Source organism: Gavia stellata, chromosome 15 (genome assembly GCF_030936135.1).
Source record: "Gavia stellata isolate bGavSte3 chromosome 15, bGavSte3.hap2, whole genome shotgun sequence".
In the NCBI taxonomy this organism is placed as follows: Eukaryota; Metazoa; Chordata; class Aves; order Gaviiformes; family Gaviidae; genus Gavia; species Gavia stellata.
Window position 1 is genome coordinate 253,206 of NC_082608.1, and position 115,276 is coordinate 368,481.

Here is a 115,276-nt window from a genome sequence, read left to right on the forward strand (position 1 = left end):
TCTCCTTAAACGCAGCAGCTACCCCACAGATGACAATTCCAGTGCCTACTCAGTGTAAAGAAAGGAAAGGGAAGACACTGGGATCAGGGGTGCTGCCTGTCTCATTTTATGGCCTGCTAGATGACCCTTTGCATCTCTGGGTCTAAGTTTTCTCTTCTCTGTGAAAAGCTGTTACTTTTTAAGGTACTTTAGGATCTGCAGAAGAAAAGCTTTGTAGCTGCGCTAATACAAAGAATTCTTTCCCCTGCTTCCCGTGGTGGTCTTCCAGCAGCCGTCACCTGGCTTGTCCAGGATCCCCTGGAGAATTTCTCCAGAAGCCTGGGCAGCTGAGAACAGTAAAAGAATATGTGTTCAAAGATTTTGGGGGGCATAAAGTATATTTTTCATGCCCCCATTATGATTCAGTTCTCATAAAGCCCTCACTGTAATAAGGCACTTAAAGTAGCTATCCCTGCAAGCTGTTCACCTCAGCTGGCAGCCTTTTCCACACAAGAGGATGTGCTGTGGATGCTCTTCTCTGTTAATACATCCCAGCAGAACTTTTTTGTGCCTCTCTGTCCTGGGTAGAGAAGGCTGGAGGACTTTGTCCTGCTGCTCTTGGCCTGTGCCACTTACACAAGGGGGTTTCAATGGTGAAGGCTTTACAGCCATCCTCGGTGCTAAGGGGAAGAGCCACCCATGGGTTATCTGCTGGTCGTTTGCTGGCACCAGCATCTCATCAGTCTGTATGGGCTCATATGTGACAGAGGCTGCAGCTGTGTTTTCTCATCATAGCAGACACAATGAGTCAATTTACAGGGCCTTCCAATAAAAACTGTGTGTACCTTAATTGCTCTCTGTTTTTTCCTTCAGTGGATTTTACCAAATATAGATGAATCAGTGAAGCTTATAAATGTAAGCAAATAATGCCAGTTTATTTTCCTTAAGCACATTCTACTTTATATCATTGCTAGAGGTAATGTTCTAGCCTGTTTTATTTATTTCTGCAGGAAATAGAGTCTACCTTGCTTACAGAATACATTGTGAAATTAGCAGTAAAGTCAATCTACATCCTTTTTGTTGAACAGATAGTCTGATGTATGTTTGTTAGAGAGCTCACCTTACAACATAAAACAAAGGAGGTCAGGGAATGCAAGCGTGTTAGTTCTGTTCCCTTCTAAATACCGTCAAATACTATTCATTGCCCTTCATGGTAGCATTACTGAAATGCCTTCATACAAAATACCATTATCAAAACCGGTGGATTTTGTGGAGTCTCTGCTTAGTGTCCCTTGTGAGAATCATCACTTTGGGTAGAGTGGTTCATCAGTTTTGACAGGAGGCATGAATAAAAAGGGCTTGAAGAGGTATCAGTACTTTGCACTAGAAGGGCTTTTTCGGAGAAGAGTATTTGGCAGTATTTCTTAAAATCTGCCCTGGAACTTAATTCCCTAGCTGGAGAGTATTTAATTTCCAGCTCTTCCAGGAGACAACAGCCCAAAAAGAAGCCAAGGAAGTGTAACACTCTGGTGGTTTGGGGATCAAAAGGCGATATCCGATATAGCATTATTGTATGCATTGTGACGATCCTAAGGAATGAGACTTTAAAGTGCCCTGTGTGAGCTGGGCAGTGGTGGGCTGTACTGGCTGGAGCACATGCCCCACTTTCACAGCCAACTTCATGCAGTGGCTTGTGGTGACACAACTAGGAAGAGAGGAACAGACAGAGTCTGGGCTGGGAAGAAGAAACAGGATTTCTTAGAGCTGGAGAGAAAACTCCAGCACTATTTAGCAGCCATGTCCCTTCTCCAAACACCTGAGGGAACCGTGTATGTTATTTTCTTCTTCCCTGTTTTTAGTCTACCCACTTCAGTCATGTCATTTTCCCTGTGCAAAGCCTCTCAGCAGTTCCCCAGCTGCTGGCACCGTTCTCTGTGGGTCTGCAGCCATTACACAGTAATTTATGCACAAAGCTGCTGCTCAGGAGGAGTAAGGGATCTTCTGCTGCTGCACCTCTAAGCCCTAGTGACCTTTATGGCGGTTGATTGCCCTCCCAATCATTTGTATTATTTTAAGTGGACTTGGGCCCAGACTCAACAATCAATTTAATCTCCGGACTTCCTGCTGAAATTAATGGGCTGCAACATTCATATTGACTTTAGAGGGATTTATCTCTTGTGGTTCATTGGTTGCTCTTTTCTAGATCTGAACCTTTTCCATTCTATCCAACGTGTATAGGGACTGAGCAGAGCTCTGCCGTCTCTGCTTGTTGCACAGTGCTCTTTGCACACCCTTCAGATTGTTAAATTCCATGATATTTGTGAAAGAGTGTTAATAGTTGGGATTCTGCTCATGGCCTAGCTTTGAAGGCATACAGGACGGCATTCAGACTGCATCCTCTGTGGGGCTGCCAGACACTGACTTCTTCTGTGGCAGCTTCCCCGGATAAGCCTCCATCACCTGCTATCCCCATCGCAACATGAAACACCAGTCACTGGGAGGACTAATTTATAGGTGGCCTGGATAGAGCCCTTACACCTTTGTCCTGACTCTTAAGGTATTTCCAGCTTTTACACCCAGATGTGAAGATAGAAACAATTGGCACTGAAGGTTGGCAGTTTGCCTTGGAGGGCTGTAGATCTTCAATGAACAAGTCTTGGTCTTGTTAGTCTTGGGGAAGCAGCTGCCACCGTTGGCTTGTATGTTTTTACACCGCTACCTTATACACCACTGTCAAGACATGAGAATTGATTTGCGTTTGTGTGCCCTAATGTGCAGATGGGATTCAAAGGAGCTGAGATTCTCGTTACACGTATATTGTCACAGCTAGGTTTCATCTCATTTCCTTTGCTGCTGCCTGCTTTTCAAGCTGTGCATGTACAGTGAATCAGAAGGCCAACAAAATCCAGACCTTTCGTTGTATGAAAGTTGAGCCAGGTGCTGCTGGCTGCTGCATCCATCGATGGGTTTTCTGAGAGCGTAGTCAATGACGGTATCAGGCAAAAGAAGCGAGAGGACCTTGTTTGGCATCAGTATTTATCTTAGAGCATCCACTCAAGTGCGTGTTTACTTTAACAGTGCACAGTGCATCTTGACATTGCACTCTGGTGTGTTTAGTTATTTTCCTTGCCCCAACACAATGCTTCAGCATACTCCAGAATAGATTGTGATAAGAAAGATATCTAATGCTCTCTTTTCTGAGGGCTGTGAGGAGTGGCTTTTACCATTTGCTGCTTTCTTGAACTGTTAGTCTTACAGTGAGGGTCTGGCAGATACTTTCTGTCTGCAATTTACCTAGCTTTTTCCTTAGCTCTAGCTCAGTTTCTTCCTTTACTCTGCCTCAGACATGCAGCAGAGGACCCTGCCCAGCCCCCCAAAGGGCAGCACACTTCCCAATGTTGCAGTTTGACTTTATGGGCATTTTCCCCTTGTCTGAACAATTTTCCTACTCCCATGTTTCTACTGAAAAACTAGGAGGTGTTTATCACTCTTCTAATCATGGCAATTTTTCGGTATCTCTCCTTGCTTGCTTCCTTGCAGTTTCGCAGCATTTAACCTTTTAATTATATCTTTCACTTTTTTTTGTTCGTGCCAGGATATCGCAGGATCTAACGATGGCCGTTAAAGTCATTTTCCAAATTGGTAGTTTGTCATGGCATTAGCCTCTCATGCCTTAGAACATGCGCCTTGTGTTAAAAGTGCCCTTTCTGTCCCCCTGCCTTTTTTTTTTTGCCAATGCCAAGCTCTTTCCCTGTTTAGCCTAGGAGCAGAAAATTGCAAAACCCTTCAGGGTATTCTTAGGAGATAGCAGGCATATCAACGCAGTGAGGTGCAGACAACGACGTGCCCGCCCCAACCATGCCCAAAGCCTGCCAGACATGCACCAGTTCCAGTTAATCCTGCATTACACAGCGCTGAGCTCAAGCTAATGTCACCTCTTGGCTCAGACTGGCTCTAACTTCAAAGTTTGCCCTGCTTTGGATAGGACGCCGAGCCCAGTGACCTCCAAATTATTCCACGATTCATTGCCACGCTTACATGGCTGTATGACTCCCAGACAGAAGGTGGCTTGTGTACATGCTCAGCTTATTATCTGAGCATGGGCAGTCTCTCAGAAGAAGGTTCAAAAAATCACCCAGACAATTCCTGTCCGATCCAAAGATGTGTCAGGGGAATGACTGTGAATTCCCTGGAAGCCTGAGTTCAAAGCTCGAAGGCCCAATACCTCCATTTGCTTTTCCTGTGAAACCATTTATAAAATGGGTTTTACACTATTTCTTATATTCCCTGGCTTTTATCACCTATACTGGTATACAAGTAGTATCTTTAGTCTTATATAACAGTGGTCATGCTAGAAGAGTAACATTGGTATAGTTCATGATAATTAAAGTGCTGCAACTTCTGTATGCAGGCAAGGTTCGGGTTGATAATACTCCCTGAAGGTAGTGCTGTGTTTAATGCACTAGCGTTTCTGTACTAGAGGTCCTGGGTAGATGTGTTTGCTGTTACCCGGTTCACTTAACGAGGACTTCTCTACTTAAGATAACAAATTGCAGACACATTTGCCATCACCTCAGGGCATCCCCCCTTGTTCATGCCTGGAGAAGGGGGCTGAGGAACATGGGCAGAGAGCAAAGCTATCTTAGCCTCATTCCCTTAAGGGGTCCCGGTTTCTCATGCTCTCAATTCCAAAATTACCTCATTACACACCATAGACCCATATAGCTTTGCAATTTACTCTTCATACCTTGCCCCCTGTTGGTCTGTGTACTTATTTATATCTGAACCATTTTTATTTGTCATTTTTTATATTAATGTCATATTTAAAAGCTTCTCGTGGTGCTTGGCCTGCAAATGGATACTTTAAATCAAGCGGAGGTAAATCTCTCTCTAAGAACAGTTGCTCTGGAAAGGGCACATTTATATTAGATTATATTCAAACTGTGCTGAAGGAGTGGAATTGAACCAAGAGGGAAAGTTTGTTTTTATTGCCTGTTTCTCCTGTAAGTGGCAAATCATTTCATCTGGCTCATTTTTTTTTTTATTGGTACTTTCACTCCTGCCTCAATTGCCTTGCAGAATTGCTGTGATTTGGAGACCAGCAATTTTACCTAGACTGGTGGTAAGGTGTCTTTCACCTCTTGCAAAAAAAGTGTACTGCTGCTTCGTTTGGAATGAGAAAGACTACTAGGTGACGTGGTTTAGGTTTGTTAGGAACTGTAAATCAGTTTTCAAACAAGAACACTGATTAGCTGATGCAGGTCTAATTTAACAGATCTCTAGCATGACTGAGTGCTGTCTTAGAATTTAACAAGTCAGGTTCAGCGGGTAATACATGTCTGGCAAAAGCAAGATAAGGCTTTCAGAAAACAAAAAGTCATGCACCCTGTGTATCTCACATTTAGTATTGTCATTTCCACTGTTGTGGAGAAGACAGTAACCATTACTGACAGGGTAACACTGACTTCATACCTAGCGTGGTGTAAATGACTGCAGCGAATATACATAGTTCACGTTAGGAGTAAGCATTAACTTTGCTTTCACTACTGTTTCTTCAGAAACAGACACTTGATTTATGCAAGTAAGGTAGGGACAAGATCCACAAATACCAAATCCTTCCCTTTTTTAGCTGAGTGTGTAATCCTGCACCTAATAATACCATTTTAGCCTCTGTTTCTTGTTTCCATTAGCATGCCCATACAAGGAGATGGATCTGTGAAAAAAGGTACTAGAAGACTCTAAATGAAGTTTACATTTTTAGCCTTTGCTGGGTTTTCTATAATGTGAGCTCCTTTTCCAGTGCAATTGGCTAAGAAAAGCTAGACATCTTGGTATCACTAACAGATGACAAGCAGTCAGCAGCTAAACAAAAAAGAGTGTATGTCCAACTATTGATTCCTTGACGAGAGCTGAAGTCATTCAGAAGCGTGCTGTACTTCACATCAGGGAAAAAACACTTCTGATTGATAGAAAGTTTAAAAAAACAAGTGAGACAACACTTTCTCCGAAATTCATTTTGCTTACCCGTGTTGTCTGTCTGATTTTGAAACGTTTATTTAATTTTCAGATGAACGGTTGCATCTTCTTTAGGGGTAGCTGCATTCTTTATACTTCTATACTTTAACCAGTAAAACCCCATTAATATATGTTAATACTATTTGCACATATATGTATAGTCATATACTATGTATTTATACATTCTTTAGATAGATACATATTTACCATATATATCACTAATTATTCTGTTGGAAAAAATACATTAAAAAGTTAAATGTCGATGGCACAGAAGTTATAGCATGAGTTTCCACAGAGAACAGGAACATGTAGTGACCTAAAAGGGAAACAGGATCTGCAATGCATGAAAGGAATATCCATATATATATATGGATATTTATGTAAGGCGTGATGTTAAGAAAGTTGATTTTGATCTCTCAAGTAGTGTCACATTAGTCAAAAATAGAGCCCTTTGCTTTCAAACATCGTTGGAAAATTGTAAAACCATTCAAACTTGTTAATGTTGATATTGTAGTATTACTTTATATGAAAAATAAATATCAGCTAGACATGTAGCAGGTGATATGTCAGGGCACGGTGCCGGTCAGACCTGCCCCGCTCCCCAAGCGTGGTGACAGTGGTACAGGGCAGACACAGGACAGGAAACCCTGTGCCAAGGCAGCACTGGTCAGTGGGATGCCGCATAGCACGTTTTAGGCTGTGTCATTGTTGTTCTCTCATTTTCCAAGGTGCAGTGAGGAGCTTTGCGTCCTTGCCATATCCTCCAAGCCAAAAAGATATCAAGTGTTAGAGTGTCTGCTCTCCGGGGATGTTCACTAATAAAGCGCTCTCCAGCTGGCTGCCAATGACTGATTTTTAAAAATAACCGAAACATAGGAGGTTACAGAATCCATTAACCCCAGGATATGTTATTATCCCTAGAACAACAAACATTTTTATGAGCTAAATTACAGCTTTGACAACAATACATTTTAGAAAATAGTGAATTGGGCCCTAAAAGTCAGGAAGCTGGCTTAGAAGTCATAGATTTTTTTTTCAACAGGTCTTAGATTTTTTTTAATATTCTTCTGATGTCTAATTCTTAACAATTTTTAAGTTTTAAGTACTAAGTTTTTCCCCCCCACACTGAAACATGGCTCCAGAGTGGGGCTTTAAGGAAGCCAGTAAATATAGCAAGATGAAAACATGCCACGGTCTTCTGAATCCTGACTGTTAATTATTGAGACAGTATAAATTAAATGTAAGTTTCTGATTTAGACACCGCATCTAAGAGAACTGCAAGATTACAGTCCCTGGAGTATCATCAGGAGGTGCTTTGTTTGGATGCTTCATCCTCTTTCACCGCTGAAAGCATTGTCAGAAAGATGAAAGTTGTATATTCTGGCAGAGTCACTGACAAGGCAATATGTGTGCTGGTACCTCTCATCTAGCAGACGTTTGTTACCTTGACTGGCCAACCATTCCGGTTCTCTCAGTCTGCCACAGCTTTAAAAGGGAAACCGGGACTGGTGCCATTTAAATTACAGACTCTGAAACCTTCAGCCCGGTGTTGCACTCTACAGCTAGCAGCTAATGTCCATAACACTTCCCAGCACCTGATTTTGCTGAAATCTAAAGCTGCCACTTTTTAGGGGATTTCTCTTGGTACCCAGGACTTCAGTCATGCTTTCATAACTAAGCGTGATACACCTTCATGGCTGACAAAGGCCAAAAATTATTTATCAATCAGCTTTAAGTGAGGTGATTTACCACATTAACACTGTAGCTGTTATCTTGTGTTTGAGGTCATGGTCTCTATAAATGCTAAATCTGAAAAAATATGGGATACTGCTATAGGAACACTGACATTCAAATTGCTGTGGTTCGCAACAGACAGCAAGTCTTGTCTTCATTTCTGGCTTCAAGGGTGGCCGGGAATCCACAGAATCACGGAATCACTAAGGTTGGAAAAGACCGGTAAGATCATCAAGTCCAACCACCAACCCAACCCCACCATGCCCACTAAACCATGTCCCACATTGCCACGTCCACACGTTCCTTGAACACCTCCAGTGATGGTGACTCCACCACCTCCCTGGGCAGCCTCTTCCAGTGCTTCACCACTCTCTCAGGAAAGAAATTTTTCCTAATATCCAGCCTAAACCTCCCCAACTTGGCGCAACTTGAGGCCATTTCCTCTTGTCCTGTCGCTTGTCACTTGGGAGAAGAGACCAACACCCACCTCCCCACAACCCCCTTTCAGGCAGTTGTAGGGAGCGATGAGGTCTCCCCTCAGCCTCCTCTTCTCCAGACTGAACAACCCCAGCTCCCTCAGCCGCTCCTCATCAGACTTGTGCTCCAGACCCCTCTCCAGCTTCGTCGCCCTTCTCTGGACACATTCCAGCACGCTTACGGGAGGATTTTCAGCTGTGCTGTGATAACCAGCCCACATGCAATCTGATTTTTAATGCACCTTTACCTCACCCATGGGGAAGGATGTCCATCCGGTAGGATGGGTGCGTGTTTTCTCTGGAGCTCTGTAAGGAAACCTGGTTTTACTCCTCCTCTTGCAGGAACTCAGACTGACTCCTGCAGCTGTGGTCCAGGTGGAATACCCCAGCCCACAGATGGCTAGACAGGTACGACGCTAGCTCCTGCACACTCCCGTTAACACGCTCTGTGTTTGAAAGATGAAATACTGCTGCTGGGAAATCAGTAACCATCATCGTCATCATCATCGTCTTTTTTGAAGGATTAACTTGCTATGGGTATGTCTGTCTGTCTCCTGTGTGGCTCTGAAAGTTTGGCTGGCTTGAAATTTAACTGGGAGGCATTGTGATTAAACCTTGACATTTGAAGTAATTAATGAGCAAGCTTTACATTTTAGCATAGTCTCAAAGGAACAGCAGGGTGCTGACAGAAAGGAAATAACATTGTTAATTTAAAAGCGTCAAAGTTTCTGTAAGCATGTGGTTTGTACTGCCGGGAACAAGCTCTTCGGAAATGGCACCGTAGCCCCAGTAATCTAAATCTTGGCCCTTCTCTAAGGAGGGATCGAAGAGGGGAGTCCCACTGCAGGACACTGAGGGCAGGCGTTAGTATTCCCCGTCAGGGAATACATCTTACATCACCAGCTCTGCTCCTTCACCCCAAAATCTTGGGAAGGTCCTGGAAGCCCAGGCTATGAGCATCTCCAGGGGCTGGCTGGGAAGGAGGCAGATTCCAAACCACTGCTTAATATTTCGGCTGGAAACTGAATCTTATTTACATCTATAAATAGCCAGAAGATGTTTCTTTCCATCAGTGCCTCTCAGAGGGGCTGTTCTTCGTCACATGCACATTCAGAAAGGTAAAGAATGATCATGTGCTTTAGCCCAAAAGCCTCCAGGAAAGAGACACGGTCACCTGTCACCTGGTGACAGCCGGCGAGTGGGTACACAAGTCAGGATTGCTGCCGTTCTACTGCTTGAGCAGAGTTGAAAAGGCAGCAGTGTAAATACCGAGCCTTTTAAGTGAAGAGGTCAGGACTGGCAGCATCTGTGATACTCTGACGACAACTCACCCCCTACAAAGTCACAAGCATTTTGTGGAGGACCCTTGTGCCAATCTCTTGGTGATAAGAGCTTTTGCTGAGCTTAAAAAAGTAGTTCATAAAATCAGGCTCCTGAGGCCAAGAAATCGGAAGCCAAATAAATGGCCTCAGATATTTTCACGGCATCCGATAAGTACTCAGCACTCATGAAAACCAGAAGCACGTTGCTTGTATTCAGTGCCCTCAGGATGGACACAGAGCCTAACCTAAGAAGTGCATTTTTTAAGTTCTCCTCCTCCTGTATTAATAGATTTCTGATGTGTGCAGAGTAAAAGATGGAAAGGAGAGGTTAATACAGATCCCGTATCGAAGTGCACGAGTCTGGGCAGCATGTGAAGGTTTAGACTTCATTTCAGGCAGCAGTTCAGAGCAGCCTTCTCCCTAGCTCAGTGCCGAGGTTTTAGAAATGAACCATGTTTCCACAAGTCCCCTAAGCTGTTGTGCAAGATGGTCCCCTCGCTCATTTGTGTGTGCATTTGGAGCAACTCCTTCGGCTTTGGTGGGCTGATTGATACAAACCGCATTATCTTGCTCCGTGCAATTAATCCTGATGTTAATGACTAGCAATGCACTGGGAACAATTTATCAAGCTTCCTCCTGGATTTCTGTGCTCTGTAAACAGACACGTCTACAAGCCCTGACTGCATCACGGTTATGACAAGCGGCAGGCCCAGCTGGCTCCCTTCCTTCTCTCGGCGTGTTTCTGCGAGGTAGGTCACAGTAGCAGCCATCCTGGTGATAGCCATGACCTCTCATTCACGTAAACTCATAGCTTTATGTGAAGCAGCTAAGATTTTGAGATTTGCTCTCGTTGCCTACAGATCCCAGCCTAAGCTGGGTGCCGCGTGTCGAGATTGGCATCTAGAGCAAAGGCATAAGGTTTGGGGTTGCGAGTTAGTTAGCAAATGGTTTTCAATACTGATGTGAGTTCTAGTGAGAGGGCTCACATTGCAAAATAACACTCGAGCATCACAAACTGATTAGATTAGCACTCCAGCATGCTTGTATTAGCGGTGCTGAGTGGCCGGGTCCCCACTGCATTAGTAGCTTGAGTGCTTGCAGTTCTTGACCTTCTGCCCATGCTGACAATCTGCTAGCTTGGGTTCAAAGTAAACTTTGGATTAAGCTAGAAATGTCAATGGTTAGAGGAGAGACCTTTAGCTGACCTTTGAAGAAAATTTTTAGTTTCCCAGGACCTAGGAAACAGTAGCTGGGAAACAGCGTGGGGTCAGTTAAAAGGTAAGTATGCCTGGAGGAAAGTGGCACTGTGACGATTCAGCAAATGTGAATAGGCTGTGCCAGGCTCTGCCTCCCACTGCAAAGGATCCGGTACCCAACGGGCAGAGTTGTTCGTGAAAGTATTTGTGCCCTGCCTCTTGGCCCTGGCTAGCTTTCTGTCACAGGCCATTCAGTATGACCCTGTTCTGCAGTGCAAACCATTGCATTAGTCATTGGATGCTCTATCAGTCAGTCGTGTCTTCAGGCATCCTGCAACTTTGCAGTTCCCACAGGGATTAGGGATATGTCACACAAGAAAATTTAGGGAGCTCTCACGTCCTCACATCGATGAGGCAGGATAGCTGGGATGTAGGCAGGGATGAAGGCAGAAACTGGAAGAGCCATCGGTCTGCATGGCATCTCCTTCTCCTAGGACAGAAGAATTTGTAGTACAGATTATACCATCACAAGAACATTGCTTCGTGACTTCCAGGTATTGCTCCGGGGAAGCCCTGGGAAGCCAGTGATGCCCCAAGCTACAGCAGGGATTGGAGCATTAAGGAGACTTCTCTTTGTATACTCCTGATCCTTGCTGTTGAGACCAAAGTGATGGGACCATCAGAAAAAAAGATGAACAAAGCTGGAAAAACCATACTTAGGACAGACATCCTGGCTGGCCAGCTCAGTTTTGCTCCACTCGGTGGGAACAGTGCCATAGACCGGTGGCCTGGCTGTGACTCTCAAGGCTTTGTTTCCCCTTTTGAATTCCTTTTAACTTAAGTTTCACTCCAATATGAAGAAAACCTGCCAGTGACATCCCACTAATATTGGGTCCTTCATTCTCACTCAGCTACGCCTCACCTGCTGTTGCACAGAGCCAATGCAAGGCAGGATCACACAGGACAGTGCGTGTCAGACTCCTGATCTGGTCTTTTCCAGTATCTAATCGCCATCTCACTGAAGATGTTCTGGTTTGGGATGTTTACTGCTATGCTATCTCAGGTGTGGGAAGATTGACGTTAAAATGAGGAATCTGCCAGCAAACATGAATCTACCAAGGCACTGATCACAGAGCTCTTTCTACTGTTATTTTAATGATATTTAACAATTTAAGCACAAAGATTGTAGTTTTAGGCTGGTAGTTAAAATTGTCAATTTTGATTTTCTGACATGAATAAAACAGGCGAGACTGCGAAGGATCGGTTTCAGGATGGAGTGCTCCGTGGCAATGTAATTCCTGCTGTGTTGCAAAGAGCATCTTTCATTTCTGTCACAAAAAACAGCCAAGCATCCAGCATCCCTTGTTCGTAAGTCCATCAGGAAGGCACCTCCTCATTCTCTGGAGGCTTTGCCTAATGTCTAGAACCACCAGAGGGGTGAGAAAACATAAATCAGGTCTTTGAGCCGTTTGTACCTGAACTTCCAGTCTTGGCGAGTGAGACCAGAGCCAGAAGGGTTTTGTAACTAGCCCAGTGAGGGTGGACTAGGTGACCCCATCCGCAATGAGCCTGCCACTAATTTGAAAGCTTTTGAGCATTGTCTGGGGGCAGATTTCCTCAGTGTAATGATCTGTCAAACAGCAATGATTTCTGAGTGCAAAACCTGTGGCCATCTGTAATTCTTCCCATCTAATCTCTTCCAGCCTTTAAAAATAATTTCAAACTCTTTCCATTCCCACGATGCCTGTAAATTTGGCAGCTCTTGGCTCTGTGGGAAGGGAAAGACCCTTTCTTTCTCCTTTCTGTGCTAGCCTGGCAAGATTTTAGCATTAATGGGTTTTTTAATTGTTTTATTATGAAGCAGACAGACACAGAGCCCTTTGGCAAGGGCACCCTTTAGAAATAAATTGAGTCATCGTAATAGAAAAGCTAATTCAGTATGGATCTGTCCTCCAGTTAAGGGCATGCACATCCCCTAGAGAATGGTATTACCAACTGACCAGACTTCTGCTACTAACTGCTCATTGCTTTCCCTGACAGATCCCGCTGTCCCGCTTGTGGAAATGGCTTTTTATGGCTGCTGCAGTTACACGCTCGTGTGGGAGCAGCCCGGTCCTGGACCTTCCTCTAACGGTGCTGCTGTACTTCCAGGACTACTACATCATCCACTGCTAGAAGGACTCAGCTTGGAGACTGTTTGTCCTCTGACCTGCTCAGAACCTAGTTGCCCTCTACTTTCTGCCTTCCTTTCTGCACAAAACGTAGCTGGCAATACAACCCCGGGTTTAAAATATCCTTATCCTTAATATGGAAGAATCTACCAAAGCTGTAAAACTCCCATCTGGCTACAGAGAGAAAAATAAAGAATTGCAGGATGGTGTCTGTCCGCAGCGTGGGTGAGGGAGTCAAGCAGAGCCGTGAGAGCTGCAAGGATCCGTGTCTTGGTCACTTCTCATGTGTAAGTGGCTGACGGATGGCTGATAACCTGATCTGGTGTAAAGCCTCCCAGTGAAACATTAGCCCACTGACGTGTGTAAGCAAATCTGGGCCAGCAAGGTGGGTTTATTCTGGATCAGCTTCTTGCACCATTATTACAGAATTGAACAAAACCCTCCTCAGACACTTCCTCTTCTGCCTTGGCTTTCTTAATACCTTCCCTCTCTTTTTATTTGCTGTCCTCTGTTCTTATTGGGAGGGAGGGATTTAATGTGGGACAGGACCGGAAGGGATTTTAAGGGTCCACTGATTCCAGTGTCCTTCAAAAGGTATTGAGCCAGTTCACAAAATGTCTCTTGGTGCCCTCTCCATCACCAGGCTGCTCCATGCAAACTCTGGCCAACTGGCTCCGCTGGGCTGCTACAGCCCATGCACCGTGGGTCACACCAGGGAACAGCACCCAGGAACAGCACCCTGCCACAGCTGCTGCAGGCAGCACCCTCAATGGGCTCCAGGTGTGCTTTGATAGAAAAGCAAGGTTCCCATCCAGAGATGTATTCAAGCCATGGAGCTGGCTGAGTAAGCTGTGCAGCGGATCTCCTGTGCAGTAGCTCTGCTTGCCTGGAGTCATTCACTACGGGCCACACAGTCCCAGGCCACCTCTCTGAGAATGGCAAACACCGTCGTCTCTGGGTGTTAATTGGGTTTGCTCATGTGTGCTTGTTATCTGCTGAAATGAATTCAACCAAGAGGAACATGCTGATGGCCTCATTCTGCCGTGTGTGCTGGTACCTGACCCATCCAGGCCGTGCATGGCTTCGCCATGGAAGCCTCCGCTGCAGCTGCTGCCTCCAGCACAGAACCAAAACCATCCTTCGCAGCACTGGAAGTCTTACAGGATTACTCACAGGTGGTTCAAACCTTGCCTTGGAGACAAATCTTCAAGGCAAGATTTGTCTCCAAGGTAAGATTTGAACCACCTGTGAGTAATCCTGTAAGACTTGAAGGCACCAGTGGCCAAAAAGTTGTTTTCTCGCAGGGTTCCTCAGCAAAGACAAGGTGTTCCTGCTGGGCAACCCAGCCAGAAGGGCTGTCACTAGAAGCCAGGGGTCAGGACCTTGGTGCTAAGGCCAGCAGCAAGAGGAGCAGTGTGATCTGGAAACACAAGAAGAGACGCACAAAATGCCAAGGAGATGACTTAAGAGACATTTCATTGCACAACAGGGAACCGGGCTTGGGGAAGGAAGCGGCGCTCGGCTCTCAAACATCTCACTGTACTTTGGCAACACAAGCTTTAATCAAAGCCTTCGCGCTGGCGGTGTTGCAAGTACCATGCAGCATTTGTTTTTCTAGGTGGTAAACTGAATGAACGTGTCTCAAAGGCTGTGAAGGTCGTGCCGTACAGACTGGTTTGGCTGGGTCGGTGTTTTACTGCGCTCAATAGATTTTTATCAGGTGCTTTTACTTGTTAGATTTTCCTTGGTAGTGGGAACAATCCAGGAAATAATATAAATGATGGAGCACCAAGAGACACGCAGCCAAGGAGATCACTTGTTTGGCTGGATCCCCTCCTGCACAAGGGAGTCTTTGTGCAAGCTCACAGAAGCGCCGTGTTCAGCTTGCTGTGGGCAGAGCTGGCGGCAGGCTTCGGGCTTTGTCTCCGTGCAGAGTCAGGCTGGCTTCGTTAACCACGGGGCTTAAAACTCATTAGTTCTGAGGTTGCGGCCAGGCTGCTGGGAGGCTGCGGTTCCTCACGAGAGCTGCCCCTCTCCTAGCAGCAGTGGCAAGGAGGCAGCTGGTCCTGTGGGCAAAGGAAGACGCTCGGTTGGCCTCGGGGAGGGTCCCGTGCTGCCGACCCCTGCGCAGGGGTTGTGTTTCTTTGGCAGTGCTGACCTCCTCTGAGACCTGCAAAACGGGAGGGGACCGGTGTCACCAAGCTGGCCGACCCACAGCCATGGGGTCAAGGACATGGGCTGGTCACGGTTCCACCAGCACCTGGTCTCATGCAGGTTGGCTTTGACCCCTGGGGATCCAGATAACGTGAAATAAGTCAAGTCGCGCTCACAGTGAGTCAGGTGCCAGGCACCTCCAGCGCAGACAGTGTCACTGTCAGCCGCCAGCATCACCTTTGGAAACGTTCTGTTTGCGGTGACACCGGCATCAAGTTGGAGCAGCCCAGCCAGTGATGGGGGGCCATCCTCGGAGTGGCACCCCCATGGGGAGGGCAGGGTGAAACCCACCTCCCAGAGATGTTTTCCTGGCTCTTGCAGGGTTAAGTGACCCCTTTTGGCACAAATCAATTACAAACACAAACGGGCCTTGGGATCACCAGCTGCCTCCCAGCTGGTTCCCACGGCATTTCAAACACAACGTCACAAGAACCAGGGATAATACACAGGAAAGGCCCGTCTCAGTGGGGCAGAGAAGCACTAACAGGGTTATTGCAGGAACACAGAGAGAGTACTGAATTTCCTATGTGCAGGACTGGCTGTATCTAGGGAGAAGACCACAACCATGAAAAAAACATCCAGGGTTTCCTTGGGATGTCCCTGTCCTAAACATGCCACAGTGTGGACCCTACCCTTGCTAATTCTGCATATAATAAGCATCTGTTCAAATGCTGGGAAGAAATCAGTTCAGCTGACGCTGCCCTAGTCTGTACGCAGGTTTAAACAAGCGCTCGAACCTGGATTTCCCCCCAGCTTTCTCCCAGCACCGTTTCCTTTCCCCTTGGCTGTCCTTATCCCCAGGATTGCAGAGGGCACCCAAGGGCTTGGTCTGGGCACATGCATCCGCAGCCACCGCACACCTTGCCAGGGAGAAAAGCAATCCAGGGATAACCTGCTGGGAGCATGTCAGCCCTCCAGGAGCCCCCGTGCCTTCGCTTTCTGCCTCTCACCAGCTCCTTTCACCCATGGCTATTAATTAGTGCATACAAGGGGTACTGTAATTTCTCTTCCTCAACAGTTTTCTCATCCTTGATGGAAAGAAGGAGTTTTCACATCTCTCAAACCATCCCACCTTCTCTGTCCTGCTCTCCAAAGGCACACTTGGCCTTTCATGAGCCAGGAAGCGACTTCTTGTCCCCATCGGCACCTCCCAGGGGGAAAGCCCAGCCACAGGCAGCTGTAGCCTGCTAGTGCCCCTGTAACAGCTGCTGCTACCCTCCAGGTTCCCTAACCACCCCCCCCCATGCACTTTGGAATCCTTCAGTTTTTTGTAAATCCCCTTAAGCAGCACCAGAGCTCCTCCTGCCTCCTGCTCCTCTTGCTTCTGCCTGCAAGTGGGACCAGGGTGGGCAGAGACCCCAGTGGGTGCACAGGAAGGAAGCTCCTGGGCAGGACAGGACAGGCTGTCCCAGGGAGAAACCGTCCGGCAGCACCCAGGGCAGGAGGAGCTGTGCCTCAGAGATCCTTTCTGTGCAGGTAGATGCACTGCAAGAGCCTCCAACAGCCCCCTCCACCATGCAGGAACGCCAGCAGGGTCCTGCAAGCTGCCACAGCGACGGTGAGCTCATAGAGCGGCTTGTGCCTGCATCCTGCTGCCTGGGTACCGCGGCAGCATCGGGGTGCCGAGCAGCGGGGGCAGCATGGGGCCGGCGGGGTATCAGCAGGGGCGTGATGGCACAGGCAGAATGCAGCAGGATGAGGCCCATGGAGAGGCGGTGGGAGCTGGGGAGTTGGGAATGGGCCCGTTGGGTCTCTCTGTGTCCCTGCACACTGCCAGGGTGCTTGGGACATGCAGCACCCACATACCAGGGCGAGGAACCGGCCCGGTGCGCTCAGCACGGGCATACCAAGTCCCTCTGGGCTGGCTGCCAGCTGGCACCCAGCACGAAGTCTCCCCCTCTCCCCATGGGTGGGCAGAGAAGGGGGGCCCTGGCTCCCCGGCCCCAGCTCTGTGCCTGGCTGGAGCAGTGCGAAGCTTCATGCTGCTGTGTCTCTGTGCCACCCCAGTGTCAGGTGAGAGAGGTGGCATGAGCTGACCCTCACACACTGCACGCCATGCCACCGGCTTGGCCCCGTGGGTGAGCGAGCCTGGGTGCTGCTGGCATCAGTCCCAGGCAAGGTCAAAGCTCGGGACAGCCACAGCAAGGGGCAAGGGGGCATCAGAGGGAAGAGGGGGGCGGCAGGAGAGCATACGGCCAGGCACACCCAGCGACATGCTCCGTCTTTCCCTGCAGCCTGTGGGATCCAGGCCAGACCGTCCCCATGGAGATCAGTGCAGGAGTTTGCAGCCACGGCTCAGTTCCCATGGGTGGTGGCACTGCAGGACACGCAGCACAACCTCCTGGCCTTCGGCTCCATCCTGAACGAGTACTGGATCCTCAGCGCCGCATCCAGCCTGCAGAGCAGGTCTGTGCCCTGCGAGGGGGCCTGCATCACCCCGGGGCAATCTTGGGAATCAGCAGGGAATAACACCACCTCCCCATGCTCAGGAGGGTCTTGCCGCTGCCCAGCAGCTGGGCAAGCATCCTGCAGTGAGAGCTAGGACAAGCAGAGTTTGCCCCAGGCTTTTCCTTGCACCCAGTCCTCTCCATCCACCCCGCGCAGGCAGCAGGTGCTGGCCTTGGTTGGGCTGAGCAGCATGAAGAGGCGATGGGAGGACCAGCCCCAGTATTCGATCAGCTCCGTCATCCCTCACGAGGACTTTGACAAGGCGACGCTCTACAACAACGTCGCTCTGCTCAGGACAGCCGCCCCGATGGAGTTCAGCAGCGTTGTTCAGCCCATCTGCTTTCCCCACGAGAGCCTCTCTGACTCAGACCTCGTGAACTGCTGGGTCTCAGGCTGGATCCATCCCGCCGCAGGTAAACCCCGGCTCCTGTGGCAAAGAGCTCCCTCCGGCAGGGCAGAGAGGCGCCTTCCCGCTCCCTCCTGCCAAGAGCCCCAATGGGAGGAAGGAGAACAGGGCTTGTCCTGGGAGGATAAAGCACCCACTGGTCACCCGTCCCTGTTTTTTGGAGGCTAGGGGCTGTCCAGAGCCACCGGCTCATGGTGGTCCCTTGGCCATCCCTCTGCCAGGCAGGGGAAAGTGCTGCAGCGACTTCCTGAGGATGCTCTCCGTGGTGGACGTGGATCCCTGCCCGCTGAAAAGGATCGCTGCAACCGCATGCTGCAGCCACAGGGACGCCGACAAAGTGGCAGGCTGTTTGGTAAGGGACACAGAGCGCCAACCCAGACTGGGCAGACATTTAGCCAAACTGCCTCCTCCCCTTTCTGCTCATCTCTGACTCCAGGCTGGGAGAGCAGCCAAAACACTTGTTGGGCTTCCCCTGCTCAGTCCTTACGGGAAAAGATCCCTTCTATGCAGCTTGCAAAGAGCAGGCGTGGGAGACATCTGAACGTGTGACACCCGTCTCTTCATGAGCTGCGGGGTGACCCTCTCCCTGCAGGCCTGCGGGTGCTGCTCCTGGTCCCTGGACCTCTCCTGCTGCCGGGGCCTCCAAGGGCCTTTAATGTGGCCAGGGTCAAAGATGCTCAGGAAGCAAAACTGAGAAGGGTTCCTTGGGGTACGTACCAAGGATCGGGTGTGGGGTTGGGCTGATGGGAACATGGGCAGCCACTGGGAGCGATGCTGGTAACTTCATCTGGGGCACACAGGGATGTCTTCAGCCCACCGGCAGCCAGCCCCTGGACTCAGTGGTGCTTTGGTGCCAGTGATGATAAAGGACTGAACTGCTGTGATCTGCCCTCCTCTCACCCCACTGAAGTCCACAGCCACTGAGAGTGATGGCAGGAGGGACAGTGCTGAGACAGAACCCTGTCTTTTTTGTCTCTCAAAAGGGTGATGCCGGCAACCCCGTCATGTGCCAGATTAGAGGGACTAAGAAATGGGTCGTGAAGGGCATTCTCAGTGAGGGCGGCATGAGATGCTACGGACCGTTCCTGTACACCCCAGTGTCCTACTACAGCGACTGGATCTTGGCCACCACCGAAAGGACAGGACCTCCCGCATTCCCCACGCTAGTCAGGGCACGAGCTGATCTGCAGGCTCCACCCAAAGACTGGGAAGAGGCTTTCAGACCAGCAGTGAGGATATTTCAAGAAGCTGGTGTCAAACCCAAGAAGGGAAAGACAGACCTGAACTCGCCTGAGGCTGGGCCATCTGAGATGGTTTATAACTCCTGGAGTGGGAAAACGCTTCCCATCTCCAAGGGACACTTACACTTGCACCAAGTGCTTGGGAAAGGGGTAGCTGCTCCCTTCTTGCTCTTTTGTTTCTTTAGGTAAATGAAGTACCCTTTTGCAGAAAGGATACTTGGTCCATGCATGCCATGTTGAAATGATTTGCCCTCTATGCTCACACTGCTCCACTGTCTTCTATAGTCGGTGCACGCTCAGAGACGTCAAACTCCCACATCTCCCAGGGAATCCCCTCTGGTTCCTCCCGCATTAAGTGATCACCAGGGCTCTCCCAGAGAAAAAGGACAGTTCCTGTGAACGTGTCAGATTTGATCACCAGAGAATAACTCGTCATGGTGATGGAGGGTGGGGGGAGCACCCAGAGCAGAGCTGGCTGACCTAGCAGGGCCTACGGAGGGGCCAGGCAGCAGAGCCTGGTGGAAACCAGCACGTGCTGGGACAGACCAAAGAGATGGCCTCACAACAGAGCCACGGGTTTCTTTATCATTTCATGCAGAAGTGGTTTCATCTCACTGCAGCTTGCAGGGTGCTACATTTACCCGCTTGACAGCAAACTTCCCCACAGGGTTGGCCCCTTCTGCAGCTTCCACTGCCTGCTTTGCAGCATCAGACAAGCCTACTGCTGGTTACCAGACATCTTGACCTGGTTCCATGCTCTGCGGTATCTTTGCAAGGACATCTGCAAGAGGAGAAAGGAAAAGGCCTTAATATGTTCAGACAGCAGTGATATCTTGCAGAGAAAGCTGCAAGGCTGGAATCTAGCCTGGCCTGAGCCGCTGTATTGCTTGCTCCTTCATCCCCCCTGCTCCCACCTGAGATGGGTGCTTGCTGTGGCGTGCCGAGGAGAGCTCCTGCAGGTCTACACCAGCTTTGGTTTCTCCCCTGAATGCCACAGGGAGCCTGGAGACCCTCCCCCAACAGCACTATATAGAAACCTACAGCCCCTCGCATGGCAGCAGGGGTGTTGCACATGCCCTGCCACAGAGGGGCGGGCAAAGAAAACAGGTTTATAACCTCACTCTTATCCCAAGGACAACTACAGGTTCCTTCTTTAGCTCCTTGAGCCCTCGCTGCTCTCTGGCTCCCAGAAGCTGGCAGGACTCTGGGCACTGCTGCATAGACAGCATGCAAGCCAGAGCCTGGGTCTCCCGGTCAAGGGGAGCAGATGGGTGAGAAGGGATCTGCTTGCGCAAAGACAGGCCTGCAGGCAGGCTGACCACCAGCTCTGGGATAGCCACAGCCAGACCCCTGTTTCTAAATTCTCAGCATTGGCACTGAGGGGTAAAGCCCAAACCCACACAGATCTGACCTCTGAGAAAGGCTGGACCACAGAAGCCCTGTCCATTGCGGACTGTGCAAGGGCTGGACAGGCACAAGCCTAGAGCCTTCCCCGTCCCAACCACAGATAAGCCCGTCTCCGCTCAAGGACAAGCAGAGTGTCAAGGTACAGGACCACACTATCCGTCCCATCCTCAAAGAGGACTACAAACACTGGGAAGCCATCAAGGGTGCTGGAAAAGGCCCATGCAGGTTACATATGCAGAGCTGGAAACAGCCGGCTGCCATACGTCCCCTTCTCCTTACGCACACAACCGGTTTCAGTATAGCAACAGCCCGATGGTGCTTGCTGTCAAATTACAAGCTGCGTCCTTGCCTTGGCTTCCCCTCTGAGCTCAGTCATTAAAATTCTGTCCTCCGGGTAGGGAGCGATCACTTCTCCAGAAACAGGAAGAGCCTCCGGCTCTGCCAGGCACGGTGAAACCGCCGTGCGAGAACTCTCGCACAGCTTCCTGGTGGCTCAGGAGCAAACGCTTGTGTCCCCAGGGTGAATGCAGGTGGGCAGGCACAGATGCGGCTCCACCGGGACCCAGCGCCCGGCTGGCACATGTCCGGGCTCCTGCATACCCAGCCTGGTCTCGCTCACCTTAGCAAATGCCACCTTCCTCTCCCAAGCCTTGAGGCTGGTTTTGAGGTCAGCAATAGCCATCTTCTTCTGCACGTAGCTCAGCACAGGGGGGACGCGGTAGTCTGAGAGCTGCTTCCGCAGCTGCCGATTCACAGTTTCAGCTTCAGCTCGTTGCTGCCGGAGGAATAGGGACAGAGGACAAGGAGATCCCAGGGAAATGTCCCTCTGCCAGCTGGTGGCCAGTCCTCCAGGGAAGCAGGCAGGCAGGATAAATTAAATCCCTGGCACTGCGGGGGAGCAGTGGAATGCATCCACCGGTGCCTCCATCCCTGCCCGGCAGCATTGCTAGGCAGCCCCCCGAACCCACTTCCCAAAGCTGTGGTGTCCCTGCCAGGATATGTGTCCCAGACTGGTATGACAGCAGAGCCACTTCTCCCTGGGGAGGACACTGCTGATGAAAAGTTCAAGGAAAGAGAATTTTAAGAAGGCAGTGGCAGGTCCCTGTGGAGCCAGGGCCAAAATCCACAACACGTCCTGTTCTACAAACCTGCCCATGCTCACTGGCACCGGCAGGAGCCCCGGGACTTGCTCAGACCCAGAAGGGCACACAGGTATCCAGCTCGCTGCCAGGTCTCGAATGGGCATCGGTATCCAACATACCGCAAAAAGTACCTGAAAAGAGTCATCCCAAGTGAAGTCTCAGGGCCTCCCAAATCCCTCTCTTACCTCCTCCACCAGAGCAGCTTCTCTTTCAATTTTCTCCAGCAGCTCCTTCCTCTGGGAAATGTCTTTCATCAGAGACGCGGACGTTTCCATGGCGTCCTGCAGCTTCCTCTGGAACATGAGAGCAGGACAGCATCAGCGGGCGCAGTGGCAGGTCCCAGCCACCTGCAAAGCCACACCTCTACCACTCCAGCTTGGTCTCAGCTGGTGATGCTGGAGCTCTGCTCCCAAGGGAGCTCTGCGGCACCGCTCGTCCCCTGCAGAAGGCAGCATCATGCCCTGGTCATGCAGCTACTGCTTGGTTATGTCCTGTGTCACGCTGCAGCACAGCCCACAGCACAGCAGCCGGGGTTTAGGACTGACCGAGACGGAATGGCTGAAGCAAATGCACCCAGCTGAGAAGCACTTTTCACTGATAAAAGCAGGGACTCAGGGTGGCAGCTGCAGCTCAAGACATCTTTTCAAATGTCACAGGTTATGTAAAAAATGTATTTTGCTGTGCAAGTCAGCACCAAAGCTCTTTCCCACTGCAATTTTCCCCTGGGGTGTAAAATAATCACGCTGCAAAGCACGAACCCCGTCATCAGGCTGCAACCAAACATGAATGAGGGCATCGCTGCTTTTGGTGTGTTGGGTAAACCTCCCAGCGGAACTCCTAAGTCAGTGGGAAGGCAGAGAGGTGTTCGGCATCCTCTGAGTGAGAAAGGCAAGGACGCAAGAGCTCATGTGTGACCCTCGGAAACAGAAGAAAGGCAAAACGGAGGTGCTGGGAGGTTCACTCACTTTATAGAAGTTGAGGACTTGGACAGTCTTCCCCGAGGTCACTTTTAGCTGCAGCAGCTCCTGGTTCTTCTCATCAATCTTCTCCTGGTACTGGGCATTTATAACCTGCAGCTGCTGCAAAAGGACCTCATGGACTGTCTCTCCCGTCTGCTCCTTCTGCAAACCCCAAGGAAGCAGAGCTGTAGGTTGCTGACCAAAGCTACATCCCAAGTAAGAGGGCTTTGCTCTGTGGGGAAAGCAGACCTAAAGAACAGGGTCTTCAACCTGGCTGCAAACCTGGGGCTCGGGGAGAAATGCGAGACACAGCGTGCCACTGAGCCTGTGTTCTGTGTCCTAGCTTAGAGGGTCCGAGCAGCGCAGACAGGTCGCCTCTAGCGAGACTCCTGCCATGCCAGCAGCAGCCAGTCCCCAGGGAACTGCTCTGATCCACCACCCATCTTTTCCAGGGCACAAACAGCACAAAGAAATCTGCCACCTTCCACTCTGTGAGACTTCTGGTCTCATCCCATGTACGCAGACATGTGCCAGGTCTGAACCTGGGAAAACGACAGTGCCCTTTGACAAAGGCAGCAAGGCCAGGAGCAAAGGAGGAAGGGGAGGAGGAGGAGGGCCACGCATCTCTACACAGAGCAGGCCCTGTGTCCGCACTGGGCCGTACTCCTTTCGTTCTTCAAGGGGCCATCTAGTCCCTGCTTCTCCTCAACTGCCATACGCACCTGCCTGAGCTGCTGCTGCAGCTTCTTCTTGTAACCCTTGAGCAAATAATTTTTTAAGCGCAACTTCTCTCTCAGCAGGTCCTAAAGAAAGACAGCAGATTATAGTGGAACAGCAGAGCCTGGGAGGAGAAAGAGCCCCCAGACCCCACTCCTTATGGTGCGGTTCCCGTTCACCTCATCCGCACTGCAGCCTTCGCTGCTGAATTAGAAAGGAGCCCAGCAAGAAACGCTGCTCAGCATCACCCTGCCCCAAACGCGGGGGCACGGCCATGCGCTTTCCCGCTAAGGGCCCTGCATCATCTGTGCTCACAGTTGTGCTGCAGCTCAGCAGCCTGACGAGCACCTGGGCTAGTCACCAACCGACGAGTGTGACAAGGGCTGTCCAAAGACAGCCTGCTAAGACAGTCTGAAAACGTGATGTAGGCCACACAGGAGTATGGGAACTAGGATTTTCCCTAACCAACATACTGGTCAGATGACAGACCAGCCTCAAAATTTGCCATGATGCACTGACCTTCTGGCGGTTCTTCTCCTCCATGTATCTCAGCAGCTTCTCCGAATCCATGATACTCCCTTTCTCGCTGGAGACGGTGCTGATGATGTTTTTCTCAAAGTCACTGATGGCTTTCTTAACATCAGTCCGCCAAACATCTGCTTCTTCTATGACTGCCTGTAGAAATAAAAGTCACGTAACAGCCAAGAGGTGCTAACTTCCCGTATTCAAACAGCTTTGGGAACAGACAACACCGTAAAGGATGAGGCATGCTCTCTGCTGGCATTACTAGCATTTCTCCTGGGGGAGCACTGAGTTTCACCCTGTGCAGCTCAGGGTACGTGGTGCAGGCTCACACAGCGCTGCTACTTCACCGACTCAAAAAGAACAAGAAAAAAAATATATCATGTGCCTGAGCTTCAACATCCGTCACTCCATCCTGACCTACAACATCGCCAGTCTGACTAAGCCAACACAAGACAAAAAATTACCACCCTTTGTTTACTGCATATGGCCTGTGGCCACACGGGAGGGATGGGCTGCCTGCTTCACCTCTCTGGCCACTGCAGGCAGCACCAGTGGTCTGAACCGAATGCAGAGGTCTCTCCTTCCCCAAAAGCTCCTGAGCATCTTGGCTAGGAGGAGGTCTTGGCAGCCAGCACAGGGCAGGTAGAGATGGTGATACAGCCACAAGGAGCCTGAAGCAGGAATGCAGTCTCGGCGACTTGGGGCATGCTCTGAAGAAGTCCCAGAGACAGTGGAAAGGCAGACCCCGGAGAGGACTGCATGGAGCCCAGCCAACTCAGGAAGCTTCTGGGAGCTGCTAGAATGAAAAATATTTCTGGCACAGAGAACACACCTTCAAGAAGCTGACAAAAAGGAGATTCTTCTTTCGAGCATTGACTTCATCTCACACAGCAGATCTGAGCTTCTCTACCTAAAAATCTTCCCCTCACCTGTATTATTACTAGTTCCCGCCATAATAAGAACCATCTTTAGAGACTGGGCACCTCTGATCTCTGTTGGTGTACTTGCCTTCAAGAAAGCAGTGAGGTGAGAGGACAGTTCTGGCTCCCACTCTCAACTCAGGACCACTCACAACAATGCTCTGCTATGAACAGCCCTCACCAAGTAAGTCTGTCTCGCTGCCTGAGGGATGGCACGTTGAAAGAGGTGTGAAAAGTAACAAGAGTGTTTGACACCTTGGTGATCGTAAGGGTCCTGGAGAGCCATACCTCGAGGTTCTGCAAGGTCTGCTCTGAGTCCTCCTTCATCCTCTGAATCTCATCGTTCATCTCAGTCAGCTCCCGCTCAGCCAGCTCACATTTCTGCTCCACTGTCAGGCCTACAAAATAGTCCGTCGGTCCATGCAACTTGGATTTGTACCTGCCACGTGTCTGCAACAACCAAGGAACGACACAGACGCCATTAGAAAGCCAGCACTGGCCAACTGTTGCTGCATTTTCCTGTGTTCAAAAAGAAAATCATCTCAATGGTCATGTTAGAGAGATTCCAGCTTACAGCAAGGACAAGGAGGCCTCTCCAGAGCAGAGGTAACTCAGGGCCACACCTGGGCTGACCCCATCTGTCCTCTCATCCACCCACAAAACCCTCCTACGCAAGCACTTTCAGTTCAATTCAATGGGCAAAACCAGGGCTAGAGGTCAAAGCCAATGTGACAGCGTCATGCGGGCAGGTAAAGCACCTCTTCGTAGCGAGGATGCTAATTGTCGTGTGGGACAGATGGGGTCTCCTACCACTGCCTGGGTCAGAGGCCCTGAGGAGCTGAGCTTACCGCAGCACGGGCAGGCTGGAGTATGCTCTCGGAAGAACTGCCACCACTCGGGAGCAATTCCCAGAGCTGTGGGGAGACAGTGAGGCAGGCACTGCTTTGCAGAGAGCAAGTGCCCACCTGGCTGAAGGCAAGGTTTCTAAGGGCTCAGTCTGGGACTAACCAGAAAGCGGCTACTTTGGACTCGGGCAGGAGCTAAAACCCAGTACAAGATGCCGGCTGAAAGGAGCTCCAGCACAAAGGGTCTAGAGCCTCTGTTCATTGTGTCTCTGGTGAAAAGGTGACGTATGGGCCAGGAGGTAAAAATCTTCTCCAAAAGCCTGTTCACGGCTCCAACGAGAAGGAAGAGAGCAACACGCACTCAGCAGAGGTACCAGGGTGTGGATGCACACAGGTCTGAGCCCACGTGAACTTCCCCAGGAGGGAGAAGAGGAGCAGAGCATCCTGTCACAGACCTGGCACGGCCTTGGGCAAGTCTCCTGCTTTCTTGGCACCAGCCTCCCTATTTGTTTAACTTCTACTTCAAATTATGCTGTGTGGGGGTTAACTCATTCCCGATCTCCCTGGCATTCCCTGTTCAGGAGGACACAGTGCTGTCAGGAGGGGAAGGGACAGTATCAGCTGGAGGAGGAGAAATGAGAGGGCAGCCCGGCCTTTACGCTGAGTGCAGGAACAGCAAGGCAGCCCGAACTCTTACACCTAGAAGACAAGCAGCATCTTTTTGCAAGTGGGTGTCCATGTTAAGAGCTTATCACTGTGCAGCCCAAGTGCAGAGCGTTGTCGGGCGACTTTCTTCACCACATTTCAAACCGGGGAGCTTGCCTGCTGACCTCCCGTCAGGTGAGCGCTGAGATCGGGAGGTCAGAGGGGCTGCGGAGGGAGGAAGGGTCATGGCTCTGTGCAGTAAGGCGGCAGCCAGACCTGAAAACCCAATACCTGCAGCCATTGCCCTGGCTCCGGAGCAGTACCTGCGTCAGCTCCGGTGGGGCATCGTGCGTCTCGGACAGCAGCGGGAGCGAGGGGCTGCACGGTTCCATCTTACGGTACCATTTCTCAAACATTTCCACCTCAGTTCGGAGCAGGGCGTTGGCGTGGCTGCGAGGAGGAGGTTGGACTGAGCCCTCGGCCGAGCTAAGCACCGCGTCGGGGAGCGGTTGAACCAAAACAGGCGACCGTGGGGCACAGCAGCCACCCCGAAAGGAGCGGGAGGGCCCGCGGTCACCCCGGCCGGGACACCGGGGCTCGGCCAGGCCCGCTCCTCCCCGGACCCCAGGCAGCCGGTAGAGCCTGGGGCAGCGGGGCCTCCCGGGGGTCCGGGGCGGGGGAGCGCGGCCTGGCTCCAGACCCCCACCACGGCGAGGCGGCACCCGTGGCCCAGCCGGACCACCGGGGCCTCCCGGGATGGCGCCCCGCGCGGGGGCCGCCGGGGACACCCGGCCCGGCCCGGCCCGGCCCTGCCCACCCTGGCCCGGCCCTGCCGCGGGTTAAGGCCCAGCGCGGCCCCTGCGGCCCCCAGCAGGGCCCCGCAGCCCGAGGACCCCCGTCCCCGCCCGGCCGCCGGTACCGCGCCTCCCGCAGCTGCGCCCGGAGCTGCGGCAGCGGCAGCGCCTCCAGGCCCCGCGCCGCCATGGCCGTCTCCTGGCAACGGCGGGGGCGGCGCGCGCTGCCGGCGGGGCGGGGGGGGGGGGGGGGGGCGGGACACGGAGGGGTACGGGGCACGGCGGGGCGGCGCGGGACACGGGGCGACACGGGCGGACACGGGACGTGGGGATAGGAGGCACACATGGGGACGTGGGTGGACATGGGACATGGGGACAGGAGGCACGGGACATGGGGGGACATGGGACAGGCCCAGGGACACATGGGACACAGGGGGACATGGGCACACATGGGGGACAGGGGGACAGGGGGCATAGGGGACACGGGCATAGGGACAGGGCATGGGGACACGGCGGGGCATGGGATGTGGAGGGGACATGGGTACATGGGCAGACATGGGACATGGGGACAAGAGGCACGGGACATGGGGGGACATGGGACAGGCCCAGGGAGACATGGGACACAGGGGGACACGGGCACACGTGCGGGATAGGGGGCATAGGGGACACGGGCACAGGGACAGGGCATGGGGCCACGGCGGGGCATGGGATGTGGAGGGGACATGGGTACATAGGCGGACATGGGACATGGGGACAGGAGGCATGGGACATGGGGGGACATGGGACAGGCCCAGGGAGACATGGGACACAGGGGGACACGGGCACACGTGCGGGATAGGGGGCATAGGGGACACGGGCACAGGGACAGGGCATGGGGACACGGCGGGGCATGGGATGTGGAGGGGACATGGGTACATAGGCGGACATGGGACATGGGGACAAGAGGCACAGGACATGGGGGGACACAGGACAGGCCCAGGGACACATGGGACACAGGGGGACATGGGCACACATGGGGGACAGGGGGCATAGGGGACACAGGCACGGGAGCAGGGTATGGGGACACGGCGGGGCATGGGACATGGGGGGGACACGGGCACACATGGGGACATGGGTGGATATGGGACATGGGGACAGGAGGCACGGGACATGGGGGGACATGGGACAGGCCCAGGGAGACATGGGACACAGGGGGACATGGGCACACATGGGGGACAGGGGGCATGGGGGACACGGGCATAGGGACAGGGCATGGGGACACAGCGGGGCATGGGATGTGGGGGGGACATGGGTACATGGGCAGACATGGGACATGGGGACAAGAGGCACAGGACATGGGGGGACACGGGACAGGCCCAGGGACACACGGGACACAGGGGGGACATGGGCACACATGGGGGACAGGGGGACAGGGGGCATAGGGGACACGGGCACAGGGACAGGGCATGGGGACACGGCGGGGCATGGGACCTGGGGGGGACATGGGTACATGGGCGGACATGGGACATGGGGACAGGAGGCACAGGGACATGGGGCGACACGGGACAGGCCCAGGGAGACATGGGACACAGGGGGACATGGGCACACGTGGGGGACAGGGGGCATAGGGGACACGGGCACAGGGACAGGGCATGGAGACACAGCAGGACATGGGACATGGGGGGGACATGGGACACGGGGACATGGGTGGACACGGGACATGGGACACAGGATATGGGGACCCACAGGGACAGGGGCATGGGGAGACATGGGGATGGGAACAGGGGTCACGGGGACACAGGGGGACATAGGGACACAGGGACAGGGGGTGTTGGGGGGATACAGGGACACAGGGCAGAGGACAGGTGGCATGGGGACACGGGTGGATGTGGGACACAGGGCACAGGACAGGGGGCACAGGACACGTGGGCACACAGGGATACAGGGACAGGAGCATGAGAGGACACAGAGGCACAGGGGCACACGGACACACGCGTAGGGACACACATGGGGTCACATGTACACACACATACACACGCGCATCTATGCACACACACCTGGGCACATGTGGACACACAGATGCCGCTCGGACCCTGCTTCCCCCCCACACACGGGGGTCCCGGGGGGGCCCTGCAGGACTCCGGGGTGGGGGAAAGGTGCTGCTGGAAGTGCGCAGGGGGAGGCAGCCCCCCAGTGACACAGGTGACCCCTGCCCGAGGGGCTGCAGCGCAGGGGGGTCCCTGAGCCCCCAGTGAGGCGTCTGCGGTGCAAACACACCCGTGAGGGGTCGGCCCGAGTGACACAGGGGGGTGCGATGCTGAAGAGGTCTCCCGGGGTGCGCATCGCTCCTGCTCCCGCGGTGCCCATTCCCAGAAGCTCCTGGTTAGGCGCTGCCTCCTGGCTCCTCCTTGCTAGACATGCCGGACAGGATCCGGCCCGTCAGCTGGGCAGCAAAGCCTCCGGAGGGGTGCAGGCAAATGCTGGCCCCCAGCTCACATTTGGGGTGCATCTGCACCACGGCGGGGGCTTCTCCGCCTGGGACGCTGCAATCTTCCTCTTGCAGACTCCGCTGTCTCACCGCCTGGATGTAAAACCAGGGGGAACGGTAGCACAAGTCCTGAAGGCAGCTGCCCCCATAGGCACGCCTAATTTTAGGAGCTTTGCGAGGGTGTGGAGCATCGTTTCTAAGAGTCCCTGTTGCCGGATCCAGACCATGGCACAGAGATGTGCTCCGACTTCCCCGTGCTGGATGCTCAGGACTGATGGCAGCGGGTGGCAGGTCTGTTCAAATGTGCGTCTCTTCCCTGAAAGTTGATGATGTGGCCAGTGATACATCTCCATGGCTTTTCTGGGATGAGGGATACAAGTCAACCTAATTATATAAACAGGAGAAAAATCAATGCCCTGGCAATGCCGGTCCTATTTCTGGCCAGAACATGTCAAAACTCATCTTCAAAACGCATCTTGAGTCATAACCGCATCCAACCCATGGGAGGAACCACTCTTCCCGGCCTCGTCGGGTGCAGGGATGAATACCCCTCATTGCAGGATCTTCATTGCATACAGAACTCGATGCCAGAAATTGAGCATTTTGAGACGAAGAGGAGGGGACAGGACGTATATGACACAGCCTGGAGGTCTTCTTTGTGAGCAGCGTGGGACGGGATCCCATGAAAAAGCTTAACGGGGGATCACGAATTAAAACCTCCATTAAAAGCAGTGCTTGTGTGAGCTGGCTGATTAAGACCACAGAGATAATTATAACACCAGACTGTCGGTCTCTGCACCAGCCCAAATTTTGTGATGCTCCAACCTGAGACAGCCAGTATTTCATTGTTGGGTGGGATGGGGAGAGGCAGCTGAGTGACCCAGGGGAGCCAGGATGGGATGGCGGGCAGGGATGACATCTCCGGAGGGTCCAGCAATGTTGTGCCGGAGGTTTTGCAGCTGCAGGAATGTGGGGTGCAGATTTTAAGAAGTTTCTAGCTCTGTCCAGCTGCATAAAGTTTTTCAGAGGTCAGCAGGAGACTTAGCGCTTCTCTGCCTGAAAATTTGTCCCTTGCCAAACACCAGGCTCCAGAGCTCTGAAGTACCTTCAGGACAAGATTTCCAGGTGTTTTTTGTGGCCAAAAACACATTTTCCCTGACTTTGCTTGGGGAAACAGCGGGACCTTTCCGTCCAGACTTGAAAACAGTAATAATAATAATAACAAAACCAGCTCACTAGCATTTCCGAGAAAGAAGGTAAAGCTTGGCAAACTTTCCCTGCAATTGCAAACAGGGCATTTTGCTGTGGAAAGCGCCGGGCAGTATCAGAAACCAGCAGGCAGCCCTGGTTCCCGCAGCCGGGCAGCCGAGGCGTCAGCTGGAGGAGCTGGCAGCACACCGGCCGGCTTTCCTGCCAGAAATCAGCCTGGCAAGCCGGTTAGGTAGCCTGCCCGTGTCCCACTGGAAAGCGCCGAGGAAGATGTTACCGGCGATGAAGCCGCTGACAACCCAGCGTACTCCACCGGGAAAATGATCCTTCAGAAAAATTTTAGCCAACGCGACTTTTGAGCACCTATGCCCAAACAGCAGCACCCTGTGGAATGCAAATCTCCCTTTTAAGGCAGGATTTTACTCTGGTCCCATGCAGAATTTCCTGGGAGAGATGAACGTCTCAGCTGTGTAGCGGCGCAGCTCTAGCCGTCTGGCTCTGCGAAAAAGCCATACGCACACGCCGGTGTCACGGTGCCACTTTAAACCTGTGACTCAATGCCTTTGCATATGCTGTCATAAATTCTAGTTTATGCAAGGGCTGACTGCTTTGCTAATGCATTTCTGCATCTCCTTCGGGTCCTAGGAGATGATGTTCATCTTTGCTCCGCAGTCCTGGTAGGAAGAGGCCGGTAAGCTGGACTCTGGATGTGGCAGACTTCCCCAAGGACAGCTGATTTTCCTCTCGCTTTGCGAAGACAGGTTTAGCAGGAGTGGACGTCAAGCTTGCCTTCTCTCTCCAGTGCTGAGTGCCCTGGGAGAGAGAGCATTTTGAACACATCCTCCTTGTTTTCCAAAGATCCTGCAAAAGTCTCGCCTGGACTGCATTCAGTCAGGACCCAAAGTATAAAACGATAAAGTCTTGTTGGGTTTTCTCATCATTCAGTCTCGGGCACCTGGAAAGGTCACTGGGTTTTGCAGCGCACGGCTGACTCCACATGCTTATCTTTCCAGGGATACTTTCCTTAGGTTGCCTCAAAGCCCAGCACTCACATCAGCTTCAGCCCTGTGAATTGAGGACCCTGTGGCTCCTTTTCCTTTCTTAGCACCCAAAGGAAAAGAAAATAATCTAGGTACTTCCATCAGGGAGAACAGCCTAAGGCTTCTCTCCTCTGTTTACCAAGTGCTGCTTGTCCCATTAATAGCAAAACCTACACACAGTTTGAAGGCTCCAACCTCACCTTGGTTTTGACTTGAAAACGCACGCCTACAGAAAAGGAAAGCCAGTGGTGGCCCTGGGACGTGATGGCTGGAAAGACCGTGCTGGCCTCGGCAGCCAGCATGAAACAGCCTGGAGCCAGTCTAATTTCCAGCCGAGCCTGAGCTGATGTTTGGAGGCCAGTCAGGAGCAGCACCAGAGTAAGACCAAGCAACCCGTGTCCCGAGCTCTGCTCTGTCACCTCACGGGCTGGTGGCTGGTGCTGAGACCTGGCTGCACCCGGCCGGCGTGGGCTTGGGGAAGGGCTGGAGTTGGCAGCTCCCCCGGGAGTCAGCGGGCACCGGGAGGTGAGGGCGTGGGGTGGGTTGTAAACTGGCCCAGAGGGTGGTGGTTAGTGGCACGAGGTCTAGCTGGAGGCCAGTCACCAGCGGTGTGCCCCCGGGGTCAGTGCTGGGTCCAGTCCTGTTGGGAAGCAGCTTTTCTGAAGAGGACCTGGGGGTCCTGGTGGATGCCAAGCTGAGCACGAGCCAGCAGCGTGCCCTCGCTGCGAAGAACCGCGTCCTGGGCTCTGCGTTAGGTGAAGCATTGCCAGTCCTATCACCTTCATTGATGGTCTGGAGCGTGGGGCAGGGCGCACCCGCAGCGGGTTTGCAGATGACGCCGAAGTGGGAGGAGCGGCTGACACTCCAGAGGGTCCTGCTGCCGTCCCGAGGGACCTGGACGGGCTGGAGAAATGGGCTGACAGGAACCTCCTGAAGCTCTCCTGAACAAGGAGAGGTGCCAAGTCCCGGCCCAGGGGCAGAACAGCGCCAGGCACCAATAGGACCTTGGTGGACACCGAGCTGAACACGAGCCGCAAAGAAGACTAGCCGTGTCCTGGGCTGCGTTAGCCAAAATATCGCCAGGAGGTGGAGGGAGGGAGTGCTTCCCCTCTGCTCAGCAATGGTGGGGCCACCCCTGGGGTGCTGTGGCCGGTGCTGGGCTCCTCGGTACGAGAGAGACAGGGAGATGCTGGGGAGAGCGCGGCGAAGGGCCATGAAGATGACTGAGGGAGGGCGGAAAGAAGAGGGAACCAGGCTCTTCTCGGTGGTGCCGGTGCCAGGACCAGAGGCCATGGGCATGAACCGGAGCCCAGGAGGTTCCCCCTGAACATCAGGAGACACTTTTTCACCGTGAGGGTGACCAAGCACTGGCACAGCCCGGGGAGGCTGTGGAGCCTCCGTCCATGGAGGTATCCGGAAGCCATCTGGACACGGTCCTGGGCGACCGGCTCCGGGTGGCCCTGCTTGGGCAGGATGGTCTCCGGAGGTGCCTCCCCTCAGCCAGCCCGTGGCCATGTCCCTCAGAGGAACACGGACCTTTCCTCCCTCTGAGGTCCCGCCATGGGGGTGACGAGAGGTGATGGGGTGACGGGGGGGAATGAGGGACTGTGACGGGGGCTGCGGCAGGTGGCGATGGGGGTAACGGTGTGACGGGGGGGCTGACCAGGGCTGTGACAGGGCTGGGGGGGGGTGGCAGGGGTGGCAGGGTGTGAGGGGGTGACAAGGGTGGCAGGGTGCGAGGGGGTGGCGGGGGTGGCAGGGTGCGAGGGGGTGACAAGGGTGGCAGGGTGCGAGGGGGTGGTGGGGGTGGCAGGGTGCGAGGGGGTGACAAGGGTGGCAGGGTGTGAGGGGGTGACAAGGGTGGCAGGGTGTGAGGGGGTGGCGGGGGTGGCAGGGTGCGAGGGGGTGACAAGGGTGGCAGGGTGCGAGGGGGTGACAAGGGTGGCAGGGTGTGAGGGGGTGACAAGGGTGGCAGGGTGCGAGGGGGTGGCGGGGGTGGCAGGGTGCGAGGGGGTGACAAGGGTGGCAGGGTGCGAGGGGGTGGTGGGGGTGGCAGGGTGCGAGGGGGTGACAAGGGTGGCAGGGTGCGAGGGGGTGACAAGGGTGGCAGGGTGTGAGGGGGTGGTGGGGGTGGCAGGGTGTGAGGGGGTGACAAGGGTGGCAGGGTGCGAGGGGGTGACAAGGGTGGCAGGGTGTGAGGGGGTGGCGGGGGTGGCAGGGTGTGAGGGGGTGACAAGGGTGGCAGGGTGCGAGGGGGTGACAAGGGTGGCAGGGTGCGAGGGGGTGACAAGGGTGGCAGGGTGTGAGGGGGTGACAAGGGTGGCAGGGTGCGAGGGGGTGACAAGGGTGGCAGGGTGCGAGGGGGTGGCGGGGGTGGCAGGGTGTGAGGGGGTGACAAGGGTGGCAGGGTGCGAGGGGGTGACGGGGGTGGCAGGGTGCGAGGGGGTGACAAGGGTGGCAGGGTGCGAGGGGGTGACAAGGGTGGCAGGGTGCGAGGGGGTGGTGGGGGTGGCAGGGTGCGAGGGGGTGACAAGGGTGGCAGGGTGCGAGGGGGTGACAAGGGTGGCAGGGTGCGAGGGGGTGACGGGGGTGGCAGGGTGTGAGGGGGTGACAAGGGTGGCAGGGTGTGGCAGGCTGCGACGAAGCCGCGATGGGGACTCGAGGGGCTGGGGTGGGTGACCGGGGACGGGGAGGGCTCGGGCGGCGGGGCCGTGGCGGGGGGCAGGCGGCGGGCCGGGCCGGGCCGGGCCGGGGGGACGGAGCCCCGACGGGGCCCGGGGGACGGCCGCGATGGGCGGGGCGGGGCGGGGCGTGACGGCAGCGGCGCGGCGAGCGGGCGGGCTCCCAGGGGCCGGGCCTCCGCGCCGCCGGGGGGCGCTGCGCGGCGGGCGGCTGGGCGCTGGCGGGCCGGCGCCTCTCGCGGCGGCGGCGGCGCCTTTTCCGGGTTGGCTGCGCGGCGCTCGGGGCCGGCCCAGGCTGCAGCCGCCGCCGCCGGCACCGGGCCCGGGCCTCGGCACGCTCCGCGCGGGCCCCGCGCCCGCCGCCCCCGGGCCGGCCCCGCCCCGCCCCGCCTCGGCCTGGCCCTGCCGCCGCCCGCCGCCGCCGCCGCCCTCCTGCGCGCCGCGCCCCGCCTCGCCGGCCTCCCGCGCCGGCCCCGCGCCCTCCTCCTCCTCCTGCAGCCGCCGCCCGGCGCCGCCATGCCCGGCCCGGCCGCCGGCAGCCGGGCGCGGGTGTACGCCGAGGTGAACAGCCTGAGGAGCCGCGAGTACTGGGACTACGAGGCGCACGTCCCGAGCTGGGGGTAAAGCGCCCCGCGGGGACCCCCCCCCCCCCCCTTCCCCGGGCCGCCGGCGGTCCCGCACCCTCCTGCGGGCCTCAGCCCACCGGGAGGATTCCCTGCCCCCCTCCCCGTTTTGGGGTGTCCCCGGGGGGCTGCGGGCGGCTGAGGGGGGGCTGGGAGAAGCCCCCCCTCCCCCCCCCCCGCCCCGCTGCCCTGTCAGTTATCCTCTCCCCTCCCTCCTCCTCCTCCTCTCTCCTCTTGGTGCCCGCAGCAATCAGGACGACTACCAGCTGGTTCGCAAGCTCGGGCGAGGGAAGTACAGCGAGGTCTTCGAGGCCATCAACATCACCAACAACGAGAGGGTCGTCGTGAAGATCCTCAAGGTGAGTGTCCCGTTGATGGCGTAGGGGCTCGCGGTGGCGGGAAGCGAGGGGGAAAGGAGCTGGGCTGGCAGGACCAAAGGACTGTCGGATCTCCTCCTTCACCCCAAAACCCTCATTTGCTCGTTAAGGGCATTGGGACGGTGGGTTTGGAAATGGATTTGGTGTCCCGCGTGCTGTAGCGATGTTTTGATGTCTCCACCTCTCCTGTCCAGCGTTGCTCTGGGCTGAGAGCTCCTCTGGAGGAGGAGAGCTGCGAGTCCTGACATTTGAACAGCGTTGCATGTGCTGCCTGCGTTTGGTAAATCGTATCTGGCAATGCCTGTCTAAAACAGCCCAGGGACTGCCTTGTCGACAGGAATGCGAAGCCTGGAGGGGGGGATCCTTCTGTTAACCTCTAGACAGCTGGCACGCGGCCACAGTGCCAGGCTGTGGGATGCTCAGCAGTCAAAAAAGCAGACAAAATTTTACGTTCAGTCCTTTAGAGGATCTTACGTGGAAAAGAACTTCACCACAGGCAGGCCAAAAACACCGTGGAAACTTGAGGAGACTGACAGAGTCCATCTGAAGGTTGGCAGCGTCTGTGACCTGTATTCTGGTGTGTTGGCCCTAGCCGGGTCAGGCTGTGGGGACCTTTGCGCAGCAGTAACAGGTTGTAGTTTGGGATGGACGAAGGGACGGGTTAGCTGCTGCAGGGCACACCTCACCGCGTTTGGCGCTGAAGCCGCTGGCTCACAGTGAGCTGTGGTAACTGTCCTAGCAGCAATCTGCGTTGGTGATCTGGGGGTATACAGGGGTGTTAGGAAAACAGAAATGAAAGGTTAGAGCTAAGGTGCTTTTGGTTTTGGCTTGGCTGACACTTGTGGCTGTCACTTGTTGGACGAGCAGCACTTGTCACTTGTTCCCCAAGAGCACGTGGGAGCCGGTGTCTGACCATGGGTGTTCAAAGAATTTGGGCACATGGTGATCTGCAGTGTGGAGGGGTGTCTGAGCTTAACCTGCCCTTGTAGCTACTAAGACTAGCAGCTACCTAGGACACGTGTCTCTGCAGGGCTGTAGCCTTAAGGCATTTGCTAGATCCACTCCGATAGCGCGGCTAGCTGTCCCTGCTGATATCCCCACTCGCTCGCTGTACCTGCTTCCTTGGCATTTTCCTTGGCTTCCCGGAGAACTTGTCACGGTTTGTCCGGCCACCGCTCCTAGGCAAGGTATGCTCTCCCGTCTGCCTCTGGGAGGAGGTACGCGCACCCCTGCTTTGGCTGGTCAAGGTGGTGGCCAGGTGAGCTGTTTGGGAGAGCCCATGTGGCTGAGCCTGATGTCCGGGCAGAGTGGTGAGGCTCACGTGTCCTCGCTGAGCAGAGTTCTTCGGGCATTCTGTTTGGGCCTCCCCCTCCTTTGGATGCTTTATGTGGTTTTGGGTTTTGTTTTTTTTAAGGAGGGGCAGGTGGGAGTTTCTGCTGTAAGAGAGTAGTCAAAGGTAGCCAGTGCAGAGCTGGGTTTTACGGCAAGATGGCTTGTGGCTAGGCTGGGGAAACTGTGCGCTTCTGCATGCTGCTCTGGAGCCCCTGATGGTCCTTTCAGGACTGCTGTGGTTTGTTGAGATCCTGGGTCTTGTCCCACATAGAATGGCACCACGAGGCTGAGAAGAGACTGCAGGGAAAGTCAGAAATCTTCCTCCTTGCCTCTTCCCAGCCTAAAGAGCCTCCCCTGGAGCGATGCTCCTCTCCCTGTGACAGCCGAACTCTGTCATGTCTAGGGAGCCTGTCAGCATTGGACTGTGAGTCAGCTGGCAAGAGTCATCTGAGGGCGGCTGGGTGCTCCTTCTCCTTGGGGCCTGAACGCGTTGCCTTAATGCCCTGCGAGCAGGGGACTGGATTGTCCCAGATTTGAAGCGGATGGTGTTGCCACCAGTTCCCCTGGTTCCCCCCGCTTGCATTAACATGCAGATGGCATTCCTGCGAGTGAGCAAGGAAAAGCAGAAAGTCCAGATAAATAAAGATGAACTTTCTTCTCGGTGGAAAGTGGGTCAGTGAAAAGTGAGTTTCAGAGCGCCGTGTTGCGTACGTTACGAAAACCTGTGAAGTGTGGCAATAACATCACTCTGATCTGTGGAAAGTGCCTCTGGTTTCCTGTAGCTAGACTCAAACTTAATTGCGGATGTAATTACATGTATCTACAGCGGAGCCTTAGCAAAGAGGCTGGGTGTCTCTGTTCCTCCTAGTTCAGGCTGGATCCTGTGAGGTGGGAAATGCAACCAAAAGTCCTCAGGTTTTTGTGTGGCTGTAGGGGTGGGACAAAGGGGAAGGCTGTTGCTGGGCAATGGATGTGGCTGTTTAGCACAGTTGCTCCTTTCTCTTTAAGGTTTTTTGAGAGGACAATTTATGTTATGTGTTAGAGTGATTTTTTAGCAAGAGTCACTGTTTTAATATCTGCGCCTTATGGGAGGCGACCCGTGTCTTCCCAGCCTTGCTCTTTGAAGCAACTTATCCTTACTGAGCTCAAGTTAGCATGTAGCGAGTACTTCCCCTGCCTTTTTTTCTCCCCTTCTTTGCTGTCGTGCTACCTGAACATCTTGTACCCTCCTCCAGAGAGGTCAGGAAATTTTATCACCCTTTCTCTGATGCAGAACTGAGCCACAGAGATTTCCTGTGTGACTTTGGGCAAGTCCCTTAGCCTCAACAAAGCTGAGACTAGAGCATAGGTCCCAGTCTAGTGCTGCATGAACGAGGTAACTGCTCTTCCTCTTCTGGCAGCCACTTGCCTTGTTTGTTTAAATGCCCTGTGAAGACTGTAGCATTGAACAAGGCCAGGGAGCTAATGGCTCTGATCGGTATCACAGTGCCCCAGGCCTTTTGGGCTTGCATAAAGCAAGATGCCCCATTTCCCTGGCCAGTACCCAGCATTGCTTCTGTTCTGCTACCCCAAGTGCAGGACCAGGCATATTCTGCAGGAAAATGGGGTGTGCTCATGCCGCTAGTTGTGGTCATAACATGTGTCAGGCAAAGGAGCAGAATTAAGATCATGCAGATGACTATAACATCACCATTTCCTGGGTCAAGTGCCTTTCTTTGCAAATACAATGCTCTTAATGTCACTTTTTTCCAGGAAAATTCTGCAGCTCTTTTTTTAAAAGGGAAACAAAGCAAGCAGGTTGCTTCTCACTCCACTGCAGCAAGGCATCAGGATGCGCCGTGTAGGACAGTATGTGCAAAGCAGCGAGGCAGGAGCCCCGGTTTGCCGCACAGGCACCCCTTGCCAAGCATCCTCCAAAAGCTTTGTCTTGAGAAGCGAGGCAGAGGGCAAGTCCCCACCTTTTCAATCTGTTCAGGGAGCAAAGATTCAGCAAAAAAAGCCGTGGGGCTGAAGTCATCTTGGTGTAGGTAGTGGAGGACCCTGCACTGTACTGGCCTTCCTACCCCTCAGAGGTAGTAAGGCATGGAGTTAGCCAGCAGCTGTGCTCCTGCAGTCCCTAGCTGGTGGAGGAGGCTCTTGTGGGCTTTTTGATCTGGCTGTCCTCCGTACAGCTGTGGGCATGCTTCGGGGAGGGCCAAGCCAGGAAGAGGGAATCTGTGAACATGTCCTGTACATGCTTTTGTGTCTTGCTTAAATTTGATGCTAAGGTTTGACTCCCGGGATGACGTCTGACATTCCTCGGCACGTACAAAGGAAGTTTAAGACCTGTTTGTTTCCGGTCTCCTTGTGTGCCTTAAAAGTGAATCCTCTGTTCTGGGGTAACAGTGTTCCTGGGGGATATGAACAGCATTGCAAGTTGCCACTCTAAAAGCCAAAGATAAACTTCCCACATTGCTTGTAACTTGTACAGGTGATTCTTTGTGGTGAGAATGCTGCTGTTAAAGTTACCTACAGCTGTGGCTGTTGGTGAGCTTCAGCTGTACCGCAAGGTCTTTCACAGCCTGTTCTCTTGGACTGATTACCGCCATCTGAGTGTCCACCCAAGGCGGAGATTACAGCATCCATATTGTCAGCTCTATGCAGGAGTCCTCCTGCTTTCCTGACACACGTATGCGTCTACATACACTCTGCTTGCCTGTGAAGCATTCAACCCATCGCACAGAGGCTGTTTTGCCTCCTTGTATGTTACTGTCTGCATAGGCACAACACGCAGGTGGAAGTTAGGGGAAGAATGCAGTTACAAGGAGAGGGATCAGTAAAATGGAGGTTCTGCAGCAGTGGTGAAATAGCCCCTTTCTCCTTTGGTGGCTTTTGTCCCTCTGTGCTGAGCCCATGAACTGGAACTTTCAACCATGTACATGGTTTCACAAGTGCATTCTTGTTTGTTTGGCTTTGTTTTTTCCCTGTTCCCCCTTTTGCGCTCTGTGAACCCTCCAGAGCTGCTGCTCATATCCGGCACTGCTGCAAGGTCCTTCCAGTGCTCAACTCAAATATCGCTGTAGTAGCTAGAGAACCATTTGGTGGAGGTAGCCCTGTGGCTCTAGTAAATTTTTTTCTGTTTCTGGAAGCTTTAGAGCCCACATACATCAGCGTGTTCTAGATGGGGGCTGAAAGGACTCCCGTGCTGGTGTGCAGAAGGGATTGCACAGGGAAATAGGATTGGATGATGTTGGTCCCTCAGGCTGGAGCTTTTGACTGCGTCGGTGACCTTCCACCAAAGCCGTTCAATGCCTGCTCCTGGTAGCTATCTCTGTCTCTTGCTCCTCCTGCGTTTGCGTGCACTGAGTCAGCTCTCCCTGGCCCACTTCCTCTTCTGGCAGTCTTGAAATGAGCCCTTTTGCAAGAGAGCCGGGTACACAGCTCTTCTCTTTTAAACACCAGTTGCCCACACTGAGCTTGGCACAGTTGGCTGCTGGAGTCCAGCCTTGTTTGGAACTGAGACCAACTGAGACAGTACCGGGTGTCTCGCAGAGGCCTGGAGATGCAGCTGATCACTCTCGCGGTGGTGTTCTAGCACCAAGGAACTGGTGAGCTGCGAAGCTGCGGCTCCTGCGAGGAGGAGGGTGAGCTACCGCGGAGGAGGGTGAGCTACCGCAGTCTGTTCACAATGGCCTGGGGCAGAGCTCGAATTAATGATTCTCATCCCTTGTAATGGTGGTGGTGGGGACTGGGGCTTGGTCCTAATGTGTCACCCTTTTAGTTGACTGCAGAAGTCTTGATGCGTCATGGGCAGCCCTGAAGCCCCAGGAGGGCTGTTTTGGCACGTGCTATGGGAGGAGGAAAGGCATTCTGAAGGCACTGCCCTCAAAACACGTGCTGGTATATTCTACCGAACTTAAATAAAAAAGCAAAAGTGCTTTAGTAGTTTCAGGGTAGGTTTTTTTTCTCCTCTTTTCTAAAATTCAAGAGCAGCTCGGGAAAGTTTCAATTCCCATAATGGAAGTTGTAAGATGCAAACAACGGACAGAATATTAACACAAGTGCGCTCCTTGATTTTGTAGCTCTTTTGAATACGATTATTTGGTTTCCCAGCTGATGTCTGGCAAAATAAGCACTGCTGCTCTGAAGCCAATTTTCCTATTCAGCAATTGGTGTCAGGCTTTATAGGCCGATTATTGTGATCCTTTCGATAATACTTGCTAGAGACGAATGAGCTTCTAGTGCCAGCTTTTGAATGTTTAAAGCCTGTCATAAGGATGCTGCTCGAGCCTTTTGCTGGTCCTGGTCATTGCGTGTTGAGGTTTCCCTGCTCGTTCACTGGAAGCATCATGGTGTTTCCAGGCTATTCAGGTTTGGTGAGCAAAGAACAGATCTTTTTCTTTATGGGATGGTGGAATAAATGACTTTAGTCTCTCACAGATTTGTATCTTTTGGCTGCTAAACCTTCTCCCCTGCTGCGCTAACCCCAGTTCTTTTTCAGAGCACCCGCTGGGCAAAACCCAGCACCTTCTGGGACTCCTTCAGAGCAGCACGTGTGCTCCTCAGCTGGCAGTGTGTGCGCGCTGCCTGCTTTTGGCTAATGCAAAATGATTTTTATGCTTTGGATTTAACTCGTATTTCACCTGCCTTCCTGGTCGCTACTTTTCTTTCTCAGTGCGGAAATGCGCAGAGAACTTTGGATAACAAATTTATTTTCTCTCTTTGCTTGAATTCAAGCAATGGGTTCCCAGGTTGTTGGGGAAGGCTGGAACTGAAGCATCTGACAGAAGAGTGTACTCCCTTTGCTTTAGAAACCAAGCAAAAAAGATGATTAACCAGGCAGCCATTTATTCGTTCAAGACAGGAAGTGATGGTTGCAGCCTTGTATTTAAAGGTTTATTTTAGCAAACAATGTTAATTCTCCCAGCTGGTGTTTGCTGCAGCTGGACTCCTTCCCTGCTTAGAAGTTTACGTGATCTCATGGAAAATGACCTAGGATCTGATCTCTCAGTCACAGAGAGGTGTTTTCTTCTGCATCTACCTGACTGCAAAGCAACTACTTACCCCACGCCGTTTCTCACCTCTGCAGAGGGATGGCGTTGCCCGATGCTCCCCGATCTTTGGGCAAAGGCAGTTGGGATAACGCCGGCCACTGTCGCTGCCCCTTCCGCCTGACTTTCAAGTGGATTGAAGCACCCTCATGGGATCCTTTTGGCTGGTAGGGTGGGAAACCTGCAGCAAAGCGTGGCCGGCTGAGGACAGTCGAGGGAGAGCTGCTGGGTCCAGCAGAGACCACTCTCCTGTGGCTGGAGGTCACCTTGTCCCTCTGCTCTGGGCGCTCAGCGTAGTGGACAGCCGTGAGCTGTGTGTTTTGTCTCCACCGTCTACAGCCACCTCACTTCCAGTTTGCCTGAGGAAGGAAGCAATTTCCTGGGAAAACTGAAAGACTGGTTTGTGCTAGACGGTCGTGTTGTTCTAAGGGTACTGCTGCAGTTGAAGTAAACCCCTCCCAGTGTAGACACGGATAAACTGAGACATGTCTTTTAGCCTGGTTTCCTATGGAAACGAGCCTTATGCAATCCTGCTGTCTATCAGCCTTTCTCCCCCTCCTCCCCCCCAGTAGTTTTTGCACTGGTTGGCCAATTCCAACCAAATGTGACAGAAGTCTCCAAGCTGTCAAGTTTCTACAGATTTCATGGAAATAGGTGTTTGCATAGAGCAGAGGGACTCTGTCAGAGCCTGTCTCGGAGGGAAAGGCTGCAATGAGGGTTTGACTCATACTGGTCACTGGAGAATCCCAGCATGGAGGAAAGCTTCGAAATGCCTCTGCCGTGGGAACAGATGGAGTTGGAGTCTGCACCTGTATAAAATCTTGCCTTGCGAACACAGGCAGATCAGCAGATCAAACTCGGGAGCCGTTAATTTTGTCTAGGTGCCTGCTCCATTCCTCTGCTGGAAATCCCCCTCCCAGGGCAGGGGGACCGAGCTATGTAGGAAACGCAACAAGCAGTGCCGCTGTTCATAGCCTGGTTTAATAAAATAGCCTTAAATGAGTACTGTTAAAATACTCTGGCTGCAAGGGCTGGTGTTCTAGAAGCTCTCCCTGCTGGGAGAGGCAGATGGTTGGAGGCCATAATAGCTTCAGTTAGTTCACATTTAATCCATGTGTGTTTGGAGTCAACATCCTTGGAGAGACAGATCGGGTGACTCTGAGAGACAGTTGTAGCAACCCAGACTTAATCCTGGTGCTTGAAGGATATGCTGCTGATTGCCTGTGGTTTCAGCAGTGCTGGGGTCTGGGGACAGGAGGGAAGTCAGCAGAGTTTCTGGGGTTGTGAACAGTTAGCTCCCGTGCAGTACTGGCTGTGTGCTGGAGTGGTTTGCACCAAGGTGTTTGACATGCCAGATGCAAGAGCTTGGGCTTGGAATCAGTTACTGGGCAAAAACTGAGTCCGGTAATGGGTCATAGATGGCGTTCGTGGTTGTGGCGTGGGACAACGTGTGGGTAGGAGGTGGTGTGTGGCTGGGCAGGCTGGTAAGGTAAAAGCTGGGGTGGAGGCCAGCAGTCGTCTCCTGCAAATCTGAAATGGGGAAATCCTCCGTTCCCCTGCGTTGCTCTCTGAGGAAACTTCCAGGCAATGGCTTTTCCTCTAAGATCACATTGCTTCAGCCCGTGGCATTTCTCCCTGCCTCATCCCTATTTACCTAGTGGTGGAAACCCCTGTCCTGACCACGGGCTGCACGTGGGGAGAGCACTCGTGACGATGCACTGCTTACAACCCTGCAATGAGCAGGGCTTCCCGTACCCCTGCCCTGCCTGGAGGCTTGCGGGGCCCTTGCCCCTGCTCACAGCTGATGTGGAGGTAGTGTAGCCATGTGCGGACAGCCTGGCCTGAGCTTAGCAGGAAAACATGCAAACAGTGAGCAATTTTTAACTCTCCCTCTTCCCGAGAAAGTGTTTGCTGGAGTGTCTTCCCTCAGTGATGTCGGAGATGCTGCTGTTGGCAATTATCTGCAGGCATTTCATTAAAGAAAGACCGATTTTTCTTCTCTCCTTTTTTCCAAAAGTCCCTGATTCTGTCTGCTTGTGTCTTTTAATAAGTGTGTTGTGGGTAGCGGTAGATTTCTGGTGGAGATCACGCAGGGCATCATTTTCCCGTCCTGAAAAAGGCGGAAACATGTGGAAGTGACTGGAAGACAACATCTTCTGTCCCAGTGGGAGTGGCGGTCGCTATGGAAGGAGGAGTGGAAATCTCGGAGGGATATGCTCTCTTAACCTAGCTGATGCAAAAGGCCCTTGAAATAACGACAGTACGAAGGAAAAGGTATTTTCCTGTGGGATTTGAGTCGTCTTGGCTGTGTTCGGGCACTGTATCAGCTCCCGATCAGGTGTAAGTGTTGCAGTAGAGAGGCTGTGATTCATGTCTGTCAGTAGCCAGGCCATTCAGCGAGTGCCTTCAGGATGGCAGTGGCTCAGCTTCCTCTTTGAAGTTCCTTGGAAAACAGCTTGTGTGTGCATCTATCTGCCTCGCTGGACGAGCAGAGTAACCGAATTACATCCTCTAATTCCATCTTGGCCTTCTGGTAAGATCACTGCATGTGGCCGACGCAGCGGTGGTGTCTGTCCCTATGCTGACATAAATGAAATTAGTCCCTAATGAAACATTTTCCTCTTAGGTTCAAAAACATGGCCCTCACTTCTGCTGTTTTCCGTCCCCCTGCTCTGGCCGCTTCTCCCTGTCTGTTCCCTCCCACCGGCTCCAGTCGGGTCTGGGTATTGCCCCGGAGCTGTTGGTCGCCCCTCCCCAGGGAACCCTGCCCTGTGTTGCTCCAGCTCTGGCTGACAGCTGCGGTGGCCTTGCTGCCGTTTTCCACAGTGGCTTTATGAGGTGCTGACGCTCCCTGTGCCGGCATCGGTGTTATTTTTGGCACTTTGCTTCGGGCTGAGATTCTCATCTTTTGGCTTGAAAGTCTAGCTCCTGCCTTTTAACTTGGAAAAGGAGAAGGGCAGGATTTGAATCTGAAGGTTTCAGCCACCTGAAGAGCCTAGAAAGACAGCATATTTTATCACTTACATAAACGCCATATTTTCCCACTATATAAAAAGCTTCTGTTGCTTCACCCGTCTGCTCGTACATTCCTGTGAGGGGTCTGAAACCGGGGATTGCCTTGGATTTGCCTGTAACAGGAGTGTGAATTGCCCCATTGGCACTCTGCAGCCATCATCGAAGTGGGAGGCTGCGGCAGAGGCGAGGCGGCGAGCGCGAGCTGTTGAGCTCTTGTGGCTCCTTGTCCTTCACATCTGATAATGTGTGTCACTTCGGTAAGGTGCCTCGTACCTCTTTATCCCCATTATTCCCCTCCTCACACACCAGACTCTGCGCCGGATGGTGAATGTTTTAGAAAGCAAAATGTCTGGAGAGGAGTGTTTTCATCAGCAAACCTCACAGATAGGGCATGGGCTTTATCAGTCCCTGCAAGATGTCTCTGCAGCTCTCTGCAATGGTACCAGTGGTGCAGGAGGGGATGTTCCAGCTCTGCAATGAAGAGCTGATAGACTCAGCGACTCACAACTGGTGATGCCCACACCGGTCACTAGCCAAGGCTCATTAAAAAAAGTGTCACCTCTTAGCTGCTCTAAGCTGCCTTTCCTTTCAAGCAGGCACAGAGCTAGAGTTATCCTGGGAGCGGATGAGTTAGAAATGATCGTTCCTCTGCGTTGAAGTGAACCCCTGGATCAGCAGAGTGTAAAAGCTAACCCAACCTCCAAGCCCCTGCCTTGGGAGCAGCTATTCTTTGTCACTCTCTGCAGGGGATGTCCAGAGAAAAGCTTACTTTGCAAAGGGAGTTCCTGGGGTTGTGCAGATTTGAGGAGGAGTCAAAAACTGTTTAAAATGTTCCTGGGCTTTAAAAATAATCATGGTATATGGATGCGATGGCATGCTGTGCAGTTGGGTCTATGCTCTTGGGGTGGTTGCGAAAGACGCGTGCGCATAGTTAGGCATAGCAGTGTCTGGGCTTACTAGAAATCTTGGTGTTGCAGACTCAGGTTGTCATTTCACTGGATTAAAGTACTCGTTGGGAAATGGGTTTGGATTAAGGAGTAAAAAAACTGGTTTGTGCTGGTAAACGAAAGCTGAGATATGAGGTCCACCATGCTTGTGCTGTGGCTCTCAATGCATAACATAGAATGAATGTGCTGAGATTTCCACACAGCAGTCCAAGGCACTTTTAACCACAGTTACTGGACTCACAATTATGTTTGTCTGGAGTGGTTTGATTTTCCCCTGATGAGTGGAAAGCTTCCACTGATGAGAGGGAAATCCTAGTTCATGCAAGGTGTCTGTCTCCTCTTTGAAGCTCTAGCTTCCCTTGTGAGGGTGGGAGCAGAGAGAGGAGGGGAGGTGATGTGATCCAGTCAAAATTGATGGCAGAAATCAGTGTTAATTTCTGAAAGGACTCTCACTTCTAATTTCTTTTGTCTATTTAAGCCAGTGAAGAAAAAGAAGATAAAACGCGAGGTTAAGATTCTGGAGAATCTACGTGGTGGCACCAACATCATTAATCTGATTGACACTGTCAAGGATCCGGTGGTAGGTGCTTGTGTGTCGCGGTGTGTGTGGTGGGCTTGCCTCCCTGCCGGCTGCAGGCACGGGGCAGGCACTGCCCCGTGACTTCTGCTCTCAGCTCGGGTTAGGTGCTGCCTGTGCCTGTGCCTTTGTGCTCGCCAGGGGCGAGCGGTGTCCAGCTCACAAGGGTCTCCTGAGGTGGGTTGGTTTGGATGAGCTCATGTTCCTCTCCACGTTCCCCAGACTCTTCTACACCCCTTCTGCGTCTTCTCTGAGTTTCCCATGGCTGATGGGGGAGAAGTTTTGTAGCCCTACAAATTTTCTGTAAGAAAGCAGAGCCTGTAGCCTTCCAGCTTCTGTCTGGCATCTGGAACAGAAGTATCTGCCAGGGCAATTGGATATTAAGCAGTTTTCATCCTTCTGTTTGCTGTCCTGCCCAGTGATCAGAGGTCATATCCTTTGTCTGTATTGCCACAATTACCCCATTCCCGGGAAGTTTTCTCTGACTAGCAGCTGGCTGAGGTCTGTGACTCCAGCCTGCTGACAGCCACGGAGAGGAAACGATGCTGCTGTAGCATTGGCAGTCCTGTCTGACCTTCCTGCTGCAGTGGGATGTGAGGCCTTGGGCCCCGGTGACACCTTTTGCCTAGCCCAGAGCTGTCTCTGCTCCGTGGCACAGGGAGGAGCAGCACTGGCCAAAATGCCCTGTTGGTGCTTGCTGTGTGGGCTGTAAGCGGAGCTTGCCTCTGCCTGCCGTGGGAGCAGAGCTGTGTTTCTCTCGCTGTCCTGCTCCCGCCCCGCTCTCAGCAGTGAGGTTGGGCAGGAAGCGAAACCCTTCTCAGGTCTCTTGGAGCAAAGAAAGGTCAAAAGGGTGCTTTAAACCGTGACTCTCTCTCTCTTGCAGTCAAAGACCCCTGCTCTGGTGTTTGAGTACATCAATAACACAGATTTTAAGGTGAGTCTGCCTGAGTGTGGAGGGGGGAGGCTTCCCATTTCTGTTAAGAGTGTTGTGGTCTTGGGTTGTCAGATACTCCTTGAGAGCTATGGGGGGAGTTTGGAGTTTTCACCTATGTCAGCTTCACCTTCCTCTCCCCATGTGAATCAGAAACCTGTAAATAGGCTCTAGATGAGAAGGAATAAAAAGCTTGTGTGCTGAATCTCCTCCCAACTTTGAGGAGTAAGTTCAATAGGTTAGATATTCTTACTCCCCTCTCAATTTAGTAATTACTGCTGGGCTATATATTCAGCCCAAGTTAATCCCTGTGCTGCGATGCCCTATTTACAGCAGTGCAGTTGATGGAGCAGGTGACGCTAGTTTGTGCTGGAATCCTTCAGACCTGGGGACTATGGGGTGGCAGAGGCTGCAGACCACATCTCCCACTGCCGGTGGGCCTGGCAGCGGGGCATTGAGCAGTCTTGAATACATCTTAAGAGCTTTTCTGCTTGCCTGAGGCTGCAGTGTATTCCCTGGTTCTTCTGATTTCTGGGGAGCTCCAAGTGGTATTACTCCCTCCCGAAACGGGGGTCCTGCTGCCTGAGTGCAGCTACGACTGCCTGTGCTACTGAGATACTTGTCTGGCAGCAGCAAGCTGATACACAAGAGGGATGTACAATTAGCAACCCCACCTATTTTAATGGTATCTTTGCTTCCCCCATGTGAATCTTTACCCTGAGTCATTAAGTCAGTGGTGGAGAATTAATTGAGCAGTTGCCATTAGAAAGCCAGCAGTCATCCCCTCCTGCACTGCTCAGAAATCTCTTTCATTCCGTGTTATGGGATGGTGCTTTTTACTTCCTGTCTATGCCGGAGCATTATGTAGGTACCCACTTTGTAGGGTGCAGCTTCAGTAGATACACCAAACACCCAGAGAAGGACCCTGGGTTGGTGTTGGTGGAAAGGAGGCAGCTTGTCAGCTGGCCCATGGACTGTCTCACCTGCAGCCCTGCACGCCGCGAGGCAGCCCACGTTGTTTCTATCCCTCTGGGGTTGGTCTGGCCGGCTGAATCGTGCTGGGTGGGACCCTGCGCATAGCCAGAGCGGCCGCCACGCTGGCACTGGTAGTCTTAGTGCTATTTAATCTCATGTAGAGAATTACTGCAGAGGCTAGAATAATAGTAACTTGCAGCAGCGTCTGCCCTGAGAGCTCTGGGCGGGTAGATGAGTGTTGCCTCCATCAAGTAAACAGCCATGAGAGGAGTGCTATGTGGTGACCTTTCAGGGCTAATTAAAGCAGGCTTGGTTTGTCTGGGCTTCATTGGCATCAGCCGGGCTATTCCAGTGCCACATGTATGTTGGGAACGTGTCCCCATGCTTCTCCTGGTGACCCAGGGACTCTTCGTAAGGCTGATCCTGGAAGTTTTTAACTTTCTATTTAGAAAATTTTTTCCTTTTTTTTTTTTTTTTAATTTTTCCTTTTAATATATGGCTTGAGATAAAACAGGTTGCTAGGGCAGTGGCACACCTTGCTGAGGATTGCTTTGTGTGTGTCCTAGTCAAAATGTGATTACACCACTCTGTCATGTCCTTAGAGGAAAAAATTATCAAAGATACCACCCAGTAACTGAAATATGTTCACGAAGTGGAGCGTTAAGTAGTAACTTGAGGCTGGTGACCAACAGGGACTCTTAACTGAAAAATGCAGGGCTTGGAGTATGTGGTAGGTCAACCATCCCAGCCATGCTGAGAGCCGTCGCAGGCACTGTTGCAGCCGGTAAGACAACACTGGTCTGGCTGCAGCAGAAGTAACAGTGCTCAGCTCTGGCTGTTGCATTAGAAACAATTATATGAGTCTTCAGCAGATCATTTCTAGTCTCCTAGGAGAAAGCCTGGCTCCTTGAGGAAGTCCAGATTCACAGCCGTACAAGTCCAAGACAGAAAGTATTGATGCTTTTGATGCTGATTGGTACAAGGCAGGAATAACTTGTCTTGGGAATGCAAGTGTGTCCCCCAGGGCATGCAGTGTGGCTGTTTGTGTTCAGAGCTTATTTGTAACCTGAATTTCACTAGCTACCTATGGGGCGTGTGGGTTATTCGAGCTACACTCCCACAAGCTCTGCTGCCTGTTTGGGTAGGTTCTTGGGGCCGCAGCTAACTGGCAGATTACAGAGCTGCTGCTACTCACAGGTACCTGTGGATATCTTCCTCTATACAGAGGCTCCCAAGCTGTCTCTTCACTTGCTCTGAAGTGCCCTTGCCAAGCGGAAAGTGCACAGAGTAGATGAGACCACTTGTGTTAGAGGTCTTGGCTCGCCCTATACCTCTATACATGAAGCAGCTGGAGAGCACCCAGTCATTGTCCCCTGTGCTCCACAGTCCTGATCTCCCCAGGCAGCCAAATTCTGCTGGAGTTAAGTGCCACATGAGCTAATCCCAGTGACAGAGACCTCTTCTCTGTGTTCTGAGGTGGCTGCTGCTGATCTGCCCATCTCTGCATTGACTTCTGGATTCAGCGGTACTGATGAGTACCATGCACCTCGCTGGCAAATCACCTCCAGGGTGTGCGAGGGGCTTCCCAGGGCAGCTTGCGTAGAGCAGCTGATTGCTGACCGCTTTCCAGGATTGTGTTTTTCTCTGTCCTGTTGGCAGTAGTAGCTCACAAGCTTGCATGTCTCCTCAGTTGTCTCCTTTCTGGCAGTTTCTTTCCTTCAACATTATTATTTTTTGCTTAATATTAATACTTTCAGCCCTTTGCCCATTCAAATGGCAGGACACTATTCATGTCCGTGCATCCATGAAAATGGCTGCTGGGTTTCCTCAGCTCTCTGTGCACGGACAGAAGCTGCAGCTCTGTGGGGCCTAAGCCATGGCTGTGGATGATTCTGGATCAGAAGTGCAAGCTTGTATACCACAGGGTTTGGCTATTTTTAAATGATGGGATAAACAGGAGACTTAGGTGATACCTCCCTAGAGCTGATTACATTTTCTTAAATTACCTGGCTGGGTCCCTTCTGAAAGTGATGGCTCTGTAGTCGCAGGGGTGATGAGTTGGAATTAGACTAAAAGCGTATTCTGCTGTGTGAGGACGGCAGCTTGTGTACAGGGCTGGGGTTTCTCTTCAGACCTGCTGATTTACTTGTCACCTGTGAGTACTCAAACTACCCACCGTCATCTGCCGTACACGATTGCGCTGCAGGGCCATGCAGTCAATTGAGTAACTGTCAGTGAAATTAAATGTCTTTTGCTAATTGGTTTCAAACTAGAAATGAGATGCCTGTCCTTCAACCACCATCAGCTGTCATATATTTTTGTGGGGTCCCTGAGTGTACCTGGTACTGTGCCCTTCTTTGCCCCGAAGAGGCAAATCCTTTGGGAAACAGGGGGCAGAGCCAGGTCTCCAGGAGCAGTGCTGGGTTGGGTTTGTTATTTTGTTCTTAAAGCACACTAGCAGGTTTGCAGCTGAAGAAGAGGAGGTGGGCAAGAAAGGTGAGCGAAGAAAGGTTGCTTCAGGATGTTCAGCCTGTTCGGAGCTGTGAGGACAGAGGGCTTTTGAGTCAAATCTTCCACTTTGTGTGCACCTCGGTGAACTTTCAGGCGAAGTTGTTCTGAGGCAAATGTGTGCCTGTGTTTTAGCCTTGTACATCCAAGATTAGTTTAAAAAACAGTTGTTGCCCTGCGTAGGCGATATAGAAGTATGAAAGATTCTCCTCCCTTGTGTGGCTGGTGAGGCTGGGATGCTTTGGGAACTATTTCCTTTTCTTTTGCTGCTGCCTGCCCTGCACCCCAAAGCAGTGTCTGTCTCCTCCGAAAGCTGCTCGCAGCCACCCTGTTGCTTTGCAGATGCTGCTTCCTGCACGTAGCCAGCTGTGTTGCTTGCTCAAGGGAGAAGAATAAGCGTTTAACTCCTGTCAGCCCCGTGGAGAGGGGAAGCATGTCTGTGCCTCCTCGGGCACTAACAGGATTAGTTTATGATTGGTTACGTGATGTGGGCCAAAATATCACCGAAAGCTGGAGAGGGGTGGAGGCTGCCGGTGGGTGCGCTTGGCCTTTCCTTGTGCTCTGTATGGAGAAAGGAGACCAGCCCAGGACTTGGAGGCCTTGTGCGATCCTGAGTGCTGGCAACTAGCTGAGAGATGTTTGAGCTTGGTCTGAGTGATCCCCACCGTGATGTTTCTGATAGTTCTACTCTGAAGAGCTAGCTGTAAGAGCAGAGCATGGGGCATGTCTGCTCTCCCCTGCTAGGCTGGGCAAAGGGGATTTGGAGCCCACTGTCAAAGCCTTCTTGGGGCAGCTGCTGTGTGGGACCCACTTGCAGAGGAAACCTTGGTTCTGTCCTTCAAAGCCTTCTACGTTTACCGGCTGCCTGCTGTGGGACTGAGCACGATCCTGCAGGGATTGTTCCCTGCAGCAAGCGGAGCCTGGGCGCTGCTAGCCACACTGTTGGCCTTGGCACAGCAAGAGGGTCAGAGGTGCTGGTTTTCACAGGTATCTCTTCTAGGGAAGTCTGTTGAAAGCTGGTTGCCCAATGGCTGCTTCTGCTGAAGGCTAGGAGTTGGAGAAGCAACAGCATCATGGACCTGAGAAGAAAGGCATCAGTGATCTCCCTTCCATCCCCTCCCTACTTACAGGCAGTGACAGGCAGAGGAGCCAGGGAATGGGGAAAATGGGGTCTAGCCTTGTTCTGCCACTGCCTCTCCTGCCCTCCTCCTTCCCCAGGTGCATTGATGTTGCCAGGTGAAGTTGAACAGGGTGGTGATTTGCAGAAAGACATGTTTTCAGCATCTCTGTCCCCCCATAGTGTTTGTTACCTAAGGAAGCCATTTAAAGAAACTCCTGGAAGGGCTCAGCTGTCCTCTGCTGGCCCTGGGTCGTGCATCAGAGCCATGCGCAACCGAGTCAGGAAATCTATCCCTGCCGTAGCTTGTGGCTATGTCTTTTTTGCTCCCTGCTCACTTGTCTGCTTCAGTGGGTTGCTCCGAAGCGTTAGGATTATCCCAGCTTCATGAGAATACAATGCAGCTTGTGTCCTGGAGGCTGTTAAAGTTGTGTGTGTGTAAGTGGCACTTGTATGTTGTCAAATGATTTCCCAGAACAGTATGGGCGGTGGTGGGGCTGTTTGGAGCTGGCTCGAAGTAGGGCAGGATCCTGAGGATCTCAGCATGGGCCTGGAGGGGATCCAGGGCCAGAGCTGCTTTCTTGAAATGTGAATTTCAATCCCTTGCTCTGGGATTTTTCCTGAAGCTGCCAAGTGGTGCCCATGACAGGCAGCTGGCTCCAGTGCTGATGCAATTGGCGATTTGACTGAGCTGTGAGATGATCCTTGTTTGTTAGAAAGGGCAGAGGGGTCTGGTCCTACTGCTGCCCTGTGAATGTCCTTCCTTGCCCTGCCCTGGTGTCTCACCTTGCTTTCCCTGGACGAGAGCACAGCCCAACGGGGTTGGGCTGGCACCGCTGCCAATGACAGATGTAGAGCAGAAGGCAAATTCGGGGCCAGTTGTGACCTGGTGTGGGAGCAGCAGGATGATGAGTTCTCCAGTGACAGTGCTGGTGGCACGGTGCAGGTTAAAGTGCACCCTGGATCTTTGTCATTTCCGCACGAGTAACCGCAGAAGGACACAGAGGGGAGGAGGATGGCAACCGCGCGCTGGCAACACAGACTTCCGTGAGACTCCGAGCTGTGCTATCCTTGGCCCCACAAGCATTTCTGTGCTGTTGAGTTGCATTAGCTTTTATCCTAGGATAGAGGGGAGCCTGTGCGGCTCTGAGGCTGTCTCTGCCCTTTGTGCTTCCCCACGCCATGCTCCTTCAGGTCAATGTTTTCCTCTCTCTGCCCCACCTTGAGCACTTAGAATCCATGCCCATGTGTTCCCAGCCTGCCTGCTCTGAATGCTGTTATCCGTGTTACCAAGTCACCGTGATGACTTTGCATGTGAACAGAGAGTCAAGATCATCTGTGCCAACTCCAGCATGCTCTGAAGGGCTTGCTGTCTTCTCCTTGGGCAGACAGCCTGCCTGTCTCCTGCTGGAAAGAAGTTGTGACAGGTCTGAATGATCCCATAGCATTTCTCGGGAGCGCTTGCATCCTTTCTGGATTTCCTAGCATGTAGCCCTGGCAGGTCTCAGACCAGGACAGCCCTTGGGAGTGGCAGCATTCACAGGGGATCGGGAATGGGGTCAGTGATTGGAGGCAGGTGGGGTGCAAGAAAGGAAACTAATCCATATCTGGAGTATTTATTTTTGTTTCTCTTTTTTTTTCCCCCTCCCTCCCCAAATCTGTTTCAGCAACTGTACCAGATCCTGACAGACTTTGATATTCGGTTTTATATGTATGAGCTGCTGAAGGTGAGTGGCATTGCATATAGCAGTCTGGATGGGGAGACCAGGAATGAGAGAGGCAGTAGCGGGGCTCACGGGGCAGTGCTACTAAACAGTTACTTCTCCATGTTCAATGCAGAATCCATGTCTCAACCTGGGAAGGTTTGGGAAGAGATCTGGTTACCTGGCTTGTTGCTGTGAGGTATTACAGCCAAACTGGGGACCTTTGGTCACCTCCAAAGAGTCTCTGATTCTCTAGGGTCTGTTCTTTCACCGTGAAACACTTGTGATTGTTACTGGCCAGGTAGGACTGTGCTTGGTCTCCCTGTGTCTCTAGCACCGTTGGGCTGCTATGAGGAAATAACTCCTTCCCAGGCAGACCCAGTACAAGCACGGAGGGGTGTTTGCAGGCACGCTAGGGAGAGCAGAAGAGAAGGATTGCCAGCTCCAGGCTTTCTTCCGCTGCAGTATTCAAAAGCAGGCCCAGAAGATGACTTCTGCCCACTTGGTCTTAGACCCCTCTGTCTCTGGGTGGGGAATCAAGAGCAAACTGGCCAGCTTGGTGCCCTGTGGTCACAGAACCCCATGGATGTGGTCTTGGGAAACGAAGCTTCTGGTTACACTGGTTGTTACATGTTGTTATAACACTGGCTATTTTCCTTTGAGACCTCCCAGCCAAAGCTTTCCCTGCCCCTCTGACAAAGGGTGAGGAGTGCCCTAAATACCTCCTCTTAACTAGCCTAGCTTGCACCTCCCCATGGAAACGCTCACAGAACCATATGGCAGAGCTGTGAGATCCGTTGCGCTGCCTCTCTGGGGTCTCCGGCTGCAGGACATGGGAGGCAGCAGGGCGTTAGGGAGAGCTTACAGCTTCCGGCTGATCCTAGGGCTGTTCTGAGCTGACCTGCTGGAGCAGCAGCTTGGCTGTGTCAGGTCCTAGCAGGGCCTCAGGGCTTCTGGGCTGGCACTTTGCAGGTCCCCTGCCTCTGGAAATGAGTGGGACAGGCTAGGGAAAGCCCTTTGTGCTCCAGGACTTGGTGACTGCAGGAGACTTCCTGAAATAGATCTAGTGAGCTTGAGGGAGGCTTTCTTCTCTGCACCCCCAAGCTTGCCTCACCTGTCTGCGAGGGAGACACCTTCTTACTGAAGGTTGGAGGGAGCCTGAGGCACCCCAGGATTAGGGGTGGGAGGGGTGATGAGGTTTAGATGATCCAGCCTTGGGACAAGCAAGACACTAGAACAGCTTCATCCCTGGAAGCAGTTTGTCCAACCTGTTGTAGATCTCCTGTACTGGAGATCCCAGGACCACCGTTTGCTGTGACTCCTGTTGGTTGTGAGGCCATGTGTCATTGCAGGGATATTCCCCGAGGCCTTGCTCTGATGGAAGCTGTTGCCTCCTGTGCTTCCCGCTGCAGCAGGGGCCCAAGAACAGTGTTACTTCCCTGGCACTGATGTCTTGGATATTGAATGACTGCAGGCTGTATCCTTCTTCCATGCTACTGGAGATCTCAGAGCATCTGATAGATGTTGATGGATGGATCTCCCTCCCTCTCGGAGATGAGAAAACAACATTCTCACCCCCTTGCTCAAGGGAACAGCTGGGGAGGGGCGAGTGGTGCAAGGTCATGGAGCTGGAGAGCTTATGTGTGCTCCTGCTTTCAAGCTTTAAGCAGCATTGCCCTCATGTGCTATCACCTGCCTTTTGTAAGTGCAGGTTTGGCTTAAATGAGCAGGGCAGAGGTGAGTTTCTAGCTTAAGTGTGTTTTGGGACGCAGGTGGAAAGCTGCACTGGAAGGCCATAAAACTGTATGCATGTAAGAATCATCCCCTTCTGGGAAAGAGAACATGACCTAGGAAGCACAGGGCTACCCAGGTCGGAGCACTGGGCTTGTCACCAGGTGGGACGCCTCTCTGCATCGTGTCTTTCAAAGACTGTGCAGGGAACACGGTTCCAGGACCTGTGACTGCAATAGGACATGAGATCAATACAGTGTTGTTGCCAGCTTGTCACTTCATCGTGTGCAGCGTAAGAGCTGAAAATGCCAGTTTCTTGTGCCAGGGTTGCAGCTTTTCCTTGTGGACGGGGCACTCTTGCTCCTGGCCAAGAACGGTCTGTTGTATTGTTAATGCTGTGCCTGTGGTTATAGAAGTGTCTAATGTATGTGTGTGTGTGTCTGCCAGGCCCTGGATTACTGTCACAGCATGGGGATCATGCACAGGGATGTCAAACCCCACAACGTCATGATAGACCACCAACAGAAAAAGGTACTGTGGCACCAGGGCTTACAAGCAGGTTTTTTTTCAAGGAAACTTGAAACTTTGCCACCTCTGTACCGTAGCCTGGGCAGCTGTACTTACCCCTTTAACCTTCCTTTACCAGCTCCCCTCCACTTGTGCCTGTGTCAGGAGATGGCCAAAGTCCCACTGGGGAGCACCACAGTGGGATTCCATGGCTTGGAGGTTGCTCTTCCCCACCCAGTCAACCACGCTGGGTTTCTTTGCTGAGAGGAGCAGGTCTGGGCATTAATCTCCACCTGGGGAGGTGTGGCAGAAGAAGGGTGGCCTTGCCTGAAATACATGTGGATATTTTTACCTAGGGAACATAAGCTCTTCCTGTGGTACAGCCTGCTTGTCCCGCAGTGGCTTCCTCACTTCTGGGGCATGCTAGTTAGATCACAGGAAATGTTTGTACCCAGCTCACTACCACGGAAATGGGCAGTACAGGGAGCTTCCCCACCCCATCACGGTACTTGTACCTCATCGGGTGCTGGGTGTACCTGTGTCCCCAGGAACCTGGGATTTGCAGCAGTGAATTAGTTGCTGGTCCACAGGTCCCTCCCTGTCAATGAGCAGTGGCTGTACAGGCAAGGCAAGGTTTATAAGGAAGGAGAAGTCTCTTACTAGACCCGCTGTCCTTCAGTAGCACAGCAGGTCATCCATCCCTGTGGCTGCGGAGGAGATGGTAGATGGTCTGCCTTGCAGGATGTGGTGGGCCCCCCTCCTACCTCATTTTCTGCTCTCAGCCCCCAGTTAAAATCAACACTGCCTTCAGCCCAGCCCCTCTAAACAGCAGGATAAGACAGTTGGCTTTTGCCTGTTCCCTGGTATGCAACGACCTGTCCGCTGTGGCTGGTGGTGCTGGTAAGGAGCCAGTTGTCCAGCAGTAACAGTGTGCTTGGACTCAGGAGGCAGAGGAGCTCTCTAAGCTGTGCCTTGCCCCACCAGCTGGTGATAGGGGGAAGGGAAGAGCCTGACCAGAACACTGCTGAGAGCATCTCCTGTCCTCAAGAGTTACCTCCCTGCATCCTGGGCTCCACGCTTGCATCATGGGATTGAGAGGTTTGGGCAATGTGGCTTCACCTAACTGGCTCATACTGAGGCTTCTGACTCTCTGTCTCTTTATCGCACGTTCAGCTGCGGCTCATAGACTGGGGTCTGGCCGAATTCTACCATCCAGCTCAGGAATACAATGTCCGTGTGGCCTCTAGGTACTTCAAAGGACCGGAGCTCCTTGTGGACTACCAAGTAAGAGTCTGCCTCCTTGCTAGCCAGTGATACCACTTGTGGTTGCACTTTGGCCACCTTTGGGTTGTCTGGTTTTGCCTGCCAGCGCATTGCCTGGATTGGAAGGAGGCTGGCTGTGAAGTGAAAAGGCTGAGGTTGCCTGTGTGGTTGGGGAACCAGGCCGTGGTGAGCATGCCTTTTCTGACAGCTTCTCCTTTTTGCCCTCAGATGTATGACTACAGCTTAGACATGTGGAGTTTAGGCTGTATGCTGGCAAGCATGATCTTCCGAAAGGAGCCCTTCTTCCACGGCCAGGACAATTATGACCAAGTAAAGACTTTGCTACCTGGCTTATTTCATGAGATGTTTCTCACCGCTTCATCTCTGTGTGTATAGTGGGGAGGTTCTGGGGATCGGACCATCAGGCTGGGAGGATGTTGGTATGTGCTTAGTTAAGCCATCTGGGATTATGCTTCACTGCCTTGTGTAGGAGACTTGTTTTCTGCACATGTTGCAAAAACAAGTTTCAAAGGAGATATTCTTTCCATCTGGGATGTTTCCAGGAGAGCTCTTAGATTTGGGCAGCTCTGCCTCTGCGAAAGAGTGGTGGCCTGCGCTTCTGCTCTCTCTCAACATGCCTTTTGTTCCAGCTGGTTCGCATCGCAAAAGTCCTGGGCACAGATGAGCTGTATGGCTATCTCAAGAAGTACCACATAGAACTGGACCCACACTTCAATGATATCCTGGGCCAGTAAGTGGAGAAGTGAAATGCCGCCTTTCTTCCTTGTAACACAGAGAGGGAGATAAACTGATGTCCATGCCCTTGAAGGACTCTGAGCAAAGGCCTGCTTTGATCTTCTGGGTCACAACACTGCTTGCAGGCCTCCCATCTGGCTGCTCATGTCACCTCAGGAGGTCACTGAAATGCAGGCCCTTTCCTTTTGCCTCTCCCGTGATACACAAGCCATCCCCTGTTGCTTCCTTCTCCTGCTGGTTGACATCCTAGAAGTGGAGATGTAAACACTGGAGTTGAGTGTGGGCTGAGGGGCTCAAAATCTCCCAGCTGAGATTTCTAAAAAGGATGAGAGGTGGATGGGATGGTGAGGACAGCTTCTGGGAGGCTGGCTGGTGAGCCAGAGCACTTCTGGTCCCAAGCGTGTTACCCTGCCTGCTGCATGCTGTTGTCTAGTCCCTGTAGACAAAAGGGAACGTGCAATATTGCGCCTTTCCCAGGCATAGGACATCCACACAATTGTGTACCTAAAGAAGAGGGTTTTCCCCCTTCGGCAAGTGCTTGCTGAGCAGTAGCTTGTGCAAGGAAGAGCTGTAGGCAGTGTCCGTCGGAGCCATCTCTTCTCAGAAGTGGGTAGTGGTAGGTGATTCCCCTGGGACGTCTGGGTACTGCTGTGCTGGTCAGAGCTGGGCAGTGACAGCTGGTCCCTTTGCAGGCATTCCCGGAAGCGCTGGGAGAACTTCATCCACAGTGAGAACAGACACCTGGTCAGTCCTGAAGTCCTAGACCTCCTGGACAAGCTCCTGCGATATGACCATCAACAGAGGCTGACTGCCAAGGAGGCGATGGAGCACCCCTATTTCTGTGAGTCTGTGCAAGAACCTGGGGGCAGCTGGGATGGAGAGGGGTCTTGGGTTGTGGGAGCAAATTGCGGCTCCCCGCTCTGCAAAAGCCTTAGCAGCTGTGTGGGTTTTGAGGGCAGGTTCTGTGGAAGGGTTTGCCGGGGTGGAGCTTCCGCTTTATTAAATGCTGTTTCCCCTTCCTGCCTGGTCTGTCTCCCCTACAGATCCAGTGGTGAAGGAGCAGTCCCAGCCCAGCTCAGAAAACGCTGTGCTCTCCAGTGGCCTGACAACAGCGCGATGAAGACTGGAAAACGACGGGTAATTCAAGATGTTTACAAATAAAAGCAAAACCTTCGGTCACACAGTGAAGGGAAAAGAACCAAGGACCCCCCCTCCTTCCCCTCCCCTTTATACTCGGCAGAAATCTAACCTTGGGGGGGGTCATAAACCTCAGTTCCTCTCTGGTGGTTGTGGTTAATGTAACTCTAACCCTGTGGTACCAAAGCCCTGGGCAAATGGTCTTGCAAGAGCTAAACATGTAGTGATATCCCCAGGGCTCAACACAACTGATTCTGGTTCACATCTCTATGGATCCTTCTCTTCCTTCTCAGTCCAGCCTTCCCCACCGCGCTGGTGGGGACAAATTGGTCGTTCCACCATCAGCCCTTAGCATGCCTCTTTCTAAACATGCCTTTCTGACTTGTAGACTCTGGATGAACCAAATTCAGGCTGGGGGGCAGCAGGTGCAACTCTGTTTTGAGGTCCAAGTCCTACTGCTGACTCTGGGCTTGAATTTGGCCCTTGAATTCCAGTTTCAACTGCGAATGATGGGGCGGTTGGGGGGTGGGGGGAGGTTCAACAAAAAACAGCCCACAAACCCAGCAGCATCTCAGGATTGGTTTGGAGCATTAAAACAAAGGCACTGATCCGAGTTGCACACCCTCCAGGTGTGTTTGACAAAGGCTTGCTCCGAGAAGAAACTCAATAGACTTGCTTTGGAAACTTGTGAATGTGAGGGCTGCTCTTGTGGCAGGAGCGGGGAGGGACTATCCAGACTTTCCCACCGAGCTCAGGAAAGTCAGTGTTGCAAGACTTCTTGTCATAGGTGTGCAACCACGTACCTCATGACGTGGCTCCCATGAGAATTCGTGCCAGACGCAGACTTGTGCCAGAGCACAGCTCTGGAGCGGTTCAATCCAGCACCGCAGGATGGAGGAGTGGAGAGGAGGCCGGGGAGGAGAGCGCAGGGAGGGGGAAGGATCAGCAAACAGCGGCGTGGTCTGTCGGGGAGGGGGCTGTGCAGCTACTGATCCAGGACTTGGGATCCCACGTAGTGTTCTAACAAAGTCAGCCATTTGTTGAATTCTGGGGTGCCGATCCTGTTGCGGGGGGTGGGGGGTTCGTCTTGCGGGTTCTTTCATCAGATCCCTCGATGGCTTTATAGCCCCACGGTTCACAGTTGCCTCCTCTACTTGTTCTGTGTGTAACTTCATCAAGTGGTTCTGGTGACACTCAAACCTAGAAGCTGGAGATAGTGTTTTCCCACCAGCACCTGAACACAGAATTTCCTTCTGCGGCATTGTCGGAATAGTTAATTTTTTATAAGGTTGCAATGTTTCTATTTGAAACATCTGTTTACATTCCATATTCCAATAAAGTTCTATTGGCATCGATAGCAGGTCAATCCATTTGTATAATTCACTGAAACCAATAAATATCTATACGTCTGAACGTCTGCCGTCTCAAATCTATGGGATAGCCAGGAAGAGTGAGAGCTGAAGGCGTTGCCTCCTCGGGGAGGTCAGGTTGGCTCTTCTAGCCCCTCTTGTCTGAGTATTTTGGGATCTCTTAGTCTTTGGTTGCGGTTCTTAATGCTGTCGGCCCTGAGAGTTTCACTGTGGCAGATTGTCTCCGCTTCCATGGGGCCGCAGAGGAGGTGCAAGGTTTTGGGTACAGAGCGGTAGTCGGCTGATGTGGTACACTGGACTCCGACAGCCGGTGCCCGAGGTAGCGGTCTCAGTCTCTGTTACGTGGCTGGTCAGACGAGAAGTCACCGATGCATGGCTGGAAGTTGGGGGTTCTCCACGTGCGTACCCCCATTCTTGTCTCCTCTCAGCCTGGCTGGATGGCTTTTCCTAAAGATGTGCTGGGCAGGGAGTAGCTCTTCTTCCCTCCCACCCTGGGATGCGACCGGTGCATGAGCTCAGTTATTGGTATCTGGGCTGAGGAGCCGTCTGTGGTGTCGCTGACATGCCACAGGGCCCTCGCTAACACTAACTCTCCTGCAGATGCTGCTGAAGGCTTTGGCGTGTGTTTCCAGCCCTCTGCCCTTCCATCTGCCCGACCTACAGGCTGCCTGGCCTGAGAGGCGTGGAGGTCTCTTGTGTTCTTAAGCTGTGCTAATACTGTCTGGGTTGGTTTGGCGTTTTAACATCAATTTCTGAACTGATTTTAAATGTGTTAAATTGCTCCATTGAGAAGAGGCAGGAGTGGATGTTTCTTATGGTCTGCCCAAGTTGCTATGGGGGAAACTTGCCTGTTTTCCAGCTCTTGTGTGTTGGCATTCCCAGCTCCCGGAGAGCCAAGGCAGAAGAGGCATGAGGGGGAAGAACGGGTTCAGTGTGGGAATTTTGATAGGTGAAAAATGTTGATCATTGTATATGAGTGCTTGACAGCGTCCAAACCTGATGGTGGAGTTTCAGGGTGGTGCTTCGGGAAGTATCAGCTCTGTAAACTTGAGTCAGAAATTCTTTCCTGGTACCCTCAAGCATAGGGAGAGATGCTCTTCCCAGCGAGGGAACTGGGTAAATGGCTTTCCCTGGTTGCAGTAACCAGAGAGGCTGGAACAACCTGCCCCATATCTCCCACATCCCTAACCCAGCTCTAGGGTAGGATGAGCTGTGACGGATTCACCCCGGAGGGAAACACGGCAGCTGAGCAAGCGTAGCGTGGGAGCGAGGAGGGTGTGGAGTCTCCTGATCCCAGCGTGGTGTGGACGCTTGGCTGCAGCTCGGGCCGGTTCCTCTCCACACCCATCGGCCCTTCCAGCACCGGGAGCAGGAAACCCTGCTCTCCTCTGGACCTTAGCAAAGCATCGTCCTGGCTGTAGGCACAGCCGGGAGCTGGAGAAGACAGTGTCTTGCCCTTTGGAAGGAAGGAAGCTGGGGAAGATGCATCTTCATATGCTTTCTCCTGGAGAAAGTTGGGAGAGTCCTGGTGCACGTCCTGGCCTTTCAGCTGGCCTGGCCCCAGCTTTCTAGCAGAGGTAGAGCGCAGGTTTGCTGAGTGCCTTGTGTGAGGAAAGGCTCAAAACCAGAACCGCGGCAGCCATTGAGGGATGCGGTAGGAGAGGGACACAGTAAGCAACTTCCCCAGCTTCTCCATGCCTGTTGTAAGTGTGCTGTGGCATGATGGAAGCCTTTAGTAGGACTAGAGATGTTTGAGGCAGCATAGGGGGACTTAACACAGGAGGTTAGGGAGAAAAAAATCCAAACTTGTGTCTGGCTGTCCCTGAAAGCGCTGCTTTGCCGGACTGCGTCTCTCACCTGCCTTGCTCGGCCCTGCCTTCCCTTCTCACCCTGCCACCCTTTCTAAAGCAGGCTGAGGATCCCTCGCTGTCCCCACATCCAGAGGGGCACGGAGGGTGTGGCGGGAAGCGGGGTGGCAGGATGTGGGGCAGCACGCCCAGCCATCTCCTCCTCACCCGGGGCCAGAGGAGCTCTGTGTCAAGCTGGCAGTGCCCCGTGACGCTCATTTCCCTCCTCCCGTCTCTCCTCAGGTCCGATGCTGTTGCTCCCAATTTTCCATAAGCAGAATGAGAACCAAATCAAACGTCCTATCGGCGCGTGTAGAGTGACGGCGGGCAGACTGCGCGGCGCGGGCAGGGCTGAGAGCGGGGCAGCACGCCTGGCTGGACGGCACTCGCCTCTTTATGACCGCAGCCCTTCCCTCCGAGTGTTAAAGGTTCTTCTGCCTTTGGTTCCTTGTTGAGCTCTTCCTGACCCAAAAAGCGTGGAAATGTGAAGGGTGTGCAAAGCAGTTGTTGGTTAGTTGTTCCTTCCTCTGTTCTGGCTGTTCCCCCCCAACCTCTAACGGACCACGGTCAGCCAGCTTGCGCCTGTCTCTGCCAGGGCGCAGGGGTGGCAGGGGATGTAGTATCACGATGGACAGTTCTATATTATAATTAAAAGAATTCTATATTGTTGAATAAAAGTTTTAAAAGAAACATACGAGGAGGAGTATTCAGTGGGGAGGGAGCTGTGGGGCAGGACCAGCCACGCTGGAGGCTGCTGGCAGCGTGAGCCGTTCCCTGTGCCCTGCTAGGACAGGCTGGGCAAGGAGAGCGGGAGGAACTAGTTGTACAAAATCACCGTAGGCAGAGGCAAAGGAGCCACTTGCCACCTTTGGGGGTGCCTCGCCTTAGGCCCTCGCACTCTTCTGGGTGTCCCTGCCTGGGTGGTGGCCTGGGTGCTAATGCCGGTGCCTGCTTTTCCCAGCCCGTGGGGCTTGGGCATGGCTCTGTCTCTGCACCCCAGGAGCTCCCATTTCTTCCTCTTCCTTGGGCTGAGACTCTCCGCCTCCTCCCCAGCACCATCACTGCAAAGCCCTGAGCTTGGAGCTCCTGCCTGGGGAGGAGCATCTGCATCACAGGAGTTCCCCTACAGATGTGGCGCTTCACCGGCAGGGAGAGCCTGGCTGCAGCGCTGGTGGTTGTCTAAGCTGTGCTCTGGTCTTAGATGTTAATGGGCCGCTTGAAACTCTGGTCTAAAAACCTCAGCTGAACTCTGTATGACTGTACATGGTCATTTCTCTTCTGTTGTCCCATTCCTTCACTGCCCATGTGTTTTTCCCTACACAGTTTTCCCCAATACTGAAGCTGCCCAGGCTAAGGGTACCTCTAAAACAAGGCTCTTTACTGGGAAGGATAGTCCTGTTGCCGGTTCCCAGGGAGGGGAGCTCGCATAAGGTGTGCCAGCACAGAACCACACGGTGCTGCCCCCAGCCAGCCCTGGGCAGTGGCCAAAGTGGAAATGACTCCATGCACAAAGCCTTTGCGTGGTGCAAGTGGCAATTTGCCAATGCCGTCCTTGTGCATCACACCTGGAGATGTGCGGATGTGGGGCCAGATGCGGACACGTACATCAGGTAAGTTCAGGCTACTGGTGCTGTAAGGCAGGGCTTGGCCCGTTGCCGAGGCACGGTATAATGATAGCCCTGTTTTATCCAGGACCGTACTGATCTCTGGCACCTAAATTCAGCAAGACTCTTTTTTGGCTGGTGTACGTCTGGCCAGTGGCGAGAGCCTGTCCCTGCAGGGAAGAGCCCATGGCGCAGTGCACCTGAGGTCCACATGTGCTGGGCAGAAGCAGCTCTGTGAGCATACGCTGAACTGAGGTCCCGGCAGCATGGTGGCACATACAAACGCTGTTGCTACCTCATCCATCCCTCTCCTGACACTGGGATGCCCCCCGTTCCCGCCTGCTGCAGCCCAGGTCCTCTCCAAGTCAACAGCTTGTCTCTAAAGGGTGCTCTCAATGACTCTTTTTTCTAACTGTTGCTTGTCAGAACCAAACTCTTCTTTGCCTGCCCATTTTTTCTCTTCAGTTTGTCAAGACTCAGAAAGGTTTTGTTCATTCTCGCCCCTTGCTCCACCGTGACATCCATTGCACGGTGGTCCCACCAAGGCAGCGTGTCCTGCTTCCTTGACTTTCTCTGCCAAAGAGCTCCAGCACACTTTAGTACTGTCTCCTTCTGCACCCACTGATGTTTATCCTCCCCTGTTCTCTTCTGATCCCTTGCTCAGCAGCAGCCCAGCTTCCTCCTCCTCTTTCTGCACTGGTAGGACAAGAGGAAATGGCCTCAAGTTGCGCCAGGGGAGGTTTAGATTGGATATTAGGAAAAATTTATTTACGGAGAGAGTGGTGAAGCATTGGAAGAGGCTGCCCAGGGAGGTGGTGGAGTCACCATCACTGGAGGTGTTCAAGGAACGTGTGGACGTGGCACTGCGGGACATGGTTTAATGGGCATGGTGGGGTTGGGTTGATGGTTGGACTTGATGCTCTTACAGGTCTTTTCCGACCGTAGTGATTCTGTGATTCTGTGCTTGGGAGTTCAGCCAGCATGAGGTCCAAAGCCTTCATGTTCCCTCAGCTCCCAAAGTCACTTTCGCACCTTGCCTCCCTTTGCATGTGGTGGCTATGGATATCCTACCCAGTTCCCTTTTTGGTTTCCTCATTACAGCTGCCCTTCATCCAGTCCTGCTCCCACAGGGAAATCCAGCCTGGGAGGGGTGGCTGGAGTCATCTGGATGAATCCCAGGATCTCACACTCCTTGCAGAAGTCATTGCCTTGTTCTCCTTTTCGCCATGCAGTGAAGGCTTTTGGCTCACAAAGGTTTTACTGGTCCAAGCAGTGTCCTTTCAGCCGGCCCGCTGGGCCATGCAGCCAGCCGTAGGCTTCTGCTCTCCAGCGATGGCTTAAGCCGAGAGGGCAACGGTCCACGTTAGGATTTCCCAGGCTGTGAACTTGGACTGTGTGCTCCAAGGCAAGCACAGACTTGGTGATACTGGAGAGAGCTGCTATGTTTTGCTCTAGTAACTGCACCCAGCAATGTGAAACTTCAGAGGAGCAATGTTTCGGGCGCTTCCTGAAGATCTCATTCCTCTGAAGGCATCGGATTGCTGGGAACTCTGACAGGCGGGAAATGCTTTAGTGGACAGTTATTTCTGGAGCAGGCAACCTCTGCTCACTTCTTGGACCGGATTATTCTCTTAGGATGGGCCTTTTCTTCCACCTGCTCCCCAAAAGCCAGTCCCTCTACACCCTGGGAATTGGGAACGGGGGTGATGTAACATCTTCCTAGCGATCTTCGAGGCAGATAACATCAGTCTGTCGGTCTCATTGAAATACATCTCCCAGAGGCCTCTTTCCGAATGCCAGCCTCGACTATTAATATGTGTTAACGTCTCATTAGGCTTCTCTGTTTCTGCCCTCTCCTTTAGTGCCTGGGGAAGGAGGAGAGACAACGGGTATTATTTTTCATTAAAATTCACTGAGAAATAGGGACAATTTGAAACGACAACATATTTCCATGTTCACTTGCAGCAAAACATGACATTGAAATGGTAAGTGGAGAGGGTGTGAATGAGCAGGCTGTTCAGGAATGGCAGCTGGATATTTGTCCCAGTTGTCTCCTACCATCTGATTAAGGGAACAAGTTATTTAATCGTGCCATATAAAGTGTACTCTAACCCACTGACTAAATATAGCTGATCGTTTCTAAATAATGCCTTGCTTTTTGTGTGCTCCGCTTGTTTGCGCGAGGAACTGTAAATGAAGGAGGAAGCGCTGCTAACCCGGGTGCTGCGAGGGACTGTGCGTTCGGGACAGTCGGGGCGTTTGTAGCCCAAGGGAGAGACAAGCACGACTAGCAGCCGACGTCGTGGTTGTCAGCGGGATTCGGATGGGGCATTAGTTAGCAACAAGAGCTACACCGGGGCCTGGAGTTAAACTGCAGGACCATAAAGCTAAGCGGGATGGTATTTTTTATGCTGTTTAGTGTCTGTACATTGAAAATAGATGCTACGGATGTTATTACAGCAGGAAGAAATGTAATATATTTCAGTTTAAAAATGTAATTTCTAGTCTAAGCTGTTCCCATTAAGCCTCTTCAGCTGTGCAAGGCCCTGTCTATACTCGAAAGCATTTTCACAGCAGTAAAGCTGTACATCAGCCCCCTCTTACATCGTCAAGGTACTGCATCTTATCCCAGCTCAGAAAAAGAAAAAAAAAGTGTTTCTTTGCAGTCTTTGCAGAGACGAGGCTTGTTGCTGGCACAGTTATCTCAGAGCACAAAGATGAATATACTCGAACAGATAAGGCTTTCTACTGGAGGCGAGGCCAGAGCTGAAAGCAGTAACAATTTAAAAGGAGTAAGTAAACAGCATGAAAAATTAGGGTTGTACAGCGTACTCTGCCGCTTCTTGCTCGTGCTCAGATAAGGGCTGCTGCTGAAGATGAACTGGGTTTGGCTCGTGTCCCCGTGCCACAGAGATTTCCTGGACAAATAAACGGTGCCTTGGCAGCCGGGCAGCAGACGCAGCGGGGACAGGGCTCTGCCCGCCTGTGTGCTCGTGTGCGAGGAGTTTTTGGCAGAGGGTTTCACCGACCGGTGTCGGCAAAGGGCAGAGGCACCATTTTGGCTTGAGCAGTGGCAGCGGGTGGAGGGCAGGGATGGGGGGGAGCGTGTGCAGCCACATCACATCATCTGTTTCTCACACCCATGGGAAGCTGCTTTGGTTTCTTGCCTTTGGGGAAGTTTCTTCCAGAGGTTCACTCCTCGGGCACCTTTATTTGCTTGAGCAAATACATTCGTGCTTGGGTTGTACTGCGCGCGCTGCGCTGGGTACCCCCACAGCCGCCGGCGGGGGCCGGATCTGACGCAGCCCTCTCTCACCCCAGGCAGCGTCTGCCCACCTCCCGGCACACCGCAGTCCCTCGGTGGTTATGCGGTATTCCTGAGCCCGGGGGGCTGGTGCTTCTCCAGGAGGGCAAAGATGCCTCTTTCCACTAATCCAAAAATCCCGATCTCCACGTGGGCACAGATCAACACCTTCCCGCTCAAACAAGCCAGGCAGCTGGAGCTGTTGCCCCTCTCCCCTGGGAGGAGGCCCTCGCTCTCGCACAGAGGAGAAGCTGGAGGCATTGCACTGACGGTGCTGCTGTGTTTGAGAGCTTTCCTGCCCCTTCCTCCAACCCATGTCCAGTCTGCCTCGTGACGGGTATCTCTGGTGTCAGCGAGTGCAGAATCTGGCCCATTTCCACATGCAGATAAGCAGTTCTGGCCTGAAATGCTGTCTGAGGAAATGCCACCGTGACAATAAGCGTGACACGGGACTGGGACAACCTCCTGCACCGGCCGATGCGCAGGAGGATCCTCTGGAAAGCACAGATTTGCTGATGTCCCAGCGCTTTCTGACCTAACAAGGCAGCAGCCTCCGGCACCAGTGTGTCCCTGTTAGTGCCGCATCGGCACGCGGCAGAAACAGAGCTCCGAGCAGGCGGCTGCAGTCAGGTCCAGCCCGGGTGGCATCAGAGGGCTGGGAAATGGCTTGGCGGAGGGTGGGACATGCCCACTGCCCTTGTGTGACCGAAACATCCTTCCCTTCCACTCCCATCAAAGGTGTTTGCCTTTCCCTTGGCCTCAGAGGTACAGGAAAGGGCCTGGCTGTGTCTTGGAAGACCTGAGTCAGGAAACGAGTCAGGCTTGGGAGTGACAGGAGCTGCTTTCCGGCACTCAGCTTCACAGTAGTGCTACCCAAAAGCGCAGCTCCGCAGGCACAGGGCTAAGCTGGGAGCATTTATCACTCCCGTTTTAACGGAGCCGCTGGCATTAAGAGTCACGCAGGATTTCCAATGGGCGCGCGTACCTGCTGATGTGCACAGGCTGCTCCGAGCAGCATCGGGACTGGGATGGAGGGATGGATGGAGGGATGGATGGAGGGATGGATCGCACCTGCTGGGGCAAGTGAAGCTTGGGAACTTGGGAGTAAGATCGGGGCTCAGGGAAGCAGCAGGGCAGAGTAAACATTGTCTGGACACTCCAGCCTCGTAAAACCAGCACAGAGAGAAAAGGAGGCCCCTCGGACAAAATAGCAGAGCCCAAACTGAGAAAGAGTCGATGAGCAAAGTGCGTCATTGGAAACAGAAAACCAAAGTGTCACCTCTTGTCTGATGGTTGTGAACGCAGGGGGAGAATTGGGATGTTTTAAAAACGTACCCACCTAAGTCCTAAGTGTTCAGCAGATGTAGCACCAGTCATTTCATTAGCTACAGTGGACTGGTCACGGCCGTGCGGCCTTGAACGGCCGTGGCTTCAGTAACATCTTTGCTGAGTGAATGGGGTAAAGGGGCCGGAGCCGCTGCTCGTGCGACTCCTGCTCGGCCAGACCCCCGGGACGGGTGGGAGCCCCGGCCCGCAGCCGCCGAGCACAGGGCCCTGCCCCGGCCGGGCTTCCACCACCCCGAGGAGCTCCGGGCCGGCCAGGGGCTGTTCGGGATGGCGTCCAGCGCTGCGGCCACACCGGGCCCCGCCACCCGCGCCTGCCCTTCTGGGCTGGGAGAGCGGCCTGAGAGGCCGGGGGCCCCTCCCGGGCGCCAGGCCCACCGGCGGGCGGGAAAGCCCAAGGCCCAGCGCCTGCGGCCGGCGCTTGGGCCACCAGCACCGACGTCCGGGTCCGGGAGGCAGAGCCGGGGCGGGCGGGCAACGGGGCACGCCCCAGCCCTCGGCAGGGCCGTGCCCGCCGCCGCTCAACGCCGGCGGGCAGGCGCGGGGCCCGGCAGGACGGTGCCGATCAGCCGCTGCCCGCCCGCGGCCTCCCCGGGAGGGCCCCGCCGGGCCCCGGCCCCGGCCCGCCCCGTTGCCATGGCAGCGCGCGCGCTCCCACAACACCCCGGCCCTCGGCGGTGGCCGGAAGTAGATCCGACGCGACCGGAAGTAGATGCTACGCGACCGGAAGTAGATGCGACGCGGCCGGAAGTAGATCCGGCGCTGCCGGCGGGCGCGGAAAGTAGTTCCCTGGTGACGGCGGCTCCGCGACCCGGAAGCGCGGGACCGCGGCGCGGAGGGATCCGCGGGAGCCGCCGTGTCCTTGCGCAGAGCGGCGGCCCCGGCGGGAGAGCAGCGCCCGGCCCGGCCCGCCGCGGCCCCGGCATGTTCAAGAACACGTTCCAGAGCGGGTTCCTCTCGGTGCTCTACAGCATCGGCAGCAAACCGCTCCAGATCTGGGACAAGAAGGTGAGGCGGCGGCGGCGGCACCGGGGGAGCGGCGGCACCGGAGGAGCAGCGTGGCCGCTCGCCTCGGCCTCCCGCGGCAGGCCCGGCCAGACGAGGGGCTGCGGCCTACTGGGAAGCAGCCGGTGGGGCCCGGGCACCCCTGGGGCTGCTCTCTTCAGGCTGCCGGTGCCTGAGCCGCCCGCGGCAGGTTACCGGGCCCCCCGGGGTTTGGTTTTTTATTTGAGGGGAGCGTGTTATTACATTAGTATGTCCTTTTCTACCTTTGCCGAGCAGCAGAGCCCACCCGGGGAGCGGGCCGGCCCGCTGGCAGGAGGTGCTGCACTGCAAGAGGCTACAAAAAATGTCAAATACTGGAAATAGGCAGCAGGAAACAAACCGACCATTCGCCATGTACAGCGGCTTAACCCCGGGAGCTGCAGGTCGCTGAGTGGGGGGGTCTTCTCTTGTCTGTGACCCATTTTTTCAACAGGCTTGCTAAAGGTACTTAAAAGTAGGCTGTGTGGCAGCTTTTAAGGTGTGCAAGAAGTCACACAGGATCACTACGGTTGGAAAAGACCTGTAAGATCATCAAGTCCAACCATCACCCCAACCCCACCATGCCCACTAAACCATGTCCCGCAGTGCCATGTCCACATGTTCCTTGAACACCTCCAGTGATGGTGACTCCACCACCTCCCTGGGCAGCCTGCTCCAACATTTCACCACTCTCTCCGTAAATAAATTTTTCCTAATATCCAATCTAAACCTCTCCTGGTGCAACTTGAGGCCATTTCCTCTTGTCCTATCACTCATCACTTGGGAGAAGAGGCCAACACTCACCTCCCCACAACCCCCTCTCAGGTAATTGTAGAGAGCGATGAATGTTTCATCTGTTTGTTTTTTCCCTTCCTGTTTCCAGACTGGTTCTGTTGAGGGTCCCCTGCCTTCTCCTGGGCACCTCGCATCAGGGAGCCCTTATGAGGAAGTTTGGAGGTGTTGAGACCTGCTGCTCCCTCCCCTTCACAAACCAGCCACAGTTGTGTTGCTACCTAAAAATCGTTCTGCGAAACCATTCTTACACTCTCTGAGAGCAGGCTCTCCTCGCTGAGGTTATGACGGGTATTCGGTTACTTGTGTTTGAACCTAACCTGAATTTCTTGTGGTTTCAGCAGAAATGAAAGCCTTCAAGGCAGTTCAGGAGACAGCGGTGGTGTTTGACCTCAGTGGGCTCGTGTGAGCATTTATAAGTCGTGGGATGGGGGACAGGCAGCGCAGACCCATCCCGTTTCCCATCAGCGGGGTACCTGTGCAGCTCTGCGAAGAACTGGGTTGCCTTGCATAGCCTGGCTGTGTGCATGTGCCTGCCTTAGGGCTTTTGCACAAATATTTGTGACTTTAAAAAAGGATCAGCACCTTATTTGGATGGTGTGAGGACGGGATGTGTTAAAGACTCTTAGACAAAGGGATGTAGCATGCCTTTGGACTGGATAAAGCCATGAGCAATCGGGGCTGATCCTGTGTGGAGGTGGAGGTTGGGCTGGAGACCTCCTGGGGTACCTTCCAACGTGAATTGTCCTGTGCAGGGTGATACCGTCGCGATCGTGCAGCTCCTGGGTGGCCAGCAGGACCTCTGCTTGCAGGGTGGACGTAAGCAGCGGTCCATTCGAGTGCAATAGTCGCTGGATCGGCCAGAAAAGACTGATGAAAAATTGGCACTGCTGTTCCCAAGAACAGCAGCTGGGTGTGCAGGCCATGTCTATCACCTGCCGTAGGGCTTGCATGTGGCTGGGCTCCTCTGGCACTGCCCGGCGGCAGCAGCCCTGCATCCTTGTGAGCAGCAGGGCTGTGTGCAGGTGCTCTTCCTCGCTCAGAGGTCTGTTTGTCGTGAGGAAGCGCAGCCAGCTTGGGTGAGCTTGTTGTGAGGATCGCACTGCTCACAAAGGTGTGGCTTGAACTCAGAGTGGGTTTTCTGACTTCTTTGCCTGTGGATTTCGGCGTGGCTCACTCTTTCACCTCCCTTTTCTGTTTAAAAGGAGTTGGGGCAATGGGTTTGTAATAGCTTCAGCATTCCTGATCCGACACCCTTGGTGTGTTCGCAGCAGCAGGAGGCAAAGGGCGGCACTTGGGGCATCTCGCTGTCTTGGAGCTGAGAAAGAGGAGTCCCTCAGGTCTTTACTCCGCCGCACGTGGGTGTCATCTCCCCTGCTCAGCCCCTTCAGAAGAGGGGCAGGCTGGCGTCCGGCTTGGGCAGTGCGTTCATGAAGTGAGCAAATGTCCAGAAACGGTGGTTCTAGTTGGTTTGTTTACTTAATTATTGGAAAATACTGATCTGTCCAAACCGAGACATCCCAGGAATATTACAGCTCTGGCATTGCCACAGGAGAGGGTTAGGGTTGGGGTTTCTGGAAGTGGGGAAAGCAACCAAAACTTTGCAATAAGTGATCGCTGCTTTCTTCAGGGGTGCATGAAATGCACCTGTAGTTTTGGTGAGAATTGGAAACAAGGGATTTGACGTTTCCCATGTCCTAGGTGAATGCCCTGATTACTGGATTCGTAGCTGTCCTAATGTAGACTCTCTTATCTTTGCCAAAAGTACCAGCAGACAGTGATGGGTATTTTTTTTAAATCTTAGGGAATCTCAAACTTTTGTGACATGAGCAAAACCATTTCTTTTTGGGCCCTAGTAGGATGTGCACTCCTTGGGCTGACAGAAACAGTGTGAAGTAGATGCTTCTTCATTTGATATAGGTGTAGAAATGGGGCACTGGAAGCCGTTCCTTGTTGTCAGCATTTGTAACTTCCCTCTAAGTAGTAGGATACAGTCCTTCCCTTCTCTCCCTTCTCCCTCAGGGGCTGTGGGTAAGCTCTGGGCGGGCCTTGGCAGCAAACCCTGCGGAGCCCAATCTGTCCTGGCCACCAGCATCCTGTCCCAGGGGACTCTGGCAGGACTGAAGTGTCTAGGTCTTGGGAAGAGCTGCAGTGACTGTCCTGTCGTCCCTGCAGGCAGAGGTTCCTCCTTCAGCCTCGTCCGCAAGGAGCTAGTAACTGCTGGGCAGTGCTCTTTTCTCCTGCCTTCCGGCACTGCAAGTGCCTGTTTTGGAGACCTGTTTGCAAGGTGTTTTCTGTTTGCCTTCCAGCACTTTGTTATTCAGAGTCCTCTGTTTATTCCTGCAGCGTCCTGCCACCATGGTCCCCCTGCCGACGTGTGGAGACATGCTGACCAGTCTCCAGGGGACTCGCTGACGCTTTTCCGCAGAGCAAATGGGAACGGTTCGATGAAACTTGTCAAACCTATTGATCCTCTTGTTAATTTCTCCATACTCCTTCTGCTGGCGCGTCGACGCGGAATATCGATAGCAATTTCAAATGCTGGTGGGAGGACGCAAGGTCAGCTAGTATTCAATACCCGTCAGAATGTCAAATGCATGCTCTGCCACCAGGATGCAGACAGCGATTTCCCTGACGAGCACGGCCAGGATCAAGTCCCTGCGGATGCTGTGGCGGGGTCCTCTCTTGCAGCCCTTCTCCGACTCGTTCGTTCTCTTGCACAGCATCCTTGTCTGTGTTGCCCCAGATCTCTGCATCTCAAATACAGCAGTCCGTGCTGCTCACTCCTCCTCCCCAAACCTGTGTGCACCAAAGCGCTACAGCAGAGCCAGGTAGCTCCTGCTTTTGCCTCTTGTTTTGGCCCCTCTCCCTTCCTGGGGGAGGGAGGTGGCACAAGAGCCTCGTGGCTGTTCTGGACCCGCCACTGGCTTTGGGAAGTGCTGGCCTGTCCTGAGGTGAGGGCATACCCATGCCTATGGTAGTCTGGGCGATGGTGCCGGCCACGTTTCAGCTTGCTGTTGTTGGCACGAGCCTATCGCCCCACGACTGGGTGGTCAGCAACGATTCGGGAGCAAGCCTCCAGAGGTCGGCCTTGGACTGTGGTGTTCCGTCCGCCGGTGGGTGGGCGGCCGGGCCTGGGGAGGATTTCTCCTTGCTGCTTTTCCTCTGGTCTTTGTTACGTTTGACTAGTGTTGCTAGCAGCAACGGCAGCCTCAAGAAATATGTGTTCAGACACAACTGTCTGTGAAACTGCTGCTCCCTCCAAAGCCTGTGAGATTTGAGGTTTGCATCTGCAAAAAAAGCATTTCCAGTTTGTCTTTAGACAGCAGGTAACTTCCCAGTTATCCTGATGCAGAGATTGTTAGGCATTTGAAGAACTTTTATTTTCTAAGAGAGCTATTATCCTTTTTTCCAGCTTCAGAAATCCACCTTCTTGGGCTTAAGCTGGCTAGAAAATATTGGCCAAGTAGAAATGTGGAATGTTTTGTTTAGACTTCTAAAATTTTCTGAAATCCTCTCTTTCTCAGCTTCCGTGAGGTAGGAGAAAGCCCCTGAAGACTGGGAGCTCTTGCTGAGTAGCCACTGCGAGCACAGCAGGACTGTCCCTCCTGCCCTATGCCGCACAGAGCTTGTGGCTGCGCCTGATGGAGCTGGAGGTCGCCTCTTGGTCTGTGCGAGCCCGTTGGGAAGGGACCCCCAGAGCTGGCGGGGGAAGAGAATTGCTCCTCTGGCTGCGACCTCCGTCAGGGAGGTGGTTCCCGAGGCAGGCAAGAGGCGAGCTCAGCCTCCGGCACGGAGCTGGGCTCTGGAGCGAGTGGAGGGGCCGAGCTGCGGCATTTGGCACCGCCGAGTCCCCGAGGGCAGCGCTTTGAGCCCCCGTTGGCAGTGGGTACTTCTGATGCCGTTCAGCCTTACCTTACCGAAATGGCAAGGCTGCTTGGACTTCTGATCCAGCCGGTGCTGGATGTCACGCTCCAAACGTCTGTGTCTGTCCTGCCAGCGCTGGCTGCAGGTACACGCAGGCAGGCTGGCTTTTGTGCGGAAGGGCGCCTGCGTGACCTTGCCGCTGTCTCCCTGCAGCTGAGCGGTAGTGCAGCTCGCAAAAACTTACACCGAGCGAGGCAGGACTGGGAGGCAGGGCTCTGCCGCGGTCTGGCCCTGTTTTGTACTTATCTCCTCTCTCTTCTGCTGTCTTTCATCCTGTTTCTGGCAATGCTGAGGAAGAAGAGTTGCTTCTTTTCATTGTCCCTGTAATCTGGGGAAGGAAAGCCTTCACAGGCTAAGGAAGGGGATCTGGTTGCAGAAAGAAACACTGCTGACTAATTGGTTTAAAGCATGTTTAGCTGTTTTTTCTGTTACTGTCCTCTCCAGAGAAGCCCAAACCTGAACTTCTCCCCTCTGTGGAGCCATAAACTACCCTTGGTGAAAGCTGTCTTACACGGCATGGAGGCAGGCTTCATTGTGCACTGCTGTCACCTGCCGAGGCAGGGTTGTTTCCTGGTGTTAAGTCTGCGTGCTGTATCCCTGTGGCTTTAGTTTCCCATATGCCAATCGTTGCTTCAAATACAGAGAGGAACGTGGGGCTTCTGCTGGGGTGGTGATTTAAAAAAAAAAAAAAAAGAAGGCAATTCATCCAGGCCTCATGCAGTGGATTTCTCCTGAACAGACCTATAAATCCACGGGAGTTGCATTTCATGCAAAGGAGAGATACAGTTATCCTGTAAGGATCCTCTCTCTGAGCTTAATGTTTTCTGGAGGTATCTGTGCGGGCTTGAAGCAGGGTTAAGAGCAGCCTGGCAGGGCGAGCTGCAGTCTTGCGCTTATCAGCAGCAGTTGGGTGATCCAGGCTGAGGTTTCTTGAAACTGCTTGGTGTAAAGACAGGCCGGGGGGTGGGCTGCTCACAGGGCTTATCTCTTTCTTCCAGCAAATGTATGCAACATCACCCAGGTAGGTCCCTCTGAAGAAATGAGCTTTGAAGATGAATTGCTAAACCTGTAAATCATTTTGTAGTTCATGACTGGAACCATCCCATTAGAAGCTTAATGTATCCTATATATTAGCAGCGGTGATAGGTGCTAAAGAAATTAATTCATGGAGCCGGAAGGAGCATTGCAATTCGCTGATCTAGCATTGGGGAAGAGCAGAGGGCTTAATTAGCAAAAGTGCCTTTTAAATGGAGATAAATTTGATGGGAAGTGAGCTGCTTCATTAAAAAAATAAATCCTCAGACCCTGGGATTCAGCCATGTTGCTTGTGGAGAAAAATGAATTTGTGTTGGCTCCTGGTTCCAGCCCTGGCCTCCCTGAGCTCTGTGGGGAGCTGGCTGCATCTGAGTAGCCAAATCCCTGTGCCCCTCAGCAGAGCAGGCGATGGCTCTGCGCTTGCGTGTGCTGCAGTTATGAAGAATTTTAGACCAAGAATTTTAATCAAGCTCTCAGCTGGTCCTGCTCTTTCACGGAGGCAGTCAGCCATGCCCAGCAGTAGAGACTAAGACCCCTTGGTGACCGGTGGCTGGCTGGTGGCTCCCTTTGCTTGCCCCTGTGTTGCTTGTACTTGGTTTTACCTCTTATCCCACTCTAGTTTGATCTTTCTCTGACACTTTCATGTTTGTTTATTTGGGCCTCTAACATGAGGCTTGAGTCACTTGTGTTCGCTGTAGCCTATTTTGATAGATCGAAGTCTTGCGCTCAGCGTCTGTGCAGCATGCTGGGCCATAAACACTCGCTTGGAGTCCTGGCACTCTGGGGCAGTGATCAAAGCCTTGGAAACAGTGATGTCCAGGACAATAGGAGCCAAGTGAATGTAGATGGGTCCTCCTGGGGTCTTTTTCCCCCCTCTCAATGGAGCTGTGGGTGTCTCTTGTTTCCCTCTCAAGTAACGTCTGTGCTGTCTGTCCCGCTTTTCTTCCAGGTGCGCAACGGCCACATCAAGCGAATCACCGACAATGACATTCAGTCACTGGTGCTGGAGATCGAAGGAACTAATGTCAGGTAGGAGAAAGCATCTTCTTCTTCCCTCGTGTGCCCTGGGGGCTTGGCCCTGGAGCAGAGTGAAAGATGTTGGTGCCCAGCAGACGTCTCCTTCAGACTCTACTGCGATCTCTTTGTCAATAAATTGAAGAATACGGTCTGGAGTCAGATTACTGATACCCCCCTGGGGCACTGTACCGTGCCTTTCCCTGGACGTGCTTGTCGAGCTCTCTGTCATCCTCAGTGGGGCTAAAGGATAAAAAATAAAGTCCCATTATTTTTCCATCACTCGGGGGGAAAAAAGCTATATTTGATACCTGGTCCCCATTCAGCGCCACCAATTACTGAGAAAGCAGCACTCTGCCTTCTGTATCTTTTATTGTCTTAGGCCTGCTCTGCTGCTCTCCCCACGTGACAGCTGCTCTCCCGACAGCAGGAAGATCAAAGGGAGATTTATGAGGGGAATTGCATTTGGTGCTTCACTTAGCAACCTCATCTCCATCGACCGGGGAGAGAGACGCCAGCTCCATGAGCGGGTTCAGAGTCTCCAAGGCTTCTCCAGGGGTGATTCAGAGCAGGGCGCTCCTTATAAGGGCAGCGGAGACTCCTCTCCTGCAGACAGGCTGAGCCAACGCTTCTCTTCCTCCCAAGATGTGTTGATACAGAACTTGCCAGGCGTGACGTGTACTTCTAGGGCTCATGACCTCTGTTTTCCCAACCATATAGAGCACACAGGGCTTCTGCTGTGCTCTGGAGCGCTCTACCTGTTCAGTCAAGGGGTAGGAGGAGGTTGTGTTAAGAAACAGCGCTGACATGGCCTTGAAAACTGGGGAGGTGAAGCTGTCCAGGAAGGTGTTTCATGCCCTGGGTGAGAAAAGTGGGATTTGAAATGCATTCTTTGGGCCTTTTTTCTTGCTCTCCCTGCAGCTACCTCTGAAACCCTCCTGTTACAGGAAGCCCTGGTTGTTGCCGAGATCTTATGATCACACCTATCTTTTTCTTGTCTTCCAAGGCTGTGTTAGGTGAAGGGAGAGACTCGGGACTCAGGCTGTGTGCTTTGTGCCATGTGAGATCCTAACACGTTTTTCTGTCCCTCTCAGTACCACGTACATCACGTGCCCTGCTGACCCAAAGAAGACCCTGGGCATCAAACTACCTTTCCTAGTGATGATCATCAAGAACCTGAAGAAATACTTCACTTTTGAAGTGCAGGTGAGGAGTGTGCAGCGGGGACGCCCCTCCAGGGACCAGTGAGGAAGGTGCCAGGGAGCCTGCAGTCTTATGTTGGGACTTGTCCTAGGCAGCGTGTGGTTCCCAAAACAGTTTTGCTTTCTTGGTCATGGGATGTGTCAGGTCTTCTGCTATGGGGACATCAGTCAGCTCACAAGCATGTCGTTGCTATTCTTGAAAATGGGTCTGTTTCCTGTGTTAAAAATACTTCTGCTGTGAAATGGAGGGGTGGGAGTAGGAGAGCCCTCTCTCAGAGACAGGTAAAGCCTGAGTCTAGAACAGCCGCTGTCTTGGGGAGCTGGGGGCCCCTAACGCCTGGGTCAGCAGCCTTCCTTCCTTGCCCCAGGTGCTGGATGATAAGAATGTACGTCGGCGTTTCCGGGCAAGTAACTACCAGAGCACAACTCGGGTGAAGCCCTTCATCTGCACCATGCCCATGCGGCTGGACGACGGCTGGAACCAAATCCAGTTCAACCTGTCAGACTTCACGCGCCGGGCTTACGGGACAAATTACATCGAGACCCTGAGAGTTCAGGTGAGAAGCAGGCATGTTCTGCCCACGGAAACCAATAGTTGGTAGTCTTCCTGCTGGCTGGGACAGCCTTGCTGGAGATTGGGAATCTGGGTTTAGCCCTGACTGGGGGCTTTGCCAGTCCTGCTCTTTGCGGAGCACTGCGGGAGGGGAGGAAAGGCCTGACTGAGGCAGCAGAGGTCTTGGTGCTGCCTCGCTTCACTGGACTAGACTGGGATGAAGGAGCCCATTTCCATCTTGTTTCTCTTGCTGGCAGTCGGTTAGGGTAAGTGTTGCAGTCCACCTAAAGTTCTCTGTGGTGTGCCATGCATCCTGCTGGGTGGAGGTCTGCTGGGAATTACCCGTGCGCTGCCTTACTCTCCAGATGTGCCAGACAGCACCCGGACGGGTGAGAGCCTGGCTGGTAAAGACCCAGGGTGTTACGGTGCGTACATATCCCCGGTCAAGCTTGTTTCCTAGTGCGAGTGGAGTGCCCCTGCCCTCACCGAGCCCCTTGGACCAGAGCTGACGCAGCGTTTGTTCCTGCTAAGGACGTGAAACTTGTTCCATATGCTAGGGATTCATGTTCGCTGTGTCCAGTGGCATGCGTTATTTTGAGCAACGCCCGGGTGCGGAGCCTGCCTGTTCCTTAGTATGATGGGACTGCTGCAGTTCCTGGTGGGGTTGCCCTGAGATGAACAGGCAGTCAACTGGGAAATGTCTGCCTTCTCGCAGACCCGTGAGGGGGACTGGAGCTGCCAGCTGATAGTGGAGGCAGCTCAGGCTGGACAGTCTCATTCCTGACCTCGGGGGGACCCTGAGGAGCAAGTGTTAAAAAGGTAGCAAGCTGAGGCTGACAGTGTTCTGGTGAACGCTGATACCAGCGGAGAAGCAGAGGTGGGTTCACAGCAAAGAACCTTCTAAGCAACTACGGCAGATCTCAGTTTGTGGAGATGCCAGAGCTTGGCCAAATCTCTTGAGCCAGCTTGCATCACTGGAGAGAGCATCTAACACAAAGCAGAGGGCGTGGGCCAACGTTTCTTCTCTGATGTCCTGTCAGATTCAGAGAGAGGCAGTAAGGTCTCTTCTCCAGCTGCTGAGCCAGGGAATCCAGGCTGCTGCATGACAGTGAAGCTGGATGTGGAAAGAGCGTATGGAAAACGGACTGACTCTTTGTTTTGACTCTCAGATCCATGCTAACTGTCGCATCCGACGGGTGTACTTCTCTGACCGGCTCTACTCAGAGGATGAGCTCCCAGCTGAGTTCAAGCTGTACCTGCCTGTCCAGAACAAGGCCAAGGTGAGCTAGCCCTGGGCAAGGAGGGTGGGAGCAGCAGCTGGGCCATGCTAGCATTCCTCTTCCTCTTCCCGTTGCCTTTACAATCCAGAGTTTCTTCCAGCAGCAGAGCTCTTACCAGCTTTGGCCATCGGCCAGGGAGCACCCTCGCTGTTGCCAGGGTGAGCAGTCTGTCAGGGGGGTGCGTTGCTGAGTGGCTTTCCTGCCAAAACACGTGGAAGTTGTCATTCCCATCTAGGAGCAGGGTGAGCTGTGCAGCTGCTCCCCACATCCTTCCTGTCCGTGTTGGACGACTCTGGGCAGGGTGGCAGCCTCCTGGCATCTCTCCGGAGCTTTCACCCATGACTCAGCCCAGCGACTTTGCTCTTCAGAGCTAGCTGCAGCTCCGCACTTGTCTTTCAGGAGAGGTGCTGTTTGCGTCCCTCTAGCCCAAATTTACTCCCCTCTGATCTCTTCCCCGCCCAGTGCAGAGGGCGGTGCTGTCAGGGGGGAAGGGGATAGGCAAGTGGCTGCTCAGCGGGAGGAGATGCCAAGCTCTGCTCTTACAGTGATGGGAGCGGAGTCCCTGGCATACTGGCAGCAGTCTTGAGGCTTGTGAGCAAGCACCTTTTTTGCCAGGGCCAGCCTGTCCCAGTGCAGATGCTTCTTCTAGCAGAGAAGAGTCCTGGGCAAAATTTCAAGGAGCTGAGGGAGGATGTTGGGTCCTGATCTTAGTGGGAGGTAGAAGGCAGTGTTAACAGTAGGTATCATCTCTAGGGAACCTGTGGCTGCCCTCTGGGCTGTGGCAGCCTTCCGGGGGTGTCTGGGGAATGCTTGGAGCCCTCCCAGTACAGCTGTCTTGGTGCTGCCGAATCTAATAAGTGTCTCCTTTCTTCTCCCTGCTCTGTCCAGCAATAACACCACGTTGGGAAGAGACGCGAGAAATGTTCAGGGTCAGTAGGAAGACAAAAGCAGGTGGAAGAGAAGGCCCTGCTGAGACCAAGTTTTAGATCAGCTCACCTTGCCTAGGGTAACTTTGATTCATCTGGTATCCCCTTTCTGGACAGGACACAATTAACCATGTAACAGGTCTGGGACTGTGCTGTTGGTGTGCGAGTTGTACGGAATCAGAGTTTTCCTAGCTGTTCCTCAAGTGCTGAGCCTAAACACTGCAAGCGGCCTGGTACCTGATCGTGTGTTGCACACAGGGGTTGCTCAAACTGGCCACTGTGCCTCCGAAGAGGGGATTCAGCAGGAATTACAGGGTTAAGTGTGCCCTCTTGAAGATACCAATTTTATTTTTTCTTTCCTTATTTTCTGTTTCTTATTTTATATATGCTTTAAATATGGATGTAGTACTCACTCTTGGAAAGTTATTAAACATTTGACTCTGTAAGTCTGCTTCTGCCTTCTTCTTCCTTTGATGGATCCTTTAACTTGCACATGTTCACGCTTGAGAAAGTGCTGAAGAATTTCTTTAGGAACTCAGATGTTAGAATTTGCCTCTGAATTTGACTTTGATTGGCAGCCTCGCTGTTTAAGGGATAGCACAGACCTGAACAGCAGCGATCTGGAGAGAGAAAAAATGGTAAGGTTTCTGTAGAGGAGACAGGATCTGCCTCCGGTCCATGAGGTTTGTGGTACTTTACCTATGACAAAAACTCACGCTGTTCGCTTTTATTACATGGAAATGGGTTTTTCGTTCCCTTCTTGAAGCCATTTTCCCAGCAGTGACAAATTGGTCTTACCTGCCTGATAGGGCACAGCTCTGTTCGCTGTGTAGTTAAACAACTCGCTCCAGCTCTCAACCAAGCCTTCAGCAGCTACTTATAGCAAGAGGCACACAATAGCCTTCCAGCTGCCAAATTGTCCCTTTCCCCAGGGATCAAAGGGGAGGTTTAGCAAAGCAGCATAACAGGAGCGGAAGTCTTTTCCTGTGCTGAAGCTGCCCTTCCCTGCCTCAAACCAATGTGCCTTTGTTGTGGAAAGGCTTGCGGAGGGGAGGCCGCAGACCTCTGCCAGTAACGGAGAGAGTCGGAGTAGCTAATGCCTTTCCTCCCTGGGGCTGAGCCCCCCACAGCTGCTCCGGTGGGTTGGTACCTAAGGTGGGTGCTGATCCTTCCCTGGTGCTGGGCTGTGCAGTGAATTGGGAAGCCTTCACTTCCACTCTTGTCCTGTAAAACGAAGCTGGTCTCTCCCAGGAGGAGGAGAGCCTCTTGGGGGACATCTGCCCCAGATTCTGGGTTTAATCCTGACCACTGACTCTCCACCTGGTTTAGAGGTTTGGTGTGTCCGTGCACCTTCGTGGTCAGCAGCTCCTCTGTACGGATCCCGCTTTACATCTGTGGCCAGCTCTCGGGACACCTATAACGCAGCTGCCTTATTTGCACCGTGAAAGCTAGCGGGCTTTGAACTGGAGGTGCTGACCCCATGCTGCCCACGTGGTGCTGGATTGCATTTGCAGAAGACTTTCTGGAGAAGACCCTTCTAACTTTTATAGCAGCTGAATAGCTTGGTAGCTCTAAGAAGCCAAGCCAAGGAAGCCCACATGGGAAGGCACCATCCGTCTTGCTTTGACATCTGTCAAGGCTTGGCTGGACTTGAGATTTGTTGAGTGGAATGGCACTGTATCGTGTGCCAAGGATCGGCCTTAATGAAGTCCATGGCGAGGCTTTCCTGCCACGTTTGCAAAGCTTGCCAGGGCTGGGGGAGCTGCTGAGAGAATCGGGAATCCATCAGCCCCCGGCAGGGTAAAGCGTGCATCCTTTCCCATGTGCTCGTAAGCACATGTTTTTGGCAGTCATCGGTGGCCAAGCGCTCACCAGGAGCTGCCGCTGCCTTTCCTTGCGCTGCTGTGGCCCGTGCTGGAGTCACCCCTTGTCCTCGAGGAGTCGGGCTTGCTCTGAGTGACCTTAATGCGTTAAGAGGGGCTGGGTTCCCCAGGGCCCCGAGCTGGCTGCCTCTGCCGAGAGATTAGATGAGCCCTGCTGCCAATTCCTGCCCGACCTCTAGGAGCTGTGCCAGCGGATTTGCTGGAATAAACTCCCAGCCGCAAACCCTTACATCCATGTGGACCCTCTGTGTATTTTTTTTTAATATGAAACAAAATACTGAATCTTCCTGTTTACATGCAGCACAAAGTGGGGCATCATCAGATACCGGCTCTTTCCTTTAGGGCCAGGCGGTGGTGGATTTACGCGGTGTTCTTCAAAAATCTTCCTCATCTAATCCCCCTCTCCCATCAAAACTTTAACTGTCTTGCTGAAGGTAAGTGAATTTTGGATACTCTCCCTGCGGGAGAAGAGGATGCTGCTGGCGGATAGGCCAAAATGTCACAGGCATCCTGGCAGCAGTCGTTTCCTAGAGCAAACGTGCACCAGCAAAACTCCTATGATGGAGCTTTGGTTACGGCTCTTGACCTGGCTGGGATACACCATCCTCCTACATGGAAAGAGTGGAGGAAGGCAGGAAGGACCTGGGTGCAGAGATGGGAGCCTGCCCCGAGGACGGCTACCGCCCGCGTGCTCCCGGGGCAGCCCCAGCTTGGTGCGAGGGGTGAGCAAAGGGGGAGTCCTGGTTCCGTGCAGGCAGCGTGCGGAGAAAAGGTCTTAAATATCTCTTCGTTCACCTTTCTGTGGGTGGCCTGCTCCTTCCTTCCTTCCTGCTGAAGTCCTTATTGCAGTTCATGTCTAGTGGGAGAGAAAGGAATCTATCTTCGCGGTGAGCCCTGGATTAAACCCGGAGCAGGGCGGGGCCCGCCCGAAGATGAGTTTTCCTTGCCTCCGCAGGCTTTCCACCTTCCTCTTCCATTGGCTGGGGCAAGGTCCTGGACTTGGGTGCTTTGATCGGGTCCTAAGTGCTGGGAGCCTGCTTTCTACATCAAAGGCAAAGCTTCCCTTTGAAACCTCGGCCGCTGAAGGACGGCGAGCGCACGGGGCTGCAGCACCTCGGAGCACGGGTTGGGAGAGCGACTCTCGCTGGGTTGGGCCGGGGAGCGGGCATGCTCGGACGGAGCTGGAGCAGCTGACAGTCGCCATGTGGTGCGAGCCAAGGCTGGGACATCCCTCGGCTCCGGTGGCTCTGCCCGAGCAGGTGGCAGCAGCTGGCGGGGGAAGCAGACGACGGGGTTTTCCTGGAAAGCTTTCTGTCCGTTTGCTCTGCCGCTGGGGCAGAAGCAGTCCCGGCGAGAGTCGGGCCCGTCAGAGTGGCAGGACACTGGTACTGGCTTCTGTCCCTGCCTGAGGCCTCCCCCTTACTCTTTGTGCCCTTCCTATTAAGTCGATCCTGACACAAAGCACGGAGCCCTGATCATGGATGTGATACGCAGGAATCAAAAAAATCTGGGCCAAACTCTGCTCCTTGCCCTCTCTCCCTCCTGTTCTGCATCTCTCTGGATGTCTTGGGCCAAATGTTGTCGTCTTTGTAGAGAGATTACTTGTCCAGGGTGACACTAATCCTCTGCAGCTGCTGTCTAGCGTGGGGCGGGTGGTTCTGGAGGCGAGGGAAATATTTATTTTGAGTTTTGCCATTGGCCACTGCCCAGGAAAAATGAATGACCGTGCTGGGGACTTCGGCCACTTCTGCACGCGGGGAGAGCAGATCTTCCTGCCCGCTGGCACCTGTGGGAGAGGAGTGAGAGCTTCCCCTGGCAGGCTGCGAAACGGGACCACCCCCAGCAAGATTTCTTTTGGATGAGGGAGCGGCTGTGCGCCCTGAGAGTTACCCTGGGGTGTGATGGGGAAAGCCTCGGAGGTGCTAGAGGCGAGAAGATGATGGATGCTCAGGTGTGCTGAAGCAGACCTGCAGACCGTCTGCTCCACCGTCACCTCGTGCGTTGTCCCTGCGGCCCCAGAAATGACTTTCCTCCCAGTGAGACGAAGGGGCCGGCATGACGGGGAGCGGGGCTGGTGGCTGCGGGATGGGTGGGAGGGGAGGCGAGGGGCACGAGCAGCGCACACGTGTGCCGAGCTCAACTTGGCCGTGGGCGCATCCCACCCACAGTAGGGCTGTGCTGGCACCGACCCCTGCCCAGGCAGCACCCGGAGCCTCAGTCCTGCCTGCAGCGTGCACAGGCAGCAGGTTCAACCCCTCCCAGGGCCCCGCGGCTCTTCCCTCCGTCCCCAGCGTCGTTTCCTCCGGCCTTGAGGCTGGCTGGTTGCTGCTTGGCGTATCCCGGTCCCAGTTCTTCCTCTGCGCCGAGCCCAGCTTCCTCTCCGCTTTCCAGGTCCTCTCCTCAGCGGCACACGGGGGATCGTGCCCTGGCTTGCAGAGGAAGAGGAGGAGGAAGCGCGGTTTCTCCTGTGATGGTTCCAAGCGGGCAGAGAGCCCCTGCCAGCCCTGGTCACCCCCACGCCAGCAGCACGTGGAGCCCCATCCCGCAGCGGCCAGCACCGCCCCGGCACGGCAGAGCCTGGAGGACGCTGAGCTCCCGGGGTCTTTTCCAGGTCGGGCTTCTCCAGCCTATTTTTGGGAAGCTGGGAGCTGCCTGGTGGGGGTGGATCCTGGCAGGGCTGCCTGGTGCCTGCCAGGGCCAGGCTGAGCAGGACTCGTGCCCCCTCCCCGGATCCACGGAAAACCCTGTCCCTTGCAGCGGGTGCATCCCTGCCCTCCCTGGGATCTCGCGTCTGCGGGTGGCCGGACGTGAGCCCACGCCGCTGTGGGCACGCAGGGCAGAGCGGGAGCCTCCGACGAAGAGCCCGGGCCCTGTCGAAACACTGGGCTTTGTCTCCGGCGGGGTCCCTCGCTGTTGTCCATGAGCGTTTCCAGATGGCCCCGGGCTCCTGGCACCCGCTCCGCTGCAGCATCCGGGGAAAAGTGGGAGGGGGTGGGAAGTGATGTCCCAGCTCGTGGAACCCAGGCAGCATGGGCCTCTGCTCCCAGCGCTGCTGATTTCCCCTGGGGAATTGCTCCCAGACCCCATCCTGAATCAGCAAGGAGCCCCCTCCCCTGCCATGGCAGGGCTGCCCAGGGAAGGGGGAATGCCGTGAGCGTCCGGCCCTGGGCATCCTTGGCTGGCTCAGCTGGCTTTCCCTGTGAGCCAGGCGTCTCTCCCAGTACCAGGCTTCAGAATCCCCACCCCTGCATCCCGCCGAGCCCTCAGCACCCCTGGAAGAGAGGGGAAACACAGCTGCCGTGGGAAATACAGCTGTTGTCGGAAATGCATCTACCATGGGAAGTGCATCTAGTGTGGGAAATGCATCTACCGTGGGAAATGCATCTACCGTGGGAAATGCATCTGTGCCTGCCTCTGGAGCCGCCTTCGCAGGGGCGGAGAGTGGCAAATCCCAGCCATACTTTCCTCCTGCGTCGCCTTTTGGCCAGGTTTGTGCCTTTTGATAGCGCCCGGTGCCGGTTGGGCCCCGGTTCGGGGCAGGCTGGCGTGCCGGGCTGCCCTGCGGCAGAGCTCCTGGTCCAGCAGAGCTGCGGGTCCTCCCACGGAGGATCCGCACAAGCACAAATCTGGGTGTGATGGTCAAAACTGAATTGAAAGGAATTAAAAGCCAAGGAATGTGACCAAGCACAGCCTGGCTGCTGGAATACAAGAACCTGGAGCCATTTGGAGAGGGTTTGGTTGTCCCCCTCCCCGATTCTTCAGCGTTTTTCTGTCCCTGATTTTTGGCTTCTCGCTTGGCTGCAGCGATGTGCCGAGGCTGAGCCAAGCGTGTTTCCCAGGAAATCAGCTAATGGCTGGGAATCGCTGCCCAAAGTGGGCAGGGATGGAGGCCAGGGCAGGGGATGGGTGGCCCAGGCCATGGGGTCCCCCCTGCCCCCAGCACCGGCAGCCCCGGGAAAACGGGGTGAGAGCCAGCATCGGTCCTTCCCTTTTAAAGTAATTAGCGGCTGACGAGTGGCGGGGCGGCTCGGGGTAATTTAGTGCCGGGAAGTGGCTGTGGCCAAGTCTGGGGCACCGAGCCAGCAGCTCTGGGTCCTGGGGAGGGCAAAGGATGGCGGGGCGGGGGGGGGGGGGGGGGGGGGCAAGGCTTCATCCCCACCCGTGAAGGGGGGGATCGCCTCCCGCCAGGGCTGGCAGGGCAGGGATGGGGGCAGCCGGAGCCCCAGGGAGGGGGCAGGAGGTCTGGGGTGCACCCAGCCCTATGCCAGAGCCACCAGCCCCATGGGGGCTGGGCAGGGCATGGGTGCTGCCTGGGTGCTACCCCCGGCCCGCTGCGGGGGAGGACTCCAGTCCCACAGGGAGAGCCCCCCCCCGCCCCAACGCCATAGGGTCATTCCCACAGGGATGGGTCAGACCCACACCATCTCCCGCCCGGCCCAGCCTGCCTCCCCACTGGTGTAGTAACTGTGCCAGGCCTCTGCCGCCCGCCCCGCGGCTGCCCAGGCTGCACCTGCGGCTCCAGAGCAAACCCGGCCCCGGCTCGCCGCCCTGGTGAGCATCACCGGTAAAGGCAGGGAAACCGCTCTCCATCACCGCCCCGTGCCGCAGGTTGGTTTGCCATCCCATTAAAGGCTGAGCAGCATTTCTCCCTGGATAAAGCCAATTTCTTACCCCCCCCAAAATCTAATTTTTCCCACTCCCACTATTATTTCCCTGGTCTTTGCAGCGGTCGTGCCTCCTCCTGCTTTCCTCTGCCGAGACAGCAGCGGTGAGACAGGATGCGGCCATCCCCTTCCCCCCAGGAAACACGCCAGGGCCACGCAGGGACAGGGAGCCCGAGCACCCGGTAAACCAGCTCCGGGGGGGACCACGCACCGGCCCCCGCAGCCACCGGCCCCTACCCGGGGAAGGGAGGTGGCCACCCCAGGGCCGGAGCGCTGTGCCGGCCCGGGGAGAACAAGGCGCGCTGTGTTCCCGGCCAGGCCGCTGCCGTGGGAGCTGGTGAAAGGCAGCTCTGTCTGCTGCTGGGGGGACGGGGACACACACTGCTTGCGCTGACCCCACGGCCCCCCCCAAATGGGAGCCCCAGGGTGGGGGCCGCTGCAGGGACATCGCCGGCCATGCTGGCCCCTTCCCCACATCCCCCGGCATGGCACCCAGCCCCTGTGGGTGCCAGGCAGGGTGGAACCCCCAGGCGAGCCCCCCGTTACCACAAAATCTGCCAAATCTCGCCCAGGGCAGCCCGCGTGGCTCCTGCCCCCATCACGCGGCAGAAAGGACGGCACCACGGCTCTCCACGCGCCCGACCCGTTTAATACACATACAAGACGGCCGTGCCCGCTGCCCTGCCCACGGGCCCACGCGTGCCCAAGGCTTCGCCCCACGGCGGCGGCAGGGTCCGGGCTGAGCTGAGCCCGCAGCGGGGTTGCAAAGGTGGCATCTCCCCCCTCACGCTATTTTTAGGCACCACATCCCCCTATCCCCACAATTCAACAGGAAACATGGCCGGGAGCTCGGCCCTCCCTTCCCCTCCCGCTTCCCTGCCATCGCAGGTGGCGGCAGCTGAGACCTGCCAGCTCGTAGCACTTGTGAGCAGCCCCCAACCTGCTCACCACCCCATGCGGCACAGGCACAGGCCAGCGGGTTCACGCGGGACGAAGGACCCTGCCGGGCCCCCGTGGCAGAGGGGGGTACAAGACGATGGGTGGCAACCTGAGGGTGACGGCTGGGGAGGGGGGCGAGCGCCAGGGAGCAGGCAGGACCTGGACACCCTCCAGCCCCCCCACCCCGTGAGCATCCCCCAGTCCCAGCCCGGCTGCTCTGGGGGGGCTGGGGGGGTTGGGCATCCCCCCCTTTTCTGAAGCCGGAGCCATCAAGCAACAATGGGGCAAGAGGGGTCGGGGCCGTGGGGAGGGGCAAGGGGAGGGGGAGGTCAGGTCCATCCTTAGCACCATGGTGGTGGGGCGGTTGGGGGAGGGAGCCGGGGTCAGACCCACTCCTGCAAGGAGCGCTTGCAGTACAAGAGCATTCGGGGCGCGCCCTTCCTCTGCATCTGGACGATGACGTAGATGAGGCCGAGGATGCAGAGCAGCAGCACCAGCAGCACCAGCACCATGACGACGCTCATGGTGCGCGTGTACTCGTCAATCTGCACCACCACGTCCACGTCCCCGCCCGGCTGGCGGCCGCCCTCGCCGTAATCCTCCTCGTCTTCCTCCTCCTCCTCCTCCTCCTCTTCTTCCTCATCTTCGGCCCGCCCATCCCCATCCCCGTCAGGGTTGAAGGGGGGCCGGTCCCCGTCGGGCCAGCGGGGATGGGGGTCCGGGACCAGCTCCGTGTGACAGCCCATGAAGTCCCGTAAGATGGATTTGGGATAACCCGGCTCCGTCTTGAGCCGCTCGTTGTCGAATTTCCAGTACTTTGTGCCTCTGTAGAAGTAGGTGGAAGCTGGGAGGGGAGAAGATGGAGGCGAGGGGTAAGTGGGCTGGCGTAGGGCACCCCACAACCTGGGCACCCCTGCGGGCGCCCAGGACAGCAAGTTTTGCTCCGGGACCGGTGAAACCCTTCCGAAAGAGCTTCACCACCGACTCCTGGGCATCCTCCCAGCCTCCATCCCATGGGGCCAGGCCACCAGAGGGGTGACCCCAATCCGCTCTGGTCCCCTCCCTGCTGCCCAGCCCTCTTTTCCTCCTCTACTTACAGGCGTCCGGGCTGAGGAAGGCACCCTTGGGCGAGGGAGGGATGCCCACCCAGACGGAGATGGGCTTCGGGTACCCGGGGTCCACCGAGCGGGTGTCTTCGTTAAAGCGCCAGTATCTGGGGGAGGCGATGAGGTGAGGAGCGCGGGGTGGGGGGGCCTGCCGCCTGCCATGCCCACCCGTGCCAGGGGCCAGGAGGTGGCAGAGCAGGGAGGAGGACCCCAGAGCCACTCACCTGTCCCCACGGAAGAAGAAGGTGTGCCCCGTGGGTTCCCACCAGACGGCCGTGTCGATGCTGTCGTAGGGGATGCCCTGCCCGTAGGTGACCAGGGGCTGCGGGTACCCGGGCTCCAGGTTGGCTTCTCGGAAGAGCCAGTACCGGTCACCTGGGGGGGGGAAGGAGATGGAGGAGGGGGGTGAGGTGGCAGCGCCCAGCTGCTGCGGCAGGCGCACAAGTGGACAGGGCTGGGGGTACGATGCCTGCGGCCACCCCGTCCCTTTGGGATCCGGCAGCGGCTCCGGCTGGGGAGGTGGGTCAGGATGGGATGAAGCCAACCAGCTCTCAGCAGCTTGGGAGGGCACTGGGGTCCCCCCTCCACCTCGGTGCTCCCACCCAGCTTCCCGCTCACCTTTGAAGAAGACGAACCTCCCATCGTGCCTCTCGTAGGCAGCATCGATGTCCCCGGGGAGGCCCCTCCAAAAGTGCCCGATGGGCATGGGGTAGTTGTCCAGCACCCGGTTGTGCCGGACCCTCCAGAACCACCGGCCCTGGTGGGAAACGGGGTGTTGGCAGAGGATGGGGGGGACACAGTCCCAGTGCCAGGCATCTCGCCGGGGGATCCTCCCACCCAGGGACCCACCACATCCCCAGGGAAGGGGCAGGAGGGGGGTCCCGGCAGGTACCTTGAACACAAACATCTCCCCACGCAGCACTGCCACCGTGTCGAAGTTCCCGTCGCAGATGTCGGGGCCGTACTGGTCAGGTCGGTCTGGGCTGCCAGGTTTGGGGGGTCGCTCCGGTTTCCCCGGGGGGGGCGGTTTAGGGGGTCTCTTGTCTGGCCTGCCAGGTCTCTGGGGCGTCACGGTGGGCAAAGGTTTGGTGGGCTGAGGGTGCCCGTCTGCGGTACCTGGATCAGGCAGGCGAGAGAATGGATGGGGTGACAAAAGACCAGCGGTGCCCGTGACTCAGTTTCCCCACGCACGTACCCAGCATCCCAGCTCCGGGCTGATCCCCCACCCAGCTCCTCACCGTACAGCTGCTGGATGCCCTTGAGGTCATCCTCGGGCAGCTGGAAGTTCTCCGTGTCCATCCACTGGTAGAAGGGGGCCATGATAGCGCTGGGGTTGCTGGAGTGCTCCAAGCCCAGGGAGTGCCCCAGTTCGTGCACGGCCACCAAGAAAAGGTTGTTCCCTGCAGGGAAAGGCGCCATCAGCAAGACGGGGTGGAGGACACGACGCCTGGGGGGAGCGGTCCTCAGCCCCAGCACCCCGCGATGAGGGTGCTCCGGGGGGAGCTGCCTGCATCACCCACGGTGGAGCTGCTCTCCCCGCCACCCCTGCCCACACCGGCGCGTCCCCCTGCCCTCAAACCCGGGGGCCCACCAGGCTCCTCCGATTGCCGCCGTCACCTCCTTGGCCCTCGACTCACCAGACACATCCGTGTTCTCCAGCGTCCAGGGCTCATCCGAGTCAAAATGCGTGTCCCCCCCCATGCCAGGACCGGGAAAATAGGCGTGAGCCAAAAACCCCCCAACGCCGTCGAAGGGGGAGCTGTCTCCGTGGAAGCCGGAGGCGAAGAGCACCATGATGTCGGCCTCCTTCTTCCGCTTCTGCCGGATGTCCTCGTAGGGCACCTCCCGGAAAACCAGCGGCGTGGCTTGCTCCCACACCCGGAAAGCTTGGCGGACGGCCTCGTACGAGTGGTATCGACCCAGCTTCTCGGTGTAGTTTTGGATGCTGGGGGTACAGAGCTCACTGGGGACGGCCCGGGACAGTGCTCGCTCCCCGAGGGGGTCCGTGGCTCTCCGGGGGCTGGGGGGGTGGGAAGCCCTGGAGATGTTGGGTACCTGAAGGTGAGATGGCTCTGGCTCCAGCGCCGCCCCGTCAGCGCGTACCGCTTCCGCCGCATGTTGGACTTCATCCGTGCCCCAAACTGGTCCGGGACCCCGCAGCGAGGACGTTTCATCCACCTGCATGGAGCCAGGGCTCAGCCCACCGCGGCCGAGGTCCCCGAGGGGTTACAGCGGCCGCGGACAGCGAGGGAGGTGGCCCAAAAAGGGACCCAAAAGGGGAGACGGGAGATGCAGCTCCCATGGGAGACAGCACCCGCATTTCCAGGTGCAGGCAGAGCTCCGGGGCCGGCAGGCAAAGCGGCAGAGCCCAGGAGCGGAGCTGCCTTCTGCTCGAGCAAGAGAGCCCGGAGAAACTCACGCCTTGGTCTCCTCGTCCAGGACGCCGGTGACGGTGATGCCGTAAAACTTCTGCATCTCGGCGAGGGCCGAGGAGAAGGTCTGAGCCGAGCGCATGGTGGACATCTGCCGGCTGGGCTGCGGCAGGTAGCCGTAGAGCCGCAGCCATGCCTGCGCCGGGGAAAGCAGAGCGTGAGGCCGCGGGCGGGGAACTGCCCGACGGGGGGGACTTGGGGCTCCCCGGGGAGATGCGGCTCCTCGAGACCCTGGTGGGGCAGGATCAGGCCCACCGCCCGCTGCCACCCCAGCCCTATCCCCCCACCCCGTCCTGGGGTGTCCCTGCCAGCTGCCGGGGGGCAAACACCACACCCAGGCAGGCAGGGCGGGCAGGCCGGAGCAGGCAGCGGTGGGGGAGGCAGGGAAGAGAGCCCCAGCCCTGCCCCACAAAGTGGGGGGGATCCCCCCCATCCCCATCCCAGGGGGTGGGGGGCTGTCGGCCACCCCGACCCCGGGCAGAGGGCAGCTGGCAGGGGGCCCGGCTCCCCCCGGGAGCTGCAGATGGGTGCGGGGCCAGACCCCCCCCCCCACGCCTCCACCCACAAAGGGGTGTCTGTCCCGCGGGGCCGGCACCCCCCCGGGCACCCAGAGGTGGGGAGGGGGCAGTGGGAGCGGCCCCGGGGGGGGGTGCTGGGGCGCGCTGGGTCCCTTCCTCCTGCACCAGCCTCCGCCTGTCCTTTTTACTGACTTTTCAAACATTTTTTAGTGATTCTCTTTACTTTTTGTATTTTCTTTTTCCTTTTCTTTTTCCTTTTCTTTTTTAATTGCTCTTTTTTCCCTTTTAATTTCCCGATTTATTTTTCCTTTTAATTTCCCCCTCCCAATCCCCCCCCCCCCCATTCCCCCCCCCTCCCCCTTCTTTAAAAAAAACCTTTAACATTTCCATTTGGACAAATTTTTAATCTTTTAGGAAGTTTTTTTTTTATACCCCCCCCCCCCCCCATGGCAGAGGGCCGGAGCAGAGACTCTCTCAAAGGCCCTTTCACCCCCCGCCGCGGCCTCGCGTGGGCACAAAGCGCTTCCTCTCCACGCCCCCCCCCCCCCACCCCGGTCGCTGCCCGCCACCCCCGGGGGCGTCCCGGACCCCCCCCCCGCCGCTGCCTGCACCCCCCTGCACCTGCGTCCCGCGGCCGCAGGTGCAGGCAGGGTGCAGGCAGGGGGGTCCCAGGGGAGCCCCCCCCCCCCAGCCCCGCCCCGCGCCCCCCCCCCGCTCACCTCTGCGTTGATCTCCTCGCCCGCCGCCGCCGCCCCCCCCGCCACCAGCAGCACCAGTCGCACCAGCAGCGCCAGTAACGGCGGGAGGCGCCCGCCCGCCCGGCAGGGGGCGCCGCCGCCACCTCCAGCCATACCGCACCGCGCCGCCGCTGCCGCCGCCGCCAGTTCGCGGCTGCCCCCGGCCGCGCCGGGCCGGGCCGAGGGCGGCGGTGGCGGAGCTACGCCGCCCTCATGGCCCGGGGCCGGGCCCGCCGCGGGGGCTGCGCACGGTGCATGGGCGGCGCTGCCAGGCGCGGCCCGTCGCCTCCCGGCCCGCCTTTGTGTGCGGGATCAGGCCGGCGGCGCAGGGCGCATGGGCGGCCGCCGCGGCTCGGCTCGGCTCTGGTTCCCCCGCCCGGGCCGGCCCGGCCCTGCCCGCCGGGAGCAGCGGAGCGGAGCGGCGCGGAGGGACGCGGGCGCGGCGGCGGCGGCGCGGTTCCTCTCGGCGGGGAGCGGGCGGGGCGGGGCCGGGCCGGGCGAAGGGGCGGGGCCGCGGGGAGGGGGCGGGGTGCGGCGACGAGGGGCGGGGTCGTGCGCCCCCTCCCACCCGCACCTCCCCCGGCACCTGCTGCCGGCGGGTGGGTACGGCCACGCAGCCCCACGGCCGCTCCCGCGGGTGGGTACGGCCACGCAGCCCCATAGCTGCTCCCACGGGTGGGCGCAGCCACGGAGCCCCACGGCCACTCCACGGGTGGGCGCAGCCACGCAGCCCCACGGCCGCTCCGCGGGTGGTCGCAGCCACGGAGCCCCACGGCCACTCCGCGGGTGGGGCGCAGCCACGGAGCCCCACGGCCACTCCGCGGGTGGGCGCAGCCACGGAGCCCCACGGCCACTCCGCGGGTGGGCGCAGCCACGCAGCCCCCACGGCCGCTCCCGCGGGTGGGCGCAGCCACGGAGCCCCCACGGCCGCTCCCGCGGGTGGGCGCAGCCACGGAGCCCCACGGCCCGCTCCCGCGGGTGGGCGCAGCCACGCAGCCCCACGGCCGCTCCCGCGGGTGGGCGCAGCCACGGAGCCCCACAACCGCTCCCGCGGGTGGGCGCAGCCACGCAGCCCCACGGCCACTCCACGGGTGGGCGCAGCCACGCAGCCCCACAAACCGCTCCCGTGGGTGGGGCGCGGCCACGCAGCCCCACGGCCACTCCGCGGGTGGGCGCAGCCACGGAGCCCCACAGCCACTCCACGGGTGGGCGCAGCCACGCAGCCCCCACGGCCGCTCCCGCGGGTGGGTACAGCCACGGAGCCCCACGGCCGCTCCCGCGGGTGGGCGCAGCCACGCAGCCCCACGGCCGCTCCCGGCGGGTGGGCACAGCCACGCAGCCCCAACGGCCGCTCCCGCGGGTGGGCGCAGCCACGGAGCCCCCACGGCCGCTCCCGCGGGTGGGCGCAGCCACGGAGCCCCACGGCCGCTCCCGCGGGTGGGCGCAGCCCACGGAGCCCCACAACCGCTCCCGCGGGTGGGCGCAGCCACGCAGCCCCACGGCCACTCCACGGGTGGGCGCAGCCACGCAGCCCCACAACCGCTCCCGTGGGTGGGCGCGGCCATGCAGCCCCCACGGCCACTCCGCCGGGTGGGCGCAGCCACGGAGCCCCACAGCCACTCCACGGGTGGGCGCAGCCACGGAGCCCCACAGCCACTCCCGCGGGTGGGTACAGCCACGGAGCCCCACGGCCACTCCGCGGGTGGGCGCAGCCACGCAGCCCCACAACCGCTCCCGTGGGTGGGCGCAGCCACGGAGCCCCACGGCCGCGCTCCCGCGGGTGGGCGCAGCCACGGAGCCCCACGGCCTGTCACCCGCAGGCAGGCAGCCCAGGCCCTGCGCACACCCTGCCTGCCACACCTGCCCACTCACACCCCCCATTTCGGGCTGTGCCAGCAGCCGCCCATCCCCGGACTTTGGCCCCGTGGCCCTGCTGCCGAGCCCGGCTCCATCCCCCGTCCCTGAAGGTGGGAGCAGGGTCCCCGACACCCGCCGGAGTTACAAAACAGGGCGATGTGCCAAGCCGGGCCCGGCCGGGGAGGGAGCGGGGCCACTGGTTGAGCATTAACCTGGCACTGGTCGACTCAGACCACGGAGAAACCGGTCGTGCCGGAGCCAGTTTCACCGAAAGTCCCCAGGGGGCTAAAAATATCCATGTTTGGTTTTCCTTCCCCAAAAGAAAACTCGGGGTGTAATCACACACCTTATCGCGCAGATCCCCATCCCAGAAACTAACTGGCTACAGACCTAACAGAATTTTGTTAAGGATTTCGAAACCCAGCTATCGCGCGGGTGTTGGCAGACATCACGACCTGTGCTGAGGTGCTCCCACGGCCACGAAGCCCCCAGGCTCTCTCGTGCGCAAGGACGGGCAGCGCAGCACCGATGTGGGCATCGCCTCACCTGAAGCTTGCGGGAGCTGGGCATGTCTGAAAGGGAACGGCTGAAATCTACCACGGGAACAACTTTATAACACGAGGAGACAGATTTTTACTGCTCAGAAGTCCCGGAGTCTTTCATCAGACAGCCGTGGAAAGAAAAGATTCAGGGCAGCACATTGGCATCCTGCTCCGAATACCCGAGACTCTGCAGCCGACCTCCCCACAGGAGCAAAAGGATTAAAAAGGAGGTTCTCGCAAGGGACAAAGTCCAGCCCGCTGTCCCCAGGGTTGTCACTGCACCGGGGGTGCTGTTCCCACGGGGAAAAACCATGGAGCCTGGGCAGGAGCTGCCACCCCTTGACTCACCCGTGGGCACTGCCCTTCCAGCTCAGGCAAAAGCTGCACCGCTGTATCTTGGGCTCGCCCACACACGGCAGCAAGCTTCTCAGGAGCAGCAGCCCACTAAAAAAAGTCCCGGGCTTAAGGCACACACAATCTTAAACCAAAGCTCTTCTCTTAGACCCAGCCTGGAGCACTGAAACAGAAGGGGTTTCCAACCTCTCCCCTCCAGATTTCATCTTTTGCCATTTGGCAAAAGGATCAGCTACCGAAATTTCTCTATAGAGGCAGCAGCAGTGTGAGAGCGACACAGGACATGACCCAGGAACCTGTCTGCACTGGCTTACAGCAGGGAGATGCTCTGGCCAGAGAGTCCAGCTCCATGTCCTCGCCTCCTGCTACACCTCTGAGCGTGCTTGGAGCCCCTGGACAATCAGGCAGTGCTATTTTCAACCGTGCGAGACACTCTCCCTTTAGCAACAGCTTCCCACGCTACCTTCTTCCTCCTTCCCATAAGGCATCTACGGCTTTTATAGAGGTTTCCTTTTTTTTTTTTTCTTTTTTTAAAAAATCAGCAAAATTAGCAGCCGTGGGATGGCTGGAACCGCCGGTGCTGACTGAAGCACATACAGCAGCGAGGACAAAATCTGCTACAAACACACATTTCTTCAGCCAGCAACTCAAACTTGGAAGTATCCCGACTTGAGGCCACAAACACTCCAGAGATGCTGAGCAGGCAAGAAGAGCGTGGGAGGTGCGTGACAGCCTGTGCCCTCAGAGCTGCACTGGAGAACGGTCCTTGGTTGGACATCAGGGTCTTCGAGGCTCTGAAATACACAGCCCCACTGGCCCCTACCTCAAGGGGAAGGAGAAGTACTTGTTCCCTGACTTACAGCGGATTTGCTCCCATTGGACACGCAGCAGGAGCGCCGAGTCCTCAAAGCCGTCCACAATGTCCTGGAAAACAGATGCAGGAGTCAGCACCGGGAGGGTGGATCTGCCAGAGGATGGACTCGGAAGCCCTCTCTCCGAACCAAGTCAGAGACAAGGCTATTTGTGACTGGAAGCCTCTGACTTCCTTCCGGAGGGTGGTTTAACTCATGCTCCCCCTAAAAGCCTCTCTTCTTTCAACCCAGTGAAGTTTGGCTTGCTCAGCGAAGAGAATTTCCCACTCTCCGCCCTCGGCAGGGAGACGTGGCTGGACACCAGCTCTGCTCTTCCCTTGCTCTCCGCACTGCGTGGGGACGCACCTGGAGCTCCCGCAGACACTGCCCTTCCAGCCTGCCAGACAGGTCCCCGACGCACCAGGCCAAGCTGATATGGAACGACGGGTCCTGAAGACAAAACAGGGAGCAGATCGTGAGGGCTAAAGAAGGCTTTGCTCAACGCATGGAGCCACAGTGGGAGATCTGGTGTGATGCTGCCCTGCCTGGGATCGCAGAGGTAGGAGGATCCCGAAGCTGGGAGGCCCCTCTGCCAGCTCAACAGTTGCAAAGCTGATATACGGACAGTGCTGGAGGCGAGATGAGTCCCGGGCTCCCCACCCCAGCCTTTTTGGACACCAGTGGGCAAGGCTGCCTGGTTCCCAGCCTCCCTGTGGTCAGCTCTGCAGAAGGTTTTCCAACTGCACAGAGAACCTCTCACGGACGGTCCTGGTGCGGGTAAGTGGGTCGCTTCTGAATAACCCACAAGAGCCCACTGCTCAGCTCTGGAGACAGAGAAATCAGGTTTTGGCCCTTCAAAATCCAAAACCTGTCCCCAAAGCTAGTACCAAGCAAAGAGGCTGGACTGACGCCCCAGGAAACTGCCCACGGAAGAGGCGCAAGCATCGCTCTCGGTCCTACAGTGCTCACCCTAAACCCATTCTATCTTAGGACAACCCTGCTTTTATGCACAGCGGGGCAGCAACGGTGACGTATGGTCCGGCCCTTCGCCCCGGAAACCCGATTCTCAGGAGGCCACCAGATAGTTAACATCCTTACTCTGCTGCACAGGACACGATACAGAAGTCACAGACTTGCGCTAGTCCCATTCTCAGTGAGATCGTGTTCAGGGTGTTAAGGAAGAGCATCACCGACGGGCCCAGAGGAGACCATTTCAGAGTCTAACCACCCCGCTCCTCTTTATTTGGGGCGGACATTTCACGGACCTCTCGCAAGGAACCAGCCGGCATCTCTGGACCGGCAGGGAAGTAAGTAGGGAGAGCCCTCACCTTATAGAACGTGGGAAGGTCAAATTCCTCCAGAACTCTGTCCACCTCCGAGACCAGCTCCAGCAGCTGGAAATGCCCAGCGGAGACCTCCAAGCCAATAAAGGTTCTAAAGAAAGACAAGGAGAGACAGCGAGCACCCTTTCGTGCTGCAGAAAGCACAGCCCTAAGCATACTTAGCTCCGCATTCCTACAGGCAAATTCCCTAGCCCCTAACAAAAGATAATTTGAGGAATGCCAGGGTTAAGCATTCAAGGATGCTGGCCGTATTCTGAAGAAAAACAGAAATAAAGATGCGGTAGCAGGGAGAAGCAGGACTGGATGATATACCACGTAGATGTACTAAATTAACTCAGCACCTTTTGGGACATGAAAACTCATTTTCCAGGCAAAGGATGCACTCGATGCAGAGCACCATGCCCGTGCAGAAGCTGCACTCAAAAAGTGGAAGTTGCCAGAGGGGTTTTAGGGTGGGAGAGGAAGCAGGGAATGGGAAGTACCAAGCTGGAGAGACGTGACAGAGGTACCTCCTCAAGGACTGTCTGGATGATGCCGTCTAGGCTCCAGGCGGGGAGGGGAAGATTAAGTGTCACCCAGGATCCGCTACGTCCTGCCCAGGACTATCGTGGGCTGCCATTCCCGCTAGATTCAGCAACTTTTCACAATTTTAATCACCTTTGCTTTGACATTTAAACTACTTAATTGCATTCAGTTGGAATGAGGCTTCTGAGCTGACACCCAGGAGAATTAGCACCGTCTAAGCTATTTCCCTCCAGCTCTTGGAAGACCTGCGCTACAATTTCACGACCGGCACTGCTGCCAAAAGAGGTGGCCCCCGGCTCTGCTCGCCCCAGGCTGCTCACGCTGCCACAAGGGTTTGCGAAACTGCGGAACAAACCAGATGGGAGACGGCAGTGAATGCGGCTGCCTCCTTTAGCTCCCGTGAAACCGTAGCACGAATCGGCCTGCCTCAGGTCACGTTGCAAACACATCTCCTCTCTTCGGAAGACTGAAATCCTGCAGCCTGAGGTTTGGCCACCGCTAATGAGACCAATGGCTTGCGGAGAATCAGCACTGAAGCTAAAAATTTATGCGAGCGGCTGGGGAAAGGTGTGAAACCTCTGGAGACAAGGTGATCGCACGCTGCCCCGTCACGTGGCTCAGCCCGGTCACGGTGGGACAGGCAGGGTGATGCTTCCCACCCACCCAGCATCTTGCCCAGCCTTCTCCCCAGGCAGGCAGGCTGCCCTGCTGCTCGCTCACCTGGTTTTGTTCTGGTTGGTGTAAACCTTCACTTGGTCAGCCACACAGAAGAACCTGAGAAAAGAAAGATCCTATTTCAGCTGGGGGGGGGTAGAGAAAAGAAAAAAACCAGAAGATGGGGAAGGGACAGGATTTCCACCGAGCTGTGGAAAGATAAAGGCAAATGTACGCCGCAATCGGACCGAATCGGTGCAACCAGAACCTTTCCGGGCTGAAATTAATCCATCCCCCCCGCATTTCCAGCCCTCCGAAGGCCAGGTGGCGACAGAAGCCCTGAAGCAGCTGACGCTCGGCGGCTGCCCGAGCCAGATGTAAGCAATGAAACCACCTGTGGTTTACGGGACGGCACAGCTCCGGCCTCATCCCTGAACGCTGAGACTTGACTTGTCCGGTGCCAGATCCGGAGCCCGAGAGGAAAACTCCCCAGGGCTTTACTGGTGTAGCACCAGCTCCCAGAGACGACTTCGGGCGCGGATGGTGGTGAAAGGCAGGCCCCGAGGGAGAGGGAAGGGGGTGAGGAGCGCTCTCCCGGGGCTCCGTGTCCCTACCTGTGGAAGGCGGCCAGGCGCTCCTTGAGGGAGCGGACGAAGGGGTCTATCCAGTGGTAGCGCAGCACCACGCACTGCGAGAGGCTGAGGTGGAACTCCTCCATGGCAGCCAGCGAGGAGACGTAGGTGCGAGCGTGGGAGACCAGGAGCTCCAGCAGCTCCAGGAATTCCTCCCGGACTCCATCTGCGGGGCAGCGCGCTCAGGACCGGGGCCCTGTCCGGAGCACCGGCCGCGGATCCCCACCGGGGCCAGGCGGCTCCCGCAGGGCTCCCCTCCCCGCCGCGCACACCCGCTGGCCCTGCGGCCTCCTCGGGCCTCACCCGGCCGGGCCCCGGCCCACCCCCCGGCCCCGGCCCCGGGCCCGGCCGGGCCGCCGTTACCTACAGGGCAGGTAGACGTGGGTGGCCCAGCTGCCCCGCTCGTGGGGGAAACCGCGGACGCGGCCGCCGTGCCGGGAGCTGTCGTCGCTACCGGCCTCCTCCGGCCCCGGGTCACCGGGCAGACCGGTGGGGACGGGCAGGCGGGGGCGGCCGGCGCTGCAGGGACCGGGAGGGGAGGATGAGGAGGATGAGGAAGGCCGCGCGTTCCTCACCCGGCCCCGCTCGCTCCCGCCGCACCTACCTCACCGGGGGGGTGTCCTGCGCGCTGCCGCCCCGCCGCCCCCCTTCCTCCTCCTCCTCCTCCTCCTCCTCCGAGCTGCTGTACCCCACCAGCGCGGCCCTCATAGCCGCCCCGGCCCCGCCTGCGCCCGCCAGGCCCTTCCGGGGCGCTGCTGACGGCGCCGCCCGCCCGCTCCCCCCCCCGCCGCCGCGGCGGTGCCGGTGTCGGCGGCGCTGTTGTCGGCGCGGCCCGGCAGGGGGCAGCCGCCGCGGCCCGCCCCGCCCCGCCTCCTCCGCCGCCGCCGGCCCGCTCCGCTCCGCTCCCTCCCGCGCCCCGAGACCGCCGCCCGCCCGCCCGCCTCCGCCACCGGCGCCCCCTTCCCTTCCCTTCCTCCCGGCTCCCGCCGCCACGCCAGCGCGGGGCTCGGGCGGAGCGCACAGGCCGCGGCCCCACCGGCGGCGAGCGGGCTGACAGGGGCCTCCCGCCGCAGGTGAGGGGCCCGGCCGCCGCCGCCGCCCTTTGTGTGGGCCTCGCCGGGGCGGGGGCGGCCCCGGCCGGGCAGGGACCCCCCCCCCCCCCACCTCCCCCAGCCCACCGCGGGGCCTCCCGGCGCGGCGGTGAAGGCCTCGGGGCGCTGCCGCCGCCTTTGCCCGCAGGCCGGCGGGGCCGGAGGAGCCGTCCCATGGGGAGAGGCGAGCGGCGGGACGGGCCTCGCCGCGGGCAGCGGCGGCGGCGGCTGGCCTCCGAGCTCCCCGGCCGCCCCCGCGCCCCGCGGCCCCGCCGCGCCTCTCCCTGAGGCGGCCTGGGCCCGGCTGCGGGAGGCCCCGGACGGCGGGAGGCGGAGCGGACCATGCCGGAGCGGGCCGTGCCGCGGGCCGCCTCGCCGGTTTGAAAGTACCTCTGCTTTCCCGGCTTCTCTCCGTAAATGGTTGTCGCTTCCCACCTCCCACGGAGGGATGAGTTAGGCTGGGAGCTGGCGCCGACTCGGGGGGCCGCGCAGAGCCCTCGGTAAGCCAAGGTTGGTATTTCTTATTCTTCCCTGCTGGGGGGACGCAGGCTTCCCCTGCCCGTTAGGCCGGACGGTCTGGGATGCCCTCGCCGTTGGGTTGCTCCCGCCATGGTTAACGTTGCCCGTGGGGGAAGGTGGCGGCTGGCCTGCGCTGGAGTTTTCTACCCCGTCGCGCTCGGGTGCTGGGTATCGTAACTGCGAGCCCTCCCTTCGTGTTGACAGTCGAGGTGAGCTACGTAGGAGAAAGAGGAGATCCCGCGTACCGGCAGGGCCGCGACGGCGTCTTTGGGTGTTTTACTGCCCAAAATTGTGCCAGCGGACAAAGTAACGCAGCGTCCCCGTGGGCAGAAGCGCGGTCCGGCGGCCCCCAAGCTGTTGAGCACAACCCAGTCTCAGCTGAGTGCTGGAGGAGGTGGGGACGCTGGGAAGTGGGTTTCTCTGATGCTCCTTATCGCTTAGTTTTAAATACAACAAATGCCTTCCTGGAAGACCGAGGTTTTACTTACCCTGGGTGAGGGCAGGCGGTTTGATGCAGAAACAGGGGTGCTCTTGCAGGGTTAGGGGCTCATGGCCCAGGAGAACTAGCTGCTGCTTCTCGCCAAGGCCTGGACCCTTCCTCTCTCTTGAGGTGTGTTGGCCCTGCTGCTGTCTGCTGCTCGCTGGTGGGTTTTACTCTTCTCTAAGTTGATAGCAGGTTTTACTGGACACCTCTAGAAGGACTGGAACTTTTCAGTGAGCAAAAGCCCTGTGATGCTCTATAGTAAGGCCAGGCAGCACCTCCGGTGTCGGTTGTTCGGCCCCAGAGTACTTTTATTCCATGGTTTGGTAGGAGGTTCAGCCGAGCCGTTGCTTTAATGCTTCTTTTATCTTCACAGAAAGTGCTGCACACAATACCTGTGGGTTCCGTGTTTTGTCTGCAGATAGGATAACGTTGAGGGCAAACCTTCCCCTGAGCTCTCTGGCTCTTCCTAGTCTACAGGTGCTGCCCGGAGAGGGGAAGATCTCTTACATACATCCCCTGGGTAATGTCCCCGATACCCGAGCTGCAGGAGGAGCAGAACTGCTTCACAGGGGTGTTTCAGCTGGGGTGGGATCAGGTTGGGATCTGCCTTGATATGTGTAAAAACTAACCCAGTAGCTTCTTGATTGCGCAGCATTTGGTGCACTTCAGCCCATGCAGAGACCGATGTTCTCAGCCAGTGCCCGCAGCGGGGCTGGGAGATCCAGCGACTGATAGCGTACGGGGTAACGGCTGAGCTGACTGGGACCTGGGCGGTCATGCTGCCTCTCGTGAGAACACACCGCTCAAACGCGTGCCTGGCTGCGGCCGGGCAGAGCCCGACCCTTTCCGGGCTGAGCACGCCTTGTCCCAGGCCCTTTGCACAGCAGCAAGGGGGGCTCCGGTTCTGGTTAGCTCCCCCACGCTGGCTTCCTGGTAACTTTGCAGGGACGCGGGAGAATTTTCAAAGTGAGCCGTGGGGGGAGGTTGACTAGAGAGTTGCTCGTTGTTCCTCTGAGACCTGACATGAGCTGTCTTCTTCCTTGCAGAGAGAGCTGCTCCCTGGGCTGCCTCCCTCGCCCTTCCTAAATGTGAGCACATCGCAGCCAGCACGGAGAAGGGCCTCCTCTTGTCTTCAAGGCACTTGCTTCTGCCTCCTGTTCTTTTGTCCAAAAAACAAAAAGCCAAACCAAATCAGTCCACAAAGAACTTGTGCTGATCTAAGGAGGAGGCTGCGGAGTCTCAGTCACCTCTTTGCTTCCCAGGATCCTGGCTGTGGGCTGAATTTTCTGTCCTCGACTCCAGGGGATCAGCTACGGGGAATTAGGATCTTGGATACTTGCGATTTTTGGTTTTACTTGAACCTTTTCAACCGAGAAGCTGAAGCTGTCACTGCTAAAATCCCGTTTTTTTTTCCCAAGCATGTCAGAAAGCTGGCAGCAGCAACAGCAGCAACCACAGCAGCCGCCGCCACCGCAGCAGCACCACGCTGGGGCAGCCGCCCTCCCGGAGCACTCCATCCCACCCAGCACTGCTGACAACCCCTTGGGCTGTGCCGTTTACGGCATCCTGCTCCAGCCGGACCCCGGTCTGCAGCACCACCAGCACGCCCCCATCCAGGCTGGAGAGCCGTCCCACAAATGCGGTGTGTGTGGCCACGACCTCGCTCACCTCTCCAACCCCCATGAGCACCAGTGCTTGCCAGGCCATGACCGCTCTTTCCAGTGTACCCAGTGCCTGAAAATCTTCCACCAGGCCACCGACCTCCTCGAACACCAGTGCATCCAGGTGGAGCAGAAGCCCTTTGTGTGCGGCGTCTGCAAGATGGGCTTCTCCCTCCTGACCTCGCTGGCGCAGCACCACAATGTCCACAACGGCAACGCCATGAAATGCTCTATCTGCGAGAAGACCTACAAGCCTCCCGAGGCAGAGCATTCGCAGCCTCTCGACCCCTCAGAGAAGCCCTACAGCTGCTCCATCTGTCAGAAAACCTTCAAGCACCTCTCGGAGCTGTCCCGGCACGAGCGCATCCACACGGGTGAGAAGCCGTACAAGTGCACGCTGTGCGACAAGAGCTTCAGCCAGTCGTCCCACCTGGTGCACCACAAACGGACGCACAGCTCGGAGCGGCCCTACAAATGCACGGTGTGCGAGAAGACCTTCAAGCACCGCTCCCACCTGGTGCGCCACATGTACGCACACTCAGGGGAGCACCTCTTCAAGTGCAACGTCTGTGAACTGCACTTCAAGGAGTCGTCGGAGCTGCTGCAGCACCCCTGCACGCCCAGCGGGGAACGGCCCTTCCGCTGCGGCGAGTGCCAGAAGGCCTTCAAGCGCCCCTCGGACCTGCGGCAGCACGAGCGCACGCACAGCGAGGAGCGGCCCTTCAAGTGTGACCTCTGCCAGATGAGCTTCAAGCAGCAGTACGCGCTCATGCGCCATCGCCGCACGCACAAGGCCGAGGAGCCCTTCAAGTGCAACCTGTGCGAGAAGGGCTTCGTGCAGCCCTCGCACTTGGTGTACCACCAGCACGTGCATGGCATAGAAAACCTCTTCAAGTGCAACGTGTGCCAGAAGGGCTTCAACCAGTCCTCAGAGCTGCTGCGGCACAAGTGCGTGCAGAACGCGGAGCGGCCCTTCAAGTGCGCGGTGTGCAACAAGTCCTACAAGCGGGCCTCGGCTCTGCAGAAGCACCAGCTGGCCCACTGCGCCGAGAAGCCACTCAAGTGCACGCTCTGCGAGAGACGTTTTTTCTCCTCCTCTGAGTTCGTGCAGCACCGCTGCGACCCGGCCCGCGAGAAGCCCCTCAAGTGCCCCGACTGTGAAAAGCGGTTCAAGTACGCCTCGGACCTGCAGCGCCACCGGCGCGTGCACACGGGCGAGAAGCCCTACAAGTGCCCCTCCTGCGAGAAGGCCTTCAAGCAGCGCGAGCACCTCAACAAGCACCACAGCGTGCATGCCCGGGAGCAGCAGTACAAGTGCATGTGGTGCGGGGAACGGTTCCTGGACTTGGGCCTGCTGCAGGAGCACAGCGTCCAGCACACGGCCGAGGGCGCCTACCAGGTGGCTGCCTGCTTGCCGTGAGCCTCCCACCCCTCGGCAGCTTTCAGCTTGCATGTGACGCCCGTGAGCCTGGGCCTCCCCTTCCCTCTCCTCGGTTGTAGACGGCCTCCAGGGAGTTTGGGGGAAAGGGGAGGTACGGTGGGCGGGCAGGTAAACTTTCCTCTGGCCTCCGTGGTTGATACGCCACTTGTATCGCAGGCGTGACGGACGACGTGAAAAGCTCGAACGGGTGGAGAGGAAAGGAGGGAGGTGGGGAGAGGAAACGATGCTTGTAGTTACCTGGCGTCCCCTGGACTGTAGTTCACGCTGTACCTGCAGTTCCAGTGCTGGGAGCTCGGCTGCCTGCTGCGGGCACCAGCGCTTCACGTGCGGCCTCTTTCCCCTGCCCTGCCTGGTGGGGAGGGCTGGGTAACTCTCCTCCTGGAGAAGGCTTGGGAGCAAGGCAGAGCCAGCCCTCCCTTCTCCCGGGGTGCGCTGCTCGGCGAGGAAGTAGCAGGTTTCTGCTCTGCTGCTGGGATCTCCCACCTTTCTTGGTCCAAGCTCAGTTGAGAGGACCATTTCAGATCGTTGGCGTTGATTGACTGCCCCGACCTCCCTTGCTCTCCCTCTTTCTAGAGTGTAGAAAGGGAAAAGCCATGGGGCTGCACAGCTCCAAAAAGCACTTTGGCATTGCTGCTTTTGCAGTCGCTGGCTGTCACACTCTGCAAGGGTTCTGAGCGAGCCTGCCCACCCCCTGTCCCTGCCAGCAGCACAGGGAAGAGTAGCAAGCGCTGCGCCGCTACCGGAGAGCGTGGCGAGGAGAGCCTCCGTGCCCTGCTCCTGGCCGAGAGCCTGGCGTTTAAGAGCTGCTTCCTGAAGGACCGAGCTCTCCTGCCAAGACTTTACCTCCAGCCCCCAGGCCCCTTCCCTCTTTGTACCGCTCCGGCCGTTAGCGTACCTCCAGGGCGGTCAGGCAAAGGGCCGTCCCAGCAGTTCGAACACTAAAGGGTGAGGCCAACACTACTAATAACCTACAACTTCCGAGGCGCTGCCATCGCTGAGAGTAACCCACGCTGTGCGCTGGTGTCTGATTTACTGGAGGGAACCAGAGCAAGCCAGGAGAATCCTTCCTGGCCTGCAGGCTCGGCTACACAGGGAGGGGAAGTTTAGCAGTGGGTAAAGGAGGACTGTATTTTTTTCCCTCCTGCAGGAGTCCTGATTTACCCCTTTACTCTTTCTTTACCTCTTCTGTATTTTTCAGGTTTTGCACAGTTCTTGTAAACATCACTTAAAAATAAATTTCCCCTAGCAAGGTCGATGCAGCCTCAGGTGTTTTCCTCTGCAGGATTTTGCTGGCTTCTCATGACCGAGACACCCATTACATGCCAGTTAGATGCCTTGGAGGTTGAAGGCGCGCTTACTAGGTTGCCCACCAGCCTTCCCCTCTCCGTCTTTGGAGATACTAAGATGTTAAATATCCATCTGTGGAGATATTCAAGCCCTGACTGGACCTGGTCCTGGACAACCTGCTGTAGCTGACCCTGCTCGAGGAGGGGGTTGGACTAGATGATCTCCAGAGGTCCCTGCCAGCCTCAGCTCTTCCGTGATCTTGGCTGGCCCTCGTATGAGGTAGGAGTGTTGTGACAAGCTGTAATTAGCAAACGGCAGCCGTTAACTTGCCCACGTGCTGCACAGGTGATTAGGACAAGTTTAATAAATGTTGTCCGCGGCAAGTATTAGACAGATTAACCTTGCGGAGAGTTGGGCTGTGCCTGCTTTGCTAGTGGGGGATGCGCATCTAAAAGGTGGAGAAGGGCTTTTGTTTCCATTTCCAGCACGGTGAGGGGGAGCGGGATGCGGTTTTTTGGGGCTGGGACAGTTCAGTGACAGGTCTGACCCTGGGGCTGAGTCTTCTTCACGTGCAGCTTTAAGGAGGTTAAAGCAGACCTTGCTCTGCTGCCCAAGGAAGAGGGACCGATGGTTATCTCACTTCATGCTGCCTCAAAGATGTAGAACTTCCTACCGAGTTTTCTGTCTGCATTTCTTTTTTCCCTTTTTTTTTTTTGCTTTTTTTTAAAGCAGTTTGTTAATATTCATTAAAAAATACTGTATAGTTTAACTTGATGTCGTACTGGATCTTTAAAAAAAAAAGGATGTGATAACTTTGATTTTTAAAGAGCTCTTTGGTTCTAGGTAGCTGGTTTTTGCTGTTTAATATGTAGTAAGTTCAGTGTATGCTTTACTGTAGGAGTAAAAATGAGGAGTAAAACCAAGGAAGGCTAATCCTGTCTTTACAGAAGGGCTTGGTGGTGATGGAGGCTGCAGGCATGGGGCTGGGGCCAGCCGGGGAGCACAGCACCCACCTGAACCCTCACTCTGCTCCTGCCTCGGGCTGGGGTTAGCTCTGCTCTTGTCCGAAGCAGCCCGGCGCAGCTGCCTCGGGTGCCACAGAGCCGGGGGTTCAGCGGTTGCCCTGACCGCTTGAGCACGGCGCCGGCAGCCAGGATCAATGCCCAGAGCTGGGAGCTTGCAGAGAGGTTCATCTTTAGTAGGAGGAGGGTGGGAAATGGAGGCTGCTGGAGCCTCCAGGGGCTTTTGTAGCTGTATTTCTTTCTGGGGCAGCTGCTGGCTAGAGGAGGGGTTTGGAGAAGTTGTTAGTGGGGACCCCGAATAGCTGTGCCCTGCTCTCTCCCCTCCCCAGGGGCCTGAGTGCCTGCCTGGGTGGCTGGGCAGCCTCGGCTGCTTGGGGCAGAGGATGGCGGTGGGCCCTGGGCACAGCTCCGCACCGCGCGCTGGCCACGGAGCTGCTGGATCCTGTCCTCTTGGTACCAGCTGGGCACAGGGACTGTTGGGGAGTGATTCCCTCGTGCTGAGCAGCTGGGGAAGCCCTTGGTGTCCCAGCGAAGAGCTCCGGCTCTGTTTAGGACGTGGAAACAGCCAAGCAGCTCCCTGGGCAGAGAGAACATCATCAGGGCTGTGCGCTCGGGGGCCCGTGCCTGGCGGAGAGGGGATGCTGTGGGGAGCTCGGCGGGGACGAGCCCAGGTCCAGGTCAGCCGGTGCCTGTGAGTAGGTGCCTCCAGGTTCGAAAACATCTTGGTGCGGCATTAGAGCATCATTAAGTAGGACTGGCCGTGCGCCCACGGTGACTTGGTCTCTTCATCTTGTTTGCTGCCCTGCAAGAGCCCAAATCCAGTAGAAGCCCATGGTGGCTTCTGCTGCCAGACCTCGGTGCTGGCGGGTGGAGGACCTGTGTGGAGGAGGTGGCTGAGCGGCCGCCGAGAGCCTCGGGTATATTTTTGTAGGGAGATTGTCTAGTTGGAAGCAGCTGTGTTGGGTACAGGCAGGCTGGGGGAGCAGGTCGATCTCCATTGCTGTGCCTTTGGGTCTTGTTTTGTACCGTGAGGTGCGAGGTGATGGAAATAGCAGGAGGCACGTGAGTGTCAGGAGCGCGGTGCTGGGTGGGGAGGCATGGGGCTGGCCTGGGGGGCCCATGTTCCCTGGGCATCACACCGTGAAGAGCTCTCTGCTAACTGCTGGTGTTTCCTTTTCAAACCAAAGAGCAGTTGCAGCCAAAGCCTCTTGGGAGTAAAATGTGTTTCTAATCTGTACCTGTGTTGCACTTCTGACGTTTATTTCAAGAGGCTTTCAGGCTTCTTCATGCTGCCTCCGCTTGGCATCTCACGTCACTCATCGCCCCACAGCACCCAAGAGGGTCGCCGTGCTGGAGCTGGTGTTGCGTCAACCTCGTGACAAGTGCTCGCGTGTGTCTTCAAGACCTGGTTGCCTGAGGATGCTCGGTAGGGCTGGAGTAGGGGATGGTCCCTCCTGAAGGGTTGTTCTCTTTGGCAGGCAGCTTGAGCGTAGGATGCTGCTGGGGAGGCGGCGGGGAGGGTTAGGCTGGCCGAAGGTGGCATGGATGTTGTGCAGGAGATAAATCCTGCTCTCTAGGGCTGCTGTTCCTCTGGCTTCCTGGGTCCAGGAAGAAGGTAGCCTGTTACCTGGGCTTTTTTCCGATCTTCACTTACGGTTACCCTACCTACAGGATGCCTTTAGCTGTATCTCAGCCCCTTCCCCTCCACAGCTATTTTGCTTATACTTTTATAAGACCTTTTAGGCTTCTTTGCCCTTTGTTCAATTCTTTATTCGTAAGCAGCGGTTTGGTTTTCATCCCTTTTTCCATTTTGATTGCGAGGTCTCTTCCTGCTCTCTCCCCCCCCAATCCCAAATTCCTCTCCCAGGCTGGATCCAGGTGACACCAAACCACTTGCTGATGAGGTCACGTGTTTGGGACCTGAATCTTGCCGGAATCCAGCGGGTGCTTCTGGTCCTTCCCCCGTGAGGTCATCCATCTCGCTGGGCATGGGCGATGCCCGTGGCCTGGCAGCTTGGCTCGGCTGGGTCATGTCCGTGGTACAGCTGGCTCCGGCGAGCGAGTCCGAGCCAGGACCAGGAGCCAGAGCAGAGCTGTAGGAAACAGGCACCGGGGTGAGAGCGGCCATTTCCATGGTGGGTCCCTTCGCCGCGTCTCCAAGGCTGGGGGTGAAGTCAGTGAAGGGCTGTCAGACGTTCCTGGGGAGAAGTCATGGCGCTGGGGTGGGGCCGGACCGCTCAGTTCCCTTGGGAACGCCTGCGGAGCGGCTGTGTGCATCAGGCAGGTGGCTGAGCTGAGTTAGCCGTGGTGGGGACAGCCCTGGGACCACGGGTATGCCCAGGCAGCCCTGCCAGCTCTCCAGGGAGCGGATGCCATTCCTGCGATCTGGGTGGGAAGACGTGCACGCTCTGGTCTTAGGGCCCACGTGCTGGAGTGGGGAGCGAGAGGGAAAGTGTCCTCTGACAGTGGTTTGGGACCATCTCTGGGTGCTCAAGCCTGACCTTGCACTGTTTGGAGGGAGGAGAGCACTTTCTACGCTTCCCTTGGGTATTTACCGTCAAGCCCAGGCTGCAGCCAGAGCCTGGCTATTAATAACAAGCAAAAAAACCCTTCTTGTTCTTCAGAGTTTGACTCTTCCTCCGTTGGGTGATGAGTTCACGTGCGGGAAGGTTCCTGCACACGCAGGCGTAATGCTGAGATGCAATAACGGCAGGCCGGCGAGGTTTGGGGACGGCGGCTCTGCCCCGGGTCTTGGGAAGCACGGCGTCTCCCCAGCTGCCAGGCTCCCTCTGCAGCATCTCCCAGCAGCCGCCTCCGCCGCTTTCTGGACGTGGAGATGCTGCTCTCGCAGCGTGCCCGGGATGCTTGGCGGGGAGAGCAGGGCTTCCAAGCCGCGGATCCGAGGGATTTCATGGCCGGTGAGGTTCTCGGGCTCCTCCTAACCTGCGCTCGTGCCGCCGGCGGAGTTCCCAGGGCCGTGGGAAGTTGTGGCCAAGGATGATGAGGTTTGTGTGGCTTGCAGTGCCTTTAACACTGCTCTCCGTGTGTTTCTAAGATGATACTCCATGTACGTGTGTATATATATTGTATTAACACATCCCGCTCTTCTGTGTGAGTGTCAAATGGTTTTGCTTTACTAATAAATTTATAGTTATTTATACCTTCCTGTGGGTGTGTAAGATTTCTGGAGTGGAGGCCGTGTGTCGGGCACCGCCTCCCCCGTCTGTCTTTGTGCTCCGTCTGGCTCCGCTTGATTTGTTAATTATTTTTTTTTATATTTTCTTTCTTTCCCCTGAACTTTTTTGATGGAGAAATGATGGTTCATCTGCCCGGTAACCAAAAGTCGAGATGCAGGGTACGGGCAGGCTCCCAGGGGCCAAAAGCAAAAGCAAGCAGAGTCTGCAGTGTGGTTTTGCCCCTTGCCAGGGGTGGACCGCTCCCTCCCCGGAGCACGGCTTGCCGCTGGGGCTTCAGGGCAGAAGCAAGCAGGATTCTCTGCCAGAAAGGTCCTGCTCCGAGGACCCCAGCCCCACGCGCGACTCTTTCAGCTTTCCCAGAGGCCGTTTTCTTTTTTCTTGTATCCCCCCCATCCTGTGATAGCGAGAGGAGCCCGTGACCTGCAGACGAGCTGACTTGCTCCGTCCCACACCCAGGCCAGGTGAGATGCGTGTTTGTCTCTGGATCACTGAGAAAACACTTTTGGCTGAAGCGTTGGGAAGGGGTTGGGATGGGAAACCGAGGCAAGAGTGGGGACAGCACTCACCCAGGATCCCACGGCTGGGAGACGTCTCGGCATCCCTTTTCGCTGGCTGCTTGATTCAGAGCTCCTTAAATTACAGTGGAGAAGTGCTCTGGAGGAGGAAGAGGAGGGATGTCCACGTCTCAGGGAAGGGGCAGGACCCCCTTCCCCTTTGCTGACGCTGATACCGGGTGCTGAGCCCCAGGAGGGCCTTAGTGCCACCGAGGAGGATCGTGCCTGGTAGCAGAAGGGCGATACCTTTCCCACCTGTCCTAATTTCTTGTTCCTGGCTGGCTGATTTCCACGGGAAGATGAAAAGCTAAACCGCAGCCAATAGTCCTAAGCTGTGCCCGTGTTTGAACTTTGCGGTTTGAGGAAATACTCCGTATCCTCAGGGCAGGCAAGGCAACTGCATCGGCACCACCGGTGCTTTGCACAGGCTTTTACTTTCTCGTCTTTGATTTCCCTAAATCACAGCAAAGCTGCGTCGTTTTTGCACGTGCCAGAGCCCCAGGCTCCGGCTGGGGGAGGACCGGGAGCGGTTGGTGGGAGCAGAATCCTCTCGGCACCTTATTAAGAGCCCCGTAAGGTCTGGTTGCTTTTCCAGAAGACCTTACCTACTTGGCAGCTGTTTTCTGTGCAGGTATCGTTGCCGATCCCTCCTGCCTTACCCCATGAACCTAAAAGCTAGGGGTGCAAACTAAAGGATGGCAGAAGTGGATGGAAAGTAGTTCTCCAGCAAACATGCCACGAGTGCTGGCAGCATCGCCCAGGTGAGGAGCAGAACCTTCCCCTTCCTCCCCGGGGTTTCTCCTGGGCATTCGCTTGCAGAAATAAGTCGAAGACCTTTGTCGGCAGGTCTGGCTCGAAGATGAAATGTCTTCAGAGTGTCCTTGGAGGAGATGCAGGTTTAGCCATTGCAGATGTTGCTTTTTTTTAATCCCTCGCTGCAGGATTTCACAAGCCTGAGCCTGCAAAAAGTCCACTTGAAACTGTTCCTGTGTCGCTTTGCTCCTTCAGGCAGCGCCGTCATCCCGAGGGGTGCAGGATTCGGACCTCTGCCGCTTCCACCACTGGTACTGCTGCGGGGGCAGCAAGTTGATTTAACGCTGCGCCTGTCCCAGGAGCCGCTGCCGCTCCCAGGAGCTTGCACGTGGGGCTGTTGGGCCCACCACAGCTTGCTCCCTTCGCAGGGGTGGTTTTTCCTGGTGATCCGGGGTTTTCAAGGCGTTACGCAGCAGTCCCCGTGCCCTGCTTTCAGAGCCGAGGCTGCCCTGCCACCCCAGCCCTGGCTCAGGGCTCGGCATCCGTCCCGCAGCGGGGAGCAGAGAGTTTGCCCCCCCGGGTGGAGGCGTGCATTTGGGGCAGCTGAAGTTGCCAACAGATTAAACTGAGATTATTTTTTTGGGGCTGCTGGAGCATCTCCTGCCCCAGCACTCAGCACCCCGGCCGCTGCAGCCTGGTGATGTCGGCAGCATCCCGGTGGTGGCCGTCTCCGGGCTCATCCCGCTTCTCGGGGCAGGCTGGGCCAGGGGAGGAGTGGCGGTGGCCCATCCGCTCTGTGTGATGATGGCAGACGCGTACAGGGCTTTGGCGCATTCAGGGACGCAGCTTGCCTCGCTCGCCCCTTGGCACCCCCGGCCAGGGGCTGCGCCAGGGCTGGAGGTAGCGCGAGTGGCTGGGGAGGTGAAGGGACGCGCGGGGGTGACGCTGGTCCCATCATGCTACGGGAACTGGCAATTTGCGAGCAGGTGCTGTGCCAGCCGTGGGCTGGGAGTCTGAGCCCACCCCAAGGAGCGGGAAACCGGGAGGATCGGGGCTTCCTGGCCTGGGATGGGAGTCCTGAGCTCCCCTCCTGGCCACCGTGGAGGGTTTGCTGCTGTTTCCTGCTGGGGCAGGGATAGCTCTGCGGCTGGAGTTGTGGGGAGCAAAGCGGGGAGAGCTTTGGTAGCTGTGAGGCCTGGGAGAGTGCGGCAAGCACCTTTGATTCATGTTTCTGCCGCTAAAATCAGTGGCTAACGCTGAGGTGTAAGTAGTCATCACTCCGCTTCAGAGTGAACAGTATCTCAGAAATACAGGGGTGCCTTTTGGTCGGCTTCCTCGGGCCTGGCAGGTGGCGAACGGGGTGTGATTTGGGAGACCGCTGCTCTGTGCCTCAGTTTCCCTAGCTGTGAACCAGAGCTGCAGAGGTGCTGGGCTGGGGCCAGGTAGGATGGGTACTTGTTGCTCACCAGGCTGGGGACACCCGTGGGTCCGGGGAAGGAAGAATCAGGCCAGGGGGCTCTGGTGCTTCTCCAGGGAGCTCTGGCTGAAGACCAAAGCTGGGGCTGGATGTTGAGCAACGAAGCCGTGCCAGTACCAGGAATTCGGGGTGTGACCGTTGCCGTGATTAGGGGCGATGGAAAGGCTGGCAGTCACGCAGGGCCGGAGGTAAACGGATCAAGCAGCAATTGGCAGGCTCAGCAAGGGGAGGCTTAGCTCAGCCCGGCACAGATTTGCTGCCTCCTGCCCCAGATCCTCCGGGGTCGGGGCAGAGCCGCGGGTGGAGCATCCTCGGGCACATCGCCCGCGGCACATCACCCTTGCGTCGCCCCACAGGGTTTTGGCAGCCCCGTTGCTGCTTGTCTGCGCATCCCTGCACCCAACTGCACCTGGGCGAGACGACGGCTTTCCCTGCAGCGCTGCCGGGCTCGCACCCAGCGGGTGAGTGCCTGGGGTAGCTTTGGCGGCTCCAGGGATTTTGAGGATGCTCAAACCTGCTTGATTTTGGGGTTTTCTTTGCACTATCCCGCACCAAAACCGGGCTGGCTGCTGGGAGCCGGGGCATTCGGGACAGCTGGGTGCCAGTAATCCCATTTGCGGACAGCGCTGGGCTAATCCCCGCAGAGCCGTGAGCGGATTGGGGTGGGTTTGGGGGGGGTCAGTGGCGAGCTGTGGTGGCCAAGGGAGCCCGCGCATCCCAGGGGTGGCTTCCCGGGGACGCGGCAGTGAGCGTGCGGGGGTAAGTGGCAGCGATGGAGGCGAGGGGCGCAGCTGGGGTTTCTGCGGGGCCACCTCCGCACATCACGGAAGGGTTTGGTGCTCCGAAACGGAGCTGGAGGTTGAGCTGTGGTGGGGACGCAGGTCCATGGCGGGGGAGCGATGGAGCAGGTCCATGGGGAGCGATGCTGCAAGGGTGGCGGAGCTGGGTAATGCGAAGGGGTTTGATCTGATGCTGGAGGGGAGGGAGAGGCCGCGGTGCTGCCTGCTCCGAATGGGGTTGGCGGGTCTGCGCCCCGCTTCTTGCTCTCGGAGACTGGGGCTCTTCGCCCGCTGGCGCGAGCCCCGCAGAGCTGCCACGATGGGCAGTAGCACCAACCGGCGGCTGCAACACAGGGGGATTGCGGTGGGTGCCAGCGCAGGCAGATCCTGGCTGCTTATTCCTATTTCCTCCAGCAACTAGTTTTTTAGAGACCCACAAATGTTTCTGCCCCCGTCTTGTTTGAACGTGCCGGAAGAAGGACCCCAGCACTCTGCTTTCCTTCCCGGGCCAAGGACAGGCTTAAGCTCCAGGCTTTTACAGCTGCGCAGGCTCATATCAAGGGAGGAGGAGACCTCGGCTGTCACGGGGGGCTCGCTCCGGCCCGGGGGGGCTTTCTCTGGGCTTGTTTGGGCTCAGCGGTGTACATCGTCCCCGGGCTTTTTTGCGACCTGTGAAACTCTGGAAGCCGCTGTGCCGCATGGCGCCGCCGGGTTTTCCTTGCTGTTCCTGGGGCATTCACAGCTCCTTAATGCCTTACACCCAGTGGGAGTTAAAAGGCAATTTCTTAATTGGTTTCTGGTCTTCAGGCCTCTTGGGAGGTGTTTGACAGCCACCCTGTCCCGCTGCACGGACGTGGGGGGGTCTCCGGAGGAGCTGAGCCTGCCCGTGGTGTGCCAGAGGCTGCAGGTACCGCATGGGGCGATGCTTTGGCCGCATCCAAACCCAGCTCCCGGGCTTGCACAAGGCAGGGATAAGCAAAGAGCTGAGATTGCACGTCACCTCTCCTGGGAACCTTGGCTCATTGAGATTTAAGATGCCAGGCTTTGGGTGGCCCCTGATGAAACACCTCGAGGGATTTGAAGGCGTTCTGCTTGCCCGAAAGCTGAGCGAGGGGTTAATGCAAAGAGCTCGGTTCCAGCCTATAACTTGCTGCGTATATGGGCCTGGGGTCCTGCGTTCCCCTGGGATCACAACTCCCGTGCAGTCTCCCGGCTGGGCTAGACGGAGCTCAGGGATCTGCTTTCGCTTGTCCTTTGCAGGCGTCTCCTGCGAGCAGTAGTGTGGGGGCCGCCTGAGCCCCTCGTTGAGCAGAGTGGGGTGTCTTTGGAGGGGTGTTTTGGGCAGAGCAGGGCTCTTTGGAGGGGCAAAAGCAGAAGACATCCCCAAAGAGCCCCCAGCCCTCATCCTGCACCCAAGCACGGGAACGCGCAGCATCGCTCAGCACGCTGGTGCCGCATCCCAGGCTGGAGTCAGACCGAGAAGGGGTGGAGGGACCCAAAAAGACTGAGCAAACAGAGCTTGAACAGCTGAATCCCTGCTCTACAACATCTTATTTTTACCTACCCCATCAACGGCTCGGCAGCCGCAGCAAGTCGGCGCTGGCTGCCTTTGCTGCCCTCCCCAGACCCCCGGGAGGTGCCTGCCCCAGCGGCCACCGTGGCCCTGGGCCG

General features: G+C 55.9%; 7 protein-coding genes across 10 annotated transcripts; 4 read left to right on the forward strand and 3 right to left on the reverse strand.

The window, feature by feature from the left end:
* Positions 1–16,622: 16,622 nt before the first annotated feature.
* PRSS54 (serine protease 54) lies at positions 16,623–19,395 on the forward strand. Its single transcript, XM_059825066.1, has 6 exons — positions 16,623–16,665; positions 17,342–17,513; positions 17,712–17,968; positions 18,183–18,313; positions 18,945–19,290; positions 19,388–19,395. The coding sequence occupies exons 1-6, from the start codon at positions 16,623–16,625 to the stop codon at positions 19,393–19,395; spliced, it is 957 nt and encodes a 318-aa protein (XP_059681049.1).
* Positions 19,396–19,860: 465 nt separating this feature from the next.
* Positions 19,861–27,312, reverse strand: CCDC113 (coiled-coil domain containing 113). Its single transcript, XM_059825017.1, has 9 exons — positions 27,282–27,312; positions 26,686–26,812; positions 25,161–25,322; positions 23,947–24,102; positions 23,433–23,513; positions 22,717–22,872; positions 21,937–22,044; positions 21,229–21,384; positions 19,861–19,983 (listed from the first exon to the last, which is right to left on the reverse strand). The coding sequence occupies exons 2-9, from the start codon at positions 26,776–26,778 to the stop codon at positions 19,921–19,923; spliced, it is 975 nt and encodes a 324-aa protein (XP_059681000.1). The 5' UTR covers positions 26,779–26,812; positions 27,282–27,312; the 3' UTR covers positions 19,861–19,920.
* Positions 27,313–35,069: 7,757 nt separating this feature from the next.
* On the forward strand, positions 35,070–62,902 carry CSNK2A2 (casein kinase 2 alpha 2). Of its 2 annotated transcripts, XM_059824717.1 has the most exons (12): positions 35,070–35,173; positions 35,424–35,535; positions 46,356–46,457; positions 47,338–47,388; positions 53,653–53,712; positions 55,867–55,950; positions 57,100–57,210; positions 57,418–57,519; positions 57,840–57,940; positions 58,638–58,786; positions 58,989–59,082; positions 62,543–62,902. In XM_059824717.1, exons 1-11 carry the CDS (start codon positions 35,070–35,072, stop codon positions 59,063–59,065), a joined length of 1,053 nt encoding a protein of 350 aa, XP_059680700.1. In that variant the 3' UTR covers positions 59,066–59,082; positions 62,543–62,902. The 2 variants fall into 2 exon arrangements, with proteins under 2 accessions (XP_059680700.1, XP_059680699.1); XM_059824716.1 differs by lacking the exon at positions 62,543–62,902 and having other exon boundaries at positions 58,989–59,694.
* Positions 62,903–69,441: 6,539 nt separating this feature from the next.
* On the forward strand, positions 69,442–80,742 carry CFAP20 (cilia and flagella associated protein 20). Of its 2 annotated transcripts, XM_059824970.1 has the most exons (6): positions 69,442–69,559; positions 76,278–76,357; positions 77,437–77,548; positions 77,913–78,101; positions 79,267–79,377; positions 80,266–80,742. In XM_059824970.1, the coding sequence occupies exons 1-6, from the start codon at positions 69,476–69,478 to the stop codon at positions 80,269–80,271; spliced, it is 582 nt and encodes a 193-aa protein (XP_059680953.1). In that variant the 5' UTR covers positions 69,442–69,475; the 3' UTR covers positions 80,272–80,742. The 2 variants fall into 2 exon arrangements, with proteins under 2 accessions (XP_059680953.1, XP_059680952.1); XM_059824969.1 differs by lacking the exon at positions 80,266–80,742 and having other exon boundaries at positions 79,267–79,386.
* A 6,800-nt stretch (positions 80,743–87,542) lies between these two features.
* On the reverse strand, positions 87,543–95,451 carry MMP15 (matrix metallopeptidase 15). 2 transcript variants are annotated; one of them, XM_059824690.1, is made up of 10 exons: positions 94,986–95,451; positions 91,315–91,463; positions 90,951–91,073; positions 90,533–90,840; positions 90,134–90,295; positions 89,788–90,011; positions 89,514–89,652; positions 89,120–89,270; positions 88,887–89,002; positions 87,543–88,633 (listed from the first exon to the last, which is right to left on the reverse strand). In XM_059824690.1, exons 1-10 carry the CDS (start codon positions 95,007–95,009, stop codon positions 88,173–88,175), a joined length of 1,857 nt encoding a protein of 618 aa, XP_059680673.1. In that variant the 5' UTR covers positions 95,010–95,451; the 3' UTR covers positions 87,543–88,172. The 2 variants fall into 2 exon arrangements, with proteins under 2 accessions (XP_059680673.1, XP_059680672.1); XM_059824689.1 differs by lacking the exon at positions 94,986–95,451 and adding an exon at positions 92,565–92,696.
* Positions 95,452–96,045: 594 nt separating this feature from the next.
* Positions 96,046–100,048, reverse strand: USB1 (U6 snRNA biogenesis phosphodiesterase 1). The gene is made up of 7 exons (XM_059824691.1): positions 99,945–100,048; positions 99,708–99,859; positions 99,323–99,506; positions 98,775–98,828; positions 97,515–97,620; positions 96,553–96,636; positions 96,046–96,259 (listed from the first exon to the last, which is right to left on the reverse strand). The coding sequence occupies exons 1-7, from the start codon at positions 100,046–100,048 to the stop codon at positions 96,155–96,157; spliced, it is 789 nt and encodes a 262-aa protein (XP_059680674.1). The 3' UTR covers positions 96,046–96,154.
* A 2,805-nt stretch (positions 100,049–102,853) lies between these two features.
* ZNF319 (zinc finger protein 319) lies at positions 102,854–104,764 on the forward strand. Its single transcript, XM_009812082.2, has one exon. The coding sequence runs from the start codon at positions 102,854–102,856 to the stop codon at positions 104,513–104,515; it is 1,662 nt and encodes a 553-aa protein (XP_009810384.2). The 3' UTR covers positions 104,516–104,764.
* The last annotated feature ends 10,512 nt before the right edge of the window (positions 104,765–115,276 follow it).

Bases quoted from the DNA above. Each gene is read 5' to 3' on its own strand.
- PRSS54 (XM_059825066.1), top strand. From the start codon at position 16,623: ATGCAGGAACGCCAGCAGGGTCCTGCAAGCTGCCACAGCGACG. The intron at 16,666-17,341 runs GTGAGCTCATAG...CTTTCCCTGCAG, and splicing joins TGCAAGCTGCCACAGCGACG to CCTGTGGGATCCAGGCCAGA. The intron at 18,314-18,944 runs GTAAGGGACACA...GTCTCTCAAAAG, and splicing joins ACAAAGTGGCAGGCTGTTTG to GGTGATGCCGGCAACCCCGT.
- CCDC113 (XM_059825017.1), bottom strand. From the start codon at position 26,778: ATGTTTGAGAAATGGTACCGTAAGATGGAACCGTGCAGCCCCTCGCTC. The intron at 25,323-26,685 runs GTACTGCTCCGG...TGGTTGTTGCAG, and splicing joins CCCCACCGGAGCTGACGCAG to ACACGTGGCAGGTACAAATC. The intron at 22,873-23,432 runs GTGCGTATGGCA...TGGGGTTTGCAG, and splicing joins TGCAGCAGCAGCTCAGGCAG to AAGGAGCAGACGGGAGAGAC.
- CSNK2A2 (XM_059824717.1), top strand. From the start codon at position 35,070: ATGCCCGGCCCGGCCGCCGGCAGCCGGGCGCGGGTGTACGCCGAGGTG. The intron at 55,951-57,099 runs GTACTGTGGCAC...TCGCACGTTCAG, and splicing joins TAGACCACCAACAGAAAAAG to CTGCGGCTCATAGACTGGGG. The intron at 58,787-58,988 runs GTGAGTCTGTGC...TCTCCCCTACAG, and splicing joins GATGGAGCACCCCTATTTCT to ATCCAGTGGTGAAGGAGCAG.
- CFAP20 (XM_059824969.1), top strand. From the start codon at position 69,476: ATGTTCAAGAACACGTTCCAGAGCGGGTTCCTCTCGGTGCTCTACAGC. The intron at 69,560-76,277 runs GTGAGGCGGCGG...CTTTTCTTCCAG, and splicing joins TCCAGATCTGGGACAAGAAG to GTGCGCAACGGCCACATCAA. The intron at 78,102-79,266 runs GTGAGAAGCAGG...TTTGACTCTCAG, and splicing joins TCGAGACCCTGAGAGTTCAG to ATCCATGCTAACTGTCGCAT.
- MMP15 (XM_059824689.1), bottom strand. From the start codon at position 92,696: ATGGCTGGAGGTGGCGGCGGCGCCCCCTGCCGGGCGGGCGGGCGCCTC. The intron at 90,841-90,950 runs GTACCCAACATC...CTGTACCCCCAG, and splicing joins CAGAGCCATCTCACCTTCAG to CATCCAAAACTACACCGAGA. The intron at 89,003-89,119 runs GTGAGTGGCTCT...CGCCTCCCCCAG, and splicing joins TTCTTCTTCCGTGGGGACAG to ATACTGGCGCTTTAACGAAG.
- USB1 (XM_059824691.1), bottom strand. From the start codon at position 100,048: ATGAGGGCCGCGCTGGTGGGGTACAGCAGCTCGGAGGAGGAGGAGGAG. The intron at 99,860-99,944 runs GTAGGTGCGGCG...CGGTCCCTGCAG, and splicing joins CAGGACACCCCCCCGGTGAG to CGCCGGCCGCCCCCGCCTGC. The intron at 97,621-98,774 runs GTGAGCGAGCAG...GTCTTTCTTTAG, and splicing joins ACCAACCAGAACAAAACCAG to AACCTTTATTGGCTTGGAGG.
- ZNF319 (XM_009812082.2), top strand. From the start codon at position 102,854: ATGTCAGAAAGCTGGCAGCAGCAACAGCAGCAACCACAGCAGCCGCCG.